Source organism: Pongo pygmaeus, chromosome 1 (genome assembly GCF_028885625.2).
Source record: "Pongo pygmaeus isolate AG05252 chromosome 1, NHGRI_mPonPyg2-v2.0_pri, whole genome shotgun sequence".
Taxonomy (NCBI): Eukaryota; Metazoa; Chordata; class Mammalia; order Primates; family Hominidae; genus Pongo; species Pongo pygmaeus.
The window spans coordinates 176,309,788-176,441,711 of NC_072373.2; the positions used below are offsets into that span (position 1 = coordinate 176,309,788).

At 43.3% G+C, this 131,924-nt stretch overlaps 3 protein-coding genes and 1 pseudogene across 13 annotated transcripts; 2 read left to right on the forward strand and 2 right to left on the reverse strand.

Annotated features, from left to right (window-relative positions):
* Positions 1-297: 297 nt before the first annotated feature.
* TCEANC2 (transcription elongation factor A N-terminal and central domain containing 2) lies at positions 298-55,323 on the reverse strand. 6 transcript variants are annotated; one of them, XM_063655658.1, is made up of 6 exons: positions 55,173-55,303; positions 54,408-54,551; positions 40,096-40,237; positions 20,212-20,405; positions 1,752-1,812; positions 298-737 (listed from the first exon to the last, which is right to left on the reverse strand). In XM_063655658.1, the coding sequence occupies exons 2-6, from the start codon at positions 54,507-54,509 to the stop codon at positions 712-714; spliced, it is 525 nt and encodes a 174-aa protein (XP_063511728.1). In that variant the 5' UTR covers positions 54,510-54,551; positions 55,173-55,303; the 3' UTR covers positions 298-711. The 6 variants fall into 6 exon arrangements, 5 of the variants coding, with proteins under 5 accessions (XP_063511728.1, XP_054342942.1, XP_054342912.1 ...); XM_054486967.2 differs by having other exon boundaries at positions 298-1,058; XR_010124545.1 differs by lacking the exons at positions 298-737; positions 1,752-1,812 and adding exons at positions 1,820-3,587; positions 12,213-12,694.
* Positions 18,777-19,155, reverse strand: LOC129036075 (cytochrome c oxidase subunit 7B, mitochondrial-like; annotated as a pseudogene).
* A 17-nt stretch (positions 55,324-55,340) lies between the features above and the next one.
* TMEM59 (transmembrane protein 59) lies at positions 55,341-77,915 on the forward strand. Of its 4 annotated transcripts, none has more exons than XM_054486904.2 (9): positions 55,562-55,927; positions 60,251-60,283; positions 61,550-61,655; positions 63,131-63,225; positions 65,380-65,532; positions 67,079-67,160; positions 68,046-68,130; positions 72,838-72,946; positions 77,272-77,915. In XM_054486904.2, exons 1-9 carry the CDS (start codon positions 55,739-55,741, stop codon positions 77,425-77,427), a joined length of 1,008 nt encoding a protein of 335 aa, XP_054342879.1. In that variant the 5' UTR covers positions 55,562-55,738; the 3' UTR covers positions 77,428-77,915. The 4 variants fall into 4 exon arrangements, with proteins under 4 accessions (XP_054342893.1, XP_054342901.1, XP_054342879.1 ...); XM_054486910.2 differs by having other exon boundaries at positions 55,566-55,927; positions 68,049-68,130; XM_054486918.2 differs by lacking the exon at positions 60,251-60,283 and having other exon boundaries at positions 55,341-55,927.
* A 13,350-nt stretch (positions 77,916-91,265) lies between these two features.
* On the forward strand, positions 91,266-102,172 carry LDLRAD1 (low density lipoprotein receptor class A domain containing 1). Of its 3 annotated transcripts, XM_054447281.1 has the most exons (6): positions 91,266-91,358; positions 91,982-92,033; positions 95,052-95,180; positions 97,166-97,303; positions 99,072-99,200; positions 100,352-102,172. In XM_054447281.1, exons 1-6 carry the CDS (start codon positions 91,287-91,289, stop codon positions 100,498-100,500), a joined length of 669 nt encoding a protein of 222 aa, XP_054303256.1. In that variant the 5' UTR covers positions 91,266-91,286; the 3' UTR covers positions 100,501-102,172. The 3 variants fall into 3 exon arrangements, with proteins under 3 accessions (XP_054303256.1, XP_054303265.1, XP_054303276.1); XM_054447290.1 differs by lacking the exon at positions 95,052-95,180; XM_054447301.1 differs by lacking the exons at positions 95,052-95,180; positions 97,166-97,303.
* The last annotated feature ends 29,752 nt before the right edge of the window (positions 102,173-131,924 follow it).

Sequence of the window (131,924 nt, forward strand, 5' to 3'; positions counted from 1 at the left end):
AAGCCCCATCTCCCGGGTTCACACCATTCTCCTGCCTCAGCCTCCCGAGTAGCTGGGACTACAGGCGCCCATCACCACGTCCGGCTAATTTTTTTGTATTTTTAGTAGAGATGGGGTTTCACTGTGTTAGCCAGGATGGTCTCAATCTCCTGACCTCATGATCCACCCGCCTTGGCCTCCCAAAGTGCTGGGATTACAGGCGTGAGCCACCACGCCTGGCTCAGGAAGCATTTTCATTCATGGTTGTGTGTATTAGCTTCTACTAGGGCTGCCATAACAAAGTACCACAGACTGGATGGCTTAAACAACAGATTTATTTTGTCACAGTTCTGGAGACTAGATGTCCAAGATCAAGGTGTCAGTGGGTTTGGTTTCTTCTGAGGCCTCTCTCCTTGGCTTGTAGATGGCCACATTCTTGCTGTGTCCTCACATGGTCTGTGTGCTGTCTGCATCCTAATCTCTTCTTATAAAGACACCAGTCATACTGGATTAGGGCTCACCCATATGATCTCATGTTACCTTAATTACCTCTGTAAAGGCCCTATCTCCAAATACAGTCACATTCTGGGGTACTGGGGGTGAGGACTTCAACATACGAATTTGGGGATGATGCAGGGCGATAAGGACATCCGTGTGGCTGTGCATAGCTAGATGAGAGGCACAAGAATGAGGCCAAAGAAGTCAGCAGGACTGGGAATGCTAGGCCTCAGGTTAGCCTTCAGCCACTAGAGAAAAAGCTGAGGAATAAAAGGAAAACTTAATCCCACTTAAAGGGGTGAAAGAGCAAGGAAGGTGAACCCTTTGGGGTTGTAATGGGGGATATAAATATTGATTATGTTTACAGGATGTTCTCAAGGGCTATTAGCTCTGAGTTCATTTTCCAACATAAATAAAAGAAGATAACCATTAAGGACTAAGGGTCTATTAATAGGCAACAAAATATGTGGACACTTACAAACATACAAACACCATCCCCTTCTTCACCTCTGAGACCATTTCACAGAATATTCTCTTACTTAGATGGGGAAATTGAGGTCTGGAGAGTTGAAATAGCATGTCTACGGTTGAACAACAATAAGCTAATGATTATCCTACTCAAAGGCAGACATGAAAAGCTGTGGAGGAAAAATCCTTGCCAATCGTAAGAGCTTGTTTCTCACACAATGTGGTTTTTGTATGTTTTCTGCATTAAAAAATACATTATATGAATTTATGTTCACTACAAAAAAAATCTGATTACAACCCAATGCATAAATGAGTCCATATTTATATATTAATAAATAAATTATCAAAAAAATTAAATGGCAGAGAAGGGACAAATCTTCCTTAAAGAAGACTTCCAAATTATATAGGTAGATACTCCACTCTCCAGGAGATGGAGTTTAATCCACCCCCAGCCCCTAACTTTTGAGTGAGGTTTAGATTTGGTGACTTGCCTCCAAAAAAAAAAATATGGAAAGGGAAAAATGACAACTTCATAGTGGGAAAATCTGGCAAACGCTAACGTAACCAAGCACTCAGGGCTAGCATCACCAGTCAGTAGTCCTGTGGAAGCCATGTGCCCCCTGGTGTGAAGTGATGAGACGGGTGCTTCATCTCAGTGGTATTCTTCCCCAAAACCCTGAATTCCAACTTAGTGATGAAGAAATCCTCAGACAAACTCAAATTAAGGGACAGTCTACGAAATACCTGGCCAGTACTGCTCAAGACTGTCAAGGTCATGGGAAACAAGGGAAGCCTGAGAAACTCACAGAACAGAGGAGACAGGATAAACAGGATGACTGAGTGCAGCCTGGGATCCTGGACTGAATCCTGAAACAGAAAGAGGACATCGGTGGGAAGACTGGCAAAGTCTGAGTGAAGTCTGGAGTTTAGTAATAGTAGTATACCAACAGTGGACTTTTAATTTTGACAGATGTACCACACTATCGTAAGAAGTTAACAATGGTGGAAACTGGGTGAGGGGCATACGTGAACTCTGTATTTTTGCCACTTTTTGTGTATCTAAAATCACTCCAAAATGAAAAGTTTATTTAAAAAAATCAGGCAAGGAGAGTGAGTCCCTCCTGACCAAAAACCCCTCACCCCATCCAAAACGTCTCTCTAAATTGGGTATATCTGTACACATCTTTTTTTTTTCTTTTTCTCAATATGTTTCTATGGAAATAGTTTTTTTCCCTTACATAAATAGTTCATAGTGTACATATGGTACTGCAACTTCCTTTTTTCACTTAACAATATGTCTCAGTGATGTTCCCACGTCAGTACTTATAAATTTGTGTGGTCCAACACAGTAGCCACTAGCCACATGAGGCTATAAGCACTTGAAAATGTAATTAGCCCAAACTGAGATGCACTGTAAGAGTAAAATACACACATTTCAGAGACTTAGTACAAAAAATGTAAAATGTCTCAGTAATTTTTACATTGATTACATGTCAGTAATAATATTTGGGGCATATTGGACTCAAAATATATTATTAAAATTAATTAGTTTCCTTTTACATTTTTTATGTGGCTACTGGAAAATTCAAAAATACGTATGTGGTTTGCGTTATATTTCTATTAGACAGTGCTGTTACACAAACCTAAACTCATTCTTTTTATCCACTGCACGGTATTCCAAAATCTGGATGTACAATTTAACCATTTCAGATGTACAATTTAACCATTCTTTTTTAAATGTGCATTTAGACCGTTTCTAAAATTTTGCTGTTACAAACCATGTTGCAATTAAAATCTTTGTACATGCCTCCTTTGCACATATGTAAAAGTATTTCTCTAGAGCATGTTTTGGCATGCTAAGGCCCATGAACCAAATGCAGCCCACCACCTGTTTTTGTAAATAAAGTTTTATTGGAACACAGCCACATTCATTCATTTACATACTGTCCACAGCTGCTTTTGTATTACAATAGCAGAGCTGAATAGTTGTGACAGAGACCATATGGCTCACAAAGCCTAAAATATTTACTATCTGTTCCTTTAAAAAAGTTTGCTGGCCGGCTATGGTGACTCATGTCTATCATTCCAGCATTTTGGGAGGCCGAGGAGGGTGGATCACGAGGTCAAGAGATCGAGACCATCCTGGCCAACATGGTGAAACCCCATCTCTCTAAAAATACAAAAATTAGCTGGGTGTGGTGGCATGGTAGTCCCAGCTACTCGGGAGGCTGAGGCAGGAGAATCGCTTGAACCCAGGAGGCAGAGGTTGCAGTGGGCCAAGATTGCGCCACTGCGCTCCAGCCTGGCGATGGAGTGAGACTCCATCTCAAAAGAAAAAAAAAAAAAGTTTGCTGACCCCTGTTCTAGAGTTGTTACCAAAAACTAGAAGAGCTATGTTATAGGCCCACTTCCTTGGAAAGTAGACTCTGAGATGGAGATTAGCATGCAGGAAGTTTATCACAGATTGCTCTTGGGAAGGGGGCAGGAAAGGAAGCAGGATTGCACAGAGAGATAAATTGGGCTCTGATGCTGTATGAAGACCTCAGCCAGTCCCATGGGAGGCTCTTGAAGCTGGGATGGCCCTTCCGAGTTGTCAAGTTGAGGCAGTGGGGCCAGGCCTTCATAACCTCGAACTGACCTGCCTGGGAAAGGGGTATGTCAGTGAGGTAACTCTTCCATTGAGGAAAATTCCCAGGGGGCTGACAGCTGAAGGCTGCTGACTGAGAGCACTCCCAGTAGCTGTGGGAAGAGGCCCAGCAAGCATGGTGGTTGGGGGGTCTGGGCAGCACAGGATGGTGTCCACTACAACCCACACTTGTGCTGCTCACCTCTACTTTTTGGTTTAAGTTCTGGTGGGCCTCCTTTCCTGGGGGAAACTTAGGAAAGTTGGACAAACTACAACCTCCATCACTGACTGGTCTTGAGGCCACAACTGATACTCATCATCTCCCTCTTTACTATCCATTCTAGATCCTCCTTACCCTCAGCCAGCACGTGTTCCGGTCTCCGTCACTTCCACGGAGGCATGATTTAGACCCTCAGCCCTGAGGGGGCTGAGCCTGAAGTCAGCATAGCCTGCTCAGGTCACGGTCTGGGCACTTGTATAATTATTTTATAAATATTGGGCAAGGGGCCGGGCACAGTGGCTTATGCCTGTAATCCCAGCACTTTGGGAAGCTGAGGCAGGTGGACTGCTTGAGGCCAGAAGTTCAAAACTAGTCTGGCCAATGTGGCGAAACTCTGTCTCTACTAAAAATACAAAAATCAGCTGGGCATGGTGGCACACGCCTGTAATCCCAGTTACTCGGGAGGCTGAGGCAGGAGAATAGCTTGCTTGAACCTAGGAGGCAGAGGGTGCGGTGAGCCGAGATGGTGCCACTGCACTCCAGCCTGGGTGACAGAGACCCCATCTCAAAAAAAGAAAAAAAGAAAAAGAAAAAAAAATTAGGCAAAGGAATACCAAGAAGTCTCCACATGAATCAACTGAGTACCAAAGATATACCTCCCTACCCTCCATTGCTTAACAGCAGCTGTACCTCCTCCTGATGATCAGGATTAATTATCCCTCAAAGAATGGTGACTGTTCTTGCCTAGTAGTCTCTTGATATGAGGAGCTCAAGTGCCTGGGTGCAGTCACAGCTAATAGTTCATAGTAATCTTTATGTTTCTTTTAGTGGAAGTGTTCCTCCTTTGTGACTCAAAACCTCTAAACCTGCAGAGCCCAGAACTATGAGAACAGGAGGCACTCCAAGTGGGTCACTAGAAGTGATGGTAAGAGTGAGAGCACTCCTGTTTTCATTTCTTGGTTCCTGGACTCATGTATTCCACCTACTGGAGACCAAGCATCTTTGATTTCGAACATGTGCTGCACCCTGGAGGATGGCAGCTCTTCTCTCAGAGTTTCTGAGCTGGTGCCCCAGCTGTGCCTTCGACACAGTTCCAAGCCGGCAGCTTCAGGATAGCACAGTAGATGAAAGGACAAGTGGACCCTGTCACCATGTGCCCACTGCTGCACCTCCTTTGCTGTGGAATCATATGGGATCCTGTATGACTATCCATAATCTATAGATCCCATAATCTATCCCAGTAGATTAAACATTCTATAAGCCCTTTGAGAGTTGTGCTGGATGAAGCTCTACAAGCAGTGAAGACGAACTCGTATCTGGAATACACATCTATTCCAGCGAAAATGAATCACAGCTCTTTCCAGGGTAGACAGGGTTTAATACAGTCAACTTCCCAAGTGGCTGCTAGTTGTTCTCAAGGGATGGAGCTATATCTAGGTTCAGAGTTGGTCTCTGTTACTGGCAGGCCGAACACTCAGCAGCAGCAACAGCTAGATCAATCTTGGTGAGTGGGAGCCATGCCATACCATCTGATATGGTTTGGCTCTGTGTCTCCAAGCAAATCTCAATTCAAATTATAATCCCCACGTGTTGAGGGAGGGACATGGTGGGAAGTGATTGGATCACGGAGCCGGTTTCCCCCATGCTGTTGTCATGATAGTGAGTGACTTCTCAAGAGATCCAATGGTTTAAAAGTGTTTGGCAGTTCCCCCTTTGCGCTCTCTCTCTCCCCTGCTGTCTTGTGAAGATGCCTGCTTCCCCTTGCCTTCTGCCATGATTGTAAGTTTCCTGAGGCCTCCCCAGCCATGTAGAAATGTGAGTCAATGAAACCTCTTTCCTTCTTAAATTACCCAGTCTCAGGTAGTATCTTTACAGCAGTGTGAAAATAGACTACTACACCACCATGGTTGCTGTTTATACACCCATTGTGTTAGCTCTGGGGTGGCCTCAGAGACTGGTTGATGTCAACTGTGTGTACATTGTTGTTTAGTGCTTCTCCATGGTATGTGCTCTCTGGTGGGTGTTTACATGGAATACAATGATCTTCACACTTGGTGCCCACTCCTATAGGTCCAACTACATGCCTCCACCACAGGTCTCCTTGTTTCCAATTTTCCAATCTTATTCCTTTCAGACCCCTTACCAACCAGCCAAGCCATTCACCACTGCCCATGAGATCCATGTATAGTCTAAGCTCAGGCTCCTTCTCTTTCCACATACAGTGGATGGCTAGGTGCATGATCCACAAGCTATGCCCACTAGAAGGACTCCCCACTCTGCTGTGTTTCAAGGATGCCCCTGTGTGGGGTTGCAGTGCAGCCACAATCTCTTTTTGTCTTGCTCACACACACTGAACTTAGATAGGTTATCTAAGGACAAGGCATGGCTTTTTTTCTCTTCTATCAGCTGGATATAAAGAGCTCCCCAGGCAGCCAAAGGTGTGAAATGAGGGACAGGCAGGTACTGGTGCAAAGGTAGTGGATGACATAGATGTCTGGGCCACCTGCTCACGTAACTATCTTCTGCCCGCTGGCCCTGCTATGCCCAACCCCAGTTGTACTATTTCTATCTTAGGAAGTGCTGCTGGCTTTGCCTGACCTTATGAGTTGGTGGATATGGCAGAATCCAGCTCATGATGAACAGGCCTGGTCACATGGTCAACTTGATGATCTATGGTCTGATGATCTGTCTCTACCAGAACCCTGTAGCATCAAGAGTTGTTTCCTAAGAAGTATACAGTTCTTGGCTACAGATGGCATGGCCCCGCTCCAGAACCCCAGGTGTCTACATTGTGATTCTCCTGTAGGGTCTTGTCATAAACTTCACAGGCATCTGTTCCCACCACAGATACCTCAGGTACTCTGGGCTCTGCCAGCTCATCTGTCCCACACCGCATGGCCACTTGTATTGTAGCCTGGAGCTTCTGCTGAGCCCTTTCCTGCTCTGGGCCTCAATCAAAACTGACAACTTTCTGTGTCATCCAGTACATGGATGGAGCATATTCCTAGGTGTGGGATATGCTGTCTCCAAAACCTAAAGAGGGCTGCCAGGCATTGTGCTTCCTTCTTAATGGTTGGAGTGAGATGCAATAATTATCTTTTACTTTCAAGAGAATGTCCTTGCCACATCACAGACCACTGACCCCTAAAAATCTCACCGCACCCTGCCCATTTGTGTTTTCAAAAACGGTCTGGGCAAGGCACAGTGACTCATGCCTGTAATCCCAACGCTTTGGGAGGCCAAGGCAGGAGGCTCACTTGACGCCAGGAGTCCAAGACAAGCCTGGTCAACATGGTGACAACCTGGCTAATAAAAAATCAGCCAGGTATGGTGGCACACACCTATAGTCCCAGACACTTGGGAGGCTTGAGGTAGGAGGCTTGCTTGAACCTGGGAGGTCAAAGCTGCAGTGACCTGTAATTGCACCACTGTACTGCACCCTGGGTGACAGAGTGAGACCCTGACCCCCTCCCAAAATAAAAATAAATAGTAAAAATTGTCTGTTTATTGTCTTCTCCTTCACTAGACTGTAAGCTTCTTGAGGCCAAAGATTATGTCTTCTCTATCCCTGTGACCCTAATACCTGACACGTAAGAACTCAACAAATATGTATTGAAAGAATGATTTTATCAACATTAAAAAACAGCATTTGATTGGATGTCTTGATCTTCTTGGATCTTGAAACCAACCTCCCCACGTTATGAGTAAGTCCATCCCTGACAGTAATTGTATCATTTTGATTGATTTAAAGAAAATACAATGTCATCCAATCAAACTATCTTTCCTTTGATACCAGGGTAGTGTCACCCAACTAACTGAAACTCCCAAAGCTCTGTTTTCTGGATGGACTCCCTTCCCTTGCAATAATGGGCAGTAACCAACTGAGCCTTTGCCCCATCTGGCTGTGATAAACACATTCAAAACACATTACCTATCTCAGAGTAAGGTTCTGAGGCCTGAGGCTACAGCAAAAGACAACCAAGGTTGACAGGCACAAGTTTAAGAACCTGATATTCTATAAATGAAAAAGGCCAGCTGCCTGTTCCTTCACCACAGAACACAGTAAATGCATTATCTGGGTCTCCTGCCATTTTTCAAACCTGGGATTCTCTAATGATATCTGTTTGGGCAACTTTAAACTTCATTTGTCAAAAAAAAAAAAACCCCTTCTAATTTACTGAATCTCAAGTGTTTCTTTCCTTTGCCTTAAATTGTTGGGTTTCTTTTGAATGTTTAAAATGTTCTTAAAATATGTTTTTGTTTTTGTTTTTTTAATCTCTCTAAAACACACATCTGATTAGGTCCCTCGCCTCCTCAAAAACTTCTCATGGTATCCCATTATCTGAAGGCCAAAGTCCAAACTCGTTGATAAGGCCTCCAAGGCCTTGGTTACTTTTTTTGCCCAATGTCTCACTACCATTCCTAAGAACCTTATGCTTCAACCACCTCATGTTATTTGCCTTTACTGAAACTAGCCATACACCTCACGCTTCTGTGCTTTCACATAGACTGAGCCCTCTGCTAAGAACTCCTACCTATCCTTCTGGCTTTGGTTCAAACATGAACTCCTCTGTGAAGATTCTTCCTCTGAGTGGTGTTATTCATTCCTTTCCCCATCTTCTCAATATTTTTATGTCTATAGTTATCACCCAATATGCTATACTCTATTTATTTAGTTATGTATCTATCTGCCTCACCAGACTCAGAGGAAATTATCTCTCCTTTATTGCTGTGTCCCCAGTGCCAGTCTAGTCCTTGGCACACAGAAGATGGGCAATATTTGTTTGTTGAATGAATGAATGAAAATACAGAGACTAAGTCCCTACACAAAGAACCAAGACCTCCAATTTTTATTTATTTATTTTTATTTTATTTTATCTTTGAGACTGAGTCTTGCTCTGTCACCCAGGCTGGAGTGCAATGGCGCCATCTCAGCTCACTGCAACCTCCGCCTCCCGGGTTCAAGTAATTCTCCTGCCTCAGCTTATCGAGCGCTGGTATTACAGGTGCCTGCCACCACATCTGGCTAATTTTTGTATTTTTAGTACAGGCAAGGTTTCACCATGTTGGCCAGGTTGGTCTCAAACTCCTGACCTCAAGTGATCTGCCTGCCTCAGCCTCCCAAAGTGCTGGGATTATAGGCGTGAGCTACCATGCCCAACCAGGACCTCCAAATTAACCACTACAAGAAAAGCATCAATAAGCTATTAGAGCAGACACAAATGGTATTTACTTTCCCACATTTCCCCTAGCAACTGAACTTGCTTATAAGACATATTCACACCCTGACTTACAGGTAACTCACCCCATTTCAGGGGCAACTTTTTCTTTTTCTTTCTTTTTTTTTGAGGCAGAGTCTCACTCTGTTGCCCAGCCTGGAGTGCAGTGGCGCAATCCTGGCTTACTGCAGCCTCCGTCTCCCAGGTTCAAGCGATTCTCATGCCTCAGCCTTCCAAGTAGCTGGGATCACAGGCGCCTGCCACCACATCTGGCTAATTTTTGTATTTTTAGTAGAGACACGGTTTCACCATGTTGGCCAGGCTGGTTTCAAACTCCTGACCTCAGGTGATCTGCCTGCCTCGACCTCCCAAAGCGCTGGGATTATGGGCATGAACCAATGCACCCGGCCTCAACCTTTTCATTTTTAACAGACTGTAGCTCCGAGTTACTTCTCAGTGTGTGGGCAAGATTGGGAGGGATGTCTGCAAGCTTCCTTCCCTTCAGCAAATGCTCAGAATAGCTCCATTAGCGTTCATGGAAATTCTGCACATGCATCAAGGAGAAAACAGCCACAAATAACACAGCCTGCTTTCCAAATCTCCAAAGCACATCTCTGCAATCATTCTACTTTCCAACTATCACCACTGAAGGCTTTCAGCCAGAGAGCAATTTGTTTTCAACTTACTCTGGGTTCCTAAGTTAGCAGAACTCTTTGGTTCTGTAAACATGAAGCTTGCTAATTCTAGTCTCCCTACCCCAGCTTCTCTTCCACATAGCCTATTAACACAAAAGTGACCAGTTCCTGCTTCAAATCAGTCTACCGCCTTCACCTGATACTCAAGACCCTTCAAACCTGGTCCCGGTCCTTGCCTTCCTCTCCTGCCTCATCTCCAGCTACTCTCCTGTCAGTGTCCTCTACTCCAGCCATACCAATCACCTTCCAGATATCTCCACTTCTGGGTTTTTCCATACTCTGCTTGCTCTGCCAGGCATGCATCTCAACCACCCAATTAATTACTCCTGCCCTTTAATTTTGAAATTTTCGTTATACTAACTAACATTCCCCTATCCAAACTCCTGCCCTTTAAGAATGAATACAGGTATCAGCTCCTCCAGGAAGCACCCCCTGATTGAATTAGATGCTTATCCTGTACATCCACAACCAGTCACTCAACTATCCAATAAATAGTTATGGAGACCTAGCTTGTCCCAGGCTCTGTTCCAGATGCTGGAGATATAGCAGGGAACAGAACAAAGACTCTGCTTTCATGAAGCTTACATTCTGGGAGTGGGGAGATAGACAATAAAGAAATAACTATGTTAAGGAATAATAAATATTCTGAAGAAAAATAAAGCTAGGTACAGCATTAAAGAATAGTTGGGAGGGAGTGCTATTGTATTTAGGGTAGTCAGCAAAGGCCTTTTTGATAAGGGAAAGAGAGACCTAAAGCAAGTGAGGACAAGAACATGCAGATGTCTGGGGAAAGAGCATTGCAACTGGAACAGCAAATGCAAAGAAGTAATACATTAGAAGTAATGGCAAAAACCACAATTACTTTTGCACCAACCTAATCAAACCACCAGGACTTGGTTGGCTGAGGGTGGGAGATGTGGGGTCTAGGCTGACCCCTTGAGTTCCTAGCTGGAGTGTCTGGCTTGCTGGTACTGCCAATGGAGAGAAGACATGTTATATCTGAGATGTCTATGGGGCATCTAGGAAATATCATCTGAAAGTCAGGGGACAGGTCTGGGCTGAAGATACAAACTGGAATGTCATCAGCATGTAAACGATGCTTGAAAACATGAGAGTGGATGAAATCATCCAAGGGAACCATATACAGTCAAATAGACCTGGATTTTGAATCTTAGCTCTGTCATTCACTATCTGCGTGACCTTGAGTAAGTCACTATACCCTTTCTGAGCCTCACTTTTATCATGTTTAACTGGGTATTTTCTTTTTGTAAAATGGTTACCACAGTGCTGGGCCCAGGGTAAATGCTCGATTATTATTATTGTAGCTCCAATAGTTACTAGCAGTGGGAAATTGAAGGTGATGTTTCTGCTCAGTGAGCCTCAGGCTCCCATTTGTAACTACTGCTCAGTATACACCTACCCCACAGAATGGATGCTCAGGAAATGGTTGCTAAATAAACAAATAAATCTAAAAAATGAAAAGAACAATACCTACTTAATATAATGGGTGAAGAGAAGTAAGCAATATTTTTACAAAACTATATACAGATCCAGGTAAAGGTTAATAAACTGTCATAGGAAAAGTGCCTAACATTTACAAGGTAGGCAATAATGTTAGTCCCGTCCCTTCTCCCCTTGTTTTTGATCCACGTAAATGTTAATAAACTGTCTTAGGAAAAGTGCCTAGCATTTAGAAGTTAGGCAATAATGTCAGTCCTGTCCCTTCTCTCCTTGTTTTTCAACTCATCTTCTTTTTTTTTTAATTTAAAATCTCTCCCTTTCTACCAGCTCCTTCCTTTCAGATTACAAACGTGCTCCAGTCTCCCCTAATCTAATCCCCACTTCCTTGAGTCTTCTACATTCCTCAAATTCTTGTTCCATCATTTTTAAATTTCACCAACTGTACCCTTTCTCAACCCAAAACACTTTTCAGAGAACAAACTCCACCTTCTGTTTTAGAAAAAAAAATTCCCAGCTTATTATTACTTTTAAAAAACAAGTATTATTTACATAATTGTTAAAACAGGCCTGTGTAGAGACATTTCATTTTAACATATATATGTATGTACTTTTTTCTACTGCAGTAATTCATTTCAAGAGAAATTTCATTATGTATCTTCTACAGAGCCCTAAACTGAGAGCACCAGCGTATTCAAATAAACCCCGAGGTGTGGGAGGCTTCGGGCCAGTTCCTCATTAGTAGCCTCAGCATGGGGGCTCTGGAGACCAACGCAGAAGGTCTTCCAGGGAGAGCTGAAACGTTCAGATAAGTGAGCTCTGGGAAGAAGGGGTAGTCGGCTGGCTCCGGCAGGCTCACCCCTGGGGTAGAGCAAAGAGAACAGACAGGGGAGTTCTGAGAGGCACCAGAGCTATCTAAACTCAGGGGGATGGAACCGAGTGAGCGGCAGCGGTAATTGAGTTTCAGTTACCTGCAGGGTGGTGAAATAAAGTAGTAACTTCATCTGCCTGACATGGGGGAAGTTTAGAGGTGTCCTTGGCATACTCACAGTGAAATCCATCACCCTTTCACCATGTTGGGTGATAGCAACCGTATGGCGCTTCCTAGTGACAGCCAGTGTGCGTTCTGTTAGGCAGCACCAGCGCACTCCAGCTAATGAAGCACATTCCTGCAGGCCTGTCTCCTAGGGCTCTCCGAATTCTCTGTCTGCAAAGGAACGGCACCATGGGAAAATCTAGCACAGCCAGCATCAGCCATCACCCAAACTCAAAAGCGTCTTTGAACGGCAGAGACAGGCCCATTTTCCTCTCTGCCTGGCCCAGGGCTGGAACCTTCCTCAGGTCACTTTTTGTGGGTCTGTACAAACGTGCCGACCGGCAGCGAGCCGCTCTTCACCTGAGCCCGGATTTCAGCTCGGTGCTTTAATGTGAAGACCAGGGCTCTCACCGTCCGCCGGTACGGCCCATTAATGAGGCGGGAGCAGAGATGAAACGTTTCCCGCTCAATATTTTCAACCAGTAGGTGATCCATCTAAAAAACAGCAAAATTATCAAATTAGAGCCTTACATTGCATAAGGATTAAAAGCAAGAGAGGCTGGAGCACTCTGCTCAGAGGCCTCCATTAATCAACTGAAATTCAAGGACATCTACTTCCTGTCACAAGAGAAACAGGAAGAGCAAATTAATTCCACCCTGGCAATTAAGGAACAAGGCCATGTGCTTTGTGACAGGGACCTCATTCACAACCCCTGCCGGGTGGTAATATTTGCCATTATAACAGGAAACTGGCCTGAACTAAGCAACGGGTACTGGGCCCTGTACTTTACCAACCAGGAAACGAAGACCAAGAATAATAAATCAGTATAACGGTTCACATATTTTTTTTGTTTTGTTTTTAGACTGCCTTTTAACTCCTTAAGGCATTTTAGAGACATGCGGTCTAGATCCTAATATGTGTACAGTACAGTTCAAAAATCACTTTTCACATTTAATGCTCATAACTCCTATTATCACATTTTACAGATAAGGAAATAGGTTCAAAGGCAAAGGTTCAGGGTCTTACAATTACTAAGAGACAGAGCTGGGACTGTGACCTGGACCCCTCGACTCCAAAGTTCACGTTTCTTCCCTTTGACCATACTATGGCCCCTTCAACATTCTGAGAGAATGGTTGAGATTGGAGAGACGCCTGCAGTTTCCATTAAGCAGAGCAGGTCTAGGGGAGGGACCTGTAGCAATTCTGGGGTGGTCTGGCTCAGGCCCAAGCCATCTTGAGGTCCCAGACCTAATCAAAGCAGGAGAGATCTGGAACTTTGTCTACACGGTCTGAATCCAGGGTAGGTTGGGATGCTGATCCGAGACCCCCCAGCCCTACCCTCCTTTCCAGGCCCATCTTCAGCTATTCCCCTCCCCAATCCTGACCACAGCCGGCCCTGAGCACTCCACTCTTGGCCGCTTTCACACACCTCTGTGCCTCTGCACCAGCACATGTTCCCTTAGCAAGGCACACCTTTCCCTACGGAAAACACTCCTCTTTGTACGTCAAAGCCGAGGCAAAAACAACCAAACAAAAAGACCCCAGTGCAAAGGACTGAAAGCTCTTCAGGCTGCCACCATGCCCTGAGCTTCCCTTAGTCACTATCATCATATATTATAAATGAAGTGTATACTTTTATTTTACAGATACTGTCTCATTCTGTTACCCAGGCTGGAGTGCAGTGGTGTGATCAAAGTCTACTGCAGGCTCAAACTCATGGGCTCAAGTGATCTTCTGGCCTCAGCCTCTCAAGAGCTAGGATTATTACAGGCATGCACCACCATGACCTGCTAATTAAAATTTAAAAAAAAAATTTAGAGATGGGGTCTTGCTATGTTGCCCAGACTGGTCTTGAACTCCTGGCCTCAAGCAATCCTCCCACCTTGGCCTCCCAAAGTGCTGAGATTACAGGCAGGAGCCACTGCATCCAGCCAATGATCTATATTTTAAGTTTGTCTCTCCTAGTAGAAAATTCCTTGAAAATAGGAGACAAATTTATCTCTCTCACTTCCTTTTTTACCTTTAACCTTTCTCTCCCTACCTTAGCCACTCATTCAAACATTTATGCAGCACTATGTGCCAGGCTCTGTGCTTGGGCTGAGCAATAAGCAGTGACTAAGGCAGGCTCAGCCCTTGGGCCCTTGGGCAGCCTAGTCCAGTGGGACAGACAGACTGTGAACAGGGGTTGTAAGGATCCTGTGCACCAGGAGAAAGGAGAGGAACCAGCGCTGTGGAGAACACAGCCATGGCAAAGCAACCCAACCCAGGAGGGCAGTGCCTGGCTTCAAGAGGAAATGAAGTTTAATCTGAGACCTGGAGCATGAGTAGGATCTGGCTAGGTGAAATAGGTGTTTGCTTTGTGATAAATTCACTGAGCTGTACATGTATGTTTGTTCTTCTGTGCAAAAAGCAAAGTTCAAAAAAAGAAAAAACACACCCCAAATAAAAAGGGGTCACCTGACATTTAATAAAATGTCCTAAAATGAGAGACAGATGGACCGAAGTAAGTAGAAAAAACCAACTTGTCAGATATAAGGACCAAGCAAAGAGCAGAACAGGACTGAAAGAGACAGAGAGAAAGAGAGAGAGAGAGAGAGAGTGAATATCCAGGCCCAGACATCTGCCTTAGTCTGGCCGACAAAAGGTGCTCACAAAAGTTTGTGGTCCTAATGACAGACAGATTATTTCCAAGGCTTGTGCTGGAGTGAATGGACTTGGCGCTGTGGTTCTCTAGAACCCAGACTCCAAGGTTTTCCAGGCTTCCTGGGTGGGCACTGAACTAGCCCCCTGAGGCAGGCCTGGCACCAGACTACTTTCGGAAGCTGGAAAGGTGGCTAGCTGGCTATCCAGCATTTGTCCTGCAGCATTTGCCAGAAAGAAAGTTCCTTATCCCAGTGTGAGGCTGGTTAGTCTCCACTGATGGTTAGAGATACACTTAGCAAGAAAGTCTTCTTTTTTTTTTTGAGGGGAGTCATTATCAAAGAAGAAGGGTATATGTGTTTGTAAAACAAGTCATGGCCACTCCAGCAAATTATAGTACCTGTATTTAAAAAAAAAAAAGTACTCTGAGAGTATCTTGGAATTCACATACTTCATTCAGCAAATAGTTAACTGAGTTGCTACTCTGGGTCTAGCCTGCTCTTAGAGAGATAGAACAGAAAGGATGTGAACCCTGCCCACCACAAACTCACATCCTAGAAGTGGGTAGGAACCCGGGGGTAGGCAGCATGACAGGTGCTATGCCAGCAGTGTGGTGGTAATAGAAGGCAAGCATCTAACAGTTCTCATGCATGCCTCTTGTTAAATGAAGACCAATCAGAATTAAGAAATGGAGAAAAATATATGACATTAAAATCATAACAGAAAATGATTCATCATGTACCATATGTATAACAACTGTGTTGCAAAGTGAAGAATACCTGTCTTGTAAGTGCCTTTGGGTGATTCAAACCCACCCAAGTTGATGAGTCCTTTCCAGTGGGTCCTAATCTGGTGCTTTAGGTGAGCCCTTCTGGGTGGAAGGACCAGAGTTTCACCGAGTCCTTGAGAAAAGGGCTTTTGCTATGAGATAATTTGTATGAATGGGAATGAGGATAGGAACACTGGGAGAAACCTAGGGATTTATTTAGAAATCGATCCTTTCTCTGTATCTCTCATGGGCTCCCTGGTCTCTTTCTCACATGTTTTTGCTCTTCTCCATGGGCCTTACTCACTACCAATTCTAACTGCCTTATTCTCTCCTCCTATGCTACACATCTTTTCTCTACTCACAACTCTGCTTCCTCACAACTCCTCCAATATCCTTTCTGTTCAACACTTGCACTGTTGTTTTCTTGGTATCTTCTAGTTCACATTTCCCAGAGACAGAGAGTCAGAATCCTTATTTGTTTGTGCCTGTGAGTTAAGTGTGTTATACAGCTGTCTAATTCTGGATGAACTAGCTATAGCTGGAGGAAGATATAAAACATGACCACCTTGAGCTCCTTCAACAGCGGGAAGTGGTGCCATAACCAATTAGTGATATCTGCCACATGCGTAAGCTCTCTCAGGGCATGGGAACAGGGTCTTCTTCATGCGTTTACCTTAAGTGCAGAACTTCCCACACTGTCTTGTAACTATCTATTTGTCTATCTTCCTCAGAAGACTATAAGGACTGCTAGAGTCGAAACCATGTTATATCCATTTCTAAACTGTGCATGCCTAGCTAGCATAGGTTAGTGGCACATAGTAAATGTTCAACCAATATTTGTTAAATGAATGCCCTTCCTTCCCATGTGTAACCCTTCTTTCTTGCTCTTCTAATAACATCATATATATAGCAGATAAAATATGTTTCTATTTTATGTGTATGTTCTAATTAGCAAAATCCTATGCCTCTTACAAAGGTGGGCTCCACTGCCATCTCTTCTCCGAAACATTCCCAGGTTCCCCCATCAGATTTAACTGCTCTGTACTTTATGTGTTGATACTTGCTAGTACCATTATTTCAGACTGCCTCATATTTTAATTAATCATTTATAGGTTATCAGCCAGGAGATAGTAAAGCTTTCTTAGGATAGGGAATGCGACTCATTCATGTTTGTCTTCTCCCCCAGCACCGAGTAGATCCTTACTAAACATCTGTTGAATTGAATAGCCACTGGAAGCAAACTTTGTGTGGGTTTTCCAATAGCATGATTGAATTTGTACATATCTACTCACACTTCTTTTTGACCACTTGAATACATTCATGAGAGAGCTGGTCAAAGCCAGGGGTGCAGTCTGAAGCCATTAAACAAAGAAAAAACTAACAGTCGCATATGGGGACGTACCCCTGACCTGGATCTCATTAGCACCATCTGACAACCAACTGAGCCAACCAGCCAGTGTTTCATAACTCTTAATGATACAGGCTCACTTTGAGAATCAGGTTCATTTTTTTAAATGACATAATAGGAAAATGATCACAGGCCGTGAGGTAGGAAAGGAGAGTGGATAATGAGGAAAGGGAAGTAAGAGAATGACACCACAGGGGATGTTCATATGAGGAAAGATCTAAAAGATGGGGAAGAACAAAGAAGATCTGGAAGGGAGAAAGTAAAGGGGAATAGAGCCTGGGTTTCAACGATGGAGTTTTTATTCATCTATTTCACTATTCCAAGAACAAGGAAATAATCCATGAATCTAGAAAGCAAGATCTGTAGGGTAATAAAGAGATGCACCTTTAGGCTGTGCGTTATTATTCTTCATCTATGGCTTTCACTATTAAAGGATATGAGTGAAACAACATGGAAACATTTTTTTTTCTACAAAAATGTAATGAGAAGATTTGGTATTTGCAATAACACATGCTAGGATCAAATTGTAGAGGCTTTTAAGTCACTGGGCCAATAACTTAAACCCAATGCTTTACTGCTGCCTGATTAACTACATTTACGGAGATCTGATGTCTGATTTGAATGCACTCAACATTGGTTACTGTCAAAGACCAGATACTGAATTAGATGGTTCATTGATTTACTCTAATATGGAAATATCTCAGATGATGATAGGTGCTAAGAATTAACCTTATATAAAAGTGCCTGTATTTATATTCTCTGACATAACAAACTGATAAACATGCTATCAAATGCTGTTTATGCAAGGAAAGCAGAGTGATTTTTTTTTTTTTTTTTTTGGCTAAGGATGACAGTAAGATGCATACTTTTAATTTTTTGAATTTACTCTTTGGGAACAAAACCATTCAGCTATGCTTAATCTGATATTTTTTCCAATTATGTTGGAAAGCACTAACAAATGTATCACTTTTTTAACTTTGCTTTATAACACTTGAGTGCTTACCACTCGATGTGCCATTTAAAGGATAATTAATGGATAAACTAAAAGGATAATTATCATGGAGTTTAATATGGTAGGCAAACTGCTCATTAATCCTTACAAGCATAGCTTTGTTATCATCATTTACTTAAAAAGATACCACAGGGAACTGGTATTTACCACCACATTAACTACATATTATATACCCACACTGTATGTTTCTGCAATAATTTTGACTTATTTCAAAACTAAACTTTATTTAAAATAAATCTGTTGGCTAATCGATACTCTGGAAAATCAGACTTACAACTTTCATACTTTGTTCTCTCTTCCAAGGGTTTAATACTCATATTAAAGCTTCCTTTAGGAAAAGTTAAGTGAACTTCCAGCACAGCAATTCACTGAACTATCAAATAGTCATTAAAAATTATAAACATGAAAAAATAAAGATATATAGAAAAGGATATAAAAAATGACACTAACTAAAATTGATCAAGATTCAAGAGAACACAAATGTAAATAATTACGTCAATTTTATGCAATGTTACTTAAATAATAAAAATATCTTATGGAGCATTTGGCATATAATTCACTCTATATAAATCTCAGATAATCGTAACTTGCCCAACATTCATTTAAAAACCCATAATAATTTACCAAAAAAGGAAATGTGCCAATGTGTTAACAAGATTATGTCTGGGTTGCATTTTTTTCCCTTTTATACATTTTTCTCATTTTCTATTAGAAGTTTGTATTTAAAAACCCAAAACTTTATTTATTTTTTTAAGGTTTCAAATGTACTTTATTTCTTCAATAATGCCATATCTTAATGGGTACACAGTGCTTTAACTTGACACCAACTATGAGCTGTTTTTTAAACAATTCATTATTACACCAGCTGGAATGATTACTGATCTCTCCATTCCTTTGGGGTGACTCTGCCAACAGGGGACAGGTTCCATTCTATTCTGATTTGTGTTGCTACATATGTCCATATAGCAATACAGAAAGTGGCTCCACTAGCTAATACAGCACTACCATATTTATCATGAAAATCAGGTGTATGTTTCCGGTGGCTCTGCCTTGCCATTGTTTGCTGAATGCTTCAAACTTGGAGACGACTTGGTGCATTTTTGACCAAGAGGAACATGGTGAAGGTGAAGACAGAACTGCGGCAATGCAGCTGCTGCTTTGGTGCAAATTCACTTCAGGTCCAAAACTTTATTTTAAAAAAAGTAAGTACTATATCACAAGTCCTTCTTTTGTGGATAAATAATTGAGATAGAAAGGCTAAAATTTTTTTTAGAGACTGTAGTAACAGATCTAGCATTTAAATCAGACTTCTGAATTGCTTATTTTATTAATATTAAATTGTTCTTTAAGGATACTTTAGCAGAGTTGCTCTGGGATATCCTGGGATAAGGAAGAAACATGAATATTATATGTCCTATTTTCCAGAGTATTAATCGGCTTATAAGATTTGTTGTTTGATGACAATGAAGATTATTATTAATGAGCAAAAATCCTTCTTCCAGCATGTATACTTCAAACCACTAACATCATCTGAATTGTAAGCCATGAAGGTGACAGGGAACATGTCTATCCAATTGATTTTATGCCTTAAAGCTAAAGATATGGCTGTTGACAAAAAATGGGAGATCTGAGTCTTTTCAATAGACAGCTATTTATTTTACCATTGATATTCCATAACACAGTCCATCACAGAATTTTTACTTCAGCAAGAAGGGAAAGAATTTTAAATGGGAAGTAACCAACATTCATTAAATAACTTCTAATCAGCAGGCACTACTATTCGTTTGCATATATGGTTCATTTAACCTTTTTAATACCTTAAGTGGTAGGACTTACAATCCTCATTTTACAGATTAAGAAATCAAGTCTCAGAAAATGTTAAGATATCTGCCTAAGGTGTCACAACTAGAATGTCAGGGTTTCAACCCAGATCTTGCTAGTTCAAAAGCCTGCCTCCTACAACACTGTCTCCCGGAATGCTTATAAATCCAGAATCCTTAAAGAATAACTGGTTAAAATAAAGCCACAGCATTAAGATTATGAAATCTTAATTATGAAATTATGAGGCATTTAACCAAGAGCACCTACTAATCACATCCAACCAGGACATTATCTTTATTTTTCTTCTTTTAAAAATTAATTATTATGGGTACATAACAGTTGTATATATTTAGGGCATTACCTTTAATTCCAAGGCTTCTGAGAGTAATTTCTGAGCATTTTTCCTAAATGACTCGGTTTTGGGATCACTTCTAACTTCAATAGAAGGTCTATTTGAATGTTTTTCAATGAAAGTTTTCCACTCAGTGTAAATTTCTCTGGCAAGAGAAGCCACTTCTGAATCTGAGTGTTTACGCATCTTGTTCACAGTGTGACCTGGAAAAGGAAGAGAAAAACCAAAGGAAAGGTTGTTACATCTTCTTCTGAAAAGTGCAGAACTAGATGGACTGACGTGTGGCACTGAGAAAGTCATTCACACACCCAAGGATGTAAAGACTCTTGTGCAAAAGAAACCCGTTTCACAAGGACTAAGATAATAAGATAATCACTGGGGGAGAACCAGCAGCCTAGCCAATGAATTGTCATAAACTAGAAGCAAAATCAATAGATTCTTAAAAAGAACAACAAAGGTAACTTCTTTAACTAAAAATTACTATAAAAGAAAATGAATTAAGCATTTATCTAGTTTTTTGGGGGAAGGGGGTACATACTGTATTTCAAGACAACAAAATAGCCCTAGTTACTATGGGAATATTATTTAGCTAATAAATGTGAAAAGACTGACAGAATGAGAACATTTTTTTGTAGCCCTGATGAAATAATTCATTCAGAGACAATCATCAGTGGATGAACTCATTCAATGAGTCTGATGGGGAAACGTATAATGGAAGGATGAGCTGTCATCATCTAAACCCACTGTTCGATGTTAGCATCCCTAAGAGTGGGACGATCAGACAGAAGAAACAGGAGTACTTCGCACCCTTAACCTATGAAGTAGTCTTATCCTCTTCCCCAAAAGAAAAAGAACAATAATCCAGTTAGTCATTCAAAGCTAACTTCCAATTCATAGGAAATAGGAGAGACAGAGGAATAAATTAAATTACAGTATGAAGAAACAAGACAAATTCTGAATGTGGGACATTCTACAGGACAACAGACATGATTTCTTCCACAGTCAGTGATTTTTCTCTTTGTTGTTGTTTTTTGTTTGTTTTTATTTTTGAAAAGGGGCTAGGGTTAGGGACTGCTATAGATTAAAAGAGTCTCTTGAGTACAAACTACCAAATGCGATGTGTGATTCAAATCCCAATTGGAACAAACCAACTGTTAAAAGATATTTTGAGATAAACAAGGAATATGAATATGCACTAGATACTAAATTATACCATGGAATAATTGTAAACTTTGTTAAGCACAATAACAATGGCGCTGTGGTTACAAGAGAAAATATCCACATTTTTTAGAGATGCATACTGAAGTATGTAGAGTTGAAATGACAAAAGGTCTGAGATTCTACTTTAAAATACCTCAGCAACAACACAAAAGCAAAAATGGAAAGATGAAGTGGGACAAAATCTTAATAGTTATTGAATCTAGATGAAGGGCATATGGGAGTTAGTTATAATATTCTCTTTATTTTTGTGTATGTTTGAGAATTTCATAATAAAAATGGAAAAAAGGTGAAGGGTCAAAAATATCAATATGCAAAGTACTTAGATAAAAATAAATACCTAGAAAGGCTAAAGAAGTCAACTGAACACTTAAAACTAAAAGTTTAAAAAATGGAAGAATACAAGATATATATTTTTTAATTTTTAATTTTAATGAATTTTTTAATCCTGCTCCATGGGTTGAATATAAGATAGATATATTTTTAAAAACCAATAGCTTTCTTAAGTCAGCAATAGCCAGTCAGAACACCACAGGGGAACAAATCCTGTTTAAACTAGTAAAAACTATAAAGTGCTTTGGAAAGCATGGACAAGAATGGATGTGTGAGCACTTGTGCTGTCTGTCTGTGCCCACTTCCTTAATGCTCCAGAATTCCTCCTTTTCATCCATCCCTAGCCCTGCTGCCCTGCCTTAGGGCATGTTGCCTCCAGTTGACTATGGAGGCACCCTGATTGACCTCTCCAGCTAAGTTTGGTACCCCTTAATGCCATCTTCCACACTGCAGCTAGGAGAGCCTTTATTTATTTTTAGTGTTTTGTTTTTTAGGGACTTTTTTCCTAAAGCATAAATTTGACCATTTCACTCCTCCACTTAAATCCTTTGGTGCTATATCCACTCTTACCTTTTCATAAAAGTTCCTTCACAATCTGCCACCCTCCTACCTACTTTCTATCTTCATTTCCAGCTACTATCCACTGTCATCCAATACTCCAGCTACTTGCAGCTCCTAAAACATTTTATTTTTTATCTCTTTACTTTTGAGCATACACCCCAATGAACATTCTGTCTGCCTGAAATACTCTTAACTTCTCTTTTTATCTGGCCAACTTCCATTCGGCCTTTAAGACTCATTTAAGGGTCCCTTCCTCCAGGAAATCTTCCTTAATATCTCTAGTCTTGGTCAGTACCCCTGCTCTCTGCTTCCTTAGCACCTTGCGCTTCTGTTGATCATGGTAATTACTAGAGTTAGTTGTAATTATTTGATCGGTTATCTCTTTTGTTCACCAACTTGAGCTTCTTGCAGAAAGAGCTATGCAAGAAATCCCCTAACCTTAGGGGATGCTCATCTTTGTATCTCCAGCAGTGAGCATAGTGGCAGGAGATGGGAATCAGGAGAGCAGGTTGGTTGAATGAGAGACTCATATAAAGAATAACATACATTCCTACTAAAATACATAACAGAAGATTTGAATAAAGGGAAAATATACCTTATTATGAGATGGAAAAATCAGCACAAAAATGCCAATATAGAAAGTAGTCGGCTGGGTGCAGTGGCTCATGCCTATAATCTCAACACTTTGGGATGCCAAGGTGGGAGGATCACTTGAGCCCAGGAGTTCAAGACCAGCCTGGGCAACATAATGAGTCTCTATCTCTACAAAAAATTAAAAAATTAGCCAGGTGAGGTAGCATATGCCTGTACTCTCAGCTACTTGGGAGGCTGAGATGGGAGGATGGCTTGAACCCAAAAGTTCAAGGCTATAGTGAGCTGTGATCATGCCACTGCACTCCAGCCTGGGCAACAGAGCAAGACCCTGCCTAAGAAAAGAAAAGAAACAAAAAAGAAATTAGTTTATAGATTTTATGTAATCTCAACCAAAAATCTAAGTAGGCTATTTTTATTAGACTACAACCAAATACTTCTACACAAATATAACTGAGCAAGAGTATAAAATGCTACTTTGAAAAAGAGAAGTTATGAGGCACAACTAGCCTCATATCTAAGATCTAAGATATTAGAACATATTATAAAGTAACAACATTGAAAATGATATGGACCAACACCAAAAAAGAAAATGGATAGGGAATTTTAAAAAATGAAGGTCAGAAACAGCCTATAGTACATAAGAATTTAATACATAATGAAAGAGGCATCATTGAACAAAGGGAAGCAGAAAAAAAATTTTTATTTGAGAAAATGGTCAAAACATTTAGAAAATTTCTCCAATTATGCCAACTGCATAGCCCAATATTGTTTGATTCCTTTATTCTCCACACATTTATTGAAGGCCTGTTTGCTCTAGATACTATGCTGGGCACTAGTCATGTAGGGCTTAAACAAGCAATTGTCCCTGCTTTACAGGTTCTATGAAGAGAATCCTGGAGTTGAAAAGTAAAACTTTGAAGGGAAGACAGGGTAAAATAATATTGAGTCTTTAACTTCTCCCTCTAACCAATTATTTATCAAGAATTTGTACCTAGCCTTTCTATGGACCTGGGAAAGGAGTACATCAACACTCATCACAAGGAGGAAGAGGAGGAGGAATGCAGAGCACTCATTAGAAATGTCTAAAGGTGCTTCCTAGCTAGCAATGCTTAGGAAAGTGCATTCCAATACACATCACTTAAAAGCACAAAGCACCCCTGGATACTTTCCTTTTCTAGGTGGAGTTCTCCTTATCCCTGAGATTATTCATTCAGCAAGCAAGATTTTATGCTCTTGGTCACTGTAGTAGATGCTAAAAATAAAATGATAAATAAGATAGTACAGGATAGCAGACCCAGATCCAGAGCATTTAAACATTTTTTTTTTTTTTTTTAGACAGAGTTTTGCTCTGTCACCCAGGCCGGAGTGCAGTGGCCACCACGCCTGGCTAATTTTTGTATTTTTAGTAGAGATGGGGTTTTGCCATGTTGGCCAGGCTGGTCTCGAACTCCTGACCTCAGGTGGTCCACTCGCCTTGGCCTCCCAAAGTACTGGGATTACAGGTGTGAGCCACCGAGCCCGGCGCATTTAAACAATTTTACCGGGCATTTACCTTATGCCTGGTGCTGAGGATACAGAGATGAGGAGAACACAGCCCTGGGAATTTAGCCTACATTTTACCTGCCAAAGTGTACAAAGAAGACACATGTACAGAAATATTCATTCCAGTACTGTTTGTGATAGTGAAAAGCTAGGAACAACCTACAAGCTCATCATTAAGGGTCTTGTTTGTTAAATAAATTATAGTCCATTTAAACAATAACTACTTTGCAGCCATTAAAAAATAAAATAGGCTGGGTGCAGCAGCCAGCGTCTGTAACCCCAGCACTTTGGGAGGCTGAGGTGGGTGGAACCTTGGAGGCCAGGAGTTGGAGACCAGCCTGGCCAACATGGCAAAACCCTGTCTCTACTAAAAATACAAAAATTAGCTGGGCAAGGTGGTGAATGCCTATAATTCCAGCTACTCAGGAGGCTGAGGCATGAGAATCGCTTGAACCTCGGAGGCAGAGGTTGCAGTGAGCCAAGATCACACCACTGCACTCCAGCCTGGGTGACAGAGCAAGACTGTCTCAAAAAAAAAAAAAAAACCCCAACAAAACACTAAACTAAAATAGCTCTACATGTAGTAACCAGAAAAATGATACTTTTTTTAGTTAAGTGAAAAAAGCAGGTCTCAGAGCACACATAGTATGAGTCAATGTTTATTTTTAAAACTACATATGTGTATACATATAAACAACATTTTTGTTTATATGCAAAGAAAAAAGCCTTAAAGAATTTACAATAAAATTATTAATGGTGGTCTCTTCTGAGTAGTGGGACTGTGTGTATCCATGCAGTTCAGCTCACAATCTAATGGGCTGGCTCAACATGTCAACAAACCTAACAGCCTGGGCTGTGTTACAGTAGGGCAATATTCAGGTTTCTTTCAGAATAGAGATCCTTCCCTTCATAAGAGTCTCACCTTAACCTTTTCTCTCTCCAAGAAAGGCACTGCTGACCCAGCTTTATGTATGAGAAATAATGCAGAAGTCCCTCAAACAGAGAGTCCTTTGACTTGGTCGAATCCAGCAGTCCTTCTCCATCCTGACATTACTTGGCCTCTCTGTGGCATCTGACACTGGCTTTCTTACTGAAATATTCTCTTGCATTGCTTTTGGAGACACCACCTGTTACTAAGTCTCTTCTCCTCTCTATTTCCTCTGCTGGCTGCTAATCCTTTGCCCAATCTTTAATTATCTGTGAACCCCAGCTAGGGCATTCTCCTTGGCCTCTTTTCTTTCTCCACTTGCCTTCCCTGAGTAATCTTGCCCACTCCTGTGGTCCAGCTACCTGCAGGCAGATGACTCCCAACTATGTGTCCCTAGCCAAAGGTTCCCACTGAGCACGAGACCAAATATCCAGTCCCCTACTGGACATCTCCACCTGCTTATTCTGCAAACACCTCTAACTCAACATTTTTTGTCACAGAATGGCACCCACCCACCATTTTAGGATCCACTGTCTCTTTCAACCTTACGTTCATTCAGCCATTCCAAGTCATATAGATCTACTTCCTTAATTCTCCCTCTACATTTTACTCTTCCTCCTCGCCTGTTCTCCACTCTTACTGCCCTGATTCAGGTTCTCATCACTTCTCCACAGGTCTACTGCATTACTTCACTAACCAATCTCTGTCTCCAGTCCGGCCCTCTCCAATTCATCCTCTCTGCTGAAGGGAAAATGACCTTTTTCAAACACAATTTGATCATATCATACCCTTAATAAAAATCCTCCGACGGCTCTCCATTGCCCTCAAATTAACTTCTAACATAGCATTAAAGCTCTGGATGACCTAGAATCTCTTTGGCCTCACCTGTCACCATGTCGCCCTCCTTCCTCTCTCCCCTCACTTTCACCCCTCCCACTCTTTTGCCTCTGTGCACTACCTTCTAGCCATAGAGAGCAGCTTGCATGTCCCTGTTTGGGGTCATGCTGGCTGGCCTGCTCCTACTTCTGTGCTTTAGCTCATACCATTCCCTCTGCCTAGAATATTTAAATGTCCATCTTATCCTCAAAACTGTAAATGTGTTGAGGGCAGAACCTGTACCTTACTCCAAGTTCTATTCCCAGCCCCCAGCATAGTGCCTAGCACAGAAGAGACAATCCATAAATGTTTGCTGAATTGAATCAGTTAAATAAAAAACATTTACATTTGACTTTCAAATTGGTTTTGTACTGACATTTGAATATGGATAGAGGTGATTAGGAAAATCACACAACTGCAAACAAAATAATGAAACTATACTGTAAAGAAATGAATCCAAAGGTGCTGAGAAAATGAAAAGTTTCTAATTCTTATCCACTGCTGAGAATTTTTCCTGCTTATCACTCCAGGCTTTGTATGAATTATCTCATTTAATTTTTATAACAATGACTTAAATACTGTTATTATATCTCTTTTTACAAATGAGAAACCTAAACTCAGTAAGGCACCTTGCCCAAGGTCTCATAGCTAGTAAGTGTGGAAGCTAGGATTAGAACACAAGCAGCCTGACTCCACCTCCAGAGCCTGCACACTTAACCCCTAATACATTATACTTCTCTGTTATTAGGGACTGGCACACAGGAAGTCTTCAATAAGGCTCTATTGAGATACTGTTATTCACATTCTTGGTATTCCAAAATCAGAAGAGCACAGGCCCTGAGAGGTGGCCTGTACCTTACTCCAAGGTACAGGAACTTGGAGTAAGGCCAAAGGAAAGAAAGCTTCAACTCTCAGGTCCGGACAGTGGAGTCACTGCTTTTGGCCTGCAGGGGGCAGTACATTCCTCAGATACTTCCACAAGAGCCATGCCCGGACTGGTCAGGAATCTTCTGCCAACACCAGCCAAACCAGCCCAGGAAGGGTAGGTAGGGCTGTAAAGGAGCCCAGTGGGGGATGTGACTTGTCAGCAAGAGGGAAGGATTTCCAAAGAGGACTAACAGCAAAAAGGCAATTCAGTCTGAGGCAAGAAAGAGAAGGAGTCTGGGAAACCCTCTACTAAACAAAAACAGAGCAGAATCATAAATTTCAGATCACAAAGGGAATTTCATGATAACATTAATAATGACAGGCTGGGCATGGTGGCATGCCTGTAATCCCAGCACTTTGTGGGGGCCAAGGCAGGAGGATCGCTTGAGTGCAGGAGTTTGAGATCAGCCTGGGCAACATAGTGAGACCCTATCTCTACAAAAAATTTTAAAAAATAAATAAATAAAAGAATTGACTGGGTGTGGTGGCACATGCCTACAGTCCCAGCTACCTGGGAGGCTGAGACAAGAGGATCGTGTGTGCCCAGGAGTTCGAGGCTGCAGTGAGCTATGATCACACCATTGCACTCAGCCTGGATGATAGAGTAAGACCCTGTCTCTAAAAAAATTATAAAATAATCATAATAACAGCTATTGTGCTAACCACTTTACATATCTTAATTCATTTAATCCTCAGAACAACCCTATGAAGTAGGTGCTATAGTTCCCCATTTTACAGGTAAAGATACCTGAGGTACTGAGAGGTGAGGTAACTTACGAAAAACAACAAGAAGCCAGACCAGGTTTCATATATAAGCAGTCTGGCTCCAGAGCCCAAGCTTTAACCCTCTACTATTCCCTCTGGTGATCAGATAGTCCTACATCCTCCTGATTCAGATGAAAAAGATGAGGCTCCATGACCTTTCCCCAAGGTCACAAGTTGGCCAGTAGCTACATCAAGGAAGTTAATGATCTGCAAAAAGTCATTATTTTCTCCATGAAGTTTATGTTTTAAAGTAAGCAGTGCCACTGGCTGGTCTTATGACCCAGGTCAAGTTCCCTGGGTTTACGGTTAGGGGATTTCTGCATCCCAGCACACTGTTAAGACAAATTCCCTGCAGGAAGCAGTCTTTTGCTCATTTACCAAACATTACCAAATACTCATAGGCATTGGGATAGAATGTTGAGCAAGACAAGACCCGGAAAATCCAGACTAATCTGTATTCAAGGAGCTCTAGGAAAGTCAGGGGACAACACCTAAACAAACAAATGCACACAAAAAGGTGTTATATGGGTCCTAAGATAGTATTGAAGGGGGAACCCCAAGGAGGGCCAAAAGGGCGGAGGAGTCAATTCAGCTGGTAAAGGGGTCAGGGAACACCATGAAAGAGGCAATGCTTATCCTGGTCTTAATAATAACTCAGCCAGGTGCAGTGGCTCACGCCTGTAATCCCAGCACTTATTAGGAGGCTGAGGTGGGGAGATCACATGAGGCCAGGAGTTTGAGAACAGCCTGGTCAACATGGTGAAACCCCATCTCTATTACAAATACAAAAATTAGCTGGGCATGGTGGTGCACGCCTGTAATCCCAGCTACTTGGGAGGCTGAGGCACGAGAATCACCTGAACCCAGGAGTCGGAGGTTTCAGTGTGCCAAGATCGCACCACCGGACTCCAGCCTGTCTGACAGAGTGAGACTGTCTCAAAAAAAAAAAAAAAAAAAGAAAGAAAATTGGAGACCCCTGGTAATGAGCATCTCTCCACAGTCCCTGCATCACCTCACTCAGGAGCCTTCTTGCAGAGCCCTGAGAATGAAAAGCATCACACTCAGACAATGCTAATTTAGTTGGTGACTAAACTCCCAGTTCAAAGGCAACAAGGGCTGGATACGCTGGGGCTTCTGTCAGATTTTTTGAAGGGCTTTTGCAAAACAAAAATAATAATAATAATAACTCAAGGAGACAGGAATAACACAAGAAGTAGAGTGAACAAGAGCACAGAAGCCTGAAACGCATAGCATAATTTGAGGAGTATGGTATATGGTAGACACAACAATGGTCCCCAATAATGACTATGCCCTAATCCTCAGAACCTGTGACTACGTTACCTTACATGGCAAAAGAGACTATAGATGTGATTAAGGTTATGTACCCTGAGATGAAGAAATTAGCCTGGCTTTTCCAAGTGGGCCCAGTCTAGTCACATGAGTCCTTAAAAGTGAAGAAGAGGCAGAAAGATGGGTCAGAGATGAGATGTGAGAAGAATTCAACCTACCATTGCAAGTTTTGAAGATGGAGGAAGGAGATCACAAGCCAAGGAATGCAGGTGGCCTCTAGAAACTAGAAAAGGCAAGTAGTCTAGGAAACGGATTGTCCCCTAGAGCCTCCAGAAAGGAATGCAGTCCTACCGTCATTTTGATTTTAGCCTTTTATTCATTTTTAGGTTTCAGGAGATGGCATAACATGGTATAAGAACATTTTAGCTTTGTCATTTATTATTTGGTTGTCTAACCTGGGACAAGTTACTTTAAACTCTCCAAGCCTCAGTTTTTCCATGTGTAAAATGGAAAAAAATTACACTTACTTTCCAGAGCTGTTATATAGATCAAACAAGGTCATAGATGTGAAAGTACTTTGTAAGAAGAGGGGTTTTGTTGTTGTTGTTAAACAATCATAAACAAAAATACAGCATCTCTGAAATCAGATATGATTAACAAAACTTTTCCCAGAATATTCATATATATAGTATTGCAAAAATGGAGCATGCCTGCTCACCAGGTTAAGAGTACAAGGCCTAACTCCACTGCCTGATCAGCTATTTACTCGATACCCCGTGCTCTTTGGTTTCCTTGATAATAAAGGCATCCACTCACAGAGGCCTTATCACTGCCAGCTCCAAAGGCTTTTTGCTAGTTGGTCCTCAACTTCCCAGACCACTTGAGGACATTCATTTCCCCTGCCTCTAAGAACAGTCTTTGGCCTGCATGTCCATGTACCGCCCTGGCTCTCGTCCTGTCTAACCACACTTCCTTAGTCTCTTTATCTGGCTCCTCTTCTTCCTCCCACTTCCCCAGCATAGATTTTCTCCCAGGTTCAGTCCTTCAGCCCCTTCATCTTTCCTTTTACTTAGAGAATTCATCCACTAAGGTGATTGCAAGCAAACACTTCCTGGCAGATGACTTCCAAATAAGTATTTCCAGTCTAAATTTTGCATCTGAGCTTGAATCCCGCATCTCCAACCTCCTGCTGGACATTTCCACTTAATGGGTTTAGGTAAGAACAAAACTCTAGGGACGTTGACTCAAATGGAAACACTGAGAGAAAACTCCCATTTGAGGTATACAAGAAAAGGCACTAAATTCTGACTTAAAAGAGTTAAATTCAAGCAGATGGTAGAACCCATAGAGACAGTCCAATAAAATAAAGGGACATATGGCTGGGGTCCAGGGCACAATGGCATCCTGCTAACCAGGAAGGAACACTGCCCCAGGAGACCTGGGTTCTCATTACATCTCTGGTGCTAACTCACTAGGTGGCCCTGGATAAGTCACTTCATCTCTCTGGGTCTCAGTTTCCCTGTTTATAAACTGAAGTAGGTAAATGGATTTAAAAGGGTTATGACACTGACATTTACAGAGCTCATAGAAATATGTAAGAAAAATTATAAGATCTCAGCAGTAAATGTACAAAGAACATGAACAGTTTACAAAAAAAAGAAAAAGTGCCAAAAAATGCATAGAAAACAATTCATTCTATGCAGCACATGAAAACAAGATGCTATTTTTACCTCTTGAATTTGTAGATTTAAGAAAATGGTAGGAATGTAAATTGGAACAACCTTTCTAAAAATCTAAGATTCAAAAATGGATCAGGATAGGAGATACATATCTGAGAGGTATCTGAATTAAGGCCTCAGTTAAGCTGGAGACATGGACAAGCTCTCCCGCTAAATGCTCTGAAGAACCAGCAAAAGACTAAGGGCTGAGCTTTATGGAAAAGCATCCTGTTAGGGGAGAGAGGACAAGGACTGAAGAAACACAGAAAGGAAAGAAACAAGGACACAGAAGGCAAGAAAAGCCATAGAGAAAACTTGTTCAACTTTGTCATTTTCACTCATTTGAAGACTATATTCCTGAGCTCCTGCTGTATGCCACTAATGCTTGAAATACACTGGTAAATAAAATGTAACTTCTGCTGGCACAGAGTTACTGCCTAGCAAATAAAAAAGAAGTAAATAATTAAATAGGTGATTACAAACTGAGATAAGGGCTATGAAGGTAACAAACAGTTTAAAAATAGATACAGAACTGGCAACCAGTTCAGTGTCATTTATGTCAACAGAAAGGGAGTATCAGTGGTCTCAAATTCACAGTCTGAGAAGATGAGAACTGAGACAAGACCACTGGATTTGGATAGAATGAAATTACTTGTGTCCTGAGAGAACAGTGGTTGTGGGAGAAGACAGCTTGGAATGCTTTTCCCAAAGGATTGCGCAGGCCAGAAATGAGAGTTGCGAGTAGCCAACATTTTTAAAGGAATCTGGCCATAAAAAGAAGAGAAATAAGGTGTTTGGAAAAGGTGGCAAAGACAATTAAAGGGGAAGATTTGTGCTTGTCTGAAAGCAGAAAGAGCGAGCCAGTGGAGAGGATAAGGGTGGCAACATAGCAAGAGGCATCATCGGGGCATCCCCATTTTCCCTCGCCTCTATGGTCAATCCTTGCTAAATCCAGCCCATTCTCCCTGATAAGGTTTCTCTAAGGAGTTATTTCATTTCTCCATTCTCTCAGTCCTCCAAGTCTTCATCGTGTCTCACCTCAATGTTTACAGCCATACCTCATCCTCATGGCTCACTTCCTCACCTCCTTCAAGTTTCTGCTCAAATGTCATCTCTCAATGAGGCCTACGCCAGCCTACACCATCCACGTTCCCCATCCCTCTTAACTTGCTTGACTTTTTCTCTTGCACAGCACTTATCATCTTCTAACATAACTACACAATTTATTTATTATGTTTCTTCTTTATTGCCTCTCTCCTCACTAGAATGTAAGCTTCACAAGGATAGGGATTTTTGTCTTGTTTTGATCACATGTATCCAGAACACTGCCTGGCACATGAATGAATATCTGAATGACCTCCTATCTGATCTCCTGATTTCTACCTGTTTTTTCTCTATTAACACCCTTTCCCTATGCATTTTTCTCTTGGTCACCAGAAACGCTCATCATGTCATCCTATAGTTACATTAAATGGTTCCAGTAACAGCTGTTTCTAAAGCTCATAGGTTGCTAAGAAGATACCCACCTTCACTGAAGTGCTATTCACAATAGCAAAGACATGGAATCAATTGAAATGCCTATCAATGAGAGACTGGATAAAGAAAATGTGGCACAGATACACCATGGAATACTATGTAGGCATAAAAAAGCACAAGATCATGTCCTTCGTGGGAACATGGATGGAGCTGAAGGCCATTATCCTTAGCAAACTAATGCAGGAACAGAAAACCAAATACTGCATGTTTCACTTATAAGTGGGAGCTAAATGATGAGAACTCATGAACACAAAAAAGGGAACAGACACTGAGGCACTGAGGTCTACTTGAGGGTGGAGGGTGGAAGAAGGGTAATGAGCAGAAAACACAACTATTTGGGTACTAGGTTTAATACCTGGGTAACGAAATAATATGTACAACAAGCCCCCATGACACAGGGAGTTTACCTATATAACAAACCTTCACATGTACCCCCAAACCTAAAATAAAAGTTAAAAATCAAACAAACAAAAAAATACTCATAAAATAAAACAAGTTTCTTCTTCTTCTTCTTCTTTTTTTTTTTTTTGGAGACGAGTTCTTGCTCTGTTGCCCAAGCTGGAGTGTGGTGGCATGATCTCGGCTCATTGCAACCTCTGCCTCCTGGGTTCTCCTGCCTCAGCCTCCCGAGTAGCTAGGGCTACAGGCATGCACCACCACACCCAGCCAATTTTTATATTTTTAGTAGAGACAAGGTTTCACCATGTTGGCCAGGCTGGTCCCAGACTCCTGACCTCAAGTGATTCACTTGCCTCCGCCTCCCAAAGTGCTGGGATTAGAGGCGTGAGCCACCACGCCTGGCCAAACAGGCTTCTTTATTGTAGGATTTCATCTAGCCTATTAAATGACAAAGTATACTGAAAACCTGGAAGGGAGAGGAAATAGTAATGTGGCATTTTCCAAGCTTTATTTGAATCCAGGACACTTTCTTCAAATAACATCTCACTGGACCAGAGTTCTAAGAAATCCACACTTGAAAACAATGGCATCTGGGAAAAGTCCATACCCTAATGGCTAGCTTTTAAGTTTCTTTATAATCAGGCCCAATCGCTATCCACCCTTGCCCATTCTAGCCATGCATATTACATTCTAGCATGTTGTTTTCAGGATTTTCAAGCCTCCATTCCTTTACTCATGTCTCTGCCCGCAATGAGCCAGATCTCATTTTGACCTAGCAAAATCTCATCTCTTCTATAAAAACCCTTCTCCACTTGCCTAAGCAGAAGTATTCACTGTCTCCCCTGTATTCCCACAGACCTTTGTACATCCCTTGATTTTAGCATTTTCACGTCAATCATTATTATACACCTGAATGCCTGTTTCTCCAGAGAATGTGGGCGCCTTACAAACATGAATCATGCATTATTCTGTAACACCCAGCATAAGGCATAAGACAAGGAAGGTGCTCAGTATGTGTTGAATGAATGAATGTAGATTCTATAAAACACAGATCAAATGATGATCCAAGGCTCTTGCTAATCCTCATCTTGGTAATCAATCTTAACAATTTAAGGGGCTCACCCTGTTATGATTCTCCTACACTAACTTCTCTCACTCTACAGAATCTTTGCCATTAGCATTCAACATGTTAGGATCCTTTTCCATCTTAAAAAACAGAACTTTCTTCAATCCCACATTCCCTTTCTGATATTGTCACCTCTCTTTTCTTTCAATACCAAACTTCTTGAAAGAGTTGTCTATTTTGTTTCATTTCATACATCTTCTTCACTCCTCAAGCTTCTGCCCCTAACCTTACTTTTGAAACGGTCCTAAGCAAGATCATTAATGACTTCATTTTGCAAAATCCAATGTGCAATTTTTAGATGTAGCTTATTTGGCCCTTTGACAAGAATGGACAAAGCTAACCAATCCCCTCCTAGAAACACTCTTTCCTTTGCATTCCATGACAGCATTCTTTTGTTTTCTTTCTGCTTCTCTGGTCGTACCTTCTTGGTTTCTTCTATAAGTCCTTAAATACTGGTGTGCTTCTGGATTTTAGACTCAGCTCTTGGGTCTTCTTAACTTATATACTCATCCTAGGCAAGCTTATCTACTAGGTTTTTTTTTGTTTTTTTTTGTTTTTTTTTTGAGACGGAGTCTCGCTCTGTTGCCCAGGCTGGAGTGCAGGGGCATGATCTCGGCTCACTGCAAGCTCCACCCCCTAGGTTCACGCCATTCTCCTGCCTCAGCCTTCTGAGTAGCTGGGACTACAGGTGTCCGCCACCACGCCCAGCTAATTTTTTGTATTTTTAGTAGAGACGGGGTTTCACTGTGTTAGCCAGGATGGTCTTGATATCCTGAGCTCGTGATCCACCCGCCTCGGCCTCCCAAAGTGCTGGGATTACAGGCCTGAGCCACTGCGCCCAGCAGCTTATCTACTATTATCACACCATTTCCCAGCTCTATGCTGATAATGACTCCTCAGTATATAGTTACAATCTTTCCTTAGCTTCACTCTTGTATTTCTAGCATTCTGTTGGACATTTCTTTTGGGATGTTCCACAGAATAAGTCTAAAATGGAACTTATTATTCCCTCCACCTCCAAACCTGCTGTTCCCTATCTTAATGAGTGGTACTACCATCCACCTACTTGCCCATATCAGAAACCTAGCCCTCAGCCTTCACTGCTTCATCTTCATTCCCAACATCCAATCAATCTACAAGTCCTTTGGATTTATTACATGTATGTCTCTTGATTCCAACTACAATTTCTTCATCCCCATGATTAATACTCCATCCAGGCCACTCTCATTTCTTATGCAGATGTTTTAGTAGCTTCCTGAGCTTCCAGCCCCTAGGTTTGCTTTTGTCCAACACTTTTCCCACATGGCAACCAGATAGATTTTTCTAAACTGAATATGTCATTCCTCCATTCAAAACTCTTCAATAATAATCCTACTATCTTTAAGATAAAGAGCAAACTCTCAAGCTTTATGGCGGACTAAAGCTACTCTTTCACTGCAGTATTACTAGATCCTGGATAAAAGCCACCTAACCCCAACAAAAAAGTTAGCAGAGGCTAGAAGGGTGCACTCAGGGAGGGGTGGGGTTATCCTAAGGGCTGATATCAATAGCAATGCTGCTGAAATACTTAGCTGTGGGCCAGTAGCAAGGAGCAGAGCTGGGACTCTCATACCGAGGTAAGATCCTTAAGAGGTATGCTAAAGTATCCAGGTCAGAGATAGCCTCTGATTATTGGCAGAAACAAAAGAAGTTAATCCCCTTTGGAGGGAAGCTTCTCAATTTAGCCCCACAGAATTCCTACAGATAGAAATACAGGCTGGGCACAGTGGCTCATGCCTCTCATCCCAGCATTTTGGGAGGCCAAGGCAGGAGGATCACTTGGGTACAGGAGTTCAAGACCATCCTGGGCAACACAGCGAGACTCCTTCTCTATAAAACATTAAAAAAATGATCCAGGCATGGTGGCATCTACCTGTAGTCCAAGCTACTTGGAAGGCTGAGGCAGGAGGATCCCTTGAACCCAGGAGTTCAAGGCTGCAGTGAACTGTGATTGTGCCACTGCACTCTGGCTTGGGAGTCAGAGTGAGACCCTGTCTCAAAAAAAATAAAGTTAAAAGAAAAATAGAAATACAATAATGAGTTTGCAATTAAAAATCAATAAGCACATGGGAAGGCAAGTACCATCAGTCAGCAGAAACAATAAATAACAGATTTAAATCCCCAAGAACCATAAATATTAGAATAGTTAGATGAATACAGAAGAGCTAGATATTAAATGTTTAAGAAATAAAAGGCAAAATCACAAGAATGCACCAAAAAAAAATTTATAAAAAACATTTTGGGGCTGGGCGCGGTGGCTCACACCTGTAATCCCAGCACTTTGGGAGGCTGAGGCAAGGCAGATCACGAGGTCAAGAGATCGAGACCATCCTGACCAACATGGTGAAACCCCGTCTCTACTGAAAATACAAAAATTAGCTGGGTGTGGTGGCGCGTGCCTGTAGTCCCAGCTACTCAGGAGGCTGAGGCAGGAGAATCGCTGGAACCCAGGAGGCAGAGGTTGCAGTGAGCTGAGATCACGCCACTGCACTCTAGCCTGGGTGACAGAACAAGACTGTCTCAAAAAGAAAAAAAAAAAAATTGGGGGGGATAAAGCAAATTTGTAAAAATGAAAAACAGTTTTTGAAATAAAGAACTTAACAAATGGGCTAAATAGCAGATTAGAGTCAGCTGAAGAGAGAATGAGTGACGTGGAAGATACGTATCTGAAGACATTACCCCACAATGCTGAGTCAGACAAGGAGATAAAAAATAGATAAACTAAAGGGTACGAAGAACAGAAGACCTAATATGCTTCTAATTATAGAGTCTCAGAAGGAGGGAACAGAAATAATGAAAGAGAGTAACTTTTGAAGAAATAATGGTTGTTGCCAGGCATAGTGGCTCATGCATGTAATCCCAGCACTTTGGGAGGCTGAGGTGAGAAGACTGCTAGAGCCCAGGAGTTTGAGACCACCCTGGGCAACTTAGCGAGACCCTGTCTCTAAAAAAAAATACAAACGTTAGCTGGATGTGGTGGCGCATACCTGCAGTCCTACCTACTTGTGGGGCTGAGGCGGGGGGATCACTTGAGCCTAGGAGGTCAAGGCTGCGGTGAGCTGTGATTGTGCCACCGCACTCCAGCCTGGGTGACACAGAAAGACCCTGTCTCAAAAAAATTAAAAAAAAAGATAATGGCTGTAAATTTTCAAAATGAACATGAATTTGCAGGTCCAGGAAGTATAATGTATCTAAGATAAATAAAAAGAAATACAGGCTATGGTAGCCAGTCTACAAGTTAGGCTTCAATGATTATCACCTCCTGGTATTCATACCCTTATGTTGCCTTCCAAACTGTATCAGGGTTGGTCTGTGTGACCAATAGCATATGACAAAACTGATGATATATCACTTCTGAGATTAGGTTATAAAAGACTGTGGCTTCCATCTTGGTTGTTCTCTTGTTTTCTTGTTCTTTCCTGGATCACTTGTTCTGGGGAAAGTCAGCTGCCATGTCATGAGCAGCTCCAAGGAGAGGCCCACATGATGAGAAACTGAGGACTCCTGCCAGCAATCCTGTGAGCCATTTTGGAAGCAGATCCTTAAGCCCTGGTCAAGCCTTCAGATGACTACGACCCCAGCCAGCAGCTTGACTGCAACCTCGTAAGAGACCCTGTGCCAGAACCACCCAGATAAGCTGCTCCTGGATTCTCAACTTAAAAAAATGGTGTGAAAAAATAAATATTGTCTTCAGCAGCTAAATTTTAGAGTAATTTTTACACAGTGATAGATAACTAATACATATGCCAAGACCAAACAGTTCTGAATGGTTTACAAAGAACCTTCTCCATCTGGTCCAGAATGTCTCTCCAGCCTCATTTCTTGCCACACTCTCTCAAGCACATTACATTTCTAACACGCCAAACTACTTTTAGTTTCTGGAATGCAACATGTTCTCTCCCACCTCCACCTTCTATACAGCTCACGTGATGTACCCCGGCCTCACACATTCTTCAATACCTTCTGCCCTACTCCTAACACATATAGTCATTTTGCTAACTTCTCCCCATCATCAGAGCACTCATCACATTGTATGATGAAGTCTTGTTAAACTGTGTTTCTATTAGACTTAAGGCTCCAAAAAGGCAGGACAATATCTGTCTCCTTCATTATTATGCCTATATAGTTCCCAACACAGGGAAGGTACTCAGTAAATATTTGTCCCTTATAACCCACAGGATAGGAAAAGGCAGGAAGACTAAAGGTTGAAGAAATGTAAACACTCTCAGGCAATGATCCAGATGAAATCTTCAGCATAGCAACTGATGTAACTATAAAGAAACCAAGAAACTCCTATATTCCATACAACCTCAGGTTTAGGGGAGGCCTGGGATAGAGTCAAAACTCAAAGTTGGTTGGTTTCCAGTTCCTCCTAAGTCAAGCCCTGTTGTGGTTTCATTATGATTCTTGAATTGAAATCTCCAAACATCAGAAATACCCATTCTTGAAAGCATACTCACAATTATACTTGAACACCAAATAGAAATTATTTTTTTAATTATAATCTTAAAATCTTCAAATCCAGCCTATTATGTTGATATTTAAGTTATGATCATATATAGTATTTGTGGAATGTGCTTAACTATATACATATACATATGTACACATATACATGTCATAAACTAGTAATCACTAGTACCCTCTACTGGTGGAAATACTTTATCTGCTCATACGAATGGTCTTATTGCCCCCTAGTGATTATAACCTATAAAGACAAAATCCAGCAGCAGATGGGAGAATCTCCTTGGCTACAATGATAGGGTCTTATATTCTTAAAGCATCTGATTTTCTCAGATTCTGGTTTATATTACAGGGGTACAACTCTAAGACTCTTGGGGGGCCCTCTGGGGATTTTGCACAGCTCTTCCCAGCTGTTAGTGCCAGTTCTGAAGCTGCTCTCTCTCCTGCTTCTCATGAACAAGAGGTCAAGGGGAGGCAGACCAAGGCAATGGCTGCACTAGTGAGGGCAAGAACAGCAGCTGTGAATGACTGTCCTGGACTCCCTGGGGAGCTGGGAGCAGCTTGAGTAACACCTGTTGGCCCTCCCTTACATATTATTCACAGTTGTGTACTGTACTAAAATGGCAATTCAACATGGTCCCTGACTTACCTTTTAAATATCTCCAATGCTATAATATCAAGATGTAACTGAAATGTCACCTCTTCTATGAAGCCTTTTCTGAAGTCCCCAGTATATACCTTGTTTAGATTAGAATAGTACTCAGAACACTATTTACACGTTTTTATTTATAACCTACAATATTTCACTGTTCCCATTTGTCTATATGCTCGTCTCCTCTACCAAACTCTAAGTTTCTTTCTTTTTTTTTTTTTTTTGAGAGAGTCTGAGTCGCCCAGGCTGGAGTGCAGTGGCACGATCTTGGCTCACTGCAACCTCTGCCTCCCAGGTTCAAGCAATTCTCATGCCTCAGCCTCCTGAGTAGCTAAGATTACAGGCACGGACCACCATGTCTGGCTAATTTTTGTATTTTTAGTAGAGACGGGGTTTTGCCATGTTGTCCAGGCTGGTCTCGAACTCCTGACCTCAAGTGATCTGCTCACCTCGGCCTCCCCAAGTGTTGGGATTAGAGGCATAAGCCACCACACCCAGCTCAAATCCTAAGTTTCTCAAGGTCACAAATCATATCTTATCCATTTCTGCATACCCAGCATCTAACACACTCAAAATGTTATCCATGTGTTATTGCCAGTTTCCAGTCCATGAAGTAAGTACATAAATTAAATTTAAGCATTTAGAAACTTTCATAGTAACTTGACAAGAGTAATTCTATATCTGTTGAATGTAATTTTAAAAACTGGGGCTTGTATTTTGTATATTTCATTTTTCTGATAACTTTTTTAATATATTACCAAGGTATTGGCCTGCAACCAACAGATAATTTTTTAAACAACAGTCCTTTACCAGAGAGTTGAAAGCACTGATAAGGCAGATAACTTCATGTTTGAAGGAGAGAGGAAGGAAAGAAGAAGGGAGACAAAATATAAGCTTTCTTAAAAAATAAAATTAAGAAGGAATATACCTATCCTTGTTGATTTTAACACTTCCCTGGAGGGTATTTTCTTCTTTAATTCTTGTAAGGCTTCAACAAGATTCTCTTTGGTTTGATCAGGAAGCTCCAGCATAGTTTTCCATCTTTTTATGTCTTCTACAACCACAACTCTCTGGGAAAAAGAAAAGTCATTTGGAAAATGGAACATTTTCATTAGAAAGACATCTGCCTTCACCTGAGCTAATGGGGTTCCTATTGACATATGAATTATTGATTATGACCTGAACCAAAATACAGTGCATCTGATGGCCCCAAATGATGGATAATTGCTTAAAAGCAGGTACGGCTTAGTGCAAATCAGGAAGAGAGGTGCATCTATTAGGAAAAGTGCAAGTTTTAATTTTACCATCTCAGACAGCACTGGGCACTTAGCAGTGAGAGGCAATAAGGATGAGAAGAGAAAAACAATGCTGAGGCGAATCAACTCTATAGCTCACTTAAGAGTGTCTTAATTCATAGGCAAGAACAGCGAGCAGGGAAGTCATAGACATGTTTATGTCAACAATCAAAAGCACACTTCAGTAGTTCCCCACTTCCTAGAGGATAAAACTTAAAACTCTCTCTTGTTCAAATAATTTTTTAAAACTTCAAACACATAGAAAGGTACAGAGTAACCCACTATTTATAATGGAAAAAATGAACACTTTGCCATTTCACATAAAATAATAAAACATTATAAAGTTTAAGTACCTTTGTATCCTGCATCAACTCATTCTCCTCCTTCCCTTCCTAGAAGAAACTATGTACCATCTTAAAGTTGATATGCATCTTTCCATTAAGTATAAAAAATTAACAGTTAAAGAATCTGGGTAAAGGAGATGGGAAAGTTCTTCATACTGTGTTGCAAACTTTTCTATAGTGTTGAAATTATTCCACTAATAATTTTTTAAAAAGTAAAGTGGGAGACTTTTAATTTGCTTTTACAACTACACCCAAAAAGTCTCATCTTGGATTGTTATTATCTGAGGGAGGTGGGCACAGTTCGGGAACTGAAGGGGATTCTGGGATTCTGGTAATATTGTTTTTTGATCTGGATGCTGGTGTGTTTATTGTGAAAATTCCTCATGTATACTTACAATTTGTGCAGTTTTCTATGTGCATTTTCTGTATGATACTTTGATAAAAGCAACAACAAAAAAGTCTTCTCTCTCTCCCTTGGCTGGTGTCTGCTTCCAGCCTAGAAGCCTATGGTGGGAGAAGGGTGTTTGATTTCCCTCTCACTCCAACTTTGCTTCTCTTCCTCTCCAATCCACTTGTTTGGTTTGGTTTCTGACCCTTCCAGGTTCAAAGCCAGGAAAAGGAAAAGAGGAAAGGGAAAGGAAAAGCCTTATTTTAACATAGTGATACCATGCTAATCAGGTTTTAGTACTACCTGGACTTGGCAGATGTTGAAAGCTGACTTTCTTTTTCTCGTATAGGTTACTTTTGCAGTTCCTTGGAAAGCTCCCACTGTTGAGCTCTCACCTGCAGTTCCCATACTGTGGGCACTGTCTCCTTCTGCCAGCCATCCACAAGTCCTCTGGATTCCCCAGTTTTTGGCAACCCACCTCCCACAGGCTCTCCCTATAGGGATCCCAGTGTCCTTCCAAGTATCTTTGTGGACCCATCAATTTTCATGCAACTCCAGGCCGGCTAGTATTTTCTCCCACACTTGCCCACATCTTTGCCCTAAAGAATTCGGCGGGTAACAGCCCTCCCAATGTACCCACTTCTCCTTTTGCAGTATTTTCTCCCACACTTGCCCACATCTTTGTCCTAAAGAATTCGGCGGGTAACAGCTCTCCCAATGTGCCCACTTCTCCTTTTGACATCAGTCAGCCATTCTCTGTCTTTAGACTTTCCCAGGCATAGGCTGATCTCTGTCCACCAACCCCAGGAACTAAAGTCAAGTTCTCCAAGTGAAAAAATATCGTGGCACTCTTGCTTCATCCAAAGGAATTCTCTCTCCCCTCTTCCTTTAACTTCAACCTACTTTATGGCTTATGGTGGGTGATGGGTTCAGGATCCCAAAACTGGTCTTCAGGTATTGCCTTCTGTATAGATGGTCTAGAATCTCACTGGGAAATATCATTTGATACCTACTGCTTTGTTCTCAGTCTTTAGGGGCATTAGTAAAAACTGAGACAGTCTTTTTCTATGATCTGTTACAATATAAAATGGTATTAGTGTTAAACTGTATGAAAAATAAATCAATAAAGCTAAGGGGAAATTTTGAATAGGAAGAAAGTGTAAATAGTGTACATGGTGAAAAATGCCTTTTTCACCAGTGTATTTTATTGATTTATCCAAACTGAAACATGTAATCCTGGTTGGTTGATCCATTTTAATAGTATTGGATAGTATTCCATTATTTTTATACACAAATGTCTTAGAATTTTAAAACTATTCCCCTATTAGGTAGTTTCATTTCCCATATTTTACATGTTACAAATATTGTTTCAATGAACTCATGTCTATGACAGTTTTTTGCATATTGTCTTCATCTCTTTACTTTCAACTTCTCTGGGTCATTACACTTTACATAGCCTGTGGCTGCTTTATTTTGCTCCCTGCCTCCTATTCCAATCTGAGAATCTCTATCTTTTAATAGGCATGTTTAATCCATTTGTATTTATTATGATTACTGATATATTTGAACATATTTTCTCCTTTTTTCTTCTTTTGTATCTTCTTTTTAACAGTTTTCTTTAATCTATTTTTTTCCTTTTTCCTTTTTTTTTTTTTTTATAGATGGGGTCTCACTCTGTTGCGCAGGCTGGGTGCAGTGGTAACAATCATAGCTCACTGTAGCCTTCGACTCCTGGGCTCAAGCAATCCTCCTGCCAGCTTCCCGAGTAGCTGGGAGTACAGGCACATGCTACCACGCCTGGCTAATTTTTGTTGTTGTTGTTTTTGAGACAAAGTCTTGTTCTGTCGCCCAGGCTGGAGTGCAATGGCACAATCTCGGCTCACTGTAACCTCCGCCCCGGCTCCCCCAACCTGTTCAAGCAATTCTTCTGCTTCAGCCTCCTGAGTAGCTGGGATTGCAGGCATGCATCACCACACCTGGCTAGTTTTTGTATTTTTTGTAGACATGGGGTCTCACTCTGTTGCCCAGTGCCCAGGCTGGTCTCAAATTCCTGGCCTCAACTGATCCCCTCACCTCAGCCCCTGAAAGCACAGGGATTACAAGCGTGAGCCACTGTGCCCAGCCCCCTTTTTTTTCCCTCTATGGTTTGGAAGTTATATATTATATTTCTATCATTTGAGTGTTTACCTTTACAATTTTTTTTTTTTTGAGACAGAGTCATGCTCTGTTGCCCAGGCTGGAGTGCAGTGGTGAGATCACACTGCAGCCTTGACCTCCTGGGCTCAAGTGATCCTTCTGCCTTGGCCTCCCCAACTGCTGGGATTACAGGTGTGAGCCACCATGCTCAACCTACCTTTACAATGTTTAAGATGTATACTAACAGAAACTGATACCAGTATTCTCCTCACAAGCCTCTACTTCAGAAACCCCAATTCCATGGCTTCTCTGCCTATCCCTTATGTACTTTTTTCTTTCATATTTCTGTCTCTTCATTTCTGTATGATACATCCTAAGTGACTTATTTAGAAATCCTAAGTATTTCTCTTTTTAGCTATGGCTTGCCTATGTTTAACCTGTTTGATGTGTTTCTGCTTCAATAATGATATTTTTTCATTGGACAAGTTCTGTTTTTCTTCTTCTCCAAACTTACCTGTTCTCTTTTCATACTATTCTGTTCTTATCTTATGGTTTCCATTCCTTTATCTCTGTGAACATGAGGTCTGGAGGCAGGGAACCTAAGGCTGATTCGCGCTGACTTCCTAGAACTAAATCAAAAAGAAAACCCCGGCGGGGCACAGTGGCTCACACCTGTAATCCTAGCACTATGGGAGGCCAAAGCAGGCAGATCACTTGAGGTCAGGAGTTCAAGACCAGCCTGGCCGAAATGGCAAAACCCCATCTCTACTAAAAATACAAAAATTACCTGGGCATGGTGGCACATGTCTGTCATCCCAGCTACTTGGGAGGCTGAGGCACAAGAATCATTTGAACCTGGGAGTTGGAGGGTGCAGTGAGCCGAGATTGCGCCACTGCACTCCAGCCTAGGTGACACAGCGAGACTCTGTCTCAAAAAAAAAAAGGAAAAATGCACAACCAACCAAACTGGTCGCTTGCCTAGTCTTTATTTGCATAGGGGTGTAATTTTGTAACTTCATTTCAGCCTCTGATTGGTCCCCTCCTGGAACCAATCAGACATTTGCATAGGGTGTAACTTTGTAACTTCACTTCAGCCTCTGATTAGTCACCTTCCACAACCAATCATACTGGTTGCAGGCCACTACTTCATTTACTTAGGGTGTAAGCCAAGTAACCAATGGGAAGCCTCTAGAGGGTATTCAAACTATTCAAACCCCAGAAAATTCAGTAACCTGCACTCTTGAGCAGTGTGAGCTTGAGCCAGCTCACACTCTATGGAGTGTACTTACTTCAATAAATCTATGCTTTCGTTGCTCCATTTGTTGCTTTATGCATTCTGTCCAATTCTTTGTTCAAAACGCCAAGAACCTGGACACCCTCCACCAATAACAAACATTTTAAACATATTTAAGGTCTCTTTGAGATTGTTTTCTTATCTCTACTTCTTGGGGTAGAAATTCTATTACTTACATCTGTCTGCTCATTCTCTCCCTTGGTAATTTATTTTCTTATAGACTGTAATTTCTGACCATTAGTTTATCCTTACAGGGGATTCTGTTCTATGAAAGTCCTCTGCATTCTAGGATATGAAGTGTCTTAATAGAGAAATCTCACATTTGCCTTTGCCAAGATTTGAATTTTCTCAGTTCCAGGCCAGTTTTTATATTACTTTTTTTCAGTTTTGCAAATAGAGTGAATTTAACTACAGCTAGCCTTCTGGATTGGCAGGTTTCACACCTGTGGATTCAATCAACCATAGGTCAAAAGTATTTTTAAAAAAATAGATGGCTGCATCTGTATTGAACACATAGAGACTTTTTTCCTTGTCACTATTCCATTAACAATACCGTATAAAAACTACTTACAAAGCATTTACATTGTATTAGGTATTACAGATTGAGTATCCCTTATCCAAAACGCTTGGGGCCAGAAATGTTTGGGATTTGGGATTTTCAATATTTGCATTATACATACTGGTTGAGCATCCCTAATCCAAAAATTCAAAGTCCAAAATGTTCTCATGAGCATTTCCTTTGGGTACCATGCTGGCACTCAAAAGTGTTGGATTTTGTGACATTCTGATTTCAGATTAGGATGCTCAACCTGTATAGTAATCTAGAAATGATTTAGACTATACAAGAGGATCTATATCGAGTATAGGCAAATAGCACACCATTCTATATAACAGACGTGAGCATTCGTGGATTTTGGCACCTGTAGGGGTGGTCCTGGAACCAATCCCCTACAGATACTGAGAGATGACTGTACACATATTCATGCATGGTAATAAGAGTGTGGTTCTAATTTATTATTATTGTCAACTCTTTTTCCATCTAAGACCCTGAGAAGGTAACAATCTGCTTCCCTGGACAAGTGGATGGAATTTTTCTAGCTCATTTCTCACAAACATATGGTAGTCCTGTTTTGGCTTCCAGCTTCACATAGGAGATCAATTCTAGCTCCCCACATCACATTAGCCCGAGGTCCTATCTCCCATCCATACTGGCCTTAAAATCCCAGCCCCTAAGCATTATATCTGGATTCAATGTTCCCTGCAACTATTTAGCTTCAGCTCCCATTTACAGCTCTGATTTTGCTTTCCTCTCTCTTCCTGGCACCTAAGGATTTCCCTTTCTTGCTTTCAAGCTCCGCTCTGTATTGGAGACTTTTAATCCAGCATTTCTGCATGGCTGGAATCAGGTTAAGGGTTCCACTCAGATAATTTCAACATATAGAACTAAAGAAGTCCAAACTCTTTAGCATGGCATAAAAGGCCTTCCATGACTTGGCTCCTGACATTCTTTTCAGTCTCATCATTTGCTCCAGATACATCAAACTATTTACAGCTTCCTTTTGAATTTCATACTCTTTGCCTGGGATGTTCTTTCTTTGCCTCATTTACCTGATAAATACTTAATTCATTTTTTAAGACTCTCTTCAAGCATCACGTCTTCTATGAAGCCTTTCTTGCCTCTCCTCTACCACATTTTACCATACTCCACTTTGCGTCCCTCTGCAACTTGTATAGACTCCTATTGTTGCATCTATGCTTTCTGCAAATACTTACCATCAACAAGGCTGTCTTTCCCTTAAGGGCTAGAACCATTTCTCATTTATCTCACTATCCCCAGTGCACAGTAGGTGTAACTGAACAAAACTATTTCTACCTTCAAGGACTAAGTACAGTACAGTTTTCAGATATGAAATTTTAGGTCAGGAATAGGAAAAACATCAGTCTATTCAAGAGCAAAAGGATTCCATATATATCAAGAAATGTCTCAATCTCTAATTATGAGCCAGAAAATAGATCGCTCAAATTATTTGGAGGAACAAGAGAAATGGACACAAAATATCAATAAGGACACTACAATGAGGAGTAGAATAGTTATTGCCAGAAAGAAGATGTGCTTTCCAATATACCATCTGGTTTTACAGTTGTGGATTGCTGAAATGTCAGGTTTGACAAAACCAATTAGGGAAAATGATTCATTCATAAGCAGTTACGTGGGCACCATTCCACTGGTGGGGGCAGGAGGCAACATATTGGCTAGTCGATCCTACAAAGGAAGGTTTATAGAACATTCTGAAGTGATGAACCTAAAAGAATGAGTATACTCTAGGACCTTTTAATTTAAAAAAATCTTTTATTGCAACCAACAGAAGAAATCACTTCCTCTTAAGGGAGTAAAAAGAGATTAACCAAATTAACCTTTACCACTTAAATAGACATTACATGAGCTCTATTGAGAATCACTTTTATAGAATGTGATACGCCTATGGCAAAATTACTTGTAATATATACTGATAACAGAAGTACAATGGTCCTAATATTCCAAGATTTTTATACCTCTTCAGTTTGGCATTCAGAAACTTCCACTTTTTTTTTTTTTCCAGCTCACCCTATCTATAGGGGACAGACTATGAACCCAGATTGTCTAGTTCAAATACCAACTTTGCCACTAATGGCTACATGACTTCAAGCAAGCTACTTAATCTCTCTGTGCCTTAGTTTTTCATCTGTAAAATATAAATGATAAAAGCATACATTTCACAAAGCTATTATTAAGATTTAAAGAGTAAAGCATTAGTTAGCACAATGCCTGGACCATAAAAATGGACTCAATAAATGTTAGTAGTAATCCTTATTACTACTATCATCCTCCTCCTCCTCAGCTTTGGTTTTACTATACAAGCCCCTCCTTTTCCATACATGAAAGGAGGAAACTATTGGTTTTTACTACATGCCAGGCACAATGGTTAGCCCTTTCAATATGAATTTATTTATTTCGCTCTCATAATAATCATGCAGATGGGGTACTGTTATTTCTGATGTTACTGATGAGGAAACTGAGGCTTAAACATTTAGTAGGTTCTTGGCATTAAAACATAATGCTCATGTTTGGATGTCACTTGGCAGAAAGTGGACCTAGCTGACTCTAACATTCACATTTAACTCAATTTCTTTTTAATTTGCCATTGTGAACACACCAAGCATCATGCATACATAGAGGAAGCAGAAGAGCACATACCACTCATTGAATGGTTATGTCACTACTTCCCTAGAGTATATCAGACCTAGTCAAATCCTCCCGTCCCTTTATGGTGCCCTGCCACATAGCCTTCTTTGGGCACTAAAACAGGGACTAAGCTCTCTCTTCTCTTACCTCTTTTTTTTTTTGGTTTGAGACAGAGTCTTGCTCTGTCACCCAGGCTGGAGTGCAGTGGCATGATCTCGGCTCACTGCAACCTCTGCCTCCCGGATCCAAGTGATTCTCCTTCCCCAGCCTCCTGTAATCATGAGTAGCTGGGATTACAGGAGCCCGCCACCACACCTGGCTAATTTTTGTATTTTTAGTAGAGACGAGGTTTCACCATGTTGGCCAGGCTGGTTTCAAACTCCTGACCTCAGGTGATCTGCCCACCTTAGCCTCCCAAAATGCCGAGATTACAGGTGTGAGCCACCACGCCAGGCCTCTTCTCTTACCTCTTAACCCTTACTGTCTATATGACAATTCTGTAATGGATCACATATAATTTTTTCTCATTATTTTATTTTATTTTTGAGACAGGGTCTTGCTCTGTTGCCCAGGCTGGAGTGCAGTGGTATGATCATAGCTCACTACAGCCTCAACCTCCTGAGCTCAAGCAATCCTCCCACCTCAGCCTCCCTAGTAGCTAGGACCATAGGCGCATGCCACCACGCCCGGCTAATTTTTTTTTTTTTTTTTTTTTTGACACAGAGTCTCGCTCTGTTGCCCAGGCTGGAGCGCAGTGGTGCAATCTCGGCTCACTGCAACCTCCACCTCCCAGGTTCAAGCAGTTCTTCTGCTTCAGCCTCCCAAGCAGCTGGGACTACAGGCGCGCACAACCATGCCCAACTAATTTTTTATTTTTAGTAGAGACAGGGTTTCACCATATTGGCCAGGCTGGTCTCAAACTCCTGACCTCATGATCCACCCGCCTCGGCCTCCCAAAGTGCTGGGATTACAGGTGTGAGCCACCATGCCTGGCTGCTAATTTTTTTTGGTAAAGATGAGGCCTCACCATGTAGCCTCACCATGTAGTTTGGTCTCAAACTTCTGGGCTCAAGTGGTCCTCCTGTCTTGGCCTTCCAAGTGCTGGGATTATAGGCATGAGCCACCACACCTGGCATCATTATTTATTAACTTCTTATAATTTGATCACTTTCCAGGAAGTTTCATGAGGGTTTGTATTTTGATCTTAAATTTCTCTCATGTTCTCTATAGTACTTAGCACTGTGCTGGGCATAAGCTGTTTCACAATATTTGTAGAATACTTTACTATCAAAACCCTACAACGGCATGCCAGAATACAGATGATTACTATTTATTCAATACATTTTACCTACAGTGTAGCAGGCACTGTGTTAGGTCTTGGAGCAGAATCAGAACATAATAAGATATTACAGTCCCGGGTCTCAGGAATTCATAGTGGATTGGAGAAAGCTACAGGTAATCAGACAATTACAATACAGTAAGGTAAGTGCTTCGACAGATATTTGAACCAAATGTTGAGAGTACTAATGAAGGAAGGATTAACTCCCTTATAGAACCCAGAAAGCATTTCAACATTCATTTATTTGACAAATATTTATTGACCACTTAATATGTGTCAGGCACTGTGCTACGTCCAAGGGCAGAGAGGTAAATAAAATACTCAAGATCCTGGCAGAGTGTGGTGGCTTACGCCTGTAATCCCAGCACTTTGGGAGGCCAAGGCAGGTGGATCAGTTGAGGTCAAGAGTTCAAGGCCAGGGTGGCCAAATGGTGAAACTCCATCTCTACTAAAAATACAAAAATTAGTCGGGTGTGGTGGCAGGCGCCTGTAATCCCAGCTACTCAGGAGGCTGAGGCAGGAGAATCGCTTGAACTCAGGAGGCAGAGGCTGCAGTAAGCTGAGATCATGCCACTGCACCCTAGCCTGGGTGATAGAGCGAGACTCTGACTTGAAAAAAACAAAACAAAACAAAACAAAACAACTCAAGGTCCTGTACTCATGGAGCTTATAATCTAGGATTTATAGGCAAAGTAGTTCTTGAGTGGGTTGACAAATGGGTAGAAATTGACTCTGTAAAAAGAAACAGAAGGGCTTTCAAGGAAAAGGGACCAGCATCAAGTTCAAGGAAGCCCTGAAGGCATGGAAGGGAAGAGCTTATACAAAGAACAGCAAGAGGCCGGGCACGGTGGCTCACGCCTGTAATCCTAGCACTTTGGGAGGCCAGGGCGGAGGATCACGAGGTCAGGAGTTCAAGACCAGCCTGGCCAAAATAGTGAAACCCCGTCTCTACTAAAAATACAAAAATTAGCTGGGCATGGTGGCATGTGCCTGTAGTCTTAGCTACTTGGGAGGCTGAGGCAGGAGAATCGCTTGAACCCAGGAGGTGGAGGTTGCAGTGAGCCAAGATCTTGCCACTGCACTCCAGCTTGGGCAATAGAGTGAGACTTCGTGTCAAACAAACAAACAAACAAACAAAGAACAGCAAGAAATAAGGTGTGGCTGGAATGCATACATATAAAGGAGGGGCTACAAGGGATGAGATGATAAGCGCACTGGGGTAGAATAGGTCTCACGTGCCATGCCAAGCCTTTTATTTTACTTCATTTGGTCATTCAGAAAAATGTACTGCAGCCTACTATAGGCCAAGTCCTGTGCCAGGAACCAGTGACACAAAATCAATGAGACATAGTCTTTCAAGAAGCTCAGAGTATAGCGGGGCACAGACATGTAAAGAAACCACCATGATACAGCACAAATAAGTGCAATGATACAGACATGTTTAATATACAGGGATGGCTCAGAGAAGGGAGGGATTAGATTGGCTCTGCGTCTCAGGGACAAAAGAGTGGTCAGGAAGGGCCCAATAGTAGAGGATTTGAACTAGGTCATGGGAGATGAATAGGATTTTATAAAGTAATGATAATAACAATAATAGCAAAGACTTACATAGTACTTAGTATGGGCCAGACTCTGTACCAAACACTTTACATATGTTGACTCACTCAAATTCATAAAACCTTATAAAACAGGTATTACTAATCCCCATTTTATAGATTAAGACGGACACAGAGAGGCTAAATAACTTGACCAAGGTCACGAAGGTAGTAAGTGGCAGAGCTGGGATTTTAGTAAGGCAGTCTGGCTCCAGAGTCTATGTTCTTAATTATTGCATTATATTGCCTCCAAGACAAGACAGTAAGGGAATTCCAGGCAAACAGGACAGTATATGCAAAGACACAGAGGAAGGAAAGAGCACAACATCTTTGGGGAATTGTGAATGGTTGACATTGGATGAGGCATAAATAAAAAGACTAGCAGAGGATGAGGCGGCAGGTGCCAGGTCATGGAAGGCCTTGGGTGTCATGTAAAAAACTGTGATCTTTATTGATGGGTAATGAGAAATTATTGAAGGATTAGGCAGGAAAGTGACCTGAGTAGATTTTCTTTTCTATTTTAGACATGTTTCTCTGGTGTAAGAGTGGAAGGGAGGTGAATGGGGGATGTCAAAGGCAGGGAGACAAGTCAACAGACCATAGCACTGCTCTAGATGAGAAGTATGATTCTGAACTTAAAGTGGAAGACAATCAAGTGAGTACGGGCAAGAAGGATTTTTAGGAAGTAAAACTAAAAATTGGGGCCAGGCGTAGTGGCTCATGCCTGTAATCCCAGCGCTTTGGGAGGCCAAGGAGGACAGATAGCTTGAGCCCAGAAGTTCAAGACCAGCCTGGACAACATGATGAAAGCCTGTCTCTACAAAAAAAAAAAAAAAAAAAATTAGCCAGGTGTGGTGGCATGTGCCTATAGTCCCAGCTATGATGTGATCATAGTCCCATGATCACATCACTGCCCTCCAGCCTGGGTGACAGAGCGAGACCCTAAAAAAAAAAAAAAAAAAGAAAAAGAAAAAGAAAATTGGATATGAGAAAAAAGAGTTAAGGATGGTTCCTAGATTTCTAGTCCCAGTTACTTGGTATATGGATATACATTAATACAGGAGAACAAGGAACAGGTTTGGAAGAAAAGCTAAAGCATTTAAGGGGAATGTTATTAAATATGCCTGTTTATTCTTTTTTTTTAAAATGGTGTCTCACTTTGTCACCCAGGTTGCAGTGCAGTGGTACCATCCTGGCTCACTGCAACCTCCACCTCCCAGGCTCAAGCAATCCTCCCATCTCAGCCTCCCAAGTAGCTGTGACTACAGGCGCTCCCCACCATACCCAGCTAATTTTTATATTTTTTGTAGAGATGGGGTTTTGCCAAGCTGCCCAGGCTGGTCTCGAACTCCTGGACTCAGGTGATCCACCTGCCTCGGCCTCCCAATGTGCTAGGATTACAGGCATGAGCCACTGAGCCCAGCCTGTTGTTTTATTCTTATTCCATAATTTTCACGTCATTTATTTTCATCATCACACATAGTGGTTTTCAACTAGGGCACGAGCAGGAACCCAGAGGGGAGAGGGGTAGGAGGAGGTATATTAGAATATGGGTGGGCCAGGTGCCGTGGCTCACGCCTGTAATCCCAGCACTTTGGGAGGCCGAGGTGGGCGGATCATGAGGTCAGGAGTTCGAGATCAGCCTGGCCAACATAGTGAAACCCCGTCTCTACTAAAAATACAAAAAATTAGCCGGGCATGGAGGCGGGCACCTGTAATCCCCGCCACTCGGGAGGATGAGGCAGGAGACTCGCATGAACCAGGGAGGCAGAGGTTGCAGTGAGCCAAGATCCCACCATTGCCCTCCAGCCCGGGCGACAGTGCAAAACTCCGTCTCAAAAAAAAAAAAAGAAAAGAATATGGGTGTTTGTAGGTGTAGGTGAGTGTATGTGTAGTTCAACTATTCCTTCCCACCTTTTTCTTGGAGAGAGTCTGACATGATCCCTCATTGAGAATCATTGCTATGTACAATTATCCATGAATATTCTGACAAGGTAGAGACAGTTGAAAACCTTGAATGTGTTCTACGCAGTCACAGAACTGCGAGACTAGGACAGACTTTAAAGATCATAAGAGTTCGGTAGGGCTCAATCCAGTGCTGTCTGGAAATATGAGAAGGCATTTTCAGTTATCAGAATGGGAGGTGCCACTGGCATTAAGTGCCTGAGAGCTAGGGATGCTCAGTATCCTGTAAACCACCAGCAGCTCCAAATAATGAAGAATTATCTTGCCCCATACAACAATAGCACCCGTTGAAGAAACACCGATATAGTTCAATCTCCACGTTTTATAGATGAGGAAACTGAGGTCTTAGAGTAGGGACTGACTTGCTACTAAAGATCACCCAGTTACCAGTAGGGCCTGTTTATACTCTCCTTCACTGCTTTCCAGTATGGGTCTCCTAAGCCTGTGGGACATCCAGAAAAGGAGTCCAACTGAGTATATGTCAAGTACTCAGAATGCTGCCTTGCTCTTACAGTCCTTTGCACATTTTCTCTAGCCCCAGATCCTCCTCCCACCTTCTGAAACCTAGGCTGGAGGTGCAGGTTTGGCAGTTTTAGCACAGAAAGCCTAAAGAATGGATAATGTCATCCCGGCCAAATACATAAAATGTGACAGAACTCTGAGGAGCACAAACACTAGGAATCTAGTGGAGGAAGAAGAATTGGTAAAAGAAAATGAAAAAGTCAGAAATTTAAGAGGCAAGGTTCAGGATGACAAAGGGGACTAAGTACAAGTTGTTTTGTTTTCTTTTAGTAAAATAATAATTACTTTAGCATTTATTGGGTAACTATGTTGATTGATTCATTGTATCTACTCTTTGCATCTTGCCTGCAGACATCAGACTGAGTTCAAGGTAGCAAGAGTTCATTAAAACAGCCTCTTTCCATCTGGGCACAGTGGCTTACGCCTGTAATCTCAGCACTTTGGGAGACTGAGGCGGATGGATCATTTTGAGGTCAGGAGTTCGAGACTAATCTGGCCAACATGGTGAAACCCCATCTCTACTAAAAACAAAAATTAGCCAGGCATCTGTAATCCCAGCTACTTGGGAGGCTGAGGCAGGAGGATCATATGAAGCCGGGAGGTGGAGGTTGCAGTGAGTCAAGATCGTGCCACTGTACTCCAGTCCGGGTGACAGAGTGAGACCCTGTCTGAAAAACAAAAACAACAACAACAACAACAACAAAACAGCCTCTTTCCCAGTCTCAGCTGAAGCTGTAAAACCATTTGATACAGTTCTGGGCAGTAAGATGTGAGAGAACAGCATCAAATCCCACCCCTTAATGAGTTTGTACAGGGTAGGTATATAGAATCATATTTGGTACTTTAACATTCCTAACAGACTACATTTTGCAAAAGAATAACAACGAAGGGGACTTGTCCTACGAGCTAGCACACATGGTGTAAACCAGAGTAATTACAAGGGTGTAGCAGAGGTGTGCAGAAATTTATAAATGTAAGTCTGTACAGCTATGGGGCAAACAAAGGAGGAGTGGTCAGGTACACTTTGGGGGAGGAGGCATAACAAGAAATAATTCATAGGTCTTTCCACAACAGAACCTCTAGCACTACCTTGCTATCAGTCCTTTGCACATTTCCTCTAGTCCCAGATCCCCTCTCACCTTCAGAGATTCAATCGTAGCCTGCTTGAAAACCTTTCCTCCAGAATCTTTCTTCTGAGGGCTATTCTGGTTTCTAGGCGTTCGAATGACGAATTTATCCATTGTTAGGGGACTCCGACTACCTTGACGTGCTTGCAGCGTGTTCTGGTCAAGAAAGAGGGCAGATTCTAAAACCTCACTAAAGACTGCCGTGATATTTGTTCCCCAAAGTAACACAATTGAGTTCTCTGGAAGAATTCATGAATTATGGGGCCTCGAGTGGAATCGACAGGAAGTCAATTTCTCTTTAAAAGAAAGATCTTCCGAAGAATTGAAACTGTAATCAATCATCAGTCTACGTCCTGAGTTAGGAGGTTCCTAGCTTCCAGAAGTGCACGCTCTAGCGGGGATTCCAATATTGGGGGAATTGGCCCAATATTGGAATCCCCGCTAGAGCGTGCACCTAAGCCCTCTTCCAAATAAGATTGGGCTGTGAAAGGGTTAGGATTACACTAGGCTCAATGACGCCCTCTTAACAACCACCTCACCACAGCCATAATCCCAAGGGTTGCCCTGGTAATCAGCAACCGACAACCACCTCCAGAACTCAGCAGAGGGTCTCACAATACGCAGCCATCCCCTGGAACAAACTGCTCGGTGGTCAGAGGACCCTACCCACGGCTGTAATCTCTGGATCCCCGAACAAGGAGAAACCCCATCCTCCTCGTTCTCACCACTCTGGAGCCCGGGTAGGGGCACCCAACAACGGTCTGACGTGAGACCCACCAGGAAAAGCAGCCCTGGGAGCTGCTGTTGGCGCCCTCCAGACTGCAACCTCGTAAGCTCCCAAGCCCAGTCGTCTGTGCTGAAACTAAACAGACGCTTCCTCCCAGGGCGGTAGTTCCTGTGAAGAAACTCCGCCGGCCCTCGCGCGTCTGGGCCACAGCGAACCACATTCCCCAGAATGCACTGCGAAGAAATGCGGGCGGAAGGCGCGCTGAGGGAGGCTGTAGTTTTCCGAGACCAACTTTCCCGACAGCACCGTGCGCCTCCCGCCTATGGAGAACTACATGCCCCAGCCTGCCCCGCGAAGGGAAGAAGTCAGGCGGTCCCGCTTCGCGCTAATGCTCGCGATGGTTGAATTCCCCTCACGCCAGCCTAGGAGAAGAAGTTCGTAGTCCCAGAGGTGGGGCAGGAGGCGGCAGTTTCAGGCGGGTGAGGGCGGAGCTGAAGTGACGGCGGAGGCGGAAGCAACGGTCGGTGGGGCGGAGAAGGGGGCTGGCCTAGGAGCAGGAGGAAACCCTTCCAAGAAAACAGCAACAAGCTGAGCTGCTGTGACAGAGGGGAACAAGATGGCGGCGCCGAAGGGGAGCCTCTGGGTGAGGACCCAACTGGGGCTCCCGCCGCTGCTGCTGCTGACCATGGCCTTGGCCGGAGGTTCGGGGACCGCTTCGGCTGAAGCATTTGACTCGGTCTTGGGTGATACGGCGTCTTGCCACCGGGCCTGTCAGTTGACCTACCCCTTGCACACCTACCCTAAGGTAGGGCCCGTCCGGAGCGGGCTGCGACCCTTCCCTTGCAGCCCATTTCTCAGCACCCCACACGTATGTCGGCTCTGGCAACCTGGCTGTTAAATCGGCCCTTCAACCGCTGTCTCCCATCTGTGTAGCTCCTGTCTTCCTCCCTAATCCTGCCTGCACCCCATTCCTGCTGTCATTACCGGAAGTTTGTCCTGCACTACCCTGTGATAGGCTGGGGGACACAAAGATGAGAAAGACGCCATCCCCTTCCTCTGGGAGCTTGCCGGGCTGCAGGGGAGTCTAGCACTCGGAGGAGGATAGAGGAGGATACGGATGATTAATGCGGGGTCCTCACCTTAAGGAGCGTAAGGGGGGGTTGTAGAAAGGGAGGCGCAGATACGCGAGTCCACAAATGATGGATTCATAACCCTTGTTTACTAAGCGCCTCTCGGTGCCAGGAGCGCAGTCTTCGGGGAGTCAGACAAGTAGACGATTCCACTGTCGTATAAAAAGCATCACGAAGGCAGCTCAGGGAGTAGCGAGACGCCCAGGAATGCTGTCTGCCTTTGTTGAGTTACTGTGTCCAAGACGCTGCCAAGAGGGACTGGGTTAGAGAAGAGGCAGTTAGGTGTCTGCCTACCAGAAACTGACCACTCAGTGCAGAAAACGGGGAATTCGTGGAGTGGGTAAAGAAATGAGACTGTGGACAGGAGAGGGTTCGCAGCTTACAGAGAGGAATGGCCCTCCTCTCTATGCTTCCCCCCTTTCTTTTAACTACATTCTTAACCCTCTTCACGTTGGTTTTTCAGCCTAAGAACTCTGTTTACTCAACATTCTAAATTGCTTGATGATTCCCACCACACCTTTCCCATGTATGATTTGAGTATATGCCCTCCCCCACGTTGTTTTATGAGAGCTTTTGTTGATGTTGCTGGTGGTTTCCTCTTCGTTTTTCCTTCATCTCCTCTATGCTATTTGCTTAACCATTGTGGCTGGACCTCCTTGCTCTCTAAAACTGGAGTGGCTACGGAGACAGTTCCAGTGAAGCTTAGGATGTTCCATATTGGCGAGTGCTTTCAGGTCTTTGAAATGAAAAGTTCTAAGTGCCGACACTTCTCAGATTTTGTTACGGCTGGATTTTACACTGCATGGAGATTATTAATTTTCAAAAAAAAGTGTGGGAGAGGGGACTCTACTAAATTTTTCCAGAGATTTATGTAACAATCGAGAAAGAAGAGAAGTTTTAACTTCAGACTTAAATCAGTGAATACTGCTTCTAACCACGTTATTTTTCTTCACCTCTTGTAAACTTCTCATCATTAAGAGGATTGTATGAAGAAGCTCATTAATATTGATTTGGCCTGGAATTGGGTTGAGACTTACTTTGTATTGTTCTAGGGTTTGTTTCCTTTTTTGAGATTTTCTTGGCAATTTTGTGGTATAAACCAGAATGTTGGGAGAATAATCAAATAATTTGAAAGGATACCTTCCTGGAACTTGTAGGTACTTTAATAATGTCCACTATTTTCTAACAATTGGTGTTATATCTATAAACTATTTTTACTTATTTATTAAAGCTTTTCTCACAAAGAACTCCAAATCATCTGGGTTCCCTATAGGTCCTGGACTTGAAATTTATATAGACTCCACTGTTAGCCAGAGTGATGGGAGATTTATCATACCATTATCCCTAATTCTCACAACAACCCTGTAAAGTAGGGTTTTAAAATTAAGGAAATTGAGGCTCTGAAAGGTTAAGTGACTTGCCTAAGGTCACATACCCAAGAAATAGTGGAGTAGGAATTCAGCTTAAAACTGGCTACACTATGCTGCCTCCTATTAATAAACTTGCATTAAACATATTCGGCCGGGTGCGATGGCTCACGCCTGTAATCCCAGCACTTTGGGAGGCCGAGGTGGGTGGATCACCTCAGCTCAGGAGATTGAGACCAGCCTGGACAACATGGCAAGACCCCGTCTCTGGAAAAAAAAAACAAAAAACAAAAAAAACTAGCCAGGCGTGGAGACGAGCACCTGTAGTCCCAGCTACTCGGTGGGAGGCTTGCTTGAGCCTGGGATGCGCAGGTCGCAGTGAGCCGAAATGTCGCCAGTGCACTCCAGTCTGAGAGTGAGACCGTGTCTCAAAAAAAAAAAAAAAAAAAAAAAATGCCGGGCGCGGTGGCTCACTCCTGTAATCCCAGCACTTTGGGAAGCCGAGGCGGGTGGATCACCTCAAGTCAGTAGTTCAAGACCAGCCTGGCCAACATGGTGAAACCCCGTCTCTACTAAAAATACAAAGAAAATTAGCCAGGCGTGGTGGTGGGCGCCTGTAATCCCAGCTACTCAGGAGGCTGAGGCAGGAGAAGCGCCTGAACCCGGGAGGCAGAGGTTGCAGTGAACCCGCGCCACTGCACTCCAGCCTGGGCAACAGGAGGGAAACTCTGCATCAAAAAAAAAAAAAAGAAACATATTTAATTATGTCACTGATTTCTATTGGCTCTCCTCTGTGCTTTATGCTCCAGGAAAAAGCACTGTGTGTTGTAAGAAATTAGATGAATTTTCAAACTCACATAGTGTTTGAAAAACGAGATAGAAATCTCGTTTTAGGCTGGGCGCAGTGGCTCACGCCTGTAATTCCAGCAGTTTGGGAGGCCGAGGCAAGTGGATCATGGGTGGTCAGGAGTTCAAGATCAGCCTGATCAACATGGTGAAACCCCATCTCTACTAAAAATACAAAAATTAGCCGAGCATGGCACACGCTTGTAATCCCAGCTACTCAGGAGGCTGAGTCAGGAGAACCGCTGGAACCCGGGCGGTGGAGGTTGCAGTGAGCCAAGATTGCGCCACTGCACTCCAGCCTGGGGGACAGAGCAAGACTGCATCTCAAAAAAAAAAAAAAAAAAAAAATCTCAGACACTTTTTGAGAACTAATTATTTGTTGCAAGAAAGTAGAATACCTGTTTGTAAGTAATTATTTTTAAATTATTCTATGTTTTATCTACAGAAGTGCAATTGCATAATTTATCTCGGTCGAAAAAACAAGAGACGTAAATCATGTTAATAAAAAAGCTAATTAGAGCCAGCCTGGTCATTTTTTAATGGAGTGTGGTCTCTAGAACCATACAAACCTGGTTTTATTCCCAGCTCCTTGATTACTGTTTGTCCTTGCTGATCACTTAACTTCTATTTATTTATTTTTTAATTTAAAATAATTGAAACAGGATCTTGCTGTGTTGCCTAGGCTGGTCTCAAACTCCTGGGCTGAATGGGTCCTTATGTCTTGACCTCCCAAAGTGTTGGGATTACATGCATGAGCCACGGTGCCTGGCCTAAATAGTACCATTGAGGGACCTTCTAATTATGAATTTAGCTGGTATTTCATATGGTGGAAGCACCATTTATTGTGTCCTAAATCAGAGGAGATACATGTTATATAAGCTTGCCAGTCATTTGGGATACATAGGGCATGAAATATTTACTTGAAATCATTATTTTTGTATATATAACATGAAATACTTAGAATAAAGATATGATTCTTGATAGCTACCAGTTGAGTGCGTGCTCCATACCAGATGTTTCATAATTTGTTAAGTCTTAACACAGTGCCTGGCACATTGTGGATGTTCATTAAATATGTCTGTCTATTAGATAGTACTACATAATAGTAATGCTATTGTAGATATAAATATATAATTCTCCTAATAGTGAAGATTGACACTCTGCAATTATACAGGTAGTAGAAAATAAATGAATAGTAGGTAGGATTGATGTAAGAGTATTGTCCTTATTTTACAACTGAGGAATTAGATTAAGTAACTTGCCAAAGGTTGTACAGAATAAGTGGCAAGTCTGAGCTTCAAACCAGGGCCAATTCCTGAAACCTAGGCTCTTTTCACCATGCCATATGGTTTTCTGAAATTGGTACTGGATGACTTATTAAAGGAAAGCATATCTGAGAATGAAATGGCATGTGGTATAGCTCATACTAATGAGCTTATGCTTCCTTTGTGCAATATAAGGAAATATGTGGTGCTCCAAAGACATAAAATAATTCTTTAACTGTTTTACAAAGCCTGCAAAAGCTACTCAGATATGAAATTTATCTTACTTGTTAAAATTCTTTCAATGTCATCTTAACAATAAATGCAGCTGGAACTGAGGTCCAAAAGTGTGCTACCTTCAAAGTTGTATGATAAAGTATATTTAATATTAGACTGCAGCCATCTCTTCTTGATGGATTGTTGCTGCTGCATAAATTTTACTAATCCTTTTGCTGGAAAGAAATACATACCTTGTATCCCATTGGTTGCTAACTGGTATATGCACATGCTGTTTCCTTATTAGGTGTCTGCCAGTTTGTACACAGTGGATCACACAGTAAGTTGAGGGGGCTCCCCCATATGCAATAGCTTTTTTTAAATACTTTTATTTTATCAAAGAAAAACCACTGAAGACATTAGTCTTATTAAGCAGTTAATATTTGACAGTAATGAAGAACCAGATGTCCATCCTATCTTAAGCTTTCACACATATACATTCATGCCTATAATTGTTTTCTATTTTAAAAATCTATTAACACTATTACCATTTATTAAGCACCTTCTACATCCCAGGCACTGTACTGGAAATAGCTTCCAAATTATTGAGGAATTTGGAGATAATGGCTGTTCTTTTTTGATGAGAAAGCTGAGATTCTTAGACAGGTAAAATAACTTATGCACTCACTCAAAAGGTTTGATCTAGGTCTGGCTGATTGCGGTGTCCTTTCCCATACACCACACTGTTGCTCCTGTGTTTTCATTTAATCTAAGCCCAGTTTTTAAAAATCCCTTCGTATAAACATTTTTATAGATGTATACCTTACTTTATCAGGCCCTTGTGTCACCATTTGCCGTGTGAAGCTAGTCTGATACTTTTCCTGATAAGCCTGGTGATTCATATAAACATGGATGTGGCAGAAGTATGCCATTGGTCCTAGGGTACTTGCTTACTCCTGTCGCTGTTAAAGTTCTAGTTATATCACCGTTGTGTTTTTTGTTGTTGTTTTTTAAGCAACAGTGTCTCACTTTGTACCCCAAGCTGGAGTACAGTGGTGTGATTATAGCTCACTGTACCCTCAAACTCCTGGGCTCAAACAATCCTCACACCTCAGCCTACTGAGTACTAGGACAAGTGTGCACCACCATACCCAGTTATTTTTTTGTGTGTGTTTGTTTTGGTACAGACGGGGTCTCGCTATATTGTCCAGGCTGGCCTCAAACTGTTGGCCTCAAGCAGTCCTCCCACCTCAGCTTCCCAAAGCCCTGGGATTACGGGTGTGAGCCACTGCACCTGGCCTGTCACTATTAGTTTTATTTTTAATTTTCCCCCCACAGATTATAACCAAAGAAAATGGAAAAAGGGTGGTGGTTTTACCTACTAGGCTTTTTTCTTGGTATTACATTTAAAATAAGGAACTAAAACCTCTATATGGCAAAGGTCTTGAGTATCAACTGGCTCCTATCATTTTTTTCTTTCAGTTATGAAACTTATTGGACGATTTGTAATAAACTTTACTAACTGCTTTCTTCCTAACCTGTTTTCCCCTGAGGAAAAAAAAAAATACTATTTTTTGGTAACCCTTCCTGTTCTTGAACTCCCTAGGAAGAGGAGTTGTACGCATGTCAGAGAGGTTGCAGGCTGTTTTCAATTTGTCAGTTTGTGGATGATGGAATTGACTTAAATCGAACTAAATTGGAATGTGAATCTGGTAAGATGCTATGCTAACATCAGCTGTATGTAACATTGTTTTCTTTGTGATAAGCTTTTGAAGTATTTTCCTTAGGAAATGGCAAACACACTGTTGAAACTAGTCATCTAACATATTGTAATTATTATGGATCTAAGAGTTTTCGTAGCTGCTGCTAGAAATTTCATGGGCTTTAAATTTCATCTGTTTGTTGAGACAGTGTTTATTTTCTGCTATGAATAGGACACCTTTGTTTAACCAAGCATTCTGTCAGACAAATGCAGTATAATTACCCTACTCACAATTCATTACTACCTTTTCACAGATAGTATAATTTTCCTAAACCTTTGAATCATAAGTTCATTGACTTATCTCCAAGTTTTTTACTGAATCAGGCCTTTGACTCAGTATTTAATAGCATATTCTTCATTGGTCAGGCCATTAAAATAAGTAGCCAGAGGCTTTGTCATCTGTTAAACCACTTTTCTTTCTTTTTGCTGAAAGCAATATGTTTAATAAAAGAAACCTGTAATCAGGACATAATTGACGTTTAACTTTTTAAATAACTATAATGGAATGTTCTCCATTCATTACACTGTTTATTAGTGTAGAAGGAGGCACCTCTTCCCCTATCACTATGCCATGGCTCACATACAGTCTTTGATATCGTAACCGTATTTTTGCGGCTCAATCTCCTAACTGATCATCTTTATATATGCATAATGCTGTCCAGTTTATTATCTAGCACTTCTGAGAAGTGTATTACAAATGCATTACTGAGTTGGGAAAAAATAAAATTAGGATAGTGGTAAAATGTTGTATCACAAGAAGGAAATGGATTTAATGAACTAAATGAGAGTATATCTGGTAGAGACCCATTTCAACATTAGAATTATCTGCTGTAGAACATTTTCCAGTTCAATTTTCTTAGACTTTCAGATGTTAGGCTGATTGTTTTATTTTTCTTTTGCCATGTGCATACCCTTACTTCTTAACTGAGTGTTCTGGTTCTTAACAATAATACCTTATATTTGTATAAATCATTAAAATATATTATTTCATTCAACCCTATGCAATAGGTTGTGGTATTTCTATTTTACACATATAGAAATCAATAGTCAGAGGTTAAACTGCTCAGCCCAGGTCACACACACCAACAAATGATGAAACTAAACCTTTTTGAGTGGCATCTTCAGGATGCCAATCCAGTGCATTTTCCACCACACAAGGATCCTCTTACATGAATGTCATCATGTGGTCAGAGCCTGGGTATATAATTAATAGATTTGTATCTAAAACATTTGACTTGTAGGAGGGAGACAATATGGAGTTCTGTTAAAGATACATTTCCTACTACTATGTTACCAAATTTGGAAATTCACATTGATGAAATCTTTTTTAAGTATAAGAATTTTTTAAATAAAATGCCAAATCCTTTTCTTTCCTCTTTCCCTTTCTCTTTTGTTTCTTGTAATTTGACTGTTTTTCTCTTACAGCATGTACGGAAGCATATTCCCAATCTGATGAGCAATATGCTTGCCATCTTGGTTGCCAGAATCAGCTGCCATTCGCAGAACTGAGACAAGAACAAGTACGAAACAATACTGCCTTTCAAACTAGCCTGCTTAGATGGCACTGACTTGTATTGCTTGAAGTGTTTATCACCCACTTGATCCTATTTTAGTCTTATATTTTATATTTGGCTTTCAGCAAACAAAATTAGTTTGCAAATAGAAAAGTCAGTTGAATAATTGCTTTTGTATAATGCTTTACTGTTAAAAGTTATGCTTACGTTCATAATCTTATTTTGTTACTTCTTACATTCCAGTGAAGATATTATCCTCATTTTACATATGAAAAAACCAAGGCTCAGAGGAATTATTTCAGAGTTCTTTTTCTCCATCCTAACTCCCATTGGACAGTTGCCATTGCCTTAACTCAGATAATCATTTCTTGTCTGTATTTTTAAATTAACTTCCAAACTGTTTTTCTGATTTAACCCTTTCTAACTCCATCCTTTACTGTGTCCAGATTTTTTTTTCTAAATTTCATCATGCCGTTCTCCTGTCTTATATAATCAGTGGCTCCCAATTACATATAGATTTAAGTCCAAACTGTTTATCACAACCTACTCCTGATTACTTCTCCAGTGCCGTCTCTTAAAATTCCTGACAAGGGAATTTCATACTCTGTTCTCCAGACATACTGGGAAAAGTTTCTTAATTTTATTAATTTTTGCACAGGAAATAGTCACATGTACAAACTCAAAAGATAAAAAGAGTATACATATAGTGAAAAGTCTCCCACCCCTGTCTCTTAGCCACTCAGTTTTCCCTCATGAATGTAGCCAAGGTTACTAATGCACAGATATGTTATGCATATACAAGGATGTACACATATATTTTGTAAATATAAGTATACATAAAGAACTTCTAATTTTTTTCTACTACATAATATTCTGTGTAGATATATTATAATTTATTTAGGCAGTCCCTTATTTATGAACATGTAGGTTGTTCCTAATCTTTTTCTTTTGTAAATGATACCTATTTTGCACATTTGTGAGTATACCTGTAGAATAAAATCATAGGGCTAGAATTGCTGAGTTAAGAGGTATATGCATTTTTTATTTTTATGTTTTTTAGAGATGGGGATCTCACTATATTACCCAGGCTGGCCTCAAGCTTCTGGGCTCAAGTGCTACCATAGATACCACTGCACTCCAGCCTGGGTGACAGAGCGAGACACTGTCTCAGAAAAAAAAAACCAAACAAATGAAAAAAGAAACAAAGCAGAACCAAAGCTATCCCTAGAGTTTAGTAAATGGCATCCCACACTTGTGCTTTAGAGAGGCCCAGTGCTGCTAAAGAAGTCAAGAAGTCAGAATTGGAGGAAAGATGATATCATTTGTCAAAATCCTTTTTTTTTTTTGAGATGGAGTCTCGCTCTGTCGCCAGGCTGGAGTGCAGTGACGTGATCTTGGCTCACGGCAACCTCCGTCTCCCTGGTTTAAGGGATTCTTCTGCCTCAGCCTCCTGAGTAGCTGGGACTACAGGCGTGCGCCACCATGCCTAGCTAATTTTTGTATTTTTAGTAGAGACCGGGTTTCACCATGTTGCCCAGGATGGTCTCCATCTCTTGACCTCGTGATCCACCCGCCTCAGCCTCCCAAAGTGCTGGGATTACCGGTGTGAGCCACCATGCTGGGCCATTAAAATCTTATCAGTAGCTTACTACATATACTCAGCCCATAAATACTCCCTTCACCCTGCCATGTTGTCAGATGTCTACCATTTTATGTATATATTCTTCTGATTGATTTTTTCCGTCCTCTTTTCCATTGATGTTCATTATAGCATGATTTATTCTCGATGAAAGCATTAAAGATGAGAATGATATGATTAGTCCCTTCCCGTTCTACCCTTAAGGCCTTGCTGGTCCTTATTTAATTACATCTTAAGAGTCTTCTTATTTTTGGACTTAATTCAAAAGCCTGTTATTCTGATAGAGGTGACAGGTAGCTAGTAAGTGTGTTTGGTGGCAAATTAAAGTAACCTTGGTTTTTAAGCTTTACCATAATTTGCATAGATAACTAAGAGTTTACTCTAATGCTATTGATTATGGTAGATGTATTTAATTGTTTGTATCCTGTCCCAATAAGGATTTGAGTAATCTTGATTATGTTGTTCTTTTAAATATACATATATAAAAATAATATATTTCTCATTATTTATTTTATTTTTAGCTTATGTCCCTGATGCCAAAAATGCACCTACTCTTTCCTCTAACTCTGGTGAGGTCATTCTGGAGTGACATGATGGACTCCGCACAGAGCTTCATAACCTCTTCATGGACTTTTTATCTTCAAGCCGATGATGGAAAAATAGTTATATTCCAGGTGACAACTGAGCTTCATGGATTCATCTAAATACCAACAACAGTAAATGTATATGTCTTAAATGAGTGTTTCAGCATAGAACCATACTCAGTCACTTACAAATATTTATCATCAAATAATAATTACTTATTTGGCCCTACATTAAAATATTGGACATCAGTTTTATTACCCTTCCCTTTGCGCATTAGAAGCCTAATCGAAAGCCCATTAGTTTTTATGTAACCAGAACTCTTGAGCCTTTTAAATTTTATGGTGGTTAAATTGATAAAATGAAATTTTTACATATGAGAAATAATAATTAATATACTTCAAACATAAATAGTGGCCATATATGATTACATATGGATATCAGATAAAAGCAATATGACATAATTTTTAGTTTTTTACAGTGCTTTTACTCATGACTCTTATAAGAGAACTCGTTGAAGAAGTATTTTGCCTAGAGAAGTAATGTCTCCTATCTCATCATTTACCACGTGATAATAACTGTTATTCCCTGGAGGTTATATTGTGCTAGATATATTATGTCACATCTTCAGACAACTTTATGAGGTTGTAGTATTCCTGTTTTATTATGAGGAAGGTGAAAGTAACTTGTTGCAGTTGCACGGCCAATAAGTAACAGAATTAAGCTTCAAACCCAGGGCACTTTACCGCCAAGGCCCATTTACTACCCTGCCATGCTTTTAATTCAGTGGTTGAATTCCTCAAATTTACCAGTCAACAGAGTTTATGTTGTGGCACTGTCTTCCTCTCAGGTAATAAAGTAAACCTTTTGGTAGCTAAGTAAGTGGCTTAATGTATGGCTGGTATGTGATTTTTAGCACTACCCTGAACCTTGGATCCCCTCTACTTAATTTAGTAATAAGTAAAACATAGGAATTTTCTCTTTAAATTCATGAACAAGTTCTATGTCCTAAAGCTACTTACATCAAGGTATAAGTTGACTCTCAGAGTGAAGCCCTCATTCATTCCTCATTAGATAGGAGATTAGCTCTGTGTCTCTCTAAAGTCTATGTGAATTTGAGCATAACTGGGATGGAGAAACCCCCATTCTAGAGGATCAGAACTATACAGAAGATGTAAAAAGTGTGGCGTGTTTGGCTGTAATTTATGGATTCCTCATACTTAGGGAAGAATAGAATGTTTTGTATGAGAAGAAATAGAGATAATGTGTATTTAGCCAAAAGTTTTTGCAGTCTGATAAATTATTCCTGATCAACTAGAATTAGAACTCATTTCTGCAAGGTATAGTATTTAATGTAGTATGTAATGATTTGTCCTTCTCTCCCTTTAAAAAAAAAAAGTTGTCAGGAAGTTAAACTAACATAAATCTGCCAGAAATCTGTTTCTTCGCAAGGCACTGGCTCTGATGTTTAGGAAGTGCAATTAAAATATATTGTGGTTAATGTGTTTTATTTTTTATACAGTATTTCTGTTACTTTTTCTCAATTTAAATGTTTAAAGAGATGATGTGTTTTAGAACTTGTTACTGAAAAAAGCTAAAGAAGTACAAATGACTTAATTGCTTTCATTATTATTTTAGTCTAAGCCAGAAATCCAGTATGCACCACATTTGGAGCAGGAGCCTACAAATTTGAGAGAATCATCTCTAAGCAAAATGTCATGTAAGTTTTATTTTAAGTAGCTTAGATAAAAACATTAGCAGTCAAATCTGGTTGTAGTAGAGTTGGTCATGTTTGTTTTTACACTGATGGAACATAAACAGATAATTTCTAAAACAGTGGTTCTCAAACTTTCATGTGTATTAGAGTTTGGAGAGCTTGTTCAAACACAGATTGCTGGGCCCTAACTCCAGAGTTTCTAACTTACTAGGTCTGGGAGAAGATCTGAGAATTTGTATTTCTCACAAGTTCCAGATTTTGCTGATGCTGCTGGCCTGTGGGCCACACTTTGAAAATCACTATTCTAAAAACATTTAGTTTGCTTCAAAGGATGTTTTGAGCATGAACTAATCAAATATTCTGGTATTTCCCAATAAATTGATCAAATAATGAAAAATGCCAAAAGTGAGAGTCCCCATTCTATTTTTATTTCCATGTTAGAAGTGAATTTTGACTCATAAGAACATAAAACATCAAGCTAAAGCAGAGCTCACCTTGTGAAATTTCCTCATACCTTTATTTTAGATACTGATTTAATTAGCCTTCTAATTATTTTGGTGAGTGGGAGTGGGTAGATAATGATAGCACATAACATAAGACCATCTTTAACTTTAATTAGATTAGAATAAACCAAATCCAAGCTCACATGTAGTTAAGCAGAAAGCATCAATGTCAATAAGAATTTGAAAATAAAACAGGAAACTCATAATGTGATAGAATATTCATTTGGTTTTGATGTGCTAGAGAAACTGGTACACATTATAAAATGTATCCGATGACACAAACAAAAACAATTGGATGTCTGTAAAGTGTATATATCTAGAAGTAGTCATGTGAGAGTAGCTTTTGGGATATAGGATATAATAAACTCATACCTTACTATTTCAGCAGATCTGCAAATGAGAAATTCACAAGTGCACAGGAATTTTCTTGAAGATGGAGAAAGTGATGGCTTTTTAAGATGCCTCTCTCTGTATGTATTCCTCTTTATTATGTGTATAACAGATAAAATCTGGCTTGTATCAGAGAGATACATTACTTTTTATTATTTTAAAATTAGCACCTCAGAAGCAAACCTTTTTACTTGTTCCTTTCCAAAGTTGTACATTAGATATTTTAGTTTGTTTAAAAGGTTGTAGGCATACTACTTGAATAAAACCCAGGCAGGTAGTTTTTTTCACAGTACAAGAGCATTCTTCTTGTTAGAGTCTCTTGATTTATGTTGAATGTGCTTCTCCACACATTTAAATTAAGCTTTAATTTAACATATGTCTGAGGCCGGGCACGGTGGCTTACACCTGTAATCCCAGCACTTTAGGAGGCCAAGGCGGGTGGATCACCTGAGGTCAGGAGTTCGAGACCAGCCTGGCCAACATGGTGAAACCACATCTCTACTGAAAATACAAAAATTAGCCGGGCGTGGTGGTGCATGCCTGTAATCCCAGCTACTCAGGAGGATGAGGCAGGAGAATCACTTGAACCTGGAAGGCAGAGGTTGCAGTGAGCTGAGATCGCGCCACAGCACTCCAGCCTAGGTAACAGAGCAAGACTCTGTCTCAAAAAATAAAATAAATAAAATAAAATAAGTATGTTTGAATGGTTTAGGGATCAGATTTTTGTTTTTGTTTTTATCTGCATGGCCAGATTTGAAGCTAGAAGAGCTGGATAAAGACTCTAGATTAAGAAGGGCTTTGTATTCTATACTAAGGAATATCAGCTCTGTATTCTATACTAAGGAATATCAGCTCTGTATTCTATACTAAGGAATATCAGCTCTGTGTTCTATACTAAGGAATATCAGCTCTGTATTCTATACTAAGGAATATCAGCTCTGTGTTCTATACTAAGGAATATCAGCTCTGTGTTCTATACTAAGGAATATCAGCTCTGTGTTCTATACTAAGGAATATCAGCTCTGTGTTCTATACTAAGGAATATCAGCTCTGTGTTCTATACTAAGGAATATCAGCTCTGTGTTCTATACTAAGGAATATCAGCTCTGTGTTCTATACTAAGGAATATCAGCTCTGTGTTCTATACTAAGGAATATCAGCTCTGTGTTCTATACTAAGGAATATCAGCTCTGTGTTCTATACTAAGGAATATCAGCTCTGTGTTCTATACTAAGGAATATCTGTGTTCTGTACTAAGGAATATCAGCTCTGTGTTCTGTACTAAGGAATATCAGCTCTGTGTTCTGTACTAAGGAATATCAGCTCTGTGTTCTGTACTAAGGAATATCAGCTCTGTGTTCTGTACTAAGGAATATCAGCTCTGTGTTCTGTACTAAGGAATATCAGCTCTGTGTTCTGTACTAAGGAATATCAGCTCTGTGTTCTGTACTAAGGAATATCAGCTCTGTGTTCTGTACTAAGGAATATCAGCTGTGCCAAGAGTTTTTAAGGGTAATGGTAAAGTGGACAAGTGAGAGTAGTGGGTACTATATGTCCTCCTAGGAAAAAATATCAAGCCTTACGAGGGTGAGAGGCAGGTTTTATCAAAGTGTGCATGTTTCCTCTTCTCCAAGGAGTTCAGATATGATCCCTCCCCCACATTTTACTCCTCCCCACCCCCCACAAAAAAAGGAAAAAGAGAAAGATAGTGGGCCATGTCACTTACTATTACCTACTCTGTGTCAGATACCAGGTCAAGCATTTCAGTGAGTGGTAAACAAGTTACTGCTTTATAGTGTGTTCATTCTAGTGGACTGTTCTATCTCAAGTATAAAACTGCAGTAGTCCAAATCACATGCTCCCTGTAATTTCTTATAGAAACAGTTTCTTGAGAGGTTTTATCATGTATCATTACAGTTATGTGGACCTTACAAGTTAATACTTTTTGCTAAGCAAAATGTTCAAAGACTATGTGAGAAAACAAGGATTAAACTTCAAATTTTATCCTTCTTTCATTTCTAAACCTGGTTTTGAGCTTGTCCGAAAAAGGGCAGTTTTTCTCTTTCCAGTATTTAGGATGTTTGTTGCAGTTTGATAGTTCTGTGAAACCTAAGTAATTATTTAATCTTAACTTACAGTTCTCAGTACTGTACTACCTGGCATATTATTGGTGATTTATTGACCTTTAACATTTTGTCATTCTATGTTGTTTTTTTAAATCTAACACTTTAAAAGTAATTTTGTGAAACAACTAACTTTATAATGTATTTATAGAAATGTATTTCTTAGACGTTTTTGTGCCCAAACGTAAATTATAATAGGATCCTACATTTGAATAAAAATTATTCTTTTGGCCGAGTGTGGTGGCTCATGTGTGTAATCCCAGCACTTTGGAAATCCAAGGTGGGAGGATCACTTGAGCCCAGAAGTTCAAGATCAGCTTGGGTAACATAGTGAGACCCCATGCATCTCTACAAAAAATAAATAAATTAACTGGACATGGTGGCACACACCTGTAGTCCCAGCTGTCAAGAGGCTGAGGTGGGAGAATCACTTGAACCCAGGAGGTCAAGGCTGCAGTGAGCTGTGATCGTGCCACTGCACTGCCCGAGTGATAGAGCGAGACTGTCTCAAATTTTATTATTTTTTTAAGTGTTCTTTTTTTAAATGCCTTTTCCCCTTCAGTGATCCCGTTTGACTTTTAGAACAATACCCGGTGATAAGTAGGTGGTGATTTAGAGAGGTGAATTGACTACTCATAAGTTATACAGTCACTATGTTAGAATTCAAACCTAATTTTTCTAATTGTACATCTTCTGCTCATCCTATTCTGCTGTAACTATTTACTTCCTAAAGTGTCATGATTTTTCCATGATTTTCCATGATTACATACAGAATCACTCAGCCAGTTATTAGAATCTGGTCGTAGCTGTTAAAGAGACACCCTTGTCTCCAGAATGGAAATTGAGGTCACTCTTTCTTCACTTGCATTTCTTTTTGAGGAGCCAGGCACTGTGCTAGGGAGTTGAGACCTAGTAAAGATGTCAGGAGTTCTCAGATCTAAATAGACATGGACAATAATGATTGCTATACACACACACAGTCCTACACATGTCTCATACACAGCATATAAGGACTGTAATTAAGTCTACTGGAGGTTTCAAGGGGAGGATTGACAGGTAAGATAGAAATATCTTAAGTGATGAGTAGAAATTTTTGCTAGTTGTAGCAGAAGATTTACTTAAAAAAATTTTTTTCAGATATACTGGCCTCCTGCTCAATGTGTATAGGGTACATTACTATATATGGAGGATAAGGAGAGTCAGAAATTTGACTGAACTGGGAAAACAGGCATAGAGAGAAGCAGGAACATAAGTGTCAAGAAGAGGCTTCTATGTGAAGGATAGATTAGAGGACCAGGTTGGAGAACTTTGGTAAATTGGGGAAGAAATTATGAGGCCTGGATTAGGGCAGTAGACAAGAACAGGAGATAATGGAGATAGTTGAAAATCTGTAGGATCTAGTCATTGTTTTGTTGTGGAGATTGAAGGGATGAGCCCCAGTTTTCTGGCTTAGGTAGTTGCTACTGGAATCTAGATATCAAATATATCCTTATTTTGTGGTAAATTCCTTAGTACTCAGGTTACTTAGGGCTGGAACATGGAGAGGAAAGTGGGTATTTTTTCATTAAAAACATATTTTACTCTATTATCTTTCTAAATTGGATACTTAAAGAATCATATGGGAGTTCCCTGCTTTTAGATACAATACATTCTCCAAAGTCCCCCCCTTTTGCTGGCAGACAAACAATGACTGTGCTTACTGCATGTTCAAGTATTGGCAAACTATCAAGTGAGTGGTTAGGGTGGTAAGTATAGATCTCTTACTAGGCAGTGTTGGATGAGCAGATATGTGAAAATTAGGGACTACCTGTATTACACAGTTTGTCAGAGTTAGACTTTTAATTATTTAAAAATGGCTTGACTTTTTCCTATTCTTTGAATCTTAATAGGTCAATTATGAAAAAAACTCCAGGTGGGAGAATGGCTTGCACCCATGAGTTCAAGGCCAGCCTGGGCAATGTAGTGAGAGCTTGTCTGTATAAAAATTCAAAGTAAATAAAAATAAATAAAAAATCTCTATTTGCTGATTCTCATAACTGGCCTTCTATCTTAAGATATTTTAATTATAAGGAAAATATAACTATCTCTTTACTGAGATATGCTGTAATGGTTACAGAATGCCTTATAATAGCTGTGCTCTTTTAAATTGAAGTATAAGTAAATTATGGCAAATTGAATATGTAAAGTATTCTAGGGAAACTGACTTCTGGAAGCCTGTTGTGAATTCTTTTATAAAACAAATGAGCATTTTAAATTTACGTATTCTATATGTTAACTTTTTGGTATATTGGTTTTCTTAAAGCAAGTATCGTAATAACTTGCAAAATAATATATGACATTTGTACAACCGTGTACAATTTACAGGACACTTTCACTTGCCTTATATATTTAGCAGAAAGTCAAGTATATCTGATTTTATTATTATTACAAAAGTGATATAGCCATGTTACAGAAACATTAGATGTGGAGGAAAAAGACTTTATGCCAATCTAATGTAATAGCTATTAGTATAATATTTCCTTCTATAAGTATGTTTTTTAATAGTTTCAAAGATAACCAGCAAAGTTTTAATTGTACTGTTGAGCTAAGTACGTAAGGTTGACTAAGAATTTCCTGTTTCTTATAAAATTTTAATATAACTAATTGTTGATTTTTTTTTTCTAGTAACTCTGGGTGGATTTTAACTACAACTCTTGTCCTCTCGGTGATGGTATTGCTTTGGATTTGTTGTGCAACTGTTGCTACAGCTGTGGAGCAGTATGTTCCCTCTGAGGTAAATTTAATTCTAACCCTTAGACCATTTGAAGACTGAGCCCTGTGATATATCATTTTAAACACCTTATTTGTTTAGCTGGAAAAACAAGTCCTCTCTACTAATAGAAAGAGAGAAGATGTGGTGGTTTTAATGTGGTAGAGGTTGGCACATATAAAAATTACAGGTTTGCAGCACAAGAACTGTTGTTCTCAGCTTTCTGTGATGCTAACTACCGTGGTGACATATATGTTGACTGGATTGAGTAGAGTGTCTCTTTCTGACTCTCTAAGACTGGAAAGACCTGTTGACATCAGTTTCTAGGGGATATATGGGAAAGAAGACTTTTTTTTTTTTTTTTTTTTTTTTGAGGCAGAGTCTCATCTGTCGCCCAGGCTAGAGTGCAGTGGCCAGGATCTTGGCTCACTGCAACCTCTACTTCCTAGGTTCAAGTGATTCTTCCTCAGCCTCCCAAGTAGCTGGGACTACAGGCACGTGCCACCATGTCCAGCTAATTTTTATATTTTCGGTAGAAATGAAAATATATTTTCAGTAGAAATGGAGTTTCACCATATTGACCAGTCTGGTCCCGAATTCCTGATCTCAAGTGACCTGCCCACCTTTGCCTCCCAAAGTGTTGGGATTACAGGCGTGAGCCAGAGAGAAGACTTGTAGAACCACTTAATAGTTTAAATTAATTACCACAATATTAAGGAGCAGTGCTGCTTTAGAAGCAGCAAGGCTTGGCCAGATGTGGTGTTCATGCCTCTAATCCCAGCACTTTGGGAAGCCTAGGCAGGAGGATCACTTGAGCTCAAGAATTTGAGACCAGCCTGGGCAACAGGATAAGATCCTGTCTCTACAAAAAATTATAAAAATTATCTGGGCATGGTGGTGTGTGCCCGTGATCCCAGCTACTCAGGAGGCTGAGGTGGGAGGATCACTTGAGCCCAGGAGGTTGGGGCTGCAATGAGCCAGGATTGTGCCACTGTACTCCAGCCTGGTGACAGAACAAGACCCTGAGTCTCAAAAGAAAAGAAAAAAAAATGCTGGAGTGTTTGATTTTGAGTTGTTATATTTTGGTATCTAACCCCACAAGAGATGGAAGACATTGTGACTTCCTTGGTAATTAAAATTTAACTGGCCCAAAAAATATAACTGTTAAGGTAAAGGATTCTTGTTTGAGGGAAAGGCTATAATTTGATTATTCAACTTAGCTTTCAAGAACAGAAAAGTATTTATATAACTAAATATAGAATAATAATGGCTGTCAACATCTAATCCAACTGAAATAAACTTTAGTTTTCTTATGCCTCCAAAGTACCACAGAAAAAGAGAGAAAAGACAGAAATTAAAATCTAATAATAAGCCATTGGCATGTGCCTAACATGGTCCTTGAACAACTGTCTTATCCTAATAGACTATAAAGATGTTTAAATATATGATTTGCACATGAAAAATGATTACGATAATATTACACTTAATATTTTTATTAAGGTGATATAATTGATGTAGGTACCTAGAAACTGGGACAGGATAATGTTGATAACTAACATTTATATAGTCTTTAAAATTTACAAAGTATTTTCATGTATCTTCATATTCTTCCCATCTAACTGAAATGTGTCCTTTAACCAACATCTCCTCAGTCTCCTTCCTCCCTTCAGTGGCTTCTTTCATGTTGATGTATAAAATCAAACAGTTCCTGGTTGCTGCTTCCTGGTTCCTGGTTGTTGTTAGGTAGAGTTGTGAATATTTTTCTTTCACAGTGCCCCAGAGCCAACGGTCACATGTGAATTCTGAGTTTTAAGGAGGCCTGCTATATCAGATCCATCAGATCCATGTCCAACCCATCAACCACTGAACTTGTTTTTTGTTTGTTTGTTTGTTTGTTTTAGACAGGGTCTTGCTCTGTTGCTGAGGCTGGAGTGCAATGGCATGATCTCAGCTCACTGCAATCTCCACCTCCCGGGTTCAAGCGACTCTCGTGTCTCAGCCTGCCTAGTAGCTGGGACTACAAGCGCACACCACCACACCCAGCTTATTTTTGTATTTTTAGTAGAGATGGGGTTTCACCATGTTGGCCAGGATGGTCTTGAACTCCTGACCTCAAGTGATTCGCCTGTCTTGGCCTCCCAAAGGGCTGGGATTACAGGCGTGAGCCACTGCGCCTGGCCTGAACTTGTCTTTAAGCTACTCTCATACTGGAAAAGCTTAAGGTACTGGGGCACCTCCTTGCAGGATAGTTGTTCCCCTGAGGCAGCAGTCCAGTAGAACACGTCTGAAACATGTGTGAGTAAGCAACTATCATGACAATCACTTTTAGAACATTTTCATCAGCCCAGAAAGAAAATCTATACTCTTAGTAATTGCACCCCATTTTCTCCCAAGCAGCAGCAGCTGCACCACCCCCACCCCCATCTCACCCTCCAGCCCTAGATAGCCAATATGTAGTCTCTTGTGACTGGCCTCTTTGACTAAGCATATTTTCAAGGTTCATCATGTTATAGCATGTATCGCTTTATCACTTTTTTTTTTTTTTTGAGATGGAGTCTCGCTCTATCACCCAGGCTAGAGTGCAGTGGTGCGATCTCGGCTCACTGAAAACCTCTGCCTCCTGTGTTTAAGCGATTCTCCTTCCTCGGCCTCCCTAGTAGCTGGGACTACAGGCACGCACCACCATGCCCAGCTAATTTTTGTATTTTTAGTAGAGATGGGGTTTCACCATGTTGGCCAGACTGGTCTGGAACTCCTGACCTCAGGTGATCCACCTTCCTCAGCCTCCCAAAGTGCTGGGATTACAGGCTTGAGCCACCATGCCCAGCCAGGATAGCATGTATCGCTTTTGATAAACTCTTGAAGATGCTCTTTATTCAGCATCTTTTAAAAACACCTTTCCAGTATCAGGTACTTCTGTGTAGTTCTTGCTTTATAATCTAGTCAGTTGTCCTGCCAGTGATATCAGCACTTCAGTTTCTAACTTTTGGATACAGGGATTTGTTGCCATATGAGTAGATTAACAACAGAATCTATACCATTTCTTTTTTTCTTTTTTTTTTTTTTGAGACAGAGTCTCACTCTGTCCCCCCAGGCTGGAGGGCAGTGGCGCGATCTCAGCCCACTGCAATCTCTGCCTCCCGGGCTCAAGTGATTCTTGTGCCTCAACCTCCTGAGTAGCTGGAATTACAGGCATGTACCACCATGCCTGACTAATTTTTTGTATTTTTAGTGGAGACCAGGTTTCACCATGTTGGCCAGGCTGGTCTCAAGCTCCTGACCTGAAGTGATCCACCCGCCTCAGCCTCCCAAAGTGCTGGGATTAAAGGCATGAGCCACCACACCCAGCCTATGCCATTTCTTAGTGGAGACTTTTCACTTTGCTTTTCTGCCTTTAAGAGATACATACGGACAGGCGTGGTGGCTCACACATGTATCCCAACACTTTGGGAGGCCAAGGTAGGAGGATCACTTGAGGCCAGGAGTCTGAGACCAGCCTAGGCAACATAGCAAGACCCCATCATTTAAAAAAAAAGAAAGAAAGAAAAAAGAAAAATTAGCTGGGCATGGTGGTGTATGCCTATAGTCCTAGCTACTCAGGAGGCTGAGGCAGGAGAATCACTTCAGCCCAGGAGTTCAAGGCCTAGTCGTGAGCTATGATCACACCACTGCACTCCAGCCTGGGTAACAGCGCAAGACCCCGTCTCTTTAAAAAAAAAAAAAAAAAAAAGACAGAGACATTCATACATATATCTAAGTCTACCTACTCTCAAAAGATGTTAGATATTACTATTATTCTCCAATGAGTTTTATGACATTTGCAGTGATTCTGTTTCATGCTTGTCATTCTTTTAGTATCTTGTTGTATATGGTAATAACAATTAAGGAACTTTATATATTTATGAAGACCCTTCTATCAGTGTGAGAGCGTTTCATGCATATTCTTTGTTCTCGCAGGCTTTTCAAATAGCATCTATCATTTTCCATACATGTTAAGCTAAAACATTTAGGATCAGAAAAACTTGCACCAAATTATTTTACCACTTGGTAGGAGAGCTAAGATGTTGAAGGACTTAATCACTTAAGGCATCCATAGCTGTTTTTCTTGATACCCAATGGTTATACTCCTGAGGATTTTAACTTGAGACGTGGAACAGCTTTCTTTGGCCATCCATTGGGAGCTGAATCACATATCTACAACACTTTGAGAAAAAGCATTCTTCTTTCTTAAAGTTGTTTATAGAATTTTTTTTTACCAACTATTTATAAATTAAATTGTTATTTAAAGACTAACTTGGAGAGGTTCCTAATTATCCAGGCTACTAATGTACATTGCTTTTCTTTTGCAGAAGCTAAGTATCTATGGTGACTTGGAGTTTATGAATGAACAAAAGCTAAACAGATATCCAGCTTCTTCTCTTGTGGTTGTTAGATCTAAAACTGAAGATCATGAAGAAGCAGGGCCTCTACCTACAAAAGTGAATCTTGCTCATTCTGAAATTTAAGCATTTTTCTTTTAAAAGAAAAGTGTAATAGACATCTAAAATTCCACTCCTCATAGAGCTTTTAAAATGGTTTCATTGGGTATAGGCCTTAAGAAATCACTATAAAATGCAAATAAAGTTACTCAAACCTGTAAAGACTGTATTTGCTATAACTTTATTGGTATTGTTTTTGTGGTAATTTAAGAGGTGGATGTTTGGGATTGTATTATTATTTTACTAATATCTGTAGCTATTTTGTTTTTTGCTTTGGTTATTGTTTTTTTCCCTTTTCTTAGCTATGAGCTGATCATTGTTCCTTCTCACCTCCTGCCATGATACTGTCAGTTACCTTAGTTAACAAGCTGAATATTTAGTAGAATATGATGCTTCTGCTCAGGAATGGCCCACAAATCTGTAATTTGAAATTTAGCAGGAAATGACCTTTAATGACACTACATTTTCAGGAACTGAAATCATTAAAATTTTATTTGAATAATTATGTGCTGAAATTTGAGTATCTGATTTTTCTAGACCTTCCCTCCTACCCCTGCCCAACCTAGATAAGAATTATGAAATGTTCTGTGTCTGTTGCTATTGCTTTATAATGTGATGGTCAGGGACCATTTTGATGCAAAACTGATCTCTTAGCAGTACATTTGATGTTATTTTGCACAGGCTATAGGTTTTTGTTTGATGAGTGTTTCCAAAGAACTATTTTTCTCTGTTAGATAGCATATCAAGTATAAGGTAAACATATTTTCAGAGAAAACTTCATTTTAACACTAAAAATTAGACTCTTGTGATGCAGAATGAAGTATAGATTTTACTTGGCAAAAACCAGTTTTATTTTTACCTGCAATAATACAGAGCTTAATATTAGAATGATATCAGGTCATAATAATAATACACCAGAATCTTTTGAGATGGAGTTTTGCTCTTGTTGCTGAGGCTGGAGTGCAATGGTATGATCTTGGCTCACTACAACCTCCACCTCTGAGGTTCAAGCGATTCTCCTGCCTCAGCCTCCCGAGTAGCTGGGATTACAGGCGTGCGCCACCACACCTGGCTAATTTTGTATTTTTAGTAGAGATGGGGTTTCACCAGGTTGGCCAGGCTGGTCTCGAACTCCTGACCTCAGGTGATCCACCCACCTAGGCCTTCCAAAGTGCTGGGATTACAGGCATGAGCGACTGCGCCCAGCCTACACCAGAATTTTAATATGATTCACTGTTATTGTACCATAAAATATTAAAAACTTTGTAAACCAATGCTTTCCTCAGTCACAGGCATTGCTGACAACTGCATCAGTGCTGTTTGACTAAAGAATAAGTTAGTCACTCCTCCTATGGCCTAGTCTTTAGCCTTCCTGAGTCCAAATGAAAAGCAGTTAACAGCTAATCAAGGAAGACTTTGGTCACAAAGTGTAGGTTTTTGTTTTTAGTTTGTCTAGATTTGGATGATAGAAAGTTGTGAACACATCCAGATGGGGAAGAAGGGAGGAATTAGCCGTCATTGTCAAGCAGTCATTGTTTCTTTCTTATTTTTGTTAGAAAACATGGGATAAAACATGGGGACTCAGCCAGGCACAGTGGCTCACGCCTGTAATCCTAGCACTTTGGGAGGCCAAGGCAGGAGGATCACTTGAGGTCAGGAGTTCGAGACCAACCTGGGCAACATAGCAAGACCCTCTCTGTACAAAAAAATACAAACAAACATGGGGACTATATAAAATATGGGTAGTGGATAGGAGTTACCATTAAAAAAATAAAAAGCCCTGTTGTTTTGTCTCCCATCGTTAGTGCATACTTAGTTTCCTTAATCAGGCACAGGTTTAATTGTAATGCATCCAATGAAGCAAACGGAGAAACACAAAATGCTACTGGACCCTCCCTTATAAAAACAAAGAATTATCTAGATCACTTGGGGCCAGGAGTTCAAGACCATCCTGGGCAATATAATGAGATGTGCATCTTTTTTTTTTTTTTTTTTTAAAAAGGAGCAACTGTACAGTTGTCCTATATTCTCCACCTTCCCTTCATTTCATTTCTCTTCGCTTCCTGAATGAGAAGTGCCTGAGATACCTTCATTTCTCTTGAAAGTATTGATCCAAGTTTAGACAAATATCTCCCCTCTTCTTGAGAGAATTCCTTATATGTGCAAATACCAAGACATTCTTGATATTTAGTAGGCACTCAAATATTTGTCTCCTCTTTTTTAGCATAATTAAGCCAGACTGATGTTTGCATTTGAGTATCATCAGCACGAGTAACCATTTTAATCTCTCTTTCCTTAACTGCTTGTTCTACACTAGAGTCTAGGGTCAGGGTACGTACAGTGATAAAGATTGAGATAATGGGAAATTTAGTCTTCTGTTTGGGAAGCTGGATTGTAGTGTTGATTTTCTAACTCCTTGTGGTAATTAAATTCTGAAGCACAGAATCTACTTTTGAGAAGAAAGATTTTACTTTTGAAAAAAAAATCCCCAAAATATATACAGCATAAAAATGTTTCTGATCTTGAAAATCCCAACCAAAGCAACAAAACTGAGCTTCCAAGCCCCTTCTCCTAAAGTAACAGTTTTGCCCTTCTTGGATGTGCCTAACTTTACTTAGCTCGTTGTTTCCATAAAACAGTCATAATCTTATTTCCTACCACACAGAACGCCTCTTGAGAATCTGGTCTTGGTCCTAGGCAAATTCTCAAGACCATTGGGTCTCTGGTTCAAACCTCCTAGACTTCTAAGGTCCTTCTTGGCTCAGGTCCCTCATCTAAGAGACATGCTAATTCAGGCAATTACAAAAGCAGTACTAATCACCATAATGAATGATCTGGGCCTAGATTCCAAGTTTTTTCACAAAACTTCATGGGCACCTTTCATTTATGATATGTTTCGTAGTAAATCAGAAATTACTAGATGATCTGGTCAATCTTATCTCAGAAATCCCTGTGGTTCATCATGAGGCAATCTGAGCTGCTGATCAGCAAAAAACCCTGCACTGTCTGAGCTTATCTTCCAGCCAAAGGCAAACAATTTACCCTTTGTTGTTAGTCTGTCTGGATTTGTCTTAGATAAATGAGCCATTTTTGTTACGAATTTTTTAAAGATGTGAAGTAGTTCCATTATAATTTGTGTGGACTCAAATATCAAGTCCACATGTAGGGAATCATTGACAGAGATTTCCAGTTACTGTCACCACCACAGCAAGGCAGTAATTTTGCTCAGCTCTGCCTTTATAGATCCACAATTTAACCATTCAACAACCACCTGAGATCCTGAGTGGCAGGCCCTATGCTAAATGCTAGGACCGCAGTAAGACCCAGTGCCTGAGTTGCTCAGACTCTGAAGGAGACTATTATTAATGTGATAAGTGCTATGACCAGATAAGCACAGAGCACATAGGAGGACTTCTGGGCGAAAGTGATAGCCAAGCTTAAACCTGGAGAAAAAGGAAACGCCAAACACAATATAGAGAGCAGTGTACCAGACAGTGGGGACACTGTGCTCAAAGACCTAGAGGCCAGAGGGTGGGGTACTGCAGATTGTTGAGTAGGCCGAGATAGAGCATACAAAAGCATAACAAAAGATGGGGCTAGGCAGACCAGGTAATAAACCTGCACTTTAAACCTGCACTTGATCCTGAGCACAGTAGAGAGCCGCTGAAAGATTTTAAGCAAGAGAGTTCCATACAGTGTTGGAATGATTCACTCGGACAGCAATGTGGAAGATAGACCAGAGAGGGCAAGTCCAGAGGCCAACAATAATCTTAGCCTCAGAGTTCTTTTTTTAATACCCAAGAATACTATTTCCTTTCGTTTTACTTATATTTTTAAACTTTTCTCTATAACGCTCTCTCTGCTCCCCCACATTGTTGTCTGGAGGTAAACCTAGGACTGGTCTCTGAGTCCTGGTCACAGCCTGGCAACAGAATGTTGCCAAGCAAACTGGGAAGGCTGCCCCATGGATCCCTGGTTTCTTATCACCGTCCTGTAATTCTACGTTTGCCAACCAGTCTCTAGGAAGCCAGCGTGCTCTTGCGCCCCTCCCACCAGGTTTCCAGTTGCTAAGCGTGTCATGTTTGCATTTGGGTATCATCTGCATGAGTGACCGTTTTAATCTCTCTTTCCTTGACTACTTGTTCTACACTAGAGTCTAGGGTGGGGGTGAGTACAGTGGTAAAGACAGGGATAGCGGGAAATTTAGTCTTCTGTTTAGGAAGCTGGATTATAGTGTGGATTTTCTAACTCCTTGTGGTAATTAAATTCTGGAGCACAGTTTTTAGACCTTTTCTGAAATCTGTTACTGTTGAAGTCAGCTTCATATATTTCACTTTTTTTTTTTTTTTTTTTTTGAGACGGAGTCTCACACTGTTACCCAGGCTGGAGTGCACTGGTACAATCTTGACTCACTGCAACTTCCACAGCTCCCAGGTTCAAGCGATTCTCGTGCCTCAGCCTCCCAAGTAGCTGGTACTACAGGCGCGTGCCACCATGCTCGGCTAATTTTTGTATTTCTAGTAAAGATGGGGTTTTGCCATGTTGCCCAGACTGGTCTTGAACTCCTGGCCTCAGGTAATCTGCCTGCCTCAGCCTCCCAAAGTGTTGGGATTGTAGGCATGAGCCACCGCACCCACCCTATTTTGCTATTAAGTACTCTCTTCCTGTGATATTAATGACTTATTTGTTTCAAACTTTTTTGTGCCATTGAGCTTTTCGGTGATCCAGTGAAGCCTGTGGACCCCCTCTCATAGTAATGTTTTCAAATGCATAAAACTAAATATAAAGGATTGCAAAGGAAACTGATCATGTTAAAATAAAGTTAAGATATTTTCAAAGTTTTATGATCCAGTAACATACCTATTTTATTAACACAAAATAAGATTGCATGGTGGTTCTAAAATTACTATAATTTCAAATTCATATCTTGAAATATCTAACAACTATAATATATCTAAATGTCTTATTTCTATTGGTGACAAAGTCACAGGTACTCTGATCCTACTGTGGACTGTTTCCTATATTCGTAACTGAAGGAAATGTATTTCAGTTAGAAGTTGGTGAAAAGAAAGATTTAAAATTTTTCCCATCCAAGTTCACCAGACCCCTGGTTTAGAGGTTGTCTTAATTTTACTTTTGTCATTTTAAGAGTAAATTATTTTGTTTTCTTGTTCAATTCTCAATTATTTGGGCTTATTTTACTGCCTCTTGTGTGCTTTTTTATGCTTGAATGGTTTCTGCAGTGTTAGAACAGTAATAATTGAAGACTTGGATGGAAAAAAATCAGCACCTGATTGAAAATGAAAGGTTTCAACAAAAGCTCTTGATAATGTTACCTCCAGGTGTACCATCATGCCACCATTATTGGAGCTACAAATCTGTTAATTTATTTATGCTTAAGTATGTAAATTTTAATAAAACTTGGATCATCTGCATTAAAAAATAAGGCTATCTTGTAAAAGTGTCTACTTAGGTAATTCACAATGGGGTTTGTTTGTTGATTCCCCATGACATTTGCAAAGCCCTTTGTAGCACTCTCACCTATCACCTTAAATGGATTCTTATAACATCCATCTAGTGGATTAAAGACTTAAATATAAAACCCAAAACTACAAAAACCCTGGAAGACAACCTTCAGAATGGGAGAAAATATTTGCAAACTATGCATCTGACAGAGGTCTAATATCTAGCATCTATAAGGAACTTAAACAAATTTACAAGAAAAAAACAACCCCATTAAAAAGTGGGCAATGGACATGAACAGACACTTCTCAAAAGAATATATACATGCTGCCAACAAGCATATGAATAAAGCTCAATATCACTGATCAAAATATTTGCAAACTATGCATCTGACAAAGGTCTAATATCTAGCATCTATAAGGAACTAAATTTACAAGAAAAAACAACCCCATTAAAAAGTAGGCAATGGACATGAACAGACACTTCTCAAAAGAATATATACATGCCACCAACAAGCATATAAATAAAAGCTCAACATCACTGATCATTAGAGAAATGCAAATGAAAACCACAAGCCAGGCACAGTGGCTCATGCCTGTAATCCCAGCACTTTGGGAGGCCGAGGCAGGCGGATCATGAGGTTGGGAGATCGAGACCATGGCCAACATGGTGAAACTCCATCTCTACTAAAATACAAAAAAAAAAAAAAAAAGAAAGAAAAATTAGCCAGATGTGGTGACACATGCCTGTAGTCCCAGCTACTCAGGAGGCTAAGGCAGGGGAATCGCTTGAACAGGGAGGCAGAGCTTGCAGTGAGCTGAGATCATGCCACTGCACTCCAACCTGGCGAGAGAGCGAGACTCTGTCTCAAAAAAAAAAAAAACCACAATGAGTTACCATCTCACACCAGTCAGAATGACTATTATTAGAAGGTCAAAAAAATAACAGATGCTGGTGAGGTTGTGGAGAAAAAGGAACACTTATGCACTATTGGTGGGAGTGTAAATTAGTTCAACCATGGTGGAAGACAGTGTCTTCCTTGAAGACCTAAAATGCTAAAGTCAGAGACACCATTCAACCCAGCAATCCCATTACTGGGTATATACCCAAAGGAATATAAATCGTTCTGTTATAAAGACACATGCACACATATGTTCATTGCAGCACTATTCAGAATAGCAAAGACATGGAATCAATCCAAATGCCCATCAGTGATAGACTGGAAAAAGAAAATGTGGCACATATACATCATGGAGTACTATGCAGCCATAAAAAGAACAAGATCATGCCCTTTGCAGGGACATGGATGGAGCTGGAGGCCATTATCCTTAGCAAACTAACAGAAACAGAAAACCAAACACCATATGTTCTCACTTATAAGTGAGAGCTAAATGATGAACACATGGACACAGAGGGGAGCAACACACAGTGGGGGCAATTGTAGGTGGAGGGTGGGAGGAGGGAGAGGATCAAAAAAAAAAAACTAATGGATACTCAGCTTAATACCTGGGTGATGAAATAATCGGTACAACAAACCCCCAAGATACACGTTTACCTATGTAACAAACGTGCACATCCTGCACATGAATCCCTGCACTTAAAAGTAAAAAAAACCAAAAAAACAAAAAAATCCATCTTCGAAAACAGGATGGGGTTTAACATGTATATTGTACAATTGAGTAAACAGAGAGGAGAGGCAGCCAGCCAGGATCCCAGAGTTGTGGGAGGGATAGGGAAGGAGTGATCTATGCTGAAGCAGAGACTGGATCTCACCAATAGGCAGGTCTAGAAGCAGATCTCTCAGGTCCCTAGGTCAATCTCCGTAATTGGAAACAGACCAAGGCATCCAGAAACAATATTCCACCCTTAAAGGGTGCAGAGCACTTTCACATATGTGCACTCACTTCATTCCAGCCACTACTCTGAATTAAATATTCTTATCCCCATTTTTCAGATGAGGAAACTGAGACTGAGAGAGTCTGCAACTTGCCACCTTAAATTAGATAGGTCTCAACTTGGCGAAGTCAGCATGAAAACCCAGGTCTGTCTGACTCAAGCTGGGGTTTGCTGACCTCGTGTCCAGTGACTCTCCCTTAGCCACAACCAGGCTAAGATGGAGACCCAGAGCATAAAGAATATAGGTATAGGCAAAGGCAAAGAAGGCTTCTGGCAAGAACAATGGATTTAGAAAGGTAGAAGGAGCCAGCAGAAGTCATCCTAAGAAGTGACAAGCCACAGACTGGGAGAGATATTTACAACCCATATAACAAATGATTCAAATCCATCATAAAGAAATTCATAAATCAATAAGGAAAAGACAAACCACCCATAGAAAAATGGGCAGATATGAAAAGGCAATTCACGAGGGAGGAAATCCACTTGTATATTTTAAAAGGAGCTGCATAACGACATAGGGTAGGGCGGTGCTTTTCCAAAGTAATGTGCTTTCGAATCTCCTGGGCATTTTGTCAATACGGAGATTCTGGTGTGGTAGGTCTGGGGAGCCCTGGGAATCTGCATCTCTAACGAGCTCCCAGGTGATGTGGGTGCTGCTGATCCGCTGGCCACACTTTTGAGTGGTGAGGATAAGAGTGAATTCGTAGGTAAGGATAAGAGTGAATTCGTAGGTAAGGATAAGAGTGAATTCAGCCAGCCAGGTCTGAATTCTGGCTCTGCCACTTTGTGGGTGCGAACCGTGGGCAAGTAACTTCATGTCTCTGTGCCTCAGTTTTCGCATGTGTAAAATGGAAATAATAATAGTCCCCATCTCGTATGGAGGACAAAATGAGTGAATATACATAAAGCATGTAGTATAGTATGTGACAAAAGTAAAGAACTCCACAGATGTTAGCAATTGGTAGTAGCAGTAGGACTAACTAGAGGAGTGAAAGTTAAACCACATACCATTCCGCACCCACCAGACTGGCAGGTGTCAGGAAGTCTGGCAATTTCAAGAGCTGGTGAGACTGGGGAGACAGGAGCTCTCACATACTACTGATGGGAGTGCAAGGTCACTCCCTTTGCAGAGCAATTTGACAAGATCTGGAGAAAATGAAGATGCTTCTACACTGATTCTAGGGGTGTGTGTGTGTGTGTGTAAAGAGCAGGAGAGATATGTACACTAACTAGATGTGTCTGTGAGTGTGTGTGTGTAAAGAACAATAGAGATATGTACACTAAGATGATATTTATGTCAACGTTTTTAAAAAGCCATAAAGGCAGCACTGCGTATTTTTCATGCATATATACCCATATGTTAAAAATATACAAACCAGTTACCAAAGAATACATGCCATACTCAGGAAACTGATCAACTCTGGAAAGGGAGGAGAAGAAATACAAGTGGGGAAAAAAACAGGCCCTCAATTGTGCTGTACTTAACAGAAAAAAAATCTGAAGCAAAACTGACTACATGTTAACACTTGTTAACTCGCATTCGTGATTATTTGTTACATTATTCTTCCTACCTTTCCGTATTTTTTTTTTTTTTTTTTTTTTTTTTTGAGACGGAGTCTCACTCTGTCGCCCAGGCTGAAGTGCAGTGGTGCGATTTCAGTTCCCGGGTTCATGCCATTCTCCTGCCTCAGCCTCTCGAGTAACTGGGACTACTGGCTCCCGCCACCATGCCTGGCTAATTTTTTGTATTTTTTTAGTACAGATGGGGTTTCACCGTGTTAGCCAGGATGGTCTCGATCTCCTGACCTGGTGATCCGCCCGCCTCGGCCTTCCAAAGTGCTGGGATTACAGGCGTGAGCCACTGCGCCCAGCCACCTTTCCGTATTTTTCTTAAGGTTTTGAAACATTTTTCTGGGGGGCTGGCAGGGAGAAGGATGTTGGAGCAGGTGGAGTGGGCTTGACATGGTGTTGGGTGAGGAGGGAGGACAGAGAGGTCCACCCAGTGGGGTAGGATCTCCTGTCCTCCCCTTTCTTCAGGAACAAGGGGAAAGAAGTTTAGAGCGGGAGATGGGAAAGTTGAAGCTCAGAGAGGTTAAGTGACCCAGCCAAGATCACTCAGCTAGTGGTGAGACCATCTGGACTATCAGCTCCAAACTTGCGCTCTTGCTAGAAGTTTACCCAGCCCCGGCCCAGGAGTCCCAGTCAAGGCCAAGGGCCCAACAGGTGGCCCAAGCCATTAATCTTCATGATATAACTATCCCAACAACTGCCTCCCGCTAGGACAAGAACAGGCAGTGAAAGCCCCTGCCATCAGTTCTAACTAACCAGAAAGAGAGCAGACAGTAGAGAAGGAGGGGACGACGTGGGCCCAGCATCTGAACGTGCCCTTCAGGAGCAGCTGCTGGGACACGCGAGGCTGGCAGCCTGGAGCCTCTACCCTAGGCAAGAGAGACAGTGAGGCTAAAAATAATAGAGGCTGGGCCGGTCACGGTGGCTCACACCTGTAATCCCAGCACTTTGGGAGGCCGAGGTGGTCAAATCACGAGGTCAGGAGATCGAGACCATCCTGGCTAACACAGTGAAACCCTGTCTCTACTAAAAATACAAAAAATTAGCCAGGCATTGCGGCAGGCACCTGTAGTCTCAGCTACTTGGGAAGCTGAGGCAGGAGAATGGCGTGAACCCAGGAGGTGGAGATGGCAGTGAGCGGAGATCGCGCCACTGCACTCCAGCCTGGGCGACAGAATGAGACTCTGTCTCAAAAAAAAAAAAAAAATTGAGGCTGTACATGCCAATGTCCCTGAGGCCATCTGCTGCTGTGGAAGGAGTGCTCGCTGTGCTAGGACACTGACCACGGTATGGCCTTGCACAAGTCCCCTCTTCTTTCCAGACTTTAGATCCCCCTTCTGTAAAGTGAGGCCGTTGTGCTCTCTGAGCCTGAGGTCCCTTTGACTCTGCTGATCAAAGTTCTGAGTTTCCCTGAGGGACTCTGGCAGCCCTGTTTCCACTCTTTTCAATTTCCTCCTCTAACCCTCATATGGGCACCGCCTTAAGCTGCTGCTAGAACTCTCCATCCACCACTCACCATTCTCTCTGCTTTATTTACTTATTTATTTATTTATTTACTTATTTATTTTTTATTCATTTATTTATTTTGAGACAGAGTCTCACTCTGTCACCCAGGCTGGAGTACAGTGGCATGACCTCGGCTCACTGCAACCTCTGCCTTCCGTTCGTTCAAGCGATTCTCCCGTTTCAGCCTCCCAAGTAGCTGGGATTACAGGCACGGGCCACTGTGCCCGGCTAATTTTTATATTTTTAGTAAAGACAGGGTTTCACCATGTTGGCCAGGCTGGTCTTGAACTCCTGATCTCAAGTGAGCCACCTGCTTTGGCCTCCCATAGTCCTGGGATTACAGGTGCAAGCCACAGCGCCCAGCATCTCCCTGCTTTAGAATGAGACACATCTGAGGTTAAGCAAAAAAGGACTGCAAATCCTAACAGCGGTGAGCCACTGATGGTATTTCACAGTTGTCAGGCTGGAGGAAGTCCAAAAGTCTGATGGTACTAAGTGTTGACAGAGATGTGATCAACAGAAATTCTCATCCACAAGGGAGGGAGTGCGAATCAACTCTGCTTGGAGTCAAAACTGACCTGGGTTAAAATCCCTGCTCTGCTGTTTACCCACTGTGTGGCTTTGGCAAGTTACTTAACCTCTCTGAACCCAGTTTCTGCATCTGTCAAGTGGGTGTAATAATATTACCTATTTTTCAGAGTTGTTGTGAGGATCAAGGGAGACGGCATGTGTAAGGCGGCTGGTGTAGTGCCTGGAGCATAGTAGCTGCTCAATAAATAATATCTGCCTCCCTTCCATCCATGCCCTCCCCTTGAGAGTGAGACTGTGAATTGCAGGGGAAATGATTCCAGGAAGTTCAAGGATTGAGGCACCAGGGACTCTCCTTCGTGTCACCAGGCCCCCTGCTGCCCTTCCCTCAAGGGTTCTTGGTGACAGCCTGAGCCCTGGAGAGACGCAGTGCTTTCAGCACAGTTGTATGTGGCTGTACCTGGACTCAGCAGATGAAAGGGCATTTCAAAGCCCCGGGGAGTCTTTTTATAAAGGAACACTTAAGAATCACAGAGTCAAGGAAGGCCAGAGGCTGAAGGGCATTAATATGTCCAGGAATGGCAAATGGTCATTGTCAGGCCTCTGAGCCCAAGCTAAGCCATCATATTCCCTGTGACCTGCACGTACACATCCAGATGGCTGGTTCCTGCCTTAACTGATGACATTGTCTTGTGAAATTCCTTCTCCTGGCTCATCCTGGCTCAAAAGCTCCCCTACTGAGCACCTTGTGACCCCCATTCCTGCCTGCCAGAGAACAACTCCCCTTTGACTGTAATTTTCCTTTATCTACCCAAATCCTATAAAACGGCCCCACCCTTATCTCCCTTCGCTAACTCTCTTTTCGGACTCAGCCCACCTGCACCCAGGTGAAATAAACAGCTTTATTGCTCACATAAAGCCTGTTTGGTGGTCTTTTCATACGGACATGAGTGAAAGTCATCATGTTTGATACCCCTCTCCACTCTTACACCCACGGCAGGCATCACTAGTCAATCACAGTTCTGACCTCAGAAACCTTCTGAGGCCCATGTTCCAGAGAGCCTTTTGCAATCAATTGCAGCTGACATGCCAGATAAAATCTAGTTAGTGTCTTTAGTAGGGACCATGGGTGCCCTGCCCATGCTATCAGCCCTTTCCATTTCAGGACATATTAGCTTAGCGTGCAGCTGCTAAGCTGCCAACACTGACCTCTCTTTGCCTAAGGCAGCCCAGTGGTACAAGGAATTAACACCCTCTGGCTAGTCTCTTTTTTTTTTTTTTTTTTTTTTTGAGACGAAGTTTCGCTCTTATTGCCCAGGCTGGAGTGCAATGGCGCAGTCTTGGCTCACTGCAACCTCTGCCTCCCAGGTTCAAGCAATTCTCCTGCCTCAGCCTCCTGAGTAGCTGGGATGACAGGCGCCTGCCACCATGCCTGGCTAATTTTTTGTATTTTTAGTAAAGACAGGGTTTCACTGTGTTGGCCAGGCTGGTCTTGAACTCCTGATCTCAGGTGATCCACCTGCCTCGGCCTCCCAAAGTGCTGGGATTACAGGCATGAGCCACCATGCCTGGCCTCCTCTGGCCATTCTCAACCAGGACTGGCAGGAGCTGGCAGATTAATACCCCAGTTCCCCTCACCTTGAGTGGGATAACTCTGAGGTGCATCTTCTCCCCTAGCTTCCCCAAGTGCCCCAGGAGGGCTAAATTCCACTTGCCCACAGCGGAAACCTGCTTCATAACACACCTGTTATCGGATCCTTCTCTTCTGTGTCTCATTTCCCTCACCCCCCGACCAGCATTTCCTGGGATCACTCCCAATTAACTCTAATTAACTCTAATCACTCCCAATTAACTCCTCAAATCTTGTCTTAGAGTCTGATTCTGGGGAATCTTAAACTAAAACACCCCCTTCATCTAGCTTATATCTTTATTTTCTGGATGAAGGAACTAAGGCGCAGAGAAGGGGAGTGAGTCGCCCATCAGAGCCAGGAGTAGGGCCCTAATGAGAGTCCCGTTCTCCTGGCCTAGGGCTCAGCTCTTCACAGTGTTACTTGCTGCCTCCCAAAGGCTGCCCCTGTGTCTGCACCTCCCACTTGCACCCACATGGATTCATTTTATTTCCCAATGCAAAAGAAAAGGCTGATTGCAGGTTGGAAAATCTATGGGCATCAGAGGCAGGTGCAAGAACTCCTGAGCTCATTTCTGGAGGTAGACACCTCTCCTCCCTTGGTGCGGGTCCTTGGACCTGTCCCTCAAGATTCCAGGGCCCTGGTTTACTCAGCAGTGGGACAGGCTGTTAGGGAAACCCACTCACTGGGGACATAGAAGGGGTTGTTCATGCAAGCAACCAGCCCCCCGCCTCTTCCCTACCTCAGGCACCACCTCAGGGGCAGTAAAAATTCACGTTGCCACGTTTCTAAATGAAACAATTTAAAATTATATTTGCTTTATAATTTTAGTGGAAAATGCATATTCTTTCAATCTAGGTTACCTATGTAGTTGAAGAGAAGAACATCAATGAGAAAATGACCCCTACTTTCTAGCCACCGAAACGTTAATTCTGGGAGTTTCTGCCTGCATCTTCATACCCCTGGAACCTGAGCTCCTCCCGTTCCATCACTGATGTGGAGGAAAATGCACTTCCTGAAAAGTTTCTGGGTATCACCCCTCCCATGTACTGTGAGACTTGGGGCAGTTTCTCCCTCTCTGAACCTCTGGCTCTGGGATGGGGATGAGGATTCCAGCCTCGCAATGTTGCTGTCAGATGGCAGATGAGGGAATAGCCTGGCCGGAGTGGGGCCTCCTGCCCTTGCCTCTGCTTGGAAGACAGCTGACAGGGGACTGCCCAAGGGAGGGTGTGGCCCGGGCAAGGCCTCCTGCTTGTTCCTCCTCCAGGTTGGCCCTGGTGACAAGGCAGGGAACCCATGCTGAGCTCTCTGCACACAGCCCCAGTCGGGGAGCGGGAAGCCGAAGACATGAACAAGGTCTTCTCCCAGGTGAGAGCTGTCCCCAGGTGAGAGCTGTCCCCAGGTGAGAGGTGTCCCCAGGTAAGAGTTGTCTCCAAGTAAGAGCTGTCCCCAGGAGCCCTGACCAGGCTCCTGATCTTGGGAGAGCAAACCTCAGGATGAGGAGTGGGCAGTAGAGAGTGGGCATACATGGGAGACACGGAGGAAAATCAGCCCCCGTCCTGCCCCGGGGCTCACTCCCAGGGTGTAGGGGACCCTACCAGTGACCCAGCAATACAGTCCAGGTGGCAAGTGCTGGTATGGAAACAGAGGAGACAGGTGGACAGGAGGGGAGAGCGACCAGCTTTACTGGGGAGGAGAGTATCAGGGAAAGCCTCACCCAGGAGTCGCTGCCCAAGCCGGTTTGAAGGATGAATATTTATCAGGTGGACAGCAGAGAAAAAGGCATTCCAGGCAGAGGGCACAGTGCAGGCAAAGGTGTGGACATATGAAGCGGGCATGATGCATCTGGGGCGTGAGATGCTGGGGTGTGAGGGACCCGTGGTTCCACCTAAGACTGTCTCAGTGACGCCTCTGAAAACCCTGTTGTCTGCCTCCCTGAGGCTGGAGCTCACCTCACCTAAGCCCACCCCTCACTCTGTTCTCTTGGGCAGGGAGAGAATGGCCACACTGCTGCTGGACCCAAAGCCCACCCTGGAGGGGAAGGTAAAGAACTGGAGGACCCGGGGCCAGTGCCCCGTGGGGCTCCCTTGAAGCTGGCAGTTGGCTATAGAGGCATGAGGAGGGTTCAAGGCTCCCGCTGTCCCTCAGACCTCTGCTTCCATGTTAATGTTGTCTGCTCCCAGCTTCCTGGCCGGCCATGCTGACAGTTACTTGCTTAATAGGGTTATTCATTCTCTCCATGCACATGCATGTATGAAGCACCTACTATGTGCTGCCTACCTCACAGGCACCAAACTGCATACAGTGCCCACCTGTAACACAGAGAAAAGAGCACCAGCATCAAATTCCTGACTCAGTGGGTGACCTGGGCAATTCTCTTTACCCCTGAGGGGTAAAGTGACACATTCATTTAGCCCTACTATGTGCCACTGGCCCATGATGTGACCAGGACAGTCCTCTTTACCCTTCTGAAAATAGAAGAAGGAAGAAACACACACGTACGGAGCTTTGCATATGCCCTGGCTTGGCCCATATTTGATCAATGAGGAAACACACTCAGAGAGGTAGATTAAAATACCAACTATAAAGAATCCAGCCCCAGGTAGGTGCCTGGCACTGCATGATCTCTTTAATCCTCAGGACAGCTCTGAGACAGGGGCCCTGTTACGGGGCAATAACAGATGAGACAGCTGAAACTAAGAGAGGTTGGGTAACCAGGCCAAGGTCACACAGCAGGGAGGTTGGAGGTCCAGGGTTCAAATGTGAACTGAGGTCTCTCTGGTTACAAAGCCCCAGGGCTTTTGTTGCTCCGAGCTGGTGTTTGTTTATTTCTAAGTCCTGACTCATGATGGGCGTGGTTGTGGAAAGAATCGCCTCCTTTTCCTCATTGGTCCAGGGAGAGGACTGGCACCTAAGGGCTTTCTGGCTTTGAAGTGCAACAGCTTCACCTGGGCAGGAGCCTTGGTTCTGCAGGTTCTCCCGTGGCCCCACCTTGTGCATGGTCTGTGCCGCACAAATATTTGAGGAGCTGCTTGGCTGATCAGGACACCTCTCCCTGCCCAGAGTCATGCTGCCTCCCTGGTTACCTGAGTTTACCCTGTTTGCTGATGGCCAAGGAGCCACCAACTAGGGCTGTAGGGATGACAGGTTTTAGACTTATGCTGCCTCTCCTGCTATTGTCTCCCCTCCCAATACACATCCATCTTGGAGTCCCACCACCCCAGGCCATTTGTGCTCCCCCACCTGCAACCACCGGGCCTTTACTCCTGCCATGCCCTCTGCCTGGAGTGCCCTCTCTTTGCACCCTCCCTTTACCTGCCTGTGGAAATCCCATTCTGCTTCTGAGGACACTGCATCGGAAATGTGAATGGATTGGAAATAACCTGGACTGACCCATACTGGGCGCCTTCCCTTGCCTCCTGGACCCCCCGGGTCAGTATATTCACACAGTGTTCACAAAGCCCCAGGCTGGTGTGGTGGCTCACGCCTGTAATCCCAGCACTTGGGAGGCCGAGGAGGGCAGATCACCTGAGGTCAGGAGTTCAAGACCAGCCTGGCCAACATGGTAAAACCCCGTCTCTACTAAAAATACAAAAATTAGCTGGGCATGGTGGTGGGCGCCTGTCATCCCAGCTACTTGGGAGGCTGAGGCAGGAGAATTGCTTGAACCCAGGAGGCAGAGGTTGCAGTGAGTCGAGATCATGCAACTGCACTTCAGCCTGGGCAATAGAGCGAGACTCTGTCTCAAAAAAACCCCACAAAAAACAAAAGCCCCCACCGTGTGCCTGGCTCTGGGCTGGGCCCTGGGGTCACAGGGATGAATCACACCTGCTCCTGCCCCTTTCTCTGAGGTACCTGTGGCCTGGGCACGTCAGTAGCCCCCACGCCCCTTCAGACATGTCCATGCCTTGCCTTCTAAGTGCAATAACAAGCCACAGAGGGCAAGGATCAGGGCAAGCTGCACAGCAGGGCACCCAGGAGGTCCTCAGTAAAGCCTTCTTTTATTATTTTGTAAGCAGGGGAGAATTAAAGGAGACTTAAAGTGCAGTTCTACAACAGCAGGGACGTCCCCTATCACTGCTATCTCCACAGCGCTTAGAATAAGGCTCGGCACATGGTAAGTCCTCAATAAGCAATAACAGGCCAGACACAGTGGTGCACGCCTGTTGTCCCAGCACTTTGGGAGGCTGAGGCAGAAGGACTGCTTGAGCCTAGGACTTATAGGGTGCAGTGAACTACGATCGCACCACTGCACTGTAGCCTGGGCAACAGAGCCAGACCCTATCTCTAAAATATAAAAAATAATAATTTTTAAAAAGCAATAATAATAGCTCATACTCAACACTTACTCTGTGCCAAGCACTGTTCTAACACATTAACTCGACAAATTCTAATCCTCTCAACAAACTCTAAGGTGCTCTTATGGTCCCCATTTTCCACATGAGGAAACTGAGGCACAGGGAAGTGAAGTGGCTTACTCAGTGTGGCCCAGGTAGGATGTGGTAGAGCTGGGATTCCAACCTGCACCCCAGCAGACTACAGAATGGACAGTCAATTGGGATCGTGGAAAGGGCACGGGTTTTGGCATCAAACAGGTGTGGATTCACACGACAGCTCCACCCAGGGTGACATGAATCTTTTTCTTCTTGAGCCCTAGTTTCCTCATTGATAAAATAAAAGCTTGTTTTGAAAAATAAAGTATGGTTATGAAGGGCCTAATGGATCTTCTGCCCCAAGGTGGGGGCTGGACATGCAGGCGTCCATCTCTCCCTGCGTCCTGAGGAAGTCTCCTGATGGCGGGTGGGAGGGGAGGGCTGTCCGCCTCTGCCATTCAGCCAGCTGTGGGACCCTGGCCAGGGTGGCACCTAGTGGGGTGGGCCCACAGACAGAACAAAGAGCATCAAGGAGGGCTTGGGAGCTGCTCCTCCAGGGAAGCCATCCCTGCTCTTCTCACCCTGGGGGTGAGGCTGCTTGCAGAGGGCAGGGTGGGGAGGGGGCTCCCTGTTCCCAGTGCTGGCCCCCTTTCACCACCACCCCTGGGCTTGTTTCCCCCCCACACAGCAGGCTGCGGCCACCTCTGCTGCTCGCGTCGCGGGGCCTGTCTCTCTGCCTCTCTGCTGCTCCTCCTGGCAACTCTGGCGGCCCTCATCGCCTTGGTCACCATCCTTGGACTCCCATCACGCACCCCAGGTCAGGGCAGCCAAGAGAGGGTGGGTCAGACCCGGTGGTGGGGCATGGGGGGCACAGAGAGACAAGGGAGCCCCGACCTGCCTGGCTTCTCCACCAGGTGACTTTGGACAAATTCCTTAAGGTGCATGCACAGACACGCACAGACACCTGCACACACACTGACTATATCTGTCTCTGAGCCTCCGTTTGCACCTCTGTGACATGATTATTGAGAGAACCCAGCTCTGATGTCACCTCCTCTAGGATGCCTTCCTAGACCCCCAGGCTGGGTTACGAGACTCTTCTCAGCCCCACAGTCCCTACACTTCCTCTTCCCCTGGCCTGGCCACCCCAGGGTGGTGCTATCCATCTGTGTGTCCATCTCTACCACAGGGGACAGGGTCATATCCCATACATGCCTGCAGCCCCAGCTTCAGGGGTGAACAGCCCCAACACAGTGCCTGCCCTCATGGAGCTAATAACTGTTCCGAGAGCAGTCTAGATGTGAATACACATTACAGCGGGGTCCCTGGGAGCCCTGAGAGTCTAGACCGGTTGAGGAGTCAGGGTAGGCTAGGCACAAAGGGGATTAGTAGTGGGGGGATGGCAGGAAAAGCATCCCAGGCACAGGGAACAGCATGTGTGGAGCCCTGAGGGATGGGAGGAAGGAGGGATGGGAGGAAGCAGGAAGAGAAGGAGAGACCAAGAGGCCAGTGCACAGGAAGGGCTGGAGTGACAAGTGGGGCCCAGTGCCAAGGGCCTCACAGGCTGCACCGAGAAGGGAGGTCATAGTCCAATAGCCACAGAAAGGGATTAAGTTGGGGGCAAGTGTCACCAGGTGGATGTTTCTGAAGGATGGCTCTGCAGCTGGGCAGGGTGGGTATAGAGGGCTGACGTGGGGGCGGGGGCTGAGATTCACAGCGCTCCCCCTGCCCATGCAGGAACACAGATCCTGAGGCGGATGAATACATGAGCAGCTGCAGTCATGAGCCTGTGTGCACATCTGTGTGTTTAGCATGTCTATGAGTGTATGCAGCTGTGTATGCATGTTCATGTCTGTGTGAGAGCATGTGTGTGTCAGTGCGTGTGTGCACATCTGTTGTCTGTGTATCTGTGAGTGTGCACACAGGTACAGCTGTGTGTGTGTGAGCATGTGTTCATGTGTGTGTGCATCTGTGTGTGTGTCTGTGTCAACATGAGTGTTGCTGAGAGTTGCTCCCCCCCCCGCCCCCTCCCCCACACACACTAGCTGAGGCAGCCCAGGGACTGAGAGGTGGTTCACACATACACAAACACAAATGCACCAACCGGCTCCCATCCCCAATTATGCACACGTATACACATGTGGGGCCAAGGGGTTCCCCCTACCTTGTCTGTAGGTTTCTTTTAATTCTTTGGGGCAGCCCTAGGAGTGGGTATTCCTTTTCTCCTCCCATATGGGGGGCTAATGATGACATGTCGCGGGGGTGTTTGGGGAACTATAGAATAAAGATATGAAAGTGCTTTGCAGTTGTGCCCAGATAGAAGGAATTATGACATATGGCCCTCCAGCCAGCCCAAATATATTGCTTCTGACACTCTAACCTGGTACCAGGAGCTCCACCATTAAAACCACTTCACTGAATTGAACATTGTCCTCAGAAGCTTCCCGTGACACTGTAAATAAGTTTTCAATACAAGAGAGAACCATTACTTGTTCTGCACATTTTCTGTTCTATGTTTCTTCACAGAGATGCTTTTATTTAATCCCCACAACAGTCCCACGGGGTGTGTGCTATGATCCCCATGTTGCAAACAACCTGAGACTCAAGGTGGTCAGGTCATCTGCCCAAGATCAGGCAGCCGGCAGCGGGTACAGCTGGGGCTTGAACCCCATTGATGGCGCTGGGTCCATCCTCCCCACTGCCCCAGCCCCTCAGGCCAGCTCTAGGTGGAGTTCAGGTGAGGAAGGTTTGTCCTTGTGAGCACCACCCTTGACCCTCCAGGGCCTTCCCCTGCCTGTTTAGGAGCCCAAGCTTGTATAACACTGACAAACAGGACAGGCTTCTTGTGCCACGACCAGAGGAGCTGCATTCCAGCCAGTGGGGTCTGTGATGGCGTTCGCACCTGTACCCATGGCGAGGACGAGGATGAGAGCTTGTGCCGTGAGTACCCGCTCGGTGCTGCCCCTCCCAGGGGTTCCCCCACACCCCGATTCTCTTGGCAGCCACACTGAAGCTCAGCCAACCCTGAACACATCAGGCACCTTCACGTCCCCATGGCTTTGATGCTCCAGTGCCTTCATCCAGGAACACCTGCCCCGACCTGGTCCCAGTCAGGGACACGCATACATGTCCCCACTAAGGAATGCCTTCACCCTGTGCATCTCCACTCCCAGAGAACCCGTATTCATCCCTCAAGGCAGAGTTCAAGTGTTACCTCCTCCAGGAAGCCTTCCCTGACTCCCACACTAGGTTAAAGTGTCTCCTTTGGGCTTCCACAGCCCCTGTGGTTCCCTGTGTCCCAGCCCTCATCACGCTGGTTGTCGCTTTTGATTGGCACATCTGCCACCCCCATCAGACTGTGAACTCCTCTGAGGCAGGCCCAGTCCGCTTGATATCGGGGACCCAGCCCCTAGCACAGAGGGGTATTCAGAATGGCTTGCTGAATGAATGAGCGAATGAATGAATGGGAAGACCTGGCCCCAGACCTTAGACACCTGAAGGTTCTCAGGAGAGAGGAGCCTGACCCCACAGGAGAGAGAGAGCCTGACCCCACAGGAGAGAGAGAGCCTGGAGAGGTGCAGTGGGTGGGGTAGGGGAGCTCATGGAGGGAGAGTCATTGCATCACAGACCCTGAAGACAAGAAGTAATCTCAAAAGCATCTAGTCCTTGCCCCAGCTCATCCCCAATCCCCTCTCTAGCAAGCCCAACCGAGGCCACCCAGCCTCTGCTTGCATCCCCTGGGATGCAAGGATTGGAAGGTTTTTCCATGGGAAGGTTTTCCTTGTCCCAGGCTTAGAGCTGCCTCCCAGAGTGGTTCCTCCCTGATTGGTTCCAACTCTGTCCTTCTGTCAACCCTGCCCCGATGGACCACACTTTAATTTCTCCCATGATGGTAGTGCTGCATGGATTTGAAGATTGCTCCCTTGCTCCGCATGAGGGTTCTCTTCTCTACGCCACATCCCCTTCTCCAGGTCACAGTCAGCCCCCTTGTGACCCAGTTCTTGGCCCTCCCCACTCCATCAATGCTCCACAGAATGAATATCAACTGCCCATGTCCCCGTCCCTGGACAGGCCTCAGAAACATCCTCAGCCCTTCTGGCTGGGTCTGGGCAGTCTAACGAACAGAAGCTTGCTCCTTCCCTACCCAAGGTTTTCTATCTCTAGTGATGTGGCCTGAGTTTGTGTGAATTTTTGGTAGCCCTATCACACTACTGCCTAACAGAACACACTTTCAAGAAAGGTGCTCTGACTCTGCCTTACAAGGTGTGTGAACCCTACATCCCCTGAGATCCAGGCCCCAAGTGTAAGACTCCACATTTATTCCTGTGATGTTCCAGTTGGAGGAGGCTTCCTGGAGGTGATGGAACTTGAACCTGAACTTGAAAGAATGGTTTTGGATAGGTGTCAAGGAGGCTCTTTGTGGAGGGGGGCATAGTATCTGCAGTGGTGTGGGGCAGGAACACACCAGGGCTGGGGAGGAACTGAGGAAGGGAGGGGCAGATCTCTGGGCCTCTGTCCAGCGACGGAGCTCTCCTCTCCCTCTGACTCCACCACCTCCCCAGGAAACCTTCTGCTTGCACCTTTCTGGGCTGGATGGGCACTGATCCTGAGTTTGGCAACTGCCAGGGTGGTCAATCCTCCTCCCGATAACCCTCAGACAGCTGTGGCCAGATGTGGACTTCTTCCTGCCTCCTCTGTACCTCTACAGGAGATGTGCCCCAAAGCCTCCCCCACTTCCTTGTAGCCCACTGTGGAGACCCGGCCTCCTGGATCTACTCAGACCAAAAATGTGATGGCACTAACAACTGCGGGGACTGTTCAGATGAACTGAGCCCAGGTAGGTGTCTGGGCACAGGCTGGGCTGGGGCTGGTGTCCAGGCAGCAGCCAGAGGGCAAAGGGTGAGCAGGGAATCTCTAGGGCTCCCCCTTGCAGGCTTCCCTGCATCCTAGGAAGGAGTTTTCTACCCCTGCTTGAATACATCCTGTGGTGGGGTACTCACTACCACTCCAAGTGACTTTTTCTGGAGGCTCATTCTTCTGCAGTGGGGAAGTCACCTTCAAGGGCAGAGATGAGAAAACTGGGTCCCAGAAGGTGGTCATGCAAGGAGTACATACGTGGCCCAGCTGGGATTTGAACCTGGGGTTCCCTTATCTCTGCACCTCCCAGTGACCCTGTGAGGAAAGCAGGGCAGGAATCACTGGCCCCAATTTGTATATAAGTAAATGGAGGCTTTGAGAGGAGAAACTTAGTACAATGCGTGACAGGAAGGGAGCTCAGATGTGAAGCCAGGCCTCCTGATCCAAGTCCCGAGTCCTGTAGCTGCCCTAGAGTTTCCTCTCAATCTCTTCCCCAGTGGTCAATCAACAAACACGTTCTGAGCACTGGTGGGGTGCTCACAACGCACCTGGTATCAGATTCAGGTGAGGGACATCAGGAATCAGGCATGTGTCCTACCCCCAGGACTCACATCATACTGATGCCAAAAGGAGGTGCTGGGGACCTGGAGGAATCAAGGGAGATTTCTCAGAAGAGGCAGCATTCAAGGAGACCAAGAATAGACAGGTTTCAGTAGGCAGAGGCCGGGTGTGTGGGGAGGAATGCCGGAGGCCTGAGCAGAGGAGAGAAGGCTAGGAGCACCCTCAGGGAGTCATGGCAGGTGAGCATGGCTGGACTCAGGGTAAGGAAGAGCACCCATTCATATTGCAGTCTTTACCGTGTGCCTGGGACTTTGCCTGACATCCTTTGCTTGATAACAAGCTTGAGCACACTAGGAAACAGGTTCAGATAGAGTGAGGGAGGTCACATAGCCTGTGAGCTGTGGAGTCTAGATTCTCTCTGCCGCAGGAAAACTAGGAACACACTCAACCCATGTCAGATGGGTTGGAGCCGTGGGGAGCTACGGCAGGTTTCAGAACTGGGGAGTGCCCTGGTGCACAGAGCATTCCAGGACACAGCAACTGCTCTCCTGCTGGCTCTTGTCTCTGCAGTGACTGTGTGCCCACCCTGCGGCCCTGGGTGGTGGCGCTGTCCTTCAACCTTCTTCAAGTACTGCGACTGTATCCCGAGGCGTCTCTGCCGCGACCATGTACAGCACTGCTCCGACTGGTCCGATGAGTATGCCTGTCCCGGACCCTGAGTGGGCCACTCAGGCCAGCATGGAAGGCTGGCTGGAATGGCACTGATAACCCTTCACATGAAAAGCGAATCCTAGTGCACGAGGGCAGGAAGCAGCCTTTGAAATGGGATCTACACATCATTTCTGAATAGGAATTTTCTCTCCTGCTTTCAAGTTGTTCAGCCTCTGCTTGAATGCCTCCAATGACCAGCAGCTCATTACCATGTTAGGTGTCTTCTAACAAAGATGAGGTGGTGAAAACCCGTCTCTACCAAAAATACAAAAATTAGCCAGGCATGGTGGCGCACACCTATAGTCCCAGCTACTAGGGAGGCTGAGGTGGGAGGATTGTGTGAACCCAGGAGGTCAAGGCTGCAGTGAGCTGTGACCACACCACTGCGCTCCAGCCTGAGTGACAGAGTGAGACCCTGTCTCAAAAAAATGAAACAAAACACAAACACAAACAAAGACGAAGGGAATCTGCTTCCATGATTTCATGCCTGTCTCTGGGGCCACACAGAGGAAATCTGCTAACTGCTCCAAGACAGACTTGTGGATCCTAATCTCATCATCCCTTAGAGTGATGATATATCTGGGGCTTAAATGACAAGCCGAGTTTAGCCTTCACGGATGGCACATACGTGAAACATATGCCACTTCTTACCCCTTTGGTACCTAAGGCAGATATACTGGGCTTGGATGCAACCTTAGCATCTTCCCCAGTTCAGTTAACCCAGCAGGCTCTACTGATTTAACCACGTGACACAGCACATGAAACAGGATATCTGGCATCCTACCAGTGGGAAGCCACCCCAGGAAGCTCCGAGCTATAGAATAGAAGATCTGGAGAAAGAGCAGCTTGAAGGGCTCCTCACCAGTCTTCTGTCTGTCCACCCTGCTCTCCACCCCAGCACTCCCCACCCTCCACTCTATGCCCAGCTGCCCAACTAAACAGCCTAGTTTTCTGGAAGTAGGGACTATATTTTGATCCTGGAGCCTGAATGAGCTGCTTCTGTGCTTATCTTTCCAGCTTCACACCACCCAGGCAGGCAAGGATGAATATTTCCATTAGATGGATTAGAAAACTGAGGCCCAGAGAGGACAATGACTTGTCCAGAATCATACAGAAAAGTCAGTGCTGGAACTGGGACCCAAACACAGTCTATGGCACCCCAGCCCAGAAGCCTTTCCAGCTACCAGTGTGATTATACCTTGGCCAGGGCAGAGTCTCTGCAGGGTATTTTAAAACTGAGCTTGTCAGATACAGTGGCTCACGCCTATGATCCCAGAACTTTGGGACACTGAAGTGGAAGTGTCCCACTTGAGCCCAGGAGTTCGAGGCCAACATAGGGAGAACCTGTCTCTACAAAAAATAGGAAAAAAATAGCCGGGTGGGGTGGTGCATGCTTGTAGTCCCAGCTACTCAGAAGGCTAAAGTGGGAGGATTGTTTGAGCCTGGGAGATTGAGGCTGCAATGAGGCGTGATCATGCCACTGCACTCCAGCCTGGGCAACAAACCCTGTCTCAAAAAATTTCTTTTTAATAAAAATAAAATAAAACATGAGATTGAGGGTCAGAAAGTGAGACCCATCTTCTGAAAGAGAGGCTTAGGATCTGCCTGATGGGAGGGCTCCTGTCGAGGGAGACAGACATATCCCCACTGAAAAATTAATAAAATTGGTTTTACATATCAGTTTTCTGAGTTTTGAAAACTGAAAATGGCAGCCATAAGAAGGAATGAGATCATGTCCTTTGCAGGGACATGGATGAAGCTGGAAGCCATCATCCTCAGCAAACTAACACAGGAACAGAAAATCAAACACCGCATGTTCTCACTCATAAGTGTGAGTTGAACAATGAGAACACATGGACACAGGGAGGGGAACAACACACGCTGGGGCCTGTCAGCGGTAGGGGGTAAGGGGAGGGAGAGCATCAGGACAAATAGGGGCTTAAATCCTAGATGACAGGTTGATGGGTGCAGCAAACCACCATGGCACATGTATACCTATGTAACAAACCTGCACATGTATCCCGGAACTTAAAAAAAAATTTAAAAAAGAAAACTGAAAATAGGCATCCGAGGGACTGGTGAGCTCTGGTTCATTTATTGCTTCATACATTCGTTCACTCATCAGTCTCTGCAAACCTGCTTTGGACCAAGTTGTGAGCCAGGTGCCGAGCCCCTAGAAAAGAGACCTGGATCCTAGCACACAAGGAGCTTAGGGTCTTCTGGAGGAAGTGCCTCACACCATATAGGGAGGGCTGGGAATGCAGGAAATGCTGAGCTCAGGGCTCCAAGGAGGGGCCTCCCAGAGCCAGGAAAATCACCTTTCTGACCCGGAACAACTGAGGAGTTCCTGGAACAGGGTTCCTCAGGGATCTTGCCCAAGAGACTGAGTTTCTCTCCAACTGCAGTGCAAGCAGGAGCTGAGACAGCCCTCGGGCATCCTTAGTTCTGACCCTGAACCAGACGAGCCTTCCTTCCCAGAGGAGGACATTGGGCTGGCTCTGGAGGCTAGAAGAATTTCCGGAGGTAAGAGTGGACGAAAAGGACATTCCAGGCTGAGGGGGCATGTGAACAAAGTCATAGAAGTGTGATCGTACAGCTCAGCCAGGCAATGTCCAACAGGCCAGAGACGCCACAGTAGAGGGTGGGTGAGGAACTAGGAGAAGAGGTGACAGGGGTGAGCAGGGGATGGATCGTGGAGCGCTTAGCATGGCAGTGGGCTATCATCAAGGGCAATTTAGCCTGGAAACTGGATCTACCACAATCTTTATTTATGTATATATATTTTTAGACAGAGTCTTATTCTGTCACCCAGACTGAGTGCACTGACATGATCATAGCTCACTGAAACCTCAAACTCCCGGACTCAAATGATCCTCCTCCCCCAGCCTCCCAATAAGTTGGGATTACAGGTGTGCCCCACCACGCTCAGCCTTTTCTTTTTCTTTTTTCTTTTTTCCTTTTTCTAGAGATGAGAGTCTCACTATGTTGCCTAGACTGGTCTTGAACTCTTGGCCTCAAGAGACGCTCCTGCCTTGGTTTCCCAAAGCTCTGGAATTACAGGCGTGAGCCGCGGTATCTCACCTAGCATGACCTTTCACTACAACAGCCCAATAAAAAGATGCCAAGGGCTTGGACCAAATGGGCAGAGAAAAGGGATGGTCAAGGGCTATTTACTGGTAGAGCTCATGGGTCTTCAGCCCTCCTATGGGTGGGGAACGGGGGACAGTAAGGTGGGGGATGAGAAACATGGTGAGTCCAGGATGCCTGGGAAGGAGTGTGCTCCTGGCCTCCTGCCTTGGGCCATGCCTTCTCCAACAGGATGCCAGTCTCAAGGGAAAGAGGGGGTGGAATTTGTTCTTGAGGGATAAGAAAGGTCCAGAGGTATTAGCCGGGCGTGGTGGCGGGCGCCTGTAGTCCCAGCTACTCGGGAGGCTGAGGCAGGAGAATGGTGTGAACCCGGGAGGCGGAGCTTGCAGTGAGCCGAGATCGCGCCACTGCACTCCAGCCTGGGCGACAGAGTGAGACTCCATCTCAAAAAAACACACAAAAAAGAAAGGTCCGGAGGTTTATTTCAGCACTCAAATGACATGTCCTGAGCACTGGCCACAGGAGGCCAGGCAAGATCAGAGCATGAGCCTATGTTTGCTCATACCAAGTCAGCCGTGGTGGCTCAGGTGGCTAGAGAGCGCCCAGCTCCCCGCAGTGGCAGCTCAGGCAGCTGCAGAGCGCCCAGGTCCCCACAGGATCTGCTGCTGTGGCACTTGGGCTTCTTTAGTGGGCAGCCTGGAGCGCTTTCTGAAAAAAAGCCCAGAGGCCCCAGCACTGTGGGCTATATATTAATTTCCCCCCTCCCGCCCCCACCAAACCATCCACAGGCCTCTGGGGCTTAAGATGCTTCATTAACAGAATAGGGAAACCAAGTCTAAGACAGACTTGTCTGCGTCCACTCAGCATGTCAGTAGCTGGGCAAGGACTAAAAGCCAGGTACTTAGGTGCACACAGCTAGCATCTGCCAAGTGCTTACAATGAACCGGCACTATGGTAAGTAAGGGCTTTGCCTTTCATCCACACAACACTATGAGGTAGGTACTATTTTTAGAGGACCTAAAACCTCTCAGAGAGGCAAGGTGGCTTGTTGATGGTGTGTGACTGGTGGGGGACAGAGCCAGGAATGCCAACTCTGAAGTCTGGGCCCTTCCCATGTGATATGGTTTTGAGAGGTGACAGCGTGCTAGCAGCCCTCGCAGCCCTCGCTTGCTCTCGGTGCCTCCTCGGCCTCGGCGCCCATTCTAGCCGGGCTTGAGGAACCCTTCAGCCTACCGCTGCACCGTGGGAGCCCTTCTCTGGGCCGGCCGAGGCCGGAGCCGGCTCCCTCGGCTTGCTGGGAGGTGTGGAGGAAGAGGCGCCGGCGGGAACCGGGGCTGCGCGTGGGCCAGCGCGAGTTCCCCGTGGGCGTGGGATTGGGGGCTGCACTCGGGGGTGCCCCAAACTCGGAGCGGCCGGCCAGCCCGCAAGCCCCGGGCAGTGAGGGGCTTAGCACCTGGGCCAGCAGCTGCGGAGGGTGCGCTGGATTCCACAGCAGTGCCGGCCCACCGGCTGTGTTCGATTTCTGGAGGGGCCTTAGCTGCCTCACTGGGGGGCAGGGCTCCACACCTGCAGCCCGCCATGCCTGAGTCTCCCCCGCCACCCGCCCTGGGCTCCTGCATGGCCTGAGTCTCCCCTACGAGCACCACCCCCTGCTCCACAGCACCCAGTCCCATCGACCTGCCCAAGGGCTGAGGAGTGCGTGCAGGGCACGGGACTGCCAGGCAGCTCCACCTGCGGCCAGTGCGCGATCCATTGGGTGAAGCCAGCTGGGCTCCTGAGTCTGCTGGGGACTTGGAGAATCTTTATGTCTAGCTAAGGGATTGTAAATACACCAATCAACACTCTGTATCTAGCTCAAGGTTTGTAAACACACCAATCAGCACCTTGTGTCTAGCTCAGGGTTTCTGAATGCACCAATCCACACTCTGTATCTAGTTAATCTGGTGGGGACTTGGAGAACCTTTATGTCTAGCTAAGGGATTGTAAATACACCAATCAGCACTCTGTATCTAGCTCAAGGTTTGTAAACACACCAATCAGCACCCTGTGTCTAGCTCAGGGTTTGTGAATGCACCAATCAACACTCTGTATCTAGCTAATCTAGTGGGGAGGTGGAGAACTTTTGTGTCTAGCTCGAGGATTGTAAACACACCAATCAGCACCCTGTCAAAACAGACCAATCAGCTCTCTATAAAACAGACCAATCGGCTCTCTGTAAAATGGACCAATCAGCAAGATGTGGGTGGGGCCAGATAAGAGAATAAAAGCAGGCTGCACGACCAGCAGTGGTAACCTGTTGGGATTCCCTTCAAGAAGTGGAAGCTTTGTTCGTTCGGTCTTTGCAATAAATTGTGGTGCTGCTCACTTTTTGGGTCCGCACTACGTTTATGAGCTGTAACACTCACGGCGAAGGTTTGCAGCCTCACTTCTGAAGGCAGCAAGACCATGAGCACATTAGGAGAAACTAACAACTCCAAACGTGCCGCCTTAAGAGCTGTAAGCTCACCGCGAACGTCTGCAGCCTCACTCTTAAGCCAGCGAGAAACTCCAAACACATCCGAACATCAGAAGGAACAAACTGCGGACACACCACCTTTAAGAACTGTAATACTCACCGTGACGGTCCGCGGCTTCATTCTTGAAGTCAGTGAGACCAAGAACCCACCAATTCTGGACACAGTTTGGCTGTGTCCCTACCTAAATCTCATCTTGAAGTGTAATAATCTCCATGTTTCAAGGGCAGGGCCAGGTGGGGATTATTGAATCATGGGGGCGGTTTCCCACATACCGTTCACCTGGTACTGAATACATCCAATGAGATCTGATGGTTTTATCACGGGCAGTTCCCCTGCACAAGACCTCTTGCCTGGCACTCTGTAAGACATGCCTTTGCTCCTCCTCTGCCTTCCACCATGATTGTAAGGCCTCCCCAGCCATGTGGAACTGTGAGTCCACTAAACCTGTTTTTCTGTGTTAAATTACCCAGTCTCAGTATGTGTTTATTAGCAGTGTGGGAACAGGCTAATACACCATGGTAGTTTAGTTTTATGCTGTCGCGAGAGGTCTGGGAAGGCTTCCTAGCAGAGGTGATACCTAAGCATGACCTTGAAGGGTGATTAGGAATGAGCCAGGCAGGGGGCGTGGAAAGGGCAGTCCAGGTTGAAGAGATGCTCAGCCACCAGGCAGGAAGGCAAGGTGGGTGTAGTGTGGGGAGGGCACCTGGCAGCTGAGGGAGTGCCTGGATGTCAGGAGAGTCTTGGACCCTGGCAGCAGTGAGGGAGCTTGACTGTGAAGGCTGCAGGCTGCCAGCAGAGGTTTTCAGCAGGAGGAACACATATATTTGATTCCTCCTTCTGAGGAGGGGCTGCAAAGAAGGCTGTCCTCTGAACACCAGGAATAAGACACAGCACCAGACCCTCTTAAATTCTTCCTGAGGGGAAAAGTGAGCTCCAGAATGCAAATGTCACTTGGAAGCAGAAAATCTTCATGCAGAAGAAAATGGTGCCAGGTGCCATTCCAGGGGCTTTAATGAATATTGATAGTCAAGGTTTAGGGAGTGCTCAGTCCATGCCAGGCGCCACTGGGAAGTTCTGTATGTTGTATCTCTGGCATCTCATTTTCTGTAATCCTCGCAACCACTCCAGGTACCTGGTTTGGTTATTCACACTCCCCAGATGCGGGGAGAGATGAAACTGCTTGCCTAAGATCACAGCTTTTAAGATGCAGACCCAGGACCCAAATCCAGAGTCCACCATACCCCTGGTCATTTCTCACTCATTTTCAGCCAGCTGTCCCTAGAAGGCAGAGCTGGGGCTCTGGCCAAAGGGCCACAGCCAGTAAACAGGAGGTGGCTGGCTTGGGCAGAAGAACCAGTGTTTCTTTCTTTCTTGTTAATTGGTTCTTCCTTTCAGAAAGGAGCAGGTGCCTTAGCGACCACACAAACAGCACTCAATAAGGTGGTTCCAGAAAGACACAGGACCCAGGGCAGCCAGGCAGGCTCCTCCTTTGGCTCAAATCAGCAGAGCAGCCTGGAGCGAGAACCCAGGTAGCTAGCGTCAGTATTTGCCATCTCCCAGCCTCCCTGGCTCCAGCTCCAAGATCAGGACTTTAAGAACAACAGGTTTTTCTGCTGTGCAAACATGCAGGGATAGATTAATGGAATTTGAAGTGGCTCAGGTTGGGCCCCAGGGTTTGGACTGGAAATCTGGTCAGGTTTAACTGTCTGCCGTCACTGTTTGCACGGGACTCATTTTTTCGTCCTTAGGATCACAGAACCACAGACGTTAGAGCTGGCAGTGACCTCAGAGCACAGCCAGGCTTTTGACAAAAGAGGACACTGCTTCCCAGAGAAGAAAGGGACTGGCCCAAAGATGCACTGTCAGGTGGCTATCACTAGGATTCTGAGGGCCACTCGAGGTCAAAGTAGAAGTGATTTCTCTGAGTCCTTAAAAGAATATATATATAAATATATGTATGTGTATGTATATATAGTATATATATATTTGTACTATGTATATTTTATATATACGTATATATAATTGTATACAATAAAATGCACAGATCTTAAGTGTCTAGTTCAATGAGGTTTTTAAAAACAGCTTTATTGAGGCATAGTTGAAATACAATAAGCTATGCGTATTTTTTTTTAATTTATTATTTTTTTTAGACGATGTCTCGCTCTGTCACCCAGGCTAGAGTGCAGTGGCTCCATTTTGGCTCACTGCAACCTCTACTTCCTGCATTCAAGCAATTCTCCCGCCTCAGCCTCCCTAGTAGCTGGGATTACAGGCACCCGCCACCATGCCCAACTAATTTTTTGTATTTTTAGTAGGGACAGGATTTCACCATATTGGCCAGGCTAGTCTTGAACTCCTGACCTCAAGGGATCCACCCGCCTTGGCCTCCCAAAGTGCTGGGATTACAGGCATGAGCCACCGCGCCCAGTCTTATTTTTGAATTAGAGACAAGGTCTCACTGTGTTACCCAGGCTGGTCTCGAACTCCTGACCTCAGGTGATCCACCTGCCTCAGCCTCTCAAAGTGCTGGGATTACAGGCGTGAGCCACCGCACCCGGCACACTACACCTATTTAAAGTGTACATTTTCGCCAAGCATGGTGGCTCACGCCTGTAACCCCAGCACTTTAGGAGGTCGAGGCAGGAGGATCGCTTGAGCCCAGGAGTTCAAGACAAGCCTAGGCAACATGGCGAAACTCCATCTCTACAAAAAATACAAAATATTAGCCAGGTGTGGTGGTGCGTGCCTATAGTCCCAGCCACCAGGGAGGCTGAGGTGGGAGGATTGTGTGAGCCCGGGAAGTCGAGGCTGTAGTGAGCTGTGACTGCACCATTGTACTCCAGCCTGGGTAATGGAGCAAGACCCTGTCTCAAAAAAATTTTCATAAATGTTGACATATATACACACCCATGAATTGTCACAGTTAATACAAGAGAACAAATCCATCACCCTCAAAATTTTCTTTGTGCCCCTTTGTAACTCCTCCCTCTTACCCATCCTTGATCCTCACCCCCATACTCAGGCAACCACTGATCTATTTTCTGTCAGTATAGACTCATTTGCACCTTTCTATAATGTTATATAAATGGGATCATACAGCATATACCAGTTTTTGTCTGGCACCTTTCACTGAAAATAACTATTATGAGACTCATCCATGTTGTAGCATGTCCAGTACTCTTTTTATTGTTGAATAATATTCCATTGTCTAAACCACTATGTGTTTATGCATTCCAGGCTGAAGAGATGCATTCTTCACTTGCATTCACCTATTGATTCACTTATTGATGAACTTTGGGTTATTCCCAGTTGTGGCTATTACAGATAAGACTGCTATGAACATTTATGTACAACTCTTTAAACATTTTTTAATATTTTCTTTTCTTTCTTTCTTTTTTTTTTGAGATGGAGTTTCACTCTTGTTGCCCAGGCTGGAGTGCAGTGGTGCAATCTCAGCTCACTGCAACCTTTGCCTTCTGGATTCAAGCGATTCTCCTGTCTCCACCTCCCAGGCAGCTGGGATTACAGGTACCTGCCACTGTGCCCAGCTAATTTTTGTATTTTTAGTAGAGATAAGGTTTCACCATGTTGGCCAGGCTGGCAGGCTGGTCTCAAAGTCCTGACCTCAGGTGATCCACCCACCTCAGCCTCCCAAAGTACAGGGATTATAGGTGTGAGCCACCGCATTTGGCCTTCTTTTCTTTTCTTTTCTTTTTTTTTTTTTGAGATTGAGTTTCACTCTTGTTGCCCAGGCTGGAGTGCAATGGCACAATCTCGGCTCACTGCAACCTCCGCCTCCTGAGTTCAAGCGATTCTCCTGCTTCAGCCTCCCGAGTAGCTGGGATTACAGGCATGTGCCACGACACCTGGGTAATTTTGTATTTTTAGTAGAGACAGGGTTTCTCCATGTTGGTCAGGCTGGTCTCGAACTCCCAACCTCAGGTGATTTGCCCACTTCGGCCTCCCAAAGTGTTGGGATTACAGGCAAGAGCCACCACGCCCAGCCCTTTTCTTTATATATATATATATATATATTTAGAGACAGGGTCTCACTGTCACCCAGGCTGGAGTGCAGTGGCACAATCATAGCTCACTATAATCTCCGACTCCTGGCCTCAAGAGATCCTCCTGCCTCAGCCTCCCAAAGTGTTGGGATTACAGGCGTGAGCCACCATGCCCGGCCTGTGTACAAGTCTTTCTATAGATATATACTTTCATTTGTCTTGAGGAAACACCTAGGAGTGGAATCACTGGATGAGGTAGATGTGTTTTTAACTTTTAAAAATTATCCGTTTTCCACAGTGGTCGCATCATTTTACATTCCCATCATTAGAGTATGAGAGTTCCAGTTGTTCTACATCCTCACCAATATTTTGGAGGGCTTCTGTTGAGGGAGCCAGACGTATCCACGTTGAAAATTAATAAAATTGGTTGTGCATATCAGTCTTTTGTGAGTTTTGAACTGAAAATGGGCATCAAGAGACTGAGCTGTGGTTCATTCATTGCCTCATTCTTTCATTTACTCATCAAACCGTCTCTGTGAACCTACAGTCAGCCTTTTCTTAAAAAAAGAAAAAATTCATTTCATTTTTAGTTCAGAGTCTCACTCTGTTGCCTAGGCTAAAGTGCTGTGGCATGAACACAGCTCACTGCAGCCTCAACCTTCTGGGCTCAAGTGATCCTCCTACCTCAGCCTCCCGAGTAGCTGGGACCACAGGTGTGCACCACCACACCTGGCTAATTTTTTTATTTTTATTTTTGTAGAGATAGGATATCACCATGTTGCCCAGGTTGTTCTTGAACTTCTGGGCTCAAGTGATTCTCCCACCTCACCCTCCCAAAATGCTGAGATTATAGGCATGAGTCATCATGCACAGACCTTTTTTTTTTTTTTTTAAGAGATGGGATCTTGCTATGTTGCCCAGGCTGGCCTCCAACTCCTGGGCTCAAGTAGTGATCTGTCTCAGCCTCTTGAGTAGGTGGGAAGCCAGCCTTTTTATTGTAGCTATTCTAACTGGTGTGTGGTTGTATATCACTGTGTTTTTGCTTTGCATTTCCCTGATGACTAATGATTGGGGCGTATTTTCATGTGCTTATTTGCCATCCATATATTTTCTTTGGTGAAGAGTCTGTTCAGATCTTTTGCCCATTTTATTATTAGACGGCTTGTTATTTCATTATTGCATTTTGAGAGTTCTTTTTTTTTTTGAATACTTTAAGTTCTAGGGTACATGTGCACAATGCGCAGGTTTGTTACACAGGTATACATGTGTCATGTTGGTTTGCTGCACCCATTAACTCATCATTTACATTAGGTATTTCTCCTAATGCTATATCCCTCCCCCTGCCCCCCAACCCATGACAGGCCCCAGGGTGTGATGTTCTCCTCCCTGTGTCCAAATGATCTCATTGTTCAATTCCCACCTATGAGTGAGAACATGTGGTGTTTGGGTTTCTGTCCTTGTGATAGTTTGCTTAGAATGATGGTTTCCAGCTGCATCCATGTTCCTGCAAAGGACATGAACTCATCCTTTTTTATGGCTGCATAGTAGTCCCTGGTGTATATGTGCTGTATTTTCTTAATCCAGTCTATCATTGATGGACATTTCTGTTGGTTCCAAGTATTTGCTATTGTGAATAGTGCCGCAATAAACATATGTGTGCATGTGTCTTTATAGTAGTATGATTTATAATCCTTCGGGTATATACCCAGTAATGGGATCGCTGGGTCAAATGGTATTTCTAGTTCTAGATCCTTGAGGAATTGCCACACTGTCTTCTGCAATGGTTGAACTAGTTTACAGTCCCACCAATAGTGTAAAAGCATTCCTATTTCTCCACATCCTCTCCAGCATCTGTTGTTCCCTGACTTTTTAATGATCGCCATTCTAACTGGTGTGAGAAGGTATCTCATTGTGGTTTTGATTTGCATTTCTCTGATGACCAGTGATGATGAGCATTTTTTCATGTGTCTGTTGGCTGCATGAATGTCTTCTTTTGAGAAGTGTCTGTTCATATACTTTGCCCACTTTTTGATGGGGTTGTTTGGTGTTTTTTATTGTAAATTTGTTTAAGCTCTTTGTAGATTTTGGATATTAGCCCTTTGTCAGATGGGTAGATTGCAAAAATTTTCTCCCATTTTGTAGGTTGCCTGTTCACTCTGATGGTAGTTTCTTTTGCTGTGCAGAAGCTCTTTAGTTTAATTAGATCCCATTTGTCAATTTTGGCTTTTGTTGCCATTGCTTTTGGTGTTTTAGTCATGAAGTGTTTGCCCATGCCTATGTCCTGAATGGTATTGCCTAGGTTTTCTTCTAGGGTTTTTATGGTTTTAGGTCTAACATTTAAGTCTTTAATCCATCTTGAATTAATTTTTGTATAAAGTGTAAGGAAGGGATCCAGTTTCAGCTTTTTACATATGGCTAGCCAGTTTTCCCAGCACCATTTACTAAATAGGGAATCCTTTCCCCATTTCTTGTTTTTGTCAGGTTTGTCAACGATCAAATGGTTGTAGATCTGTGGTGTCATTTCTGAGGGCTCTGTTCTGTTCCATTGGTCTATATATCTGTTTTGGTACCAGTACCATGCTGTTTTGAGAGTTTTTTTTTTATCTCTTTGGTTTTGTTTGTTTTATTTTTTGTTTTTTGTTTTTTTGAGACAGAGTCTCGCTCTGTCGCCCAGGCTGGAGAGCAATGGCGCAATCTCAGCTCACCATAACCTCAGCCTCCCTGGTTCAAGTGATTCTCCTACCATAGCCTCCCAAGTAGCTGGGATTACAGGCAGGCACCACCACACCTGGCTAATTTTTGTATTTTTTTTTTAATAGAGACGGTGTTTCACCATGTTGGCCAGGCTGGCCTCGAACTCCTGACCTCAGGTGATCCACCCACCTTGGCCTCCCAAAGTGCTGGGATTACAGGTATGAGCCACCACACCCAGTCCTTTATCTATTTTGAATACATATTCTTTGTTTTTGTTTTGTTTTGTTTTGTTTTTTTGAGACAGAGTTTTGCTCTTGTTGCCCAGGCTGGAGTGCAATGGCACGCTTGGCTCACCACAACCTCTGCCTCCCGGATTCAAGCGATTCTCCTGCCTCAGCCTCCCAAGTAGCTGAGATTACAGGCATGCATCACCACACTGGCTAATCTTGTATGTTTAGTAGAGACGGGGTTTCTCCATGTTGGTCTGGTTGGTCTCAAACTCCCGACCTCAGGCGATCCGCCCACCTCGGCCTCCCAAAGTGCTGGGATTACAGGCATGAGCCACTGCTCCCGGCCTTGAATACACGTTCTTTATCACATATATGATTTACACTATTTCTCCTAGTCTGTGGCTTGTCTTTTCATTCTTTTAATAGTGCCTTTTAAAGAGCAGGAGTTTTTTATTTTGGTGAAGTCCAATTGATCAATATTTTTCTTTTATGGATCATGCTCTTTTGGTATATTTAGGAATCATTGCGTAACTCAAGATCACAAGAATTTTATCCTCTATGTTCTTCTAGCAGACTTATAATGTTAGGTTTTTCGTTGTTGTTGCTCTCTTTATAGACAAGGTCTTTTTTGTTACCCAGACTGGAGTGCAGTGGCTTGATCATAGCTCACTATAACCTTGAACTCAAGCAATCCTCCTGCCTCAGCCTCCCAAGTAGCTAGTACTACAGGCACATGCCACTACAACTGTAGTCTAAGGTTAAAATTTTTTCATAGAGAGAAAATCTCGCTATGTTGCCCAGGCTGGTCTCGAACTCTTGGACACAAGCGATTCTCCTGCCTCAGCCTCCCAAAGTGCTGGGATTATAGGCATAAGCCACCATGCCCAGCCAAATGTAGGTGTTATAATTAGGTCTATAATCCATTTTGAGTTAATTTTTGTATATGGTATAAGGAATAGATCAATATTCCTTTTTTTTGCTTTGCACATAAAATCCAATTATTCCAGCACTATTTGTTGAAAAGGCAATCCTCTCTCTATTTAATTGCTTTTGCATCTTTGTCAAAAATAAGTAATCCATATGTGTGTTGGTCTATTTGTTCCATTGACCTATTTGTCTGTTTTATTGCCAATACCACACTGTCTTAATTTTTGTAGCCTTTTTTTTTTTTTAGACAGAGTCTCGCTCTGTCACCCAGGCCGGAGTGCAGTGGTGCAAACATGGCTCACTGTAACATCGATCTCCTGGGCTCAAGCAATCCTCCTATCTCAGCTTCTCAAGTGCTAGGACCACAGGCACATGCCACCACACCTGGCTAATTTTTTTATTTTTATTTTTGTAGAGACCAGGTCTCACTGTGTTGTCCAGGTTGGTCTTGAATTCCTGGCCTCAAGCGATCTGCCTACCTTGGCCTCCCAAAGTCCTGAGATTACAGGTATGGGCCACTATGCCTGGCCTGTTTTTTTAAAAACTTTTACTTTCTAACTTGTAATTGCTAGTGTATAGAAATACAATTTTTTTGCATAGCAATCATGCAACCTACAATTTTGTTAAACTCACTTATTCTAATTTTTTCATAGATTTTATCAGATATTCTACATAGATAATCATGTTGTCTGTGAATAAAAACAGTTCCATTTCCTTTTTTCCAATCTGGATGCCTCTTGCCTCTTATTTCTTTTTTTTATTTTTTTATTTTTTTTGAGGTGGAGTTTCACTCCAGTCACCCAGGCTGGAGTGCAGTGGCGTGACCTCCACCTCCCAGGTTCAAGCAATTCTCCTGACTCAGCCTCCTGAGTAGCTGGGATTACAGGTGCTTGCCACTACCCCCGGATGCCTTTTTTTTTCCTTCTTCTCCTGTTGCACTGGCCATATACAATGTTGAATAGAAGTGGTAAGATGAGACATCCTTGTCTTGTTCTTGATCTTGAGGAGAAACTTTCAGTCTTTCACCATTAAGAATGATGTCAGCTAGGCCAGGAGTGGTTGCTCACACCTGTAATCCCAGCACTTTGGGAGGCCGAGGCAGGCAGATCACCTGAGGTCAGGAATTTTAGACCAGCCTGGCCAACATGGCGAAACCTGTGTCTCTACTAAAAATACAAAAATTAGCTGGGCATGGTGGTGCACACCTGTAATCCCAGCTACTCAGGAGGCTGAGGCAGGAGAATCACTTGAACCTGGGAGGCGGAGGTTGCAGTGAGCTGAGATTATGCCACTGCACTCCAGCCTGGGTGATGAGACTGAAACTGTCTCAGACAAAAAAAAAAAAAAAAATGATGTCAGCTGTAGGTTTTGGTAGATTAACTTTATCAGGAAGGATGATGGCCTTTATTGAAGGAGTTTCCTTCTATTCCTAGATTGCTAAAAGCTTATATCAGGAATGGATGTCAAATTTCCAAATTCTTCTTCTGTGTCATTGAGATGATCTGTATTTATTTTGTCTGTTAATATGAATTACATAAATTGATTTTTTTTGTTTTTTTTTTTTGAGATGGAGTCCCACTCTGTTACCCGGGCTGGAGTGTAGTGGTGCAATCTCGGCTCACTGCAACCTCTGCCTCCCAGGTTCGAGTGATTCTCCTGCCTCAGCCTCCCAAGTTGCTGGGATTACAGGCACTCGCCACCAAGCCTGGCTAATTTTTGTATTTTTAGTAGAGATAGGGTGTCACCATGTTGGCCAGGGTGGCCTCTAACTCCTGGTCTCAAGTGATCCACCCACCTTGGCCTCCCAAAATGTTGGGATTACAGGCGTGAGCCACCATGCCTGGCCTATAAATTGATTTTTGAATGTTAAAATAATTTTACTTTCCTGAACTAAACCCCACTTATTCACAACATGTTATTCTTTTAATATATATTGTTGGATTAAATTTGCTAAAATTTGGTTAAGAATTTTTGCATCTATTTCATGAGGAATATTGGTCTGTATTTTTCTTTTCTTGTAATGTCTTTGTTAGGTTTTGGTATCAGAGTAATGCTGACCTCATAGAATGAGTTAGGAGGTGCTCCCTCTTCTTCAGTTTTCTAGAATACTTCATGTAGAATTGGTATTATTTCTTCCTTGAATGTTTGGTAAAATTCATTAGTGGTGATGGCAGTGGTGGCCTGTCTGGAGCGGCTGCTGCCATCATGTCAGCTGCAGCAGGGAGGTGCAGCCAGGGCTGCACACTCTGTGGAGCCGGCGACAAGTGGGAGCCCTGCCCCTTCCAAGTTGGTGGGGGTGGGAGCTCCCCAGGTGCAGCTGCAGCCACCCAAGTTGTGGCTGCAGACTCAGGCCTCCGGCTCCATGTTGCTGGCAGGAGCCCTACCCTCCCAAACTGTGGCTGTGGACCCAGGCATCCCTGTACTTTTGGGGGCCCGAGAAGGAGCCCCTGTCCTCACAGGCTCAGAAATGCCTGCTCCCACTGCCTGGCTTCTCCCTGCTTTTGGCGCCTGATCCAATCTCAGAGCAAAGTCAGGGCCGAACCTAGGTGCTCTCATAGCCCAGCCGGGTGTGCACATGTTCAGGGCAGTGCTGACACGCCAGCCCCCTGCTGCCTCGGCCTCTTTTGGGACCTTGGGCACCAACGAGCATGGGAGGAAAGCCAAGTGGGGGCTGAGGGCAGCTCAGCACTGGCCTTCAGGTACCCCTTGGCATGAACAGCCTGGGTGCCATGAATGGCAGTGGGAGGCAGACAGGCTACTGGGCAGAAGGGGGCGGGTCCCTGGCAAGCTGCCAGTCCCGCAGACAGGAGTGGGAATTTGTGGTGCCTTTTCCAGGCCCACCCATGGCCACTCATGGACCAATCAGCATGTACTTCCTCCCCTCTGAGGCACATAAAAGCCCCAGGCTCTGCCAGAGCTGGGCAGATGTTGGGATGACCAGTTGCAGAGAGGAGCTACCCACTCCAGGGCCCCTCTCTGCTGAGATTCAAGCAGACACTGAGACAACCAGCTGCAGAGAGGAGCTACCCATTCCAGGGCCTCTTCTCTGCTGAGAGCTGCAGAGATGACAGGACAACCTGCCTGTAGAGAGGAGCTTCCCATTCCACAGTCTCCTCTCTGCTAGGAGTTGAACACACGTTGGGACAGCCTGGCTGTGGAAAGGAGCTGCCCCCTCAGGAGACTGAGGGGTTCTATCACTCAATATAGCTCCTCTTCACCTTGCTCACCTTCCACTTTTCTGAGTACCTCATTCTTTCCAGTTGCAGGACAAGAACTTGGGACCCATCGAATGGTGGGACTAAAAGAGCTGGAACACAAACAGGGCTGAAACATGCCCCCTTGTTCACCACGTTGTGGGTGAAGAGGAGAGAAGAGCTGTGTCCCTTCAGGGAGGCCAGACCTGGTAGTTCCCCAAGCCAGGGCTGTGACTCCCTCTTTGGGGACCTGCAGTTCCTAGCATCTCCAAGCTTCCATGTGCCACTGTGTTCCCTGGTGCCAGCCATGGAAGCTGCTTGTGGTTTGCCGGGTCTGGCCACAGCCTCACAGAGAGCTGCCACCTCACTGTAGCAGCCAGCATGTCTGACTTTGCGTAGTGGCCAGACCCCAGGCTCACTCACACACCCCTCGCGGTTCCATGCCTGACTCACCCTTGACCGGTGTGGGACCCAGGCTGGTAGCATGAGCCAAATGCAGCCTGCCAGATTGAGTGGGCAAAATGAGCCCAGCGGGCCTGAGCAAAACTCGGGCAAAGGTGCCACCAACCACAGAGTTCATGACCAGAAAAATTGACACCCTAAAGATCTTTTTTTGTTGTTGTTGATTTGTCAAACATTTATTAAGCACCTGCTACATGCAAAACACTGTTAACAGTGCACTACTGTGCACAGACATTCTCAGAACAACAATCCTGCATTTCCTGGAGAGGGATGGCAGAAGAGGAGTGCTGCCTTGTTGTGAGGTTCTCCCAACTTCTTTTCTTCCTTGGGAATTGTTCTCTTCAATGTGGCTCCAGCGGCAACCTTCATTCTTAGGTCGCACAAACCTTCAATATCCATCCTGCTTCCTTTATAGCTGTTTCACTTGAAAACTAATATGTGGGAGCACCTCCTGCAGCAAACTGCTCTTGAATTCTTTTTTTTTATTTTTATTTTTTTTTAAGATGGAGTTTCATTCCTGTTGCCTAGGCTGGAGTACAATGGTGTGATCTCAGCTCACCACAACCTCTGCCTCCTGGGTTCAAGCGACTCTCCTGCCTCAGCCTCCCAAGTAGCTAGGATTACAGGCATGCACCACCATGCCCAGATAATTTTGTATTTTTAGTAGAGATGGGGTTTCTCCATGTTGTTCAGGCTGGTCTCAAACTCCCAACCTCAGGTGATCTGCCCACCTCGGCTCCCAAAGTGCTGGGATTACAGGCGTGAGCCACCATGCCTGGCCAACACCCCAAAGATATTATAACAGTGTAACCATCTGACTTGCAGTTTTCTTTGTGGGATGATTTTTAATTACAAATTTAACTTCTTTAATAGATATGCAACTATTTAGATTATTTCTTCTTGAGTGAGCTTTGGTATTATTTTTCAAGGAATTTATCCATTTCATCAAAGTTGCTGAATTTACTGGCATAAAGTTATCTGTAATATTTTCTTATTATGCTTTTATATCTGTAGAATCTGTAGTAATCCCAACCTCTCTCATATCTTATATTGGTAATTTGTGTCTCCATTTTTTTCCCTGATCAGTTTGGCTAGAGGTTTATCAATTTTACTGATATCTTCTCTTTTTTTTGTTGTTGTTGGTCTTACTAGAAATATTATATTACTCTGTGTGCACTTGAGAAGAATGTGTATTCTGCTGTTGTGGGATTCTGTGAGTGGACTTCAAAAAGTTCCACTTCAAAAAGGGAAAAGTGGAATAAAAATAAAAAATTTAAAATTTAAAAAGTGGAGATAAAAATTAAAAAATGTAGGCTGGGCACAGTGGCTCACACCTGTAATCCCAGCACTTTGGGAGGCCGAGACAGGCAGATCACAAGGTCAGGAGATCGAGACCATCCCGGCTAACATGGTGAAACCCCGACTCTACTAAAAATACAAAACATTAGCCGGGCATAGTGGCAGGCGCCTGTAGTCCCAGCTACTCGGGAGGCTGAGGCAGGAGAATGGCATGAACCCAGAAGGCAGAGCTTGCAGTGAGCTGAGATCGCACCACTGCACTCCAGCTTGGGCGACAGAGCGAGACTCCGTCTCAATAAATAAATAAATAAATAAATAAATAATAAATAAATAAATAAATGTAAACTTTATTTCTCAACATAAGCTCCATCAAGTTCAAGATGTTTTTGTGAGCAATGATAGCAGCCATTTAGTCCATCCGTAAAGAACAGAGGGTCCTGGGAGTTTAACCATGTCAATGCAATCTATTTTACATTATTAACAGAAGAAAAATGAATGCCCTTTAAAGATTTCTTGAGATTAGAAATCAAAAAGTAGTCAGAAGGAGCCAAATGAGGACTGTAAGGTGGATGCCTAATGATTCCCTAATTGTCACAATTGATGAGAGGGATGAGCAGGAGTGTTATCGTGGTGGAGAAGGACTCTGGTGAAACTTTCCCGGGCATTTCTCTGCGAAAGCTTTGGCTAACTTTCTCAAAATACCGCATAATAAGCGGATGATATTGTTCCTTGGCCCTCCAGAAAGTCAACAAGCAAGACGCCTTGAGCATGCTGAAAAAGTGTTGCCTTGACCCTTGCTCTTGACTGGTCCACTTCTGCTCTGCCTGGCCCGCTGCCGTGATAGTGCTTTGTCTTCAGGATCACAGTGATAGAAGGCCATGTTTCATTTCTTGTTACAGTTCTTCAAAGAAATGCTTCAGGATCTGGAGCCCACCTGTTTAAAATTTTCACTGAAAGCTTGGCTCTTGTCTGCAGCGGACCTGGGCACAACAGGTTTGGCACCCATTGAGTAGAACGTTTGCTCAACTTTAATTTTTCAGTCAGAATTGTACAAGCTGAGCCAACTGAGATGTCTGTGGTGTTGGCTGTTGTTTGTACTGTTAGTCATTGGTCCTTTTCAGTGCATGAACAGATGAATTTTTTCCTTACAAATTGATGTGGATGGTCTGCCACTGTGGGCTTCAGCTTCAGCATCATCTCATCCCTTCTTAAAACGAGTGAACCATTTGTAAACTGCTGATGTCTTTGGGGCATTATCTCTGTCAACATTTCATAAGGCATCAATGATTTCACCATTCTTCCACCTAAGCTTCACCATAAATTTGATATTTGTTCTTGCTTCAGTGTTAGCAGAATTCATGTTGCTCTGATAGGGGCTCTTTTCAAACTGGAGTCGTATCCTTCTTAGTGTCTCAAGTTAGATCGTGTTCAGACATGTTATAACAAGTTAGTACGAATTTATTTTGGTGCAAAAAAAATTGAGGCAGGGCACAACGGCTGATGTCTGTAATCCCAGCTACTTGGGAGGCTGAGGTGGGAGAATCACTTGGGCCCAGGAGATGGAGGATGCAGTAAACTATGATTCCGCCACTGCACCCCAGCCTGGGTGACAGAGTGAGACCCTGTCTCAAAAAAAAAAAAAAAAAAATTGAAATCCACATGTAGCTTTTCATAATCCACATTTTTCATGAACTTTTTGAAGGCCCCCTGATATACATCAGGTCAGGCGAGTTGATAGTGTTGTTCAGGTCTACTATATCCTTGCTGAATCTCTGCCCCCTTGTTCTATCAATTATCAAGAGAGGGATATTGAAGTCTCCAACTATAATTGTGGATTTGTCTATTTTTCCTTGCAGATATATCAGTTTTTGCTTAATGCATGTTGAATCTCTGTTATTAGGTGCCTAAGCATTTAGGATTATTATGTCTTCCTGCTCAATTGACCTGTTTATCATTTTGAATTGCTCTTCTTTATTCCTGGTACTGTAGTCCCTCCGTGTCTGCAAGGGATCTGTTCCAAGACACCCCATGGATGCCTGAAACCACAGACAGTGCCAAACCTTATATACATTTTGTTTTTCCATATACATACATACCTATGGTAAAGTTTACTTTATACATTAGGCACAGTAAGAGATTAACAACTAATAGTAAAATGGAACAATTATAAAAATACACTATTAAAAGTTAAGTGAATGTGTTCTCTCTCTCTCTCTCAAAATATCTTGTACTGTATTCACCTTTCTTTTTGTGAAGGTGAGATAATAATGACATGATGAGATTAAGTGAGGGGAATAATATAGGCATTGTGAAGTAAATGGAAAATTCAGAAATAAACAGATCATAAATTTAAATTGCACACCACCCTGAGTAGCATGATGAAATCTCCCACAGTCCGGCTTCATCTGCCCAGATTGCCATTAGTCATTTAGTAGCTGTCTTGGTTATCAGGTTGACTGTGCTTATGTTGAAGTGCCTGTGTTCAACTAAACCTTATTTTACTTAATGGCCTCAAAGAGGCAGAATAGTTATGTGATATTTTAGGGCCTGGTTGATCACGGACAACTGAAACCTCAGAAAGTGAAACCATGGATAAGGAGGGACTACTGTAATTTTTTTTAAAAACAAAACAAAAACAAGGCCTTGCTCTTCACCCAGGCTGGAGTGCAGTGGCACAATCTTGGCTCTCTGCAGCCTCAACCTCCAGGGCTCAAGCCATCCTCCCATCTCAGCCTCCCAAGTAGCTGGGACCACAGGTGCACACCACTACATCTGGCTAACTTTTTAATTTTGTGGAGTTGGAATCTCACCATGTTGCCTTGGCTGATCTCAAACTCCTGGGCTCTAGCAGTCCTCCTGTCTCAGCCTCCCAAAGTGCTGGGATTAAAGGCATGAGCCACTCGCCTGGCCTACTGTAATATTTTTTTTTCTGGAATCTATTTGTCTAATAATAGTTTGGCCACCCTAGGTTTTTTAAAATTAGTGTTAGTATGATATATTTTTCTACCCTTTTACTCTTAACTTTTTTGTGTCTTTATATTTAAAGTGTGTTTCTTTTAGTCAACATATAGTTGGGTCTTGCTTTTTAATTTAACTCACAATCTCCTCTTCTTTTAAATTGAGATGTTTAGGCCATTTACATTACATTTAATGTGAACATTGATATGGTTTAAATATGTTGCTATTCATTTTCTATTTGCTGCCGTCTGTTGTTTGTTTCCTTTTCCCTTTTTTTTCCTGACATCTTTTGCGTTAAATACATTTTATGATTCCATTTTATCCCCTTTGTTGGCTTTGAAACTACAACTCTTTGTTTTATTTTAGTGGTTGCTTTAGAGTTTATAGCATAAATCTTGAATTTATCACAGTGTATCTTCATGTGATATAATACCATTTCACATATAGTATAAGAAACTCATTATAGTACACTTCCATTTCTCCTGACCCGACCTCTGTGCAATTGTCATACATTTTAGAAGACATTGCTGCTATTCTCATTTAAACAGCCAATTATTTTCAAGGAGATTGAAATAGTAAGAAAGAGATATGTTTAGCGATGTAGTTATTTCCAGTGCTCCTTATTATTTCATGTATAGATCCATATTCCATCTGGTATCCTTTTCTTTCTGCCTGGAGGACTTCCTTGAACATTTCTCATAGGACACGCCTGCTGGTGATAAATTCTTTCAGTACTTTAAAGAGGTTTTCCCACTGTTCACAATGTTTCCAATGAGAAACCTGTCATTTGTATCTTCGTTCCTCTGTATGTAAGGTGTCTTTTTTTCTCTGGCTGATTCTAGATTTTATCATTGCTTTCGAGCGATTTGATTATGATGTGTTGCTTTTGTGTGGTTTTCTAAGTGTTTCTTGTACTTAGGGTTCATTGGGCTTCTTGGATTTGTTTTGATCAAGCCTAAAAAATTTTAAACTATTATCTCTTTCTTTTTTCTTTTCTTTTTTTTTTTTTTCCTTTTGAGACAGAGTCTTACTCCGTCACCCAGGCTGGAGTGCAGCGGCGCGATCTTGGATCACTGCAGACTTCACCTCCTGGGTTTAAGCGATTCTTGTGCCTCAGCCTCCTGAGTAGCTGGGATTGCAGGTGCCCGCCACCATGCCCAGCTAATTTTTGTATTTTTAGTAGAGACAGGGTTTCACCATATTGGCCAGGTTGGTCTCGAACTCCTGACCTCAAGTGATCCACCTGCCTCAGCCTCCCAAAGTGCTAGGATTACAGGCGTGAGCCACTGCACCCGGCCTATTATTTCTTTAAATATTTTTTTCTGTCCCCCCTTTTTCTCTTTCCTCTCCTGAATCTTCAGTTACATACATGTTACACTGCTTGAAGTGTACCACAGTTCAGTGATGCTCTGCTCATCTTTAAAAAATTATTTTTCCTCTCTGTATTTTGTTTTGGATAGTTTCTATTGCTGTGCCTGCAAATTCACTAATTTTTTTCTTCTGCTGTGTTTAATGTGCCCTTAACTCCACCAGTGCATTTTTTACCTTAGACTGTTTTGTCATCTCTAGGAGTTTGACTTGGGCCTTTTAAAATCCTCCATGTCTCTATTTAACTCTTTCAACATATGAAACACAATGATAACTTTTAATGTCTCTCTCTGCGAATTTTAATATCTGTATCAGTTCTGAGTTGATTTAGATAGATAAGGTTTTCTCCTTATTATGGATTATATTTTCTTGCTTCTTTTAATGCCTAGTAATTTTATTTTAATATAAGTTTTATTGAGGTATAATTTACATATCATACAATTTACCCATTTAAAATATACAATGTCCACCAGGCACGGTGGCTCATGCCTGTAATCCCAGCACTTTGGGAGGCCAAGGCGCATGGATCACCTGAGGTCAGGAGTTTGAGACCAGCCTGGCCAACATGGTGAAACGCTGTCTCTACTAAAAATACAAAAATTAGCCGGGCATGGTGGTGTGCACCTGTAATCCCAGCTACTCGAGAGGCTGAGGCAGGAGAATCACTTGAACTCTGGAGGTGGAGGCTGCAGTGAGCGGAGATCATGTCACTGCACTCCAGCCTGGGACAGAGAGAGACTCCATCTGAAAAATAAAATAAAAATACAGTGCAATGTTCTTTAGTATGTCCACAGAGTTGTGCAACCATCATCATAATCACTTTTAAAACATTTTAGCCACTCCCAAAGGAAACTCTGTACCCATTAGCAGTCACTCCCCAACTCCCCATCCCTAGGCAACTACTTTTTCTCTGTAGATTTGCTGATTCTGAACATTTCACATCAATGGAATCCTACAATATATGGTCTTTTCTCACTGGCTTCTTGTCCTTGCATAAGGTTTTCAAGGTTCATCCATATTGTAATATGTATCAGTACTTCGTTCCTTTTTATTGCTAATAATATTCCACTGTATTGAATAGACCACATTTTGTTTATCCATTCGTCAGTTGATAGACACTTGGGTTGTTTTTACTTTTGGACTATTATGAATAGTGTTGCCATGAACATTTGTGTACCTGTTTTGCATGGATCTACATTTTAATTTCTCTAGGAGTGAGACTGCTGGGTCATATGGTAACTATGTTTAACCTTCTGAGGAACTGCCAGACTCTCTACCACAGTGATTGTATTGTCTGACATTCTTACCAGCAGTGTATGAGGGTTCCAATTTTTCCACATCCTCACTAACACTGGCTGTTATCTGTTTTTTTGATGATAGCTATCCTTGTGAGTGTGAAGTGGCATCTTACTGTGATTTTAATTTGCATCTCCCTGATGGCTAATGATGTTGAGTACCTTTTCATGTGCTTATTGGCCATTTGTTTATCTTGTTTGGAGAAATGTCTACTCAGGTAAATGTCTGTTATTTGTCTTTTTGTTGTTGAGTTGTAAGAGTTTTGTTTTTTTTTTCTTTTGAGACGGAGTCTCGCTCTGTCCCAGGCTGAAGTGCCGTGGTGCAATCTCAGCTCACTGCAACCTCTTCCTCCCAGGTTCGAGTGATTCTCCTGCTTCAGCCTCCTGAGTAGCTGGGATTACAGGCATGTGCCACCACGCCCAGCTAATTTTTGTATTTTTAGTAGAGATGGGGTTTCACCATGTTGGCCTGGCTGGTCTTGAACTCCTGACCTCAGGTGATCCGCCCACCTTGACTTCCCAAAGTGCTGAGTTTACAGGCATGAGCCACCACGTCCGGCCAAGAGTTCTTTATACATTCTGGATATTAGATCTTTATTAGACATGTGATGTAATGTTTTCTCTAATTCAGTGGGCCTGTCTTTCCCTTTCCTAATGGTGTCCATCAAAGGATAAAAGAATTTAGTTTTGACAAATTGACAAAAATAAAAAGATAAATTAAAATTTATTTTTCTAATTGACAAAAAGGATAAATTAGAAAAATAAATTTCAACTTATCTTTATTTTTGTCTATTGTGTTTTGTTTGTTTATTTGTTTATTTGAGAGACAGAGTTTCGCTCTTGTCACCCAGGCTGGAGTGCAATGGTGCGATCTCGGCTCACTGCAGCCTCCACCTCCCGAGTTCAAGTGATTCTCCTGCCTCAGCCTCCCGAGTAGCTGGGATTACAGGTGCCCGACACCATGCCCAGCTAATTTTTTGTATTTTTAGTAGAGATGGGTTTTCACCATTTTGGCCAGGGCTGGTCTCGAACTCCTGGCCTCAATTGATCTGCCTGTCTCGGCCTCCCAAAGTGCTGGGATTACAGGCATGAGCCACTGAGCCCTGCCAACTGTCAATTGTTTTTGGTGTCATATCTAAGAAGGCTTTGTCTAACCCAAGGTCATGAAGATTTATGGCTATATTTTCTTCTAAGAGTTTTATAGTTTTAACCCTGATATTTAAGTCTATGATCCATTTTGAATTAAATTTTGGATATAGTATGAAGAAAAAGTCTAACTTTATTCTTTTATATGTGGATATCCAGTTGTTGTCCAGTACCATTTGTTATAAAGACTATTCTTGGCTAGGCACGGTGGCTTACGCCGGTAATCCCAATACTTTGGGAGGCCAGGAGTTTGAGACCAGCCTAGACAACATGGTGAGACCCTGTCTCTACACAAAATTAAAAAAAAAAAAAATTGGCCAGGCATGGTGGCATGGCCTGTGGTCCCAGCTACTCAGGAAGCTGAGGTAGGAGGATCTCTTGAACCCAGGAGTTTCAGGCTACAGTGAGCTATGATCGCACCACTGTACTCCAGCCTAAGTGACAGATCGAGATCCCATCTCTAAAACAAGAAAAAATACAGAAAAGACTATTCTTTTCCCTTTCAATTACCTTGTCAAAAATCAATTGTTTGTAAAGTGAGGGTTTATATATAGACCATGCCAAGTAATTTTTTATTGGACCAGACATTAAGATTTTTCATTTGTCAGGTGCTAGGTATTTTTGATTTCCTGTAAATATTCTTGAGCTCTGTTTTGGGACTGCAGTTAAGTTACTTGGAACAGTTTGATCCTTTAAATTCTTGCTTTTAAGATTTATTGGGTGGGAGCAGAGCCATGTTTTGTCTAGGCTAATTATTACCTAGGATTAATTATTCCCCATGACTGAGGCAAGACTCTCCCGAGTGCCCTATCCAATACCCCATGGATAATGAGGCTTTCCTGTCTGACTGGTGGGAACAGAAGCTATTCTGTTTTTTGTGACCATCAAAGTTAGATTCCTCTCATCCTTCTGGGTGGTTGCTACCCTGGCCTGGAGTGGGTTCCTCACACGTACTTGCTGAGCAGTACTCCGCTGAAGTTCTCTCTCTCTGCATTATCTCTGGAGCTGTCTCTGTGCCGCTCCTCCTCTCCAGTATGCTGTCCTGGGAGCTCCTGCTGCCTCAATTCAGGAATTCTGTTGGGCTCCGCCTCTGCTCCCCTTCCCTGTGCTGTAGCCTGGAAACTTCCCCCGCAGGCAGCTGGAGCCATCGCGGGGCTCACCTCGTTTGCTTCCTGTTTCTCCAGGATCACTGTCCTTTGTTGCCTGCTATCTAGCACTTTGAAACGATTGCTTCATACATTCTGCCCAGTTTTTTCCAGGCAGGAGGGTAAACATGACCCCCGTTGTTCCTTCTGGGCTGCTTTCTGAATCCTTTGAGCAAATAATGATGTTTGTCTTAGTTCGGGCTGCCATAACAGAATACCATACACTTGGTGGTTTAAATAACAAATAATTATTTCTCATAATTCTGGAGGCCGGAATTCTGAGATCGGTGCCAACATGGTCAGGTTCTTCGTGAGGGCTCTTTTCCTGGTTATGGCCTCCGATGGCCTTTCCTTGGTGCAAGCATTCAGGGAGGGAGAGAAGTAGGGGGGGAGGAGGAGGAGGAGGTGGGTGGAGGAGGAGACAGCAAGAAGCACTGTGTCTCTTCCTCTTTTTATTTCGTTTTTTAGAGATGGAATCTCGCTCGTCACCCAGGCTGGAGTGCAGTGGTGCAATCTCAGTTCACTGTAACCTCTGCCTCTCGGGTTCAAGGTATTCTCCTGCCTCAGCCTCCTGAGTAGCTGGGATTACAAGCATGCACCGCCACACCTGGCTAATTTTTGTATTTTTAGTGGAGATGGGGTTTCACCATGTTGGCCAGGCTGGTCATGAACTCCTGACCTCAAGTGATCTGCCCGCCTTGTCCTCCCAAAGTGCTGGGATTACAGGCATGAGCCACTGCACCCAGCCTCTTCCTCTTTTTATAAGGGCATTAATTCCATCGTGGAAGCTCCACCCTCATCATCTAATCTCACCCTAATTACCTCCCAAAGGCCCTACACCTCCAAATACCATCACATTGGGGATTAGAGTTTCAACATGAATTTCAGGGGGACACATTTAGTCCATAGCAGCTTTCTCCAGAGTGTTCCAGCCTCACTCAGTCCTAGGGGTCCATACTTTGCAGATTTGTTCTCCCTCGTTCATGGAGAATACAGGCCCAACCACCATTATTTCATTTTATAGACCAGGAAACTGAGGCAGTGATTTGAGCCTCCTGTTCCGCCCAGGTGGGAGTGATGAAAGTCAATGAGATCAGGCCTGCAAAATTCTCCATTTAGCCTGCTCAATGACAAGGGGAACTACCTGGACCTGAGGTCAATCTGGGATTTACACTTGCCTCCAACCTGTCCCGGCACATGTTCCACACTGCTGAGCCTTGTTTTTCACAACTGCAAAGCACATCGCCATTTATAGAGCACTTTATTTGGAGGATCGTTGCTATCCTCAGTCTGTCATCAACCAGTTTCTCAAAAGAGGAGTCCTGGGATCCGCCACATCAGATTTTTGATGGGGATGGAGCGCTGTCGCTTATTTAAAACATAGATTCCTGGGCCCAACTTGGGTCCAACCTGGGCTCTTAGAGTTAAAATAGAGGGGTGGAGGTTATCTGCCCTCAAGTGACCTTTGGGAACCACTGATCCAAACCCTAGTCAATGATTTCCTTCTAAAGAGGTATAATACTTGCTAGATGTGCTATTTTTTTAAGCCGCACTATCCCTTTCTACCCCTAACCTCATGAGCCTTATGTAGCATGATTTTTAAAAAATAAAATGTATCACAATAGTCTTTTGGACCATTTCACAAAACCCTTCAAGATGACAGAAAAATCTGGTAAGTGTTAGATATTCCTAAGTCTGGAAGGGACTTTAAAGGTTATGGGATCCAACTCTGACCTGAGGTTTGGATCGTCTATGTACCAGCCCTGCCAAATAATCACCCAGCCTCTGCACACTTCTGAAGACAAGGGCCTTGCTACTCCTCTTGGCTGCTGGGACTTTAGAAAATTCCCTCTGCTACTGAATCCACTCTGTCTTGCTTTAATTAGTCCTGGATCCAGAAAACATACCTATTCCCTCTGCCCTAGGAAAGCCCTTCCTCTGAAAACAGCTGATCATCTCCCTGGAGGCTTCTCAAGTTGCAGAGCCCCAAGCTCTTTGGCTGTTCCTCCTGGGATCCAGGTTTTCAAGCTTCTGAGCAAGCCTCCGTGCACAGCTGCACGTGGCTGCCGTCATTCACCTATCGCTTGGTTTCCTTTTGCTCCTTGGGGGCCACCGCTTTCCCGAAGGGCAAGGACTGATGCAGCCTGGAGCTTGGTGGCCAGAGACCGCTCTCATTCTCCTGGCTTGCTCCTTGCAGCATATGAACATGTGTTGTGCTACGGGCTTCCTGATATTAAAACAGCTTTCTTCTCCGGGAGGTTCTTCTCTGCCCACCTCCTCAACTCCAAATCAAATGGCTGGTGTCTGTCTGTCCCTTTACCTGCTCTGGACCAGGAGGCAGCGCTGAGCATTCCTTGGCTTCTTGGGACTCTCCCCTCTCTAGGTTTCCATAAAGCTGCACTGTCCTGTTTCCTCTTTCTTTGACCATTTCCTCTCAGTTGCCTTTTCCTCTGCCTCTTTTTTTTTAAGACAGGGTGTCACTCTGTCACCCAAGCTGGAATGCAGCGGCGCAATCACGGCTCACTGCACTCTCGACCTCCAGGGCTCAGGTGATCCTCCCACCTCAGCTTCCCGAGTAGCTGGGACTACAGGCGCTCACCATCACACCCAGCTAATTTTTGTATTTTTTGTAGAGATGAGGTTTCACCATGTCGCCCAAGCTGGTCTCGAACTCCTGGCTCAAATGATCCACCTGCCTCAGCCTCCCAAAGTGCTGGGATTGCAGGCGTGAGCCACTGTGCCCTGCCTGCTGCCCTTTCAATATTGCCATTCCCCAGGGCTCCACCCTCCGCCTTCTGCTCACTGCATTCTACTTCAGTGTTTCCTAACTTGGAGGGGATATTTTCTCCCCTTTGAGAATGTGATGACTGTAGATCCTCTACAGAATGGGGGGAAAAAAACAACCAAACACGCAATATTTTGCATACAATTCCAGGTTCTTAACACAAAGCCTATTTTTCCTCCCTGATTTTAGTCTCACCCTAGCTTCTTCCCAATCTCTCTCTGACCCATAGCTCTCTTGACCCCAGATGAACGATCAATAGTCAATGCTAAGTCCCCTCTACAAGCCCCCTAGAAGCAGTGTCTGTGTTGTTTATTATGGAGCTTCATCACTGAGCAGAGGGCCTCACTGGTAACAGGAGCTCAGCCACATGTTGAGAGAATGGTCACCTGTCACTGCCATTCCTACTTCATCCTCTGCCTCACGTTGGGCCTCACCTGGCTCCTCACTGGTCCCCTCCAGGTCAGCTTCCACCTGGTAGCAGAGGCACCCTTCTGAAACTCAGTTCCCTGTCTCCCCTGCTTGGAGTCCTTGAGGGCTCCCTGTGACTTCCAGGATAAAGGGCATCTCTAAAAGGGGTCCCCTGCTGACTGCTCTTGCTTCACTGCTCAGCTCTCTCCAACACCCCTCGGCTCCAGCCACCTGGAACTCCCGAGGGTCTCACGTGCAGAAATGCTGCCCCTGCTTCCCATACTCCTGGGCCTGAAATTCCTGGTCCCTCTCTTCTTGGCTTTGCTAATCCATATTCATCCTTCAAAACTCACTCAGGCATCACTATCTTTTGGGAAGCATTTCCTGCCTCACAGCTCTCAGTTACCCATTTTAACATTCCTCCACTGTGGAACCACAGTTCCCAAAGCACACCCCACACAGAGCACTGGTCGCGCTACATTGTATGTGGGAAGTCACTTGTCTGTTCCCCGCCTGAGGGCAGAGACCCTGTCTTATTTGCTTTACCTAACAGAGCCCACAGTAGGTGCCTAATAATTATTTGCTTCATGAGGGAAAGGATGAATATATCAGTAAGGATTATTCAGAGAAACAGAACCAATAGGAAGTATCCGTGTATGTGTACCTAGATCTATAACCTATGTATAATCTACATCTAAATATATACATAGAGAGAGGGAAGGAGACAGAGATTTATTTTAGGGAATTGACCCATGCAGTTGCGGGGTCCTAGCAAGTCTGAAATCTGCAGGGCAGGTCAACAGGATGGAAACTCCAGCAGGAGTTGATGCTGAAGTCTTGAATTCACAGGCAGTCAGGAGGCAGAATTCCTTCTTCTTCAGGTGACCTGTCTTTTCTCTTAAGATACTCAACTGACTGGATGACTCCCATATTTTGGAGGGTAATCTGTTTTACTCAAAGTTCACTTGTTTAAAAGGTAAGCTTATCTGAAAAATACTTTCACAGCAGCATCTAGACTGGTGTTTGACCAAACAACTGGGCACTGTATCCTAGCCAACTGGACACATAAGATGAACTATCACAATGAGTAAACTTCTCTCTGAGCCTCAGCTTCCCCATCTGTAAAATGAAGAGCTATGAGAATATTCAAAGATTCCACTAAGGAATAATTATAATTAGATAACTTCTGGATTACACTTTATAATTTAATGCACTTTCACCACATCATATCATTTAATTCCTATAACAATTCCATCAAGCAAATTTGTTATTGTCTTCTTTTTAATTTTTTTCTTTTTTTTTTGAGACAGAGTTTTGCTCTTATTGCTCAGGCTGGAGTGCAGTGGTGCAGTCTCAGCTCACTGCAACCTCCGCCTCCTGGGTTCAAGCAATTCTCCTGCCTCAGCCTCCCGAGTAGCTGGGGTTACAGGCGCCCACCACCATGCCTGGCTAATTTTTTTGTATTTTTAGTAGAGACGGGGTTTCACCATGTTGGCCAGGCTGGTCTCAAACTCCTGACCTCAGGTGATTCACCCACCTCGACCTCCCAAAGTGCTGAGATTACAGGTGTGAGCCACCATGCTCAGCCTTTAAATTAATTTTATTTATTTATTTAGAGACTGAGTCACGCTCTTATCGCCCAGGCCAGAGTGCAGTGGCACAATCTTGGCTCACTGCAAACTCCGCCTCCCAGGTTCAAGCCAATTCTCCTGCCTCAGCCTCTCGAGTAGCTGGGATTACAAGCGTGTGCCACCCCACCCAGCTAATTTTTGTATTTTTAGTAGAGACGGGGTTTCACCATGTTGGCCAGGCTGGTCTCGAACTCCTGACCTCAAGTGATCTGCCCGCCTTGTCCTCCCAAGGTGCTGGGATTGCAGGCGTGAGTCACCACACCTGGCCTATTTATTTTTTTAA

Excerpts from the sequence above, each read along its gene's own strand:
- TCEANC2 (XM_054486937.2), bottom strand. The coding sequence starts at position 54,509 with ATGGATAAATTCGTCATTCGAACGCCTAGAAACCAGAATAGCCCTCAG. Across the intron at positions 40,238-54,407 it reads CTACGATTGAATCTCTGAAG|AGAGTTGTGGTTGTAGAAGA; the intron begins GTGAGAGGGGAT and ends TCTTTTTCCCAG. Across the intron at positions 20,406-40,095 it reads GTTAAAATCAACAAGGATAG|GTCACACTGTGAACAAGATG; the intron begins GTATATTCCTTC and ends TTCCTTTTCCAG.
- TMEM59 (XM_054486904.2), top strand. The coding sequence starts at position 55,739 with ATGGCGGCGCCGAAGGGGAGCCTCTGGGTGAGGACCCAACTGGGGCTC. Across the intron at positions 65,533-67,078 it reads GAAAAATAGTTATATTCCAG|TCTAAGCCAGAAATCCAGTA; the intron begins GTGACAACTGAG and ends TTATTATTTTAG. Across the intron at positions 68,131-72,837 it reads TTTTTAAGATGCCTCTCTCT|TAACTCTGGGTGGATTTTAA; the intron begins GTATGTATTCCT and ends TTTTTTTTCTAG.
- LDLRAD1 (XM_054447281.1), top strand. The coding sequence starts at position 91,287 with ATGCTGAGCTCTCTGCACACAGCCCCAGTCGGGGAGCGGGAAGCCGAA. Across the intron at positions 91,359-91,981 it reads TGAACAAGGTCTTCTCCCAG|GGAGAGAATGGCCACACTGC; the intron begins GTGAGAGCTGTC and ends TCTCTTGGGCAG. Across the intron at positions 95,181-97,165 it reads ACTCCCATCACGCACCCCAG|GAGCCCAAGCTTGTATAACA; the intron begins GTCAGGGCAGCC and ends CTGCCTGTTTAG.